Below are 144,179 nucleotides of genomic sequence, written 5' to 3'. Positions count from 1 at the left end.
ATTCCCTATCATGCATATACTTCTTTCTCTTTCTCTTTGATCTCCTGTCATTTTATCATGTACTTTCTTTTACGACAGATTCTTCTGTCTCGTCCTCATTTTGTCTATCCCTCTCTCTCTCTCTGTGTGTTCAGAATGTCAGCTACATCCTCTGTTCTTAAATGTATTGGCTTTATGGAGAAGAATTCTGTAGTTTGTCCCTGGTTCACCAGAACTTTGCATTTCAAGGGAGTCTTCCTATGTATGTTGCATGCATTGTGCTATTGTATCTGAGTAGCTCTTTCTTTTAATCCAGATGTCTGCATAAATTCTCTGCCTGTTGTGGGTTGGGTTGTTCTTTCTCTCTGTGGCCTCAACCTTTCTGGTGCAACTTAATATTTAGTTGTATAGTTTAGTTATTGACATAGATGTTGGGGATGTAATACCCGAGTGTAAATGTTAGATGTGGTAAGGTTATGTTCTTCCTACTCTACTATATCACTTCTAGAAAAACACTCCTTATTTGTATATTTTGTCTTTCTGTTGTTTCAAGAATCATATAGTGTTTAATTTTTCCATCTGTTTTCCACCTAAGAATCATGGCCTCTAGTTGTTTAATCAGTAGGTGCACTTTTGCTTTAGTTAATTAAAATTACTCTTAATGAAGTATTTAAGTAAGACTTTTGTAAATCAACTATTTTAAATTATTAATTCAAAAGAAACTGGAAGATGTGTACTGGATCCTTTTCCTTTACTTATAAATTATATAGTAATGAATTTGATGCCCTGTCCATCATCCAAGATGATTTGTACATGTACTATAGCAAAACATAAACTGCAAAACAACTTGAAAAGCTAAGTTATATTGCAAAGGTAATGACCGTTAAAATGAACAGTTATTGAAACCAATACACACATACATAGATACAGGAATAATAGGTAATACACAGTTTAATTTTTTTAACTTATTCAAATATGTATTCAATTTATGCAATTTACTTTTACACCTTGTAGTTATTCAAATGTATTCAATTTATGCAATTTATTTTTATAGCTTGTAGTTAGGATATATTTTTTTCTCAACCTTTACACAATTCATTTTCGTTCCATATATATATGGAGAGATAGCACACATGAGTGAGCTTTTGAAATATTTGCAAATGTGTTCCTTTTTACATTATTGTTTGAACGTTGAAAACAATATGTTCCATATTCCATTGTAAATATTGTAAGCATAAGCATAGAGTTGTAACCATGAACATTGAGTTATTTGTTTTTTTAATTCTATTTCATTTACATATATTGTATTATTATTTTCAGAGGTAGAGTTCAGTGATCTATCATTTCCATATAACACCCATTGCTCATTATGTCACATAACTTCCTTAATGCCCATGAAGCAGTTACCCCATACCTTCACGGCCTCCCTCCCAGGAACCAAATTTAAGTGATAGAATATCATTTTTACGTACTTTGTTCTATAGCTTTGTAAGTCTCTTGTGAGATAGGTACTTTCCTTTTATTCCATCCATAGATGTGTCTCAGTTTACTTGCCTATAAAGCAAGAAAAAATAATGTTTATGTCAAGGAGTTCTCAAGTATTTAGAAATAGCTAAGAAGAGGTCTTGGCTATCTCAATGCTCTTTTTCATGACTATTTAAACTCTTGGGTGTAGGTTATTCAAGTAGGATATGATTTGTCTCATTTTAACTCCTTGGTCCATAACTTTAATGCTGTAGTACCATACACTCACAAATAAGACTTGGTTGCTACCACTGAATATATATTTAGTATATCCACTTTCATTTAGTTACTTTATAAATTAATTTAATATACATTCATGTATTTGGTAACAGAAGCCCAGTTAAGTAGTAGTTTCATATGTAGGAAGTATCGTATTAGCTTCTTATCTCATCACTACAGATCAATTATAATCAACTAAAGATTAATTATTATTAAGGTCCATTATTAGGTCCATAACTCTACTTGGTTTTATATATATATATATATATATATATATATATATATATATATATATATATTTTTTTTTTTTTTTAAGAGAAGAAACAAATGCAGGTGGGAGGAGGGACAGAGGAAGAGAGAGAATCTCAAGCAGACTCTCTATTGATCACAGAGCCCAACATGGGCCTCTTGATCCCACAACCCTGAGATCATGACAGAGCTGAAATTAAGAGTTGGATACTTAACCGACTGAGCCACCCAGGCACCTCTATGTGCTTATATTCTAAAAGTAAAAAATGCATCCCCTAAAATTAAGCTGTAATTCTCTCCTAATACATTTACTCATTAGTTTATAAAAAGTAGAAAAAAATCATTATCAGTTATTTGTATGTTCTTAAAGATTGCATGAATATTAGTTTACATTTAAGAATGGTTTATATTATGTTTAATATTATATGTTTAAGAATGGTTGAATTAGAAAATAAAATTAAGGTAAAATGTATGAGAATTGAGTAGATGAGTTGGTTGTTAGTGAATCTGATGCCATTTGGCAGTGCCAATTTGTTGAATTACTTTCTGAAAAAGAGTTCTGAAGAGTAGTGGAGGATCTTATTTTGTTACTGTTTTTTGTGGTCCATTGGAAAGACCGTAAGTTTTATCAAGTGTCACCAAGAAAGGGGTGTTTCATTTCTTTTAAGTTACGAGCAGTAGAATCTTACTAGGTTTGTTTCAGAGTAGAAGCCACATAATTATACTCAATGTGTAGTTTCTTCCCCTGCTATCATTAGTCTGTTTGCAGACTTCTCACCAATTAGGCCCCTTTCTTTGTCTTCATGGGTTGAAATCACATGAAATTTTGTTTAGGGAAACATATAGGAAGACTTTGTTTCTCATCATTTTCCATGGATAAGTGAATATTTTTAATGTGGGAAAGTGATGAATGATGGACAGCAAAGAATCTAGAGGTATACTCATAAGTCTCCTTTGGTTAGCTTTTAAATGTAATTTTTTATTCAAGTATAGTTAACATACAATGTTATATCAGTTTCAGGTGTAAAATACAGTGATTCAACAATTCTGTTCATTACTCAGTTGCTCATCACAGTAAGTGTGCTCTTCATTCCCTTCAGCTAATTTCACCCTCCCCCACCAGCCTCCCCTCTGGTAACCATCAGTTCTCTATATTTAAGACTCTTTTTTTCTGTGTTTGTCCTTGTTTATTATGTTTCCTAAATTCCACATATGAATAATGCAATTGGTTGCCTTTTTAAAAAAGTAACAGTATCATTTTATTATTGTTTGCTTCTCCATCTTTTGTTCTGGTTATATCATTTGTTCGCTAAACATCAAAGCAACATTTTTTGATATTAAAGTGATACAGAAGACAAAGGTATTAATGAAATTCAGTATAGCCCAGTACTTCAAATAAAAGGCTCTCTTCTAGCCTAAAGATGGCATTATATTTATGAGAACATGTATAACACAAGCTATCTGGTTCCTCTACTGTGATCCAAATATTTATATATGCAGTAAATATGTCACAGAAAAATTTTGTTCTTAATTAAGATTTGTTCCTCATCTATCACTGCAAAAGTTAGGTTGTACCTAATATTTTTTAGACTTGTGGTTTATTTTCAGGTTTTAATTTGACAGAGAACTAGCACATACAAGTTGGGAGTAGCAGAGGGAAGGCAGAAGCTGACTCCCCACTTAGCAGGGATCCCAATGCTGACTTGATCCCAGAACCCTGGGATCATGACCTGAGCTGAAGCCAGAAGCTTAGCCAGCTGAGCTACTCCGTCACCCCAGAGTTGTTTTTAAAATTGGCAATAAGTTTATCTTAAGATTTAATATAAAAAAAGAAATACTTTTGAGTCCGTTTATGTAGGTAGGTGTTCATTTACTTAGAGAATGAGCAGGAAGGGCAGAGGTACAGGGAAAGAGTGAATCTTAGGCTCCATGCCTACCTAGGGCTCAAACTCATGATCCTGAGATTGTGACCTGAGCTGAAATCAAGAGTCAGACATTTAACTGTGCAAACCAGGTGCCCTATGAGTCAATTTAAAATATAATTTCAATTTTTTAAAAAGTAATTTTATGAGCCAGATATTTTGATTATAAATTTGAGCTTTAAGCACATCAGGAAAACTTTGTATAGAATAGGAATGGAAGATGAGATGCAATTAGAAATCTATTAATGGCACATGAATGGAAAGTAATGCAATGGAGTAGAAAATTGGGAGCCCAACAGGTGCATTAAGAAATAGAAAATGCAATGGGATTTTCTGCAATCATTGGAAGAAATTCTTAGCTATATTAGAAAATAAAATTGGGCTATTTCCTCTGGTATAGAGCAGGAAGAATTTTAAGTGAATCAGAAGTTTAATTTAAAACTGAAGAAAGGGGCACCTGGGTGGCTCAGTGGTTGAGTGCCTTCTGCTCAGGTCGTGATCCCAGGATCCTGGGATCCTAGGATTGAGTCCAGCATTGAGCTCCCCACAGGGAGCCTGCTTCTTCCTCTGCCTGGGTCTCTGCCTCTTTCTATGTGTCTCTCCTGAATAAATAAAATCTTTATAAGTAAATTTAATAAAACTGAAAAAATTACAGAATTTTTCTTTAACCTTGGAGCGAGGAAAATTTAATTCCTGATTATTTGAATTCTCAATTTGCTAAAAAAACGTGATAAGTCTGATAATGTTAAAATAATGGGGAAGGCAAACACCAAATGATAAAGGAAAGATATTTGTAATATAAGAATGCTAAAATCCCCTAATATAGACAGATCCTAATACAGGGAAGGAAACTACCAATAAAACTTAAGGAAATTTTATTTGAACAGATAGTTCACAGAAGAAATGGAAATTGATATTAATCATATGGAAATATTCTTGGATTTGTGTGCACTAAGGATAATTAACAATTAACAATCCAAAGAGTATTTAATAAACTTCTCAACTGTCAGATTTGCAGAAATTCCAGATGTGACAATATTCTCTTTGAGCAAGGTGAGAGGAGGGGAATCTAGCAAAATCATAATGTTGGTGGTAGTCTAAAATATAAAACTTCTGTGGATAGGCATTAAGTATTTAGTACTTAATTTGTGGCAAATCCATAGTACATGGATTGGTGAATACATGTAAGGTACTATGGAATAATTTTTGGAATATAAGTATAAATAAGATAGTGTTGGGATATAGGAAGTGATAATAGCAAAATGATGTTTTAAAAAATATTAATTTATTTGAGAGGGAGAGAACATGAGCAGGGTAAGGGGTGGAGGGAGAACCAGACTCTTTGCTAAGTGAGGACCCTGATTCAGGGCTCAATTCCAAGAGTAGGGGTTCATGACTTGAGCAGAAGGCAGAAGCTTAACTGACTGAGCCTCCCTGGCATTCCAACTTTGAGGATTTACAAAGTGTATTTCTTCAATGTTTTCAAAGGGATGCTAGAAAGAACATATGATGAATAGTAATAGGTATCATAGGACACCTCTCTTGTCTTCAAATATTGGGTTTACTTTCTACTTACACATCAAACTGTCTCATTCTTAATGGGAACCAACAAAATACCTAGGTAAAAGTCCAGTATTTATTTGTGATCCGGGCACTGTGATCAGGGGGGGATTTTCACTAATCTATGTGCCAGGTCTTAACATTACCTGCTCTTGGTATGGAGACATAAGAACTTTAAAAGAGAAGTTATTTGTACCTCACTTCCCAGTGTTCAGTTACAGAGCAAGGAGGAGGCAACTATAATGAAAGCTCAAAACAAGGTGTACAATGTGAGATATATATGCCCTAGGAATAGATTGTTAGCTGTTGTGATACCTTGAAGGTGGAGAATGTTTTAAAAGGTTTTGGTAGATGCTTTCTTGTTCTATGTTCTTCTTGACCCTAATTCAGCCTTCTGACATATATATCAATTCCTACTATCCTGTTTAATTAATTTTAAGATAGGCAGTGTAGGTTATATCCTCCAAATGAGGCACAGTTTTCTACTCAGAAATTTGGAACCTAAAGATTATTTTAAGTCTTAATCACACGTTTTTTAGTCTCTTGGGCAGTAAAACTCTTTAAAATTATGTCATGGGCAGAAGACCTGATTATCCTGTATGTGATTCTTCTTAATGTCTTATCTGTGGTGATCATAAAACAATGTTTTGAGTTAGGTGTCAGAAGGAGTATAGCTTGGAATAGCAAACTGTCATATGGAGCAAAGCTACTTTGGATATTTGTTGGATCGGATCCACAGAGATCTTTATAGGAGTGAGAAGTAAATGTTGGTTTTTTTATGTCATCAGTGAGATTTGAAGTTGCTGTGATGTCACATTGACTAATATAAATGGATAAGTTATATATAAGAATTCAAGGATTGGTGGATCAGTGCACATAATGGAGAGTTGAATTGTTTAAAACTTGGTTACAGGGGTGAATAGATATAAGGAATAATGTAAGGATGGTGGATGAAATTTTCTGTATAATGTAAGCTTATGTGGATTTTAAAATTACTGGATGAAAGAATGGAAGATGGAGTATTTTAAAAGACAGCTGGAAAAATAAATATAATGAACTATTGCTTTATTTAATTGAGGGTAAAACTATGGATGAATTAATGCAAAATTGGATGACTGGAAAAAATGGATGGAAACTAGAATATTAAGTGGATTGCTAGATTCAAGAATCAAGAACTAATGTTTTGAAAAAAAATGGTGGCAGTATTTATAGATTGGTTGATTTGATGTTCAGTGAAGGCATAGTTGATAAGATACCTAGATGTTAGAATTTGAGTGGATTCCAGAAAAAAATGTTGGATGCATGCATAATATACTGATAAATTAGATGTTTAGATTAATAGGTACAAATTCGACTGGCAGTTAGAGTAATGGATAAAGGTAGGGATCAATGCATGTATAAATGGTTTCCATAAGTGTGATTCATTGTTGCTTTCAGAGTGGCTTAATAGATATATTGACGCATAGATAGTTTGATTCAAAAAGGGATAGTGCAGGAATTTTATCATTGAAATAATAGACTAATATAATCAAATGACATATGTAAAGTTGAATGAAAAAAGTGAGGGACTTGCAATATAGGCTAATTTGTTATTTATAAAATTAGAAAAATTTACTGATTGCTGTCTCAAAGTGTTGTGATAGTAAATTTAAAAGTGCAAATCAAATGAAGGAAACCAAAACCCAGGTGATGGGAGATTATGAAAGTAGTTTTCTATGGTACTGTTGTGTATCTTAATAATTTGGGGACTCCTAGGAGGTTGATCAAAGAGTCAGCTTTACCTTCAGTGTTTTATGTTTGTCATGGTATATATGCCATTTTTCCCATATTCTCCACAGTTTTAAATGATGTGTTACCAGCTTAAGAAGTGAGACATTTTAGCTGCTTCATTACCCGACATTTCTGTATCAATCCAAATTGTTGCACTTATTTATCATTTCTGTGGACTTCGTTCTTCAAAAGTACTGGTAAGAATCAGTAACACTGGTATACTGTTTGCTTATTTTTGACCAGTTTGATGTGGACTCAATTTGTAATATTTTAATATTCCAAACCGTATATCAATTCCAAAAAAACTACACTTATCATTATCTTATTGTAGAGTAATTGCCAATTAGATGGAATAGAAGAGATTTAAAACGGCTATTAAATTTTAGTGCAGTTTTGATACATATTGTGTAGATTTTTATTTGCACCTTTTTATATACTCTTATTGTAAAATGTGATGTTGTCCAGACAGAGACTGTAATCTCTGTCAATATACTCAGTAAATGTTAAATTCATTTAAATATTAAATGTTTTAAAAATATATATTAAATGTTTTGAAGTACATGCATTAGTGATGGATGGATAAATGGAGACAAGAAAGTCAGGTGGAGAAAATAGTGAAAGGAGGGTAAAAAGCCATTAGAAAAGCCATTAGGAAGTATAATTTGCTGCAAATAATATGCGTTTTAATGATAGAAGGAAGTTGAAATTTTTCCAGATGCATGATTTATGGTATTGCTAATATTTTCAGTAAGTAGGTAAGGAGGATAGAAAGGAGTTGAGGAATATTCCAGTATTAATGTAAAGAAGTGGATTCTTAACACCCTTGCATTTGATGAATGAATGAAGTTATTTTCAGATGTTTTCAAGCTTCTTTCTTCCTCCTTCCCTCCCTCTCCCACCTCTCTCTCTCTTTCTTTCTTTCTTTCTCTTTCTCTTTTTTCTTTTCTTTTCTTTTCTTTCTTTCTTTCTTTCTTTCTTTCTTTCTTTCTTTCTTTCTTTCTTTCTTTCTTTTCTTCTTTCTTCTTTCTTCTTTTCTTTCTTTCTTTCCTCCCTCTCCCACCTCTCTCCCTCCCTCTCCCTTTCCCTCCCTCTTTCTTTCTTTCTTTCTTTCTTTCTTTCTTTCTTTCTTTCTTTCTCTCTCTCTCTCTCTCTCTCTCTCTCTCTTTCCTTCCTTCCTTCCTTCCTTCCTTCCTTCCTTCCTTCCTTCCTTCCTTCCTTCCTTCCTTCCTTCCTCAACCATGTTTCATAAGTAAGGACCAAAGAGACTGTCTACAGGTAAGAGCATTAAGGTCTATATTCTGATTTTTAAGAGATATTTTTTGGCTATATTGATGGTTTATTTTCTATTTGAGTTATTTGACACAACATTTCTTTTCATCAAACTTCTATATGGTTTAGATGATTATTTTGACGTTACAGTGTAACCTAGAGTTTTATTGTTGTCATGTGTTTGTAAGCAACCCTTAACAAAATTAAATAGAAGTTTTCTCCTAGATAGGGTCATCAGAAGCTGGAAAATAAGCTTCTGAGAAAGCAGGAAGAATAGATATGTGGGTACTAAAGTAACATGGGTACTATAGTAACAGCTTTTGGTTTTTAGAAAGATTTCTATGAAACCCTAGGACTGCTACTGAGTATATTATTAGTATTTCCTGTACTATTGTCTCATTTTTTAAAATCCTGGACTGGAATATAAATCAGCACTAAGAAGTTATACAAGAAGTGTTTGTTCAAAGAATGTATGTATGGATGGTTAAATGATGTGAAAATAATTTGGAATACAGGATTGCTATTCAAATCATAGTAAATGGGCTGAGGAAGTAAAATTATGGTTTTCTCATTTTCCTACAGTAAATATACCTAGTTTTTGTAGATTGGAAATACTTAGTATTTGGATCATGTTAATTGTTTTTCATGGATACCAGTAGAATACTTGACTTAAAGATGATATCCATCTGTCCAGTACGTGGATTTGTGATAACCTGCTGTTTATTTTCATTTGAAATCTCTCCCTCTGTATTATCCCAGGTGGTGAACATTTGTACAAGAAGATCATAGATATCTTCTGCGGTGGTACCACCCGCAGCATCACACAGTTCCTGTCATTATTTTCCCTTTTCGAAGCTCATTGCATCTTTATATCTCAAAAGGCATACATTTTATAAAATGTACCAGCAGGTCTGCTTTCTGGCAAGTAATTGCCTAGAATGTTAAGTACTTCTTTGTTCTCTGAATATATCTTACACTTTTCCTCTATTGTTATTTGCCTCATTTGATTTTTTTTCTCTGTGTTTTACTTTATAAGCCAGAATTATATTTGTATGGTAAATGTGATTAATGCAATCCCATGGACACTTTGGTCATACCACAGATTATAACTGGGCTTTCCCACATGCCAGTTTGGATAGTATTTGTAAAATACTTTGTTCCTCATTGGAATCATGCGCCCACAGTTTTTTTTTTAATAATAAATTTATTTTTTATTGGTGTTCAATTTGCCAACATACAGAATAACACCCAGTGCTCATCCCATCAAGTGGCCCCCTCAGTGCCTGCCACCCAGTCACCCCCCCTGCCCTCCTCCCCTTCCACCACCCCTTGTTGGTTTCCCAGAGTTAGGAGTCTTCCATGTTCTGTCTCCCTTTCTGATATTTCCTACAGTTTTTAGAGCAGTCTCAAACAAAATCCTCTTAGAACATTTGTGTTACATGAAAATAGACCACCTATAGTTTTCCTTTTTGTTGAACCTAATAGATCTCCCTCTAGAACAGGATCTCAGCATGACCATATATGATGTCTCCCTTAGTGCCCCAATTTAAGACTCAGATACTATCACAATTCAGTTGTGTAAAGAAAAGCCAGACTCTTGCACTGACATTTTTGGCCATGGTGATGCTATCCGGTAGAACACGTGGTTCTGTCATTTTACTGCTATCACTGGAATTGGACCAAAAAACCCAAACAACAAAGATTTCATTTTCATTCACATTATTCTGATTTTCATTTGTTTTCTGTTTAGCCTAAAGGGGCTAAATTTAGATGGCTAAATTTATCAGAAGTTTTAATTGACTACTTCTGGAACATAAACCACACTGTCATCAGAGAACTGGTAATAGCATGCTCAACCTCTCTCATCAGTACACAAGTTTGACCACTAGTACATTGAATTAGGGCCATAAGGAATGAATGGATTATTAAACAATTTTCAGCAAAATGTGGTAATTCATCTTCCAGCTTTCATTCCTATTTCCTAGGTTTGTCAAGAGTGAATCAGTTGTGCTAGCGTTTCTAACATTCTAAGCTTATTTAAGTTTATCTGGAATTTATTTTATAAATGTGACATCATTATGGTTTTACAACTATATTTTTTCTTTAATATATTGTGGACATATTTCTAAACCAGTAAATATGGCTTACATACAAACTTTTCATTGGATGTAAAATACAATCATAATGAGTTTATCCATTTATTTATCTTGAGAAATGCAGATTAAATGTTTATTTTTGCTGCTGCATAAAATTGTAATATAATTATATTTCATATTACATCTGCATACTTTTGATTTCAGTAGATATTGTGAAATTGCCAGCATACCGGTAATGGCAGTGCTAATTTTCATAAAAGCTTGTACAGGGTACATATTATCAAGCCTTTAAATTTTTAAGCAATCTAATAGGTGAAAACCATATATTTTACTTACGTATAATTTAAGCAGTAAATGGCCACAGGTAAAAAAACAAAACACCACCACCACCAACAACAACAACAAAAGTGATACTTATTTAAGAAAGAAAAAAGCAGTAGTACATATTTTTCCAATCACAAGAGTCCTCCTGTTTGGTTAATGGTAGAATCCATTGACTTTTTCTAAGTGAAGTGCTTTTTGGAGGTATATAAACTTCTTAAGCATAACTTATAGCAGTATGTTTCTTTTTACTTTTTATTTTTGAAATAATCTTAGATTTAGAGTTGGAAGAATCCTATAGAGACCCTTCATATGCTTTTACCAGATGTTTTTTCTACATTGATTTATTCTCTTTGTTTTACTTTCCTGATCTTCCTCCTTCATCCCTCCTTCCTCTTTTTTCTTTCTTCTCCCTCTCTCCTCTACTTTATATTATTATTTTATTAAATATTTGTGAGTAAGGTACAGATATTATATCACTATAACCCAAAACGCATCAGCATTCACTTTCTGAGAACCTGCAAATCCTCTTATATTAACTTTGGTACAGTTTTCTAAATTAGCAAATTTAAAATAGTAACAACATATTACATTAATATATCATCTATTATTATCTTTAACCAGTTCCAATATTGTTTTTATGGCAATTTCTTTCATCCTCAGGACCGGAAAAAGATTCTGTATTGTGTTCAAGTGTCATGTTTTTCTAGTCTCATTTATTCTGGAGCAGTTTGTCATCATTTTTGTCTTTTGATGACATTAATATTTTTGAAAAAGTATTGGCTAATAGTGTTTTAAAAGATCCCTCAAATACGAATTTTTTTTTTATTTTTCCCCCTGAATAGGATTAGGTTATGCATGTTTGGCAAGAATATATGATGACTTATGTATTTCTACCTAAGTGATTCACATCAGGTTGAAAATGATACCATTTTATTACTATTATTGGTGAAATTAATCTTGACCACCTTGTTCAGTTGATGTCTACTAGGTTTCTCCACTTTAAAGTTAACATTCCTTTGTAATTAGTAAGTATTCTGTAGGGAGTTTGCTTGAAACTATGTAACTTTCCTATTTATCATCAAACTTTTACACTAGTAGTTTTAGCAGTTACAGATGATTTTTAGGCAGAATCACTGGTGACTTTTCAAAATCTATAATTGGTTACCCATATTACTTGGTATTCTCATAGGAGGAATTTGTGCATAATGACTTGTGAAAATGTTCAACAAAATGTTTTACAAAAATACTTAGCCGAAAAATGAGATGGTGACCCACAGGACAAAGCAGGGAAAGGGTTAATTAAAGTGTTTAATGAAGTTTATATCTAAATCATGGAGTGAAATGTGGCTGGCAGGTAGAAGGAACTATTTCAGAGGTGATTGATGAAATACATTCACATGTCAGGAGGAGAATAGCATTTTTTAGCAGTAAGTTTCAGCTAGGGAATGTAATGATGCTGTCTTTATTGGCAAAGTGTCCAACAGCTTTTTGGGTTTTTTTGTTTGTTTGGTGGTTGGTTGGTTTTTTGGTTTTTGAAGGTTTTGTTTTGGGTTTTTTTTGTTTGTTTTTTTGAAATGACTGACTGGAGTTCAGGTTCAAATGCACTTATTCTGTGTAGATGTTAAATCAACAGTGTTCCTCTTTTTGTTCATTATTGCTTTAAGTTTCCATAACACTTTACAGAGTCTGAGACTGATGGTGAAGGAATTTCATTTGAGGTGCTATCTAAAGATGAACACTCAGCTTTCTGAGCTTTTTATTCATGCTTTAACTTTCACTGTTCCTCCAGCCCTCTGTGGTGCTGTCTGTATAGATGATAGATAGTGCAGCAGTGGTTGGGTTGACTAAAACCTATATATCCCTAAATTCTGTGTTCTGTGTAACAAGAGAATTTTAAGAAATCTATTCAAAAACAGAAATTTTATGCTAATTAAGGAAAGTTTCCAGAATAAAGATGTTTTAAGTTTTCATAAATGACTTGATGTTTTTATTCATCTGAAAATTATTTTCAAAGTCTGGCTCAGTTTTTCTGAAGTGCAGATCACCTCATATGAATAGAAGTGTCATAACAATTTGTAAATTGTAAATTAAGGCAGTATATTTAGAAAAGCATGGATATGTTATAAGGCTTTGGGTCAAAATAGTGATCTGAATACTCCCTGCTTCCCATATTTATGTTTGTACACAGTCTTTAATGACAAGCTTGTTGGTAGAGGCTCAACAAGTGTTCTTATTAAATGCATAAAGGAGAAAACAGAAGTAAGGCCCAAATTACTAATTGTAAACAAACGAAGTATCAACTAAATGAATATGCAAGTAGGTGAACAGATAACCAGTGAAGAAACTTGTCATTTTAAAGGTGGAGAAACAGTTTAAAAAAATAGCCAGTGACCAATGGAAGTCTGTTAACTATATTAATATAAATATTGTTACTTTCATATATAACATAATAAAGGAATCTGGGAAAATTTGAAATCTGCCTGGCTAAAACACATCTTCCTCTCTTTTATGAGGCAAAATGTATCAGATTATTGTTTTCATGTTGATGTGATTAAAACCACTTTTATTACCATATTAATAAACTGAACCTCAACCTAGCAAACCCTTATAATTTCCATGATATGAAGGGAGTTTTCAAAAAAGTAAATAAGATGATGAGCACTGATGTTATATACAACTGGTAAATTATTGAACACTACATTTGAAACTAAGGATGTAGTACTATATGCTAGCTAATTGAATTCAAATAAATAAACAAATGGAAGATCACAGCAGGAGAGCATTAAATTACTATTTAATTATTCTCTGAGATGATAATAGAGATTGTGCTATGAAAAACTTTTTGATACTGAAAGAAATTTAGAGTAGTACCAAATAAAACCTCTCAAATTTCAAATCTAAATGAAATTATATGCCCTTAACCTGGAAAAGAAGGCAAGGGGGCAACATAGCTGGGTTTTTTCATGAAGAAAGGCACTGGGAAGTTATCAGCCCATGAAGTTGAAATGAGACTGCAAATAAGAGTGAATGCATGGCTGACCTCAGAACACTGAAGTCCCCTTAAAGAGAGGCCCAATAAGATCTCTTCATTCAGGATGGAGCCTTTTCCTCCCAGAGTGAGCAATGTGAGGTGTCTGAGAAAAAATTTAGGGAGAAGATTGTAGCCTCTTCTCTCTCACTATGTCTCTTGAGTTTATTACTACTGTGATAGATCATTTGCACAAAAATCCAGACCTGTAGCTCTTCTTGTAATTGGTTTAATAGTGCAGGACATTAAGTTGGTTCCAAGGTAAAACTATGACATTTGTTAAAAATACCACCTTTGTATTTATTTGACAATTTGAAATAATTCTCTGCTATGTTGTTCTACATAGGTCATCGTATGAGATTGTGAAACAATCATGTTATCTTTATTTTCATTTCACCATGAAATAAATTCTAAAATTGATATGTCATTTATCTTCAAGAATTATAGACCCTAAGAAATCTTTCCTCCCGTAATTTCTCATTCAACACTTTTCAAGGTAGAGTATTTTCATTTAGTGTTTAGGGCTAGAATTATTGTCCTGTTCAATAGCTGTGTTTTATTCATAATTAACATGCCAACTACTTTTTTTTAATTTCCAAATTTTGACTTCTACCATTCTTATGTTTTCTATATTTTATATAAATAAATTAGATAAGATTAAGTTCACTGTGCAAGGCTTGACATAAGAAGGCAAGGTACATAATTATTTCAAAAATCTGAGTGAAAGGTGTTGTACTAGGTTGATGACATGGAAGTAATGGGATTTAGGATGTATTTTGAAAGTATTGTCAGTCCTGCTTAAAATATTCAATGGTACTGGATGAGACAAGAAGAGGATTCCAATAGGATGGTTGTGATCAGGGTCTCAGAAACTGAATAAACGGTAATGCCATTTACTATACTAGGCAAAGTTGATTTTCTTGAAATGCATGGTAAGGAAGAAATATGTTTTGCCAGTTTTATATTCATATTAAACCTGTGGTTTTAGATGTTGATTTTTAATGTAAAAACAGGACTTAGGGGCAAACGGTTTAGATTGGAGACTTGAGAGATTTGGATGCAGCAGTATGGAGTGTTGTTACTTATGGCCATGTGAAAGGCTAACATGAGATGGTGCATATGTGGGAGTATTTACCTTAATACTGTTCTTGGATGATCTAGAATTTAGATATTCAATAAATAAGGAGAAATCATTAAAAGAGATTGTCAAGGATGGCTGGAGTCATTGAGTGAAAACTAAAGGATTTTGTTGTTCCTGAAGGGAAATGAATGAATTTCAGAAAAAGTAATGGGGTAGCAGTTGGCTTTCACATGACCTTGAAAGGCACAGTTAATTTTGGAAATAAAGAGAATGTCACTGATTTTAAGTAAAAGTTCTGTGTGGTGGGGGACAGTAAATTTGGGTTGAGACATTGTGGAATACTTAAGTAAAAGTGCTGTACTTATAATCAAAGGAGCCCTCAGAATCCACATTTTGCTCTGTAATATTGTTATCAGTGCCAACTTGGCACAGACATTTGCTGGTTTCTTGTAAGTTGCTCTCATGAATCATAAAATGAAGATACATCTCAGTTGTACAATTTGAGATCCTTTTAATTATTGAAAATTATATGCATACAGGATAGAATTTGATTGTCTTCATTAGAACTATTCAGTCTTCTAATAATAACTTTTGATCACCTTTATCTGTTGAGTTCCCACTTGCATCATGTTGATCTGCTCCTATATCTTTGGACCTCAGTAGAATTTTCATTAAGGCAAAATTGTTCACTAGTTCCAGAGATCTTAGCTTTTGTGAGATGTTGAGCAAAGACTGTTGAAGAAACAGATGGGTGAGGAGCCAAGTGAAAGGAAGATGAATAACCTAATCATGAATAAATGAAAAAGGCATGAAGAAAGGAGGTTCTTGGAATCGAGTGAAGCAAGACAAAATGTACAGAAGGTAGAATTTTGAAGGAATGAGCTATAAGGACAAGGTCAAAGTGTGCTGAAGGTACATTTTAGATACTAGTTATATACACTAGTAAAATATCAATAACATCACTTAGGTCAAGAAGATAAGAATGTGGAAGGTGTTATTTCTTTTTTTAAAATTTATTTATTTATTCATGAGAGACACAGGCAGAGACCTAGGCAGAGGGAGAAACAGGCTCGCTGCAGGGAGCCCAATGCAGGACTTGACCCCAGGGCCCTGGCATCACAACCTGAGCCAAAGGCAGATGCTCAACCCGAGTCACCCAGGTGCCCCGGAAGATGATGTTTCTTAATTGAACCTGGAGTGGCTCCAGAAATTTATTATACATTGTCATTTTCTAATGTTTCAGGAATGAGAATGGAAATTTTTTATCTGATCAGTGTAAGTTACCACCATTTAACTTCTAACATGCTTTATGCTTATTACATTTCATTGCCAAATTTTGTTTTATTTATGTGTCTTAATAGACCAGAAATAATGAGCTCCTTTTGACAGGGATATTTTCCTACTCATATATAACTTTCCATTACCTTACAGAGCCTAGTATGTACCAGACACATAATTTTATAATTGTGTTGACTACTTGTTTAGTGTGTGGATGAGTGATATTTTGATATGTTTGTTTATCACTTAAGGGCTAGGAGTGTAAAATTTATGCAGACTCAGTGTAAGGCAGCTCCTTAGGAATATTTTTTGGGGAGTTTTTTGGCCATTACTGAGGAAAATCATAGATTCTTTAGACTATGCTGTGTTGGAAATTGCAAATGTAGATTATACTATGAGAAAATTGAATATCTATGGATTAGATATTTTATGATGAAAATTATGGGTTGAGTTATAAATTCCCATTGATAATTGTGGAGAGTAGAATGCGACCCTTGTTTTTTTTCCCTGCTTATATTACATGTACCATTGGTGTTCTTTTTTTTTAGTGTTGCCTCATATAGAAATAATCCAAATATGAAACTTTATGGATGGCACACTTTTCCCTCTAGAATACAATGTACCTATTTTGTACTCTTTCTCTTTTTACATGTAATCCGTTCCTAGAATACACTTACTTTCTATGTATTATACACTTCTCTATTTTCTTTTTTTTTTAATATTTTATTTATTCATGAGACAGACAGAGAGAAAGAGAGAGAGAGGCAGAGACACAGGCAGAGGGAGAAGCAGGCTCCAAGTAGGTAGTCTGATGTGGGACTTGATCCCAGGACTCCAGGATCATGCCCCAGGCCAAAGGCAGGTGCCAAATCGCTGAGCCACCCAGGATCCCCTACACTTCTCTATTTTCAAAATTACCTTGGAAATAATAAAATAAAATTACCCTGAAAGAGGAGAGTTGTTCTTGAGGAGAGACTATGGACAGGTCCATTTAATGAAACACATCGAATTATAGAATATAGTAAATAATGGCATTCAGTCATTATACCACATATAATCAGCTTATATGATTGGCTTAAGTGATACCAGTGTCGCTATAATACTGTAGTAATATTGCTTTTAATTTTCTAACTTTTAAAAATTATTCTTTTGTGTTTATGTATGACACTCTACCATGCTAAGTATGATGAGTATTTCTCAGAAGATTATAATAGTTATAACCATCTACGTAACCAGTTGACTCGTTTAGTATTTAGATTCAAGGAGTACTGAAGAAAAGTCTACTGACTTTTGATATATATGTATTTCAAAGAGCAATCCATAAGAGACAATAAAGAAGTAATTGTATGTACATGAGCCTTTTTTGTTACTCTTAGGTTGGGAAGTCCAGAAGAGTAAGAACAATCACCTGGTAGAGACTATGACGAGGTGAGAAATGCCTTTTCACTAGGAGTTGACCAAGTTGTCAGTGTTGATTTCTAGAAAGACAGTGAAACAATAGGTAAATAGAAACTGCAATCCTTTGTTTCCTTCTGGTAATCAGCTGTTCTGAGTAAGTTTAAGATATCTTCAGACTACATTACGTTTAATACCTTTAGGAAAACACTACTGCTCTTGGTTCAATTTGGGGTTGTGACATTGATTCATGGTTATCTTCATTCATAATACTATTTTGCATTGTCATTTCCTAACTAATGGTTTAGAAATATTTTCTATAAGTAATCTCTATGCTCAACAATGGACTTGATCTCATGACGACTAGATCAAGAGTTGTATGCTGTACTGACTGAGTCAGCAGGCGCCCTAAGTTTAGAAATCTTATGTCCAACCTGGACATGCACACCCATACTTCCTATCCATTGGTGGAGAAAGTGCTGATTGGGAGAGAGAATCTGAATGGATCCATTAATAAAATGGAAAATTTGGGATGAGCCATTGTTGAGTGGCACCCAGATCTGAGGTGTCTCAGGATTGGTCAATATGCCTTAATGTAAATAGCTGCATTGTTGAATCCTACTTGCTTTGACTCCCAACTTCAAATACTTCAGTGTTGTGTTTATGTCCTTATCAATGCACACACCAATTTTGATTCATTTTATGCCTTTTTTGTTCTGTCTCCTCCATATATATATTTGAAATGAGCTCCTACTTGACAGGGATTTTTTTCCGTTGTCTTATGCTGCAATGTCTGAAAGCAAGAATTTCATTAAAGTTTGTGAAATAAATTTGTGGAAGAATGAGTGAGAGACATCATAAATAATGAGAGAATATAACAATAAAAGAATGATAGTGTGATTCAGATAGACAAGTGATGTTATTTGAAGAGTAACTTGAACCTCATGTTTGACAATGTCGAAAAAGAAGAACCTAAAATTCAGTGATTATTCTTTTTCTGAGACATAGACATGGATATATTAACTCTGAGAATAAAGTGGTTTACAGGTCTTCCTCAACATACAGTGGGGTTATGTACTGATAAACCTATCATAAGCTGACTGCATTTAATACACCCAACACTCCAAACATCGTAGCCTACCCTACCCTATCTTAAACATGCTCAGAACATTTACATTAGCTTACAATTGGGCAAAATCATCTTAACACAAAGCCTATTTTATGATAAAATGTTGACTATCGTGTAATTCATTGGTTATTGAGAGTGCAAAGCAGAATAGTTGTATAGGTATAGAATGGCTATAAGTTTATCAATTATTTACCCTGGTGATCATATGGTTGCTAGGAGCTTCTACTTGCTGCATCTGCCTAACGTCACACGAAAGTATTAATACTGTATGTCAGTAGCCCTGAAAAAAATTCAATTAAAAATTTGGAGTTCAGTTACACTGAGTATGTCCCACTTCTACGCAACATAAAGTAAAAAACTCCTAAGTCAAACTTGTAAGTCAGGGATGTCTGTATTTTAAAAATAATGGATAAAACCCATTAATCATGTCTGAATTTGGGAAATTAGAACAGAATTATTCTTTGTGACTCCCTTCTAAGTATTTTCCATATGAATGTTGTATAATTTTCTTTTAGCCATGGGACTTGTCTACCTCTTGAATTTTTGCAGTGAAGGAAGAGGGTCACCAGTGATACCACTTGGGTCTGTCTTCAGATTTATTGTGATGGAAGGTAAATGCTCTCTGCTGCCTATGGAAGTATAAGGGCTTAGTTGTGTCAGTTGTTACTGCTTAAAAAAAATCTTGGATACTGCTTTTAAAAAACTTTATTCCTAATTATTTGCCAGGTTTATTGAGATATAACTGACATGTATAATTGTAAGACCTTTTAAAAAATATTTTATTTATGAGAGACACAGAGGGAGAAGCAGAGACATAGGCAGAGGGAAAAGCAGCCTCCCTGTGGGGAGCCCGTTACGAGACTTGATCCCAGAACATGGGGTCATACCTTGAGCTGAAGACAGATGCTCAACCACTGAGCCACCCAGGTGCCTCCTAATTGTAAGATCTTTAAAGTATGATATAAAATTGTAATATCTATAAAGTGATATTCAAAGATGATTCAACATGTAATACACACAACAAAAGGATTTCCCTCATCAAATTAACTCTGATACTTGTGTTTTTCAGTAAGATCATTTAAATTCTATTCTTTTCAAAAATTTATATAGTACAGTGTTACAAAGCATAGTCACCATATTTTATATATAGATCTTCAGATTTTCTTCACCTTATAATTAAAAGTTTGTACCCCTTATCAACCTCTTCCTATTTATCACATTCCCAAGCCCCTGGCAATTGCCTTTCTACTTTGCTTATGGGGTTGACTACTTCATCTTTTTTTTTTTTTTAAGATTTCTCATGGAAGTATAATCTGCAGTATGTGATTTGTCTTTCTATATGGCTTATGTTACTTAGCATGATGACCTCCAGGTTCATCCATATTGTCACAAGAGATAAGATTTCTTTGTTTATAAGGGTTAATGATATTCCATTATATTACAGTAAAATATTATATAATAATAACTGCATTTTAAATTATATGTATTATAATTTAATCCATTTTATCTATTATCTATATCTATCTTATATATATGCAGCATTTTTCCTTACTGAGTTATTTGTTAATGGAGACATAGATTGTTTCCATGCATAGGCTACTGTGAATAATGCTGCTGTGAAAATGGGAGTGCAGCTGCTTCTTTGAGATATTTTGATTTATTTTGAACCTATACCCAGAAGTAGTATTGCTGATGATGTGGTAGTTCCATTTTTAATTTCTTGAAAAACCTATATACTGTTTTCCAAGTGGGTTTGCCAATTTGCATTCCCATTGGTAGTATACAAGGGTCCCTTTTCTTTACATCTCACCAGCATTCATTCAATGTTTTGTTTTTTTTATTTAAAAATTTACTTATTTTAGAGAGAGAAAGAGAGCACACACATGTGAGAGAGTGGGGAGAGGGGCAGAAGGAGAGAATCTTCAAGTCGACTCCCTGCTGAACATAGAGCCTCACTTAGGCCTCTATCTCTTAACCCACAAGATCATGACTTGAGCTGAAACCAATAGTCAGATGCTTAAACAACTGAGCTACCCGAGTGCTACTTAGGTCTTAATTAACAAGAGACATCCTAACTGGTACCAGGTAATATCATATTGTAGTTTTGGTTTGCATTTCCCTCATGATTAGTGATGTTGAACACCTTTTTATTTGCCTATTGGACATTTGTATATCTTTGGAAGATGTAAGTCCTTGCATATTTTTAAATTGGGTTGTTTTGTTATTGAGTTCTATGAGTTCCTTGTGTATTTTAGCTATTAATCCTTATCAGATATGTGGTTTGCAAATATTTTCTCTCACTATATAGGTTGTCTTTTCATTTTGTTGATGACTTCCTTTCCTGAGAGGAGAATATTTAGTTTGATGTAGCATCCTGTGAAATCCAAAAAATTATTGACAAGAGTAATGTCAAAGACCTTGTAGCCCTATAGAGTTTTAGGATTTCAGGTCTTATATTTGAATGCTTAATTCATCTTGAGTCGGTTTTTTTCTGCATGGTAGAAGATAGGGTTCTACCTTTGTTTCATTTTGTTTTTTTTTTATATGTGCCTGTCCGGGTTTCAGTACCATTTATTGAAAAGACTATTTTTTCCTTCTTATGTATTCTTGGCTCCTTTATTGAAAATTAATTGACCAAAGATGAATGGATTTATGTCTGGTCTCTCTGTGTTGTGTTGATGTATAGATCTGTTTTTATGTCAATACTATACTGTTTTGATTATATGTCTTTGTAATATAGTTTAGAGATTATCTGTGGATTACTTTGGTTAGCATGAACATTTTAACTATAATTCTTCCAATTCATAAAGACAATATTTCTTTCATTAATTTCTTAATTTCTTTCATTATAGTCTTACAGATTTCAGTGAACAGATCCTTCACCTCCTTGGTTAAATTTATTCCTAAGTACTTTATTATTTTTGATGATATTGTAAATTAGATTATTTTCTTAATTTCTCTTTTCAAAAGTGTATTATTAGTGTTAGACACAAAAGTGATTTTTGTATATTGATTTTTTTTGTATACTACAACTTTACTGAACTTGATTATTTGTTCAATAGATTTTTGTTGGAGTCTTTGGAATTTTCTATTTACAATATCATTCCATCTGCGAAGAGTGATAGTTTAACTTTTTTCTTTCTGATTGGGATTCCTTTTATTTCTTTTTCTTGCCTAATTTCATTGTTTGGGACTTCCAGTAGCATTGAAAAAAAGTGGCAAGAGTGGGTATCCTTGCCTTGTTCCTGATCTTAGAGGAAAAGCTTTTTACTTTTTTACTTATGAGTATGATGTTAGCTGCAGATGTGTCATACATGGCTGTTCTTAGGTTGAGATATATTTTCTCTAAACCCACCTTATTGAAAGTTTTTTATCATGAACAATCATTGATTTTTTAAAATGGTTTTCTGCATCTCCTCCTCCTTCGGATTATTTTAAGAAGCATTGGTATTAGTTCTTATTTAAATATTTGGTTGAATTTACTAGTGAAGCCTCTGGGTGGACATCTCTCTGTTGGGGTGTCTGTGATTATTTATTCAGTCTCTGTACTAGTAATGCATTTGTTCATATATTTTATTTCTTCATAGATTCAGTTTTCATAGGTTTTATGTTTTTAGAAATTTGTCCATTTCCACTGCATTATCCAGTTTGTTGGCATACATTGTTAAAGTAGTCTCTTATGATTCTTTGTATTTCTGTGTATCAGCCATTATGTCTCTTCTTTCATTTATGCTTTTATTTAAGTCTTTTCTCTTTTTTCTTGGTAAGTCTATCCAAAGTTTAATTTTTTTTCTATTTTGATTATCTTTTCACAAAAACTAGATTTAGTTTCATTGCTATTTCCTATTGTCTTTTTAGTTTCTATCAATTTTCTGCTCTAATCTTTGTTATTTCTTTTATTAACTTTTGGTTTAGTTGTTCTTGTTGTTTGAGGTATAAAATTTGTTTATTTGAGATCTTAATGTAGGTGCTTATCATAAACTGCTTTTTTAAAACTGATTTTGCTGCATACTTAATTTTTGAATGTTCTTACATTTTAGTTTGTCTCAATATTTTTTTTCTTCCAATCTCTTGTTTTTTTTTTCTTGAACATATTGATTTTTCTGGAGAATATTGTTTAATTTCTATGTATTTGTGGATTTTTCAGTTTTCTTGTAACTGATGTTTAGTCTCATACCATTATGGTAAGGAAAGCCATATGATATGATTTCAATCTTTTTTTGACTTCAAATATTTTATTTAAGTTCAATTTAGTTAATATATACTGTATTACTAGTTTTTGAGGTAAAATTTTGGGATTCATCAGTTTCATATGACACCAAGTACTAATTACTTCAAGTGTCCCCCTTAATGCCCATCATCCAATTACCCCATCCTTTCACTTACCTCCCTTCCAGCAATTCTGTTTTTTTCCTAGAGTTAAAAGTCTCTTGGTTTGCCTCCCTCTCTATTTTCATTTTATTTTTCCTTCCCTTCACCTATGTTCTTCTGTTTTGTTTCTTAATTTTCACATACGAGTAAAATCATATGATACTTATTTTTCCTTTTCTGGCTTATTTCACTTAGCATGTACTTACTAGTTCCATCCACGTTGTTGAAAATGGCAATGTTTCATTCTCTTTAATGGCTGAATAATATTTAATTATATCTATCTATCATGTCATATCTTTATCCATTCATCTGTTGATGGACATCTGGGCTCTTACCATATTTTGTCTATTGTGGACATTGCTGCTATAACCAATTCTCTGACATTTATTAAGACCTTTTTTGTAGTCTGACTCAGTCCTATGGAATGCTCCATGTTCACGTGATAACAATCTGCATTCTGCTGCTTTTAGATAGAATGTTCTGTATATATCTGTTAAGTATATCTGGTCTAATAAGTAGCTTAAGTTTTCTGTTTCCTTATTAGTTTTCCATCTAGATGATCTATCCATTGTTGAAAGTGGATTATTGAAATTCCTTACTATTATCGTATTTTCATATATTTCTGCTTTTGGACCTGTCAGTATTTGCTTTATGTATTTAGGTGTTAATGTTGAATATATAAGTATTAACAGCTGTCATATCCTCTTAATTGATTCCTTTATCATTATATAATGAATTTTAAGTCTTTTCTTACAGTCTTTGGCTTAAGGGGTTTTTTTTTTTTTTTTGAAATAAGGATAGCTACCCCTGCATTATTTTGGTTTCTACTTGCAAGGAATATCTCTTTCTCATCCATTCACTTTCTTTCTATGTCCTTAAAGCTTATTTGAAACTCTTGTAGGCAATATATTGTTGGGTCTTATTTATTTATTATTTATTTATTTATTTATTTATTTATTTTGAATTAAAAATAATCTGTCCATATTGTCTTTTGATTGGAGACCTTTATCCATTTACATTTAAAGTAATTATTTATAGATTTGGAACTACTGCTGCTATTGTTGCTATTTTAATTGTTTTCTAAATTGTTTTTGTAACATCTTTGTTTCTTTTCTTCTTTCTTAACCTATTCCTTTGTGATTTGATAATTTTTTATAGTAGTGTGTTTTGATGCCTTTGTTTTTATCATTTGCCTGGTAGAGGCTTATATTTGTGGTTACCATGAGGCTTATGTAAAATATCTTTCATATATAACACTCTATTTTAAGCTGATAATAATTCTAAATGTATACCAATATGCTGCAACACAGCACGTTATATTTTTGATGTCACCATTTGCATCTTTTTTAGGTTTTATTAGTTTTTTTTTAGGTGTTCTAGGTTGGCAATTGATTTTTTTTTTTTTTTTTTTTTTTTTTTTTTGCAGTTTGAATATATCCTCATACTCCCTTCTGGCCAGCAAGATTTCTGCAGAAAGATGTATTGATAGTCTTATTGGGGGTTTCCTTGTACCTAACAAGTTGCTTTCTCTTACTGCTTTTAATATTATTTTCCTAGTCTTTGACAAGGGAATTACACTGTCTTCACATGAATCTTTTTGAGTTTCTTTTATGCGGTATTATCTGGGATTTATAGATATGAATATCTGTTTCTTTCCCCATTTTAGGGAAGTTTTCAACCATTATTTCTTGAATAAGTCTTCGAATCCTTTTTTTCTCCTTCTTCTGTGACCTCTATAATGTGTATATCACTCAAATTAATGTTTTCTAAGTCCCTTCACTTTTTTTCATTTATTTTTCTTTTAGCTAATCTACCTTCATAAATTATGCTTTACTCAATTTTACTAATCCTTTCTCTCACTTGTTGGACCCGCCTATCATAATTTTTCGTTCAGTTATTGTATTCTTTAGCTCTGTGATTTATGTTTGCTACTGTTTTTACACATTTTTATTTGACTTTAGTTAACATACAGTATTATATTCATTTCATGTGTACAATAGAATCATTAGACATTCCATACATTATGCAGTGCTCACCACAGTAAGTGTAGTTATCTGTCACCACACAAAATTATTGCAATATTATTAACTATATATTCCCTATGCTATACTTTAATTAGTGATTTATTTTATAACTGGAAGTTTGTATCTCTTAATCTCTGTTACCTACTTTGCTCTCCCCCACCCTCCCCTCTGACAATCATCAGTTTATTTTTATATATTTATAAGACTATTTCTGTTCATGTGAGTTCATTTCGTTTGGGTTTTAGATCACACATATAAGTGAAATCATATGGTATTTCTTTTCCTGTGATTTCTTTTACTTACCGTAATACTATGTAGGTACATCAGTGTTGTTGCAAATGACAAAATTTTTTTATAACTGAGTAATATTCTGGTGTGTGTGTGTGTGTGTGTGTATACACAACACACAGAAACATACCATCTTCTTTATCCATTCATTTGCTTGGTACTTCAACAACAACAACAAAACTTCAGGGGTGCCTGGCTGGCTCAGTCTGGAGAATATGTCACTCTTGATCTCAAGGTTGTAGGTTTGAACCTCATTTTGGGTGAGAGATTACTTAAAATAAAATCTTTAAAATAATTTACTATATATTGAAATTCTTACTTTATTCATACATTGCTCCTCTCCCTCAGTGAACATATCTGTGACCATTATTTTGATATGAGGTATATCACTTATTTCCATTTTATTAAGATTTGTTAAGACTAATTAGATTTATTAATTAGACAGAATGGTCTCTTACAGAAAATGAACCTCACTGATCAACTCAGCTTGGATTCCTAGTTGTCTTTCAAACCTTCAGGATTGTCCAAGCCTTTGTACTTTGTAGCTCTCACTTGTGGGTATAGCAACACCCATCTGTGTCCCAAAGGGGTAGACCAGTTAGCCCTAGATGAAAACTGATTAGAAGCTTGCCCCTTAGGCAGCAGGTGGGAAACTTTATAGTTAAACCCCTTCCAGAGGGAACATGTGTGTGTGTGTTCATAAATAAAAGTATTTGTTTCTGCCAACTCTTTTCCCAATTTGGCTTTTTTTGCCTGCTCCTTCTCCTGTGGGCCTGGGTGTATAGCCATGGGAGTGCGCTGCTGAACCTATTAAGAACTACTTAGTTTGCTACAATCCTGTGGAACTTGTAAATGCAAGCCCTCTTGGCTTGTAAAGCCAGGTGATCGTAGGGCCTGACCCTAGGTGAATGCTGCAAAAAGTGGGGCACCCGATGTATATAGAAATTTCTTCCAGGGAAATAACGGTAACTTGGTTTTATTATTGGAGTAAGCTAAAGGAGAAGATGTAAGAAGTATCCACCTACTTTCTTGGTTGCTGTATAAGATAGCAGCCAACTCCTAGTTATCTATCAAATTAGAACATCAGCTAGTTTATCCCTTTCAGAGGAAATTTCTCAATGTGTAACTATATATTCAATTTGTCTGAGGAAGGAGATAAACTCAGGAGCCTCCTGAGTCACCATCTTAGTTGATTTTAATTGTGGTTCTCAGTTAAAATTTTTGCCTTTGCTCTAACATTTTTTCCTCCAAATTTAAGGTATTTTCTTCAATAATATTGCAATAACCTGAGTTTCCTTAGCTTTGGTAAGATGCCTTACTTAAATGATATTAAAAAATATTTAATTCTGCCAAATCTTTTCCTGATGGGATGGGATCATTATTCAAGAGTTGCCTTTTATTTCTTTGCAGACTTACTGTTTCATGTAAGGATTGCTTAACTTTAAAACTGGAAAATCAGAGTTTCATTTTCTATAGAAATTACATTAGCTAAAGAAATATATACGTCCTTCACTGTTTTTTAAAAAAATGCTTTGTGTATTTCTAATTTTTATTATGGTCATTGAACATATTCTCTATCAATTGATTTAAAAACTTTTGAGATTTATTTGTGAAAAGTTCATAGAAAATTTGAACACAGATGCAATTGTTCTAAAATCATTGGCTATAGTGTTTTATAAATGTCCTTTAGGAACAGGTTGACAGTAATTTCTCATTCTTCTACGCTGATGTTTTGTTTTGTTTTATAAAGTACTGAAGGAGTTGAGTTTAAAATCATCAACTATGATTGTGGATTTATCTACAACAGCTTTTATTTATTTCTCTTGGTTTCATTTCACATAATTTGTCTTTTTTTTATAGTATACAGATAGGTTTATTTTTATTTTTATTTTTTTATAATAAATTTATTTTTTATTGGTGTTCAATTTGTGAACGTACAGAATAACACCCAGTGCTCATCCCGTCAAGTGCCCCCCTCAGTGCCCGTCACCCATTCACCCCCACGCCCCGCCCTCCTCCCCTTCCACCACCCCTAGTTCGTTTCCCAGGGTTAGGAGTCTTTATGTTCTGTCTCCCTTTCTGATATTTCCCACACATTTCTTCTCCCTTCCCTTATATTCCCTTTCACTATTTTTTATATTCCCCAAATGAATGAGAACATATAATGTTTGTCCTTCTCCGATTGACTTATTTCACTCAGCACAATACCCTCCAATTCCATCCACGTTGAAGCAAATGGTGGGTATTTGTCATTTCTAATGGCTGAGTAATATTCCATTGTATACATAAACCATATCTTCTTTATCCATTCATCTTTCGATGGACACCGAGGCTCCTTCCACAGTTTGGCTATTGTCATTTCACATAATTTGAAGCTGTTATTAGTCACAAGCATTTGTAATTATTAATGTATTCTTTATAGTTTGACTCTCATAAATGTATCTCTGGTAACATAGTCTTGAGGTTTACTTTATCTGAAATTAATATAGCTACTCTAGTCTTCATATTTTTAGTTTGCATGATGTATCTTTTCATCTTTTTTTTCTAACCTATATGGTTATATGTGAAGTTTTGTCATTTAATTAATTTATTTTTTAGGTTTCATCATTTTAGACCGCAGAGTGTTAGGTATATGTTTTAAGATTTAGCAGATGGATTATTTATTCCAGTTTACGTTTAATACGATTTTTGAAATGGTAGTTTTAAGTCTACTATTTTTATCATTTAAGTATGAACTCTGCTCTCTATTGTCTCTCTTCTGTTTTTTGTTATTCTATTCCTTCTTACCCACCATCTTTGATTGCATTTTTTTCAGAATTCCATTTTCTTTTACCTTTATAACTCCACCTCTTTGTGTATTTTAGTGGATATTCTAGTGATTAAGCTATACATATTTTCAGTATTTTTTTCATATTTTCAGTATTTTAAGACTAAATATATCACTTCATATAAACATCTTACAACCATATATGTCCATTTCTCTAGTTCCTGACCCTTTTTATGCTAGCATTGTCATATATATACATTTGCCATATGCCTTACAGCCAATAGTATAATTGTTCTAAATAGGTATATTTTTCAAGACATAAGAGAACAAATCCTATTTACTTAAATATTAACTAGTTTCAGTGCTCTTCTATCCTGAAGATCCATATTTCCTTCTGTTATCATTATCTATCTTCTTCCTTTTTTTAAAATTTACTTTTTATTGATGTTTTCAGTTTGCCAACATATAGAATAACACCCAGTGCTCATCCCATCAAGTGCCCCCCTCAGTGCCCATCACCCAGTCACCACCCCCCACCCACCTCCCTTTTACCACCCCTAGTTCTTATCCCAGAGTTAGGAGTCTCTCATGTTCTGTCTCCCTTTCTGATATTTCCCACTCATTTTTTCTCCTTTCCCCTTTATTCCCTTTCACTATTTTTTATAGTGAATATAGCTTTTGCACATTATATATCTTCTTAAAAAACTTTCTTTAGCACCAGAACTACTAGTGGTAACTTTGCTCAGTTTTCTTTTATCTGACAATATATTTATTTAGCATTTTTATATTTATCATTCTTTATTGAGGTATATTGTTACTGAATATAATTCTGGTTTGATTTTTTTATCCTTAGTACATTAAAGATAATAAAGATAACATTCCATAATTTTTTCAATGAAAAAAACTATTTCCTTTTCTCGATATACATGTGTCCATTTCCTTCTTTTGATAGTTGTAGAGAATAATAGAAACAAAAATTTTGGCTAGCAAAGCAGGATTTGATATTTTAACAAAGTGCAGTTCTGAAGAGCTCTTAATTAAACAGTTTGTCTTATGTGTTCCTTCCTTTTTCTCTTTCAAGATTTTGATAGAATAAGCTCCTTTGACAGAGAACTGGGCTTTTTAATATTCTTACCATACATGCAAAGTAATATAAAATAATCATTCATATTTTTAAATGTCTGGTTTTGCTTTCATGGTATTTATAGAGAAAAATCAGAGTATTTGAAAGAATTATATTATTGTAAGAGTGTTAAAGAGAAGAAACAAGGTAAAAAGATTGGAGTGAAATGAGTAGGAAAAATCAGAGGGTAACAGAACATGAGAGACCCCTAACTCTGGGTAGTGGAAAGGGAGTTGGGTGGGGGTGGGGTTGGGGTGACTGGGTGACGGGTACTGAGGGGGGCAACAGGATGAGCACTGGGTGCTATACTATGTTGGCAAATCGAGCTCCAATAAAAATATACAAAAAAATATTGGAGTGATTTGATGATAGAAATATAATTTAATTAATTGATAAACTGCCATTATTGTCAAAGCATAGAAATATGGAATGTTTTGTGAATTGTGCTGTGTTGCAAACATTTGATGTGCATTCTCTGAACACAGAATTCATCTAGCTCTTGAAATACCATCTTTTTATTGAAAAAAGTGGAACATAGGCATTTTACAACTTCTGAAATTGGGAAAGATAAAATTTGATATGAATGGCATTTTTTTTCACTTTGGCGTGACTCCCACGTGTCAACCCTCATGACAACCATGCAGGAAAGGAAATCTGTTGCAGCTTTTGACATGAGGACTATCACAAAACATACTATTGTTCTTCAATGATGTTATAAGAAATTTATAAATAGCATTCCAATGGACATGTAAGATAAATACAGTTTTGTGGAAACAAATAATCAGTTTTGAAAAACACTCTGATTGATATTGTAAGGTCTTATTTTAATGATTCTCAATAGTTTAACTAGTTTCAGTGCTCTTCTATCCTGAAGATCCATATCTTCAATTCTATTATCCAATAGAATTGAATAATCCAATTCTATTATCCTCTATCTACCTGCCAATTTATTTTCCATAATCTATCTGTGTATCTCTACCTTTCAATTATCTATCATCTATTTTACCTCTTTGTCTATCATCTATCTATCTGCATATCTTTCTATGTATCCATCCTGCCATTAGATATGAGGCAAAAGAGCATAGAAATAGAGGACCAATGAAGTTACTTCCCATGAGTGAGGACAGTAGTAACAGTGGTTTCTGTCGTGATAATGTATAGATCGAGAAAGCAAAAAGAGAATATGACTGAGGACCTTTAATTCTGGGACCTGCCTCGTGGAACTTTGGCCCTATTACTATGCTTGAACTCATAGAATCAAAATAGAGCTGCTTTCATTGATAAAATTTGAATTGAATATGAGGATTCTATTTTTTCTAGTCTTTCTATACTTCCATATTTTAATACAGTTTAATTACTTGGAATTATCACCTCAGTCTATATTATACTAGACCGTGGATTGGCAAATCTTTTCTGTAAAGAACCAAATAACAGTTTTAATTTCTCATGCTATTGCAATTATTCCACTCTGCTGTTGTAGTATGAAAGCAGCCAAACACAATGTGTGTTTGAATAAGTGTTGCTGTATTCCAGCAAAACTTTGTTTCTAACAGTAGACTGTGGGCTTGAGTTTACCAATCCCTGATCTAGAGTATTTGTAAACAAGACCCTGAACAATGATTAATTAATTCAGACACATGGTAAAAATGTCTGAAAATTATATCTCCACTTTATTTTTATTAAAATTATTTTAGCTCATTGGCTATATGCCCCTCACAAGAGAGTCATGAGTTCTACATTCCATCATCAACTAAACAATGTAAAACTAGCACTGATTGAGGAATTAGAGTTATATGATCTCTTTTCCATTTATAACCAATAAATTAAATTTCAAAATTGAAAATATTTCTCCCACATAGATCCTTAATGGCATTAGGGAATTAGTGACCAAAATCAAAGTGCCTGCTTTCTTTTCTCCTTTAGGATAGTTTAAATTGAAATGTTGTCTGGAAGCTTCCTTCATGGTATCCAGTCTCCTTACACAGTGCCTTCAATTTATTTTGATTTCATCTAAGCAGGTTTAATTGTTTCAACATATCTAAATAGAATTTCTATATTCCAAGGCTGTTATTTAAACTAGTTTATAAAAACTTGAGTCAACAATACTCCTAGGCAATGGATACAATCCTTAATCCAGTTTAACTTTTCTTCCAAATTTACTATTGTTTTCTCATGTTATATGTATGGAAGATGAAGAGGAAAGAAACTCAGAATCTCTAAAATCTTGTAACGTAAGACTGAGTTATTTCTTTGCAGTCAAATTAAAAATCTATATCATATATGATATATAGGCATATTTGCTTAAAATTTATATGACCAATTTAGTGTTAATATTCTATAAAAACCTCCCTGAAATCAGTCAGATAAAGAGAAGCATCTCAGTACAAATTTGGGAAGCACATAAATGAGCAATTCATAAGGGAAAAGCATTGTGAATGGTCAAGAGCGTAAAATAACATGCTCAGCTGTCCCAGTCTTTATAATTAAATAATTAAATATATATGAAATAATTACAAATTGTTATAAACATATAAGGAAATTAAATATATATGTGCATACACAGACACACTCATAATGTATTAAATCAACAATTGTCTGTTTTTTCACCTATCAGATTAACATGTACATTTGTTAACCAAGCAGGAGAATTTGGCATTCCTGCTGTGTTCTAGTCTTTCTAGAAGACAGTGGAAAGTATCTTAGATGGAAATTAGCACATTTCAACTATTTTTTAGAAATGTACCTAAAGTATGTAATGGGAAGTATTCAAAGATGTATGTAAACTTAAGGGTAATTATTACAGCCTTAGTTGTACTTATAAAATGTAAGTAACTTGTTTACCTAAAGTCATAATTCTAAGTAAATTAATGTTGTTACATTTATCCAATTGGCTTATATTCTGTTATATATGGTAATGTATATTCAAATTAATTGATATGCCAATCCAGGTTTGTCAGAAGTTTATCTACCACTTACAGAGTACCAAGTATGTTTGAGGCAATAATACTGAATTTTATTCATGTAAAATGATATAAATATGTGCTGTGCAGAATGGTCAATAAACTGATTTTACAGGAACAATATTAAATATTGATTATGAGTTCTGGTCATTAATTTGCTGTTCATTTGTGTGTTGCTTATATGTGTGTGTGTGGTTTCAGATACACATATTTCAGTTACACATAGCAGTAATTTAATTGTTGGTATAAGCATCAAATGCCAAGATAAACTCTAGTTCAAGAATTATATCAGTGCTAATAATAATCATACAAAGTAGGATATTTATTCCTTTTTAAAAAATAAGAAATGAGAATCTGAGTCTTAGGCTAAGTTTGAACGTACAATTTATTTGCAACTTAAAAACACAGCCCTATGGTGGAACAGCCATTGGAAGATAATAATTAACAATAGTTATTCTTTGGGGCCTCTGGCTGGCTCAGTCAGTGGAGCATGAGACTCTTGATCTCAGGGTTGTGAGTTCAAGCCCCCTGTTGGACATGGAACCTACTAAAAAGAGAATTAAAATGTTTGCATTCTGCTAAATCCATCGAGCAAAATCATGTTTTGGGGAAGAATGCAAATTTCTGAGATCATATTAATTTACCCTGTGTTTTTAATAAGGTCAGAGCCATAAGAATTTTCAAGTGCAACTTAGGCTAAAATAAGTGTTTAGATATGGCAGGAACATGAGAAAACAATGTCAAGGTATCGTTTGTGAAAAATCCCATGGTATAAAACTACAAAGAAGCTTTATAGTCTCTGGAAATGTGGGGTACCAGTGCTTAAGAGATATTGTCTTACTTAGAAACCATTTCATAAGAGCTCATATCACATTCCAAACTACTGGCCAAGAGAAAGAGTGTCATTCAATGGAAGAAACAGCTTTGGAAGAGATACAATGATAGGCAATACCCAGGCATAAATACTGTGGATAATAGGGAAAAGGCCACTGAGGGTCTTAGAAGAAGCTATTCTGAACTGACAGAAATTTAAATGTCATGATCTCCCATTGGAATATTTTTTTCTTTCTCTGTTTTATGACCATGTAGTCTGGATTCTAAACTGTCTGCATTCTATTAACATGTGTTTCATAATCAGTTTACTTTCCCCCAATTATCTGTATTCATGCTAACCCTTTTCTAAAGATCACACTTTGTGTCTTGCAAGTATAATTAATAGACTCAGAACTACTAGCTAAAATGTTGGCCAAAATGATAGAGAATCATAACAAATTCTGCCTGAATATACCACAATAGTGGCAAGATTATGTTTAGAAATTTGACTGGCTTATAATGTAAGGAATGTGCTAAGCTGTTCTAACTTTGCCTTTTTATATTCTGTATTTTGAGGGGAAATGGACTGTATAAGATACTCCCAGTTGGGGCTTTGGAACATCATGAATAATACTAAAGGAGAAATATAGAAGGAGAAAGCTTTCATAGATGGGTAAGGCTGCATCTGTCAAAGGAGGACTGCTTGATAGTAAGCAGTGAGCCAATTCTAGGTTTGACTGATAAAATTCAGGCATATCTTGGTATGGTAAATTTCTTTAGGAATGATAAAAGCTGATTGATTACTAATGATAAGATGTTTATAATGTTATTAAACTAATATGAATGAATGGATAATAGGGTAGAAATTAAAGTTCCACATGATAGAATGCTGTAATAAATGAGGTAGAAATTATATAAAGTATAAACATTTGGGAATGATTATAATAATTGTTTCAACCTGAAAACATTAAAAGATGCTGAAACTTTTTTGAGAAAATTTGAGGAAGAAGCAGGATACATGGGATGCCTGGGTGGCTCAGTGGTTGAGCATCTGCCTTCCGCTGAGGATGTGATCCCAGACTCTCAGGATCAAACGTTGCATTGGGCTCCCTGCATGGAGCCTGATTCTCCTCCCTCTGCCTATGTCTTTGCCTCTCTCTCTCTCTCTGTCATTTGTAAATAAATAAGTAAAATCTTAAAAAAAAAGAAACAGGATACTTTTATAGATTGTGATTATCTCCTCCATGATATACTTATCAGTTGCAAAGAGAAAATGATGGTGGAGAACTAGGCAGACACCACCTGAATTAAGTAAGAGATGAAAGATAATACTACCAGTGACGGGAACATCTGGCATCACTGATAGGAAGCACTGAGGAGAACCTAGCCTTATTTCTTTAGTACCTCAGACAAAAGTGAATAAACCTGAATCAACTCGTGAGAAAGTATCAGACCCAAATTGAGTGACGTTGTACAAAGTAAACAAAACAATATCACCACAAACTGTCATTTAGTTTCTAAACATTAATATCACTGTGGAAATGTTCTAGATTATGTTAGACTAAATAGATATGAAAACAATACGATATTTATTCAAGATCTCTATATAAGATAGCAGAGGGAAAACTGGCAAAATTCTAAGAAAGTCAAATAGATTACAGTATTTTATATGGCAGGTGATAATTGCTTGGATTTGATAATGATACTGTGGCTATGTACTAGAAAATCCTTGTTTTGAAGAAATTAATTTAGGGGATAAAGGAAAATCATAGCTTGTTTTATTGTAAATGGTTCAAAAGAAGGTTCAGACAAATATTTTAACTCTTAATCACTTATCAAAACGTTTTCACAGGTCAACCTGTGGTAGTATTTATTGGAACCCTATTTCCTTTTTATGGATGAGTGATTTTCCACAGTATGGATATATCACATTTTGCTAATCCATTTATCACTTAATAGATATTTGAGTTGTTTTCACTTTTTGTCTATTATGAGAAACTTTGCTATGAACATTTATGTAGAGGATTTTGTGTATACATGTGTTTTTAATTTTTTACGGGTGAGAATATGGTAAATATATGTAACTATTTTGAATAACTGGTTGACATGGATTTTTAAGACCCTATTTCTTGCAATTAAAAGAAAAGTCTATGCATAGTGAATATTCTATTAAATAGTGGTGGAAACTCTTCCTGTAGACATAATTAAGTAAATGGAATAAGTATATATAACATTGAAGTCTATTTCTTCATATCTGTTGAGTGTGAGGTGTATATATATATTTTTTATCATTGGACATTTTTGTTTTTGTATTCTCAGTTTAAAATTTTATACAATCATTGTTGGTTTCGATATAAACCTCGGATATATTTCCTTGTTTTGTTACATTAAGATGTAGAAAGGGTATCTAGAATAGATGAGCTGCGTAATCCTCAAGGATAATAGAGATTGTTCAGATCAGTAGAATTTTGCCACAGAAATTATACTGGTTTTCTTATAATGTTCATGTAGAACTATAACGAAAAACTTTCTTTTGTGGGCTTCATAGCTGACATAGGCTCCCTCAGTTATTGTCATCTCCAGTTTCTATGTGTAAATGAAATGGTTCAGTATGTTTTAGGGTTATGAATGTTTGTCTGACTTCATGGATGAAAAGTGTCTTAGTGAATGTGCTTGGATTATATATTTGTACATTATAAAATATCTGAAGTAAATGAGAGACAAAATAAACCACTGTTGATAAACATTCCACTATTTCTATTCTAAGCAAATGAAGGTGGACTTCTAATTAACTCATTTTAGTGTTAGCCCACAATTTTTGTGGTTTTGAATTCTACCAGTCTTGCATGTATTAAGTATTTAATCTATGAATATCTTGTTCCTTGGTTAAATGGTGTGTGCCTGCTAATAAATACACAGGCTTAATACAGGAGAGTGTGAAGTGAGTATGTTTCTGTTCCAGCCTGTTTTCATTTTTATATTTGAACCTTTTATTTAATTTATTTTTATTTTATCTACAGTAAAATTCACTCTGTCATGTGCAGTTATATGGACTTTGACAAGTGTATAGACTAGTATATCTAACACCACAATTATGATATGGAGGAGTTCTATTACTCTTAAAATTTTTCTTTGTTTCACTCCTTTGTAATCAACCCCTCATTCTACTCCATAATCTATTGCAACCATTGTTTTTATAGTTTTGCCTATTGCGAAATGTCTGAAGTCCAGCTCCTTGTACCTAACACTTTGAATTTCCCAGTTTACTTGCAAGCATTTATGCTTAAAAGACCTCTGCTTAGCCTAACTATGATTTCCTAGGATTATTAATTACATTCTGTTTTGAGTAGATTGGCCATGCTTGTTTTCAGTCCTCTTATGTCTTGCCCTTCTGATGTTCTTTTCGATTTGGTTCTGTTTTATAATTTCCATTATTTTATGAAATTGTTAATGTTTTTTAGAAAAATTATACTATTGTTCGATCCGTTTTTATATGTTGTTTGTAATAGATATTTTTTTAAAGATTTATTCATTTATTCATGAGAGACACACACAGAGAGAGAGAGAGAGAGAGAGAGAGAGAGAGAGAGACATAGGCAGAGGGAGAAGCAGGCTCCTTGCAGGGAGCCTGATGCAGGACTCAATCCCAGGACCCTGGAATCACGACCTGAAAGCAGATGCTCAACTGCTGAACCACCCCAGTTACCCCTGTTTGTAATAGATTTTTGAAGTTCTTATGTCTTACTTTGAGAATATAAGTCTTAAAACACACTTGTCATGTGCCCTTCACTTTACCCAACAATTAGCATTTTTATAGTCTTTATTTGGGAGAGTACAATTTTATTTTATTTTATTTTTTTAATAATAAATTTATTTTTTATTAGTGTTCAATTTGCCAACATGCAGAATAAAATACCCGGGCTCATCCCACAAGTGCCCCCTTCAGTGCCCGTCCCCCATTCACCCCCACCCCCTGCCCTCCTCCTCTTCCACCACCCCTAGTTCATTTTCCAGAGTTAGGAGTCTTTATGTTCTGTCTCAGAGACAGAGAATACAATTTTAGAATTTCTCAAAGAGAAAATTAATGTGCCGCTAATTTTTTTATATTTTATTTAAATTCAATTTGCCAGCATATAGCACCCAGTGCTCATATCATCATGCTACTAATTTACATAGCATAATAGAGAGGATTACTGACTATTTGCAGAGTTAATAATTCAGAGGGGAAATAAGTGAAGACATAAACTGGCAAAGATGGCTAAGCAACTGTGGCTTGGACTTGGATGCTATGTATGGTAGGGACTAGAAGTATGGGGATTCCAGTATGACAATGAGTACAGAACAAATGATTGTCCTTTATTATTAAGTGAATTTCATGTATATTCTGATCTAACATATTATTTGTGATGTTTTGCTGCAGGACAAAGACTGGAACAACTTAACATACTTTAGGGAGGAGAGATGAGCAGTTATTCTGATGCTTTCAAAAATCTGTTTCTATTGTGGCCAGTGATGTCAGAACTTCAGGTTCTCTGGGCTCATTATTTCAGAAGCCCAAGGTAGACTATTTTGATAATAGGTTTCTTGTCCCATGAGTGTGCCTACTTTGTTAAAGCAATAGTCATTATTATTTGTTTACTTTATTGAATAAAAAATCTCTTTTGAAAGTAACTTGAATAATCCTGGGAATCATTGATGTATTACCTTTCTATACCATTTTATAGTATATGAAAATAATCTTTTAAAGAAAATTAAATGTAACAAAATATTTATTCATTTATTTTTAAATTATTGGCATATCCAAAATAGCTGTTTTTACTCATATTTGTACTGTAATCACACCTTATTTACTAGGACATTTATGAATACCTTTCCATTTCTCCTTGAAATTTTAGTTGACTGGTTTTTAAATTTTCCCAAAAGGATTTATGTAATTTTATTAGCAAAATACAAGGTCACATCCATTTTGTTCTATGTACATTAGAGTTCGGTTGTTCAGATATTAATAAAATATCCATTTACTATTCTTTATTTATAATGCAGCAGATAAACCTGAAGAAAATAAGCCTGGCTATGGAAATGCTTATTTGTTTGGGAGGATGTTTGTCTGGATCAATGATGATCACAATTGTCTGAGGATGCTGAGGGACTCATTCCAGATGTCAATCTGAGGTCCAGACGAGTGGCCCCTCTTCTAGGACAAATAAGACTCTCAAAGCCTGGCTGTATTTCATGACCTTAATGACAAAACACTATCCCTTGGGCATGCCTTTTATTAATTTTGCAGCAAAGCATTAACTTCCTATCTCATGAGACAGTGTGCAACTTTAGATATGCTGTATGACCACGCCCTTGCTTCATTTTGCTCACTTTGAACATAGAGTTGTCGATAGATATTTGTATATGTGAAACATGTTCTTGAGTAATAAATGATGAAACAGAGGAAAGATTGAATTAAGAGGTAAAAGAACTAATATAGGTACTGAAAATTCCATTAGTGTTGGCTGAAAGAAGGAAACATTGCTTATCTATATTAAAAATTGACAATGGAGACAATTTTAGTGTTATTATTTTTCATGGTAGAGAATTTTCAGAGATAATATCTTCTCTTTTCTTTCTGTCATGTTTTCCTGAGGTAGACAGGATGGAATGAAATCCTCCACTTCAGAGAAGAGCAGTGAGTATCTATGCCAACATCCTTAAAATTCACATCATGTGCTCTTTACCACATGCTGAGCTCTCTGAGTTCATCTTTTCAATGACTTATTGGATAATATCTTCATTTTGTGTCATTATCTTTGGTGAGTGTCTCCACGCTTATATCCAAATTTTAAATTTATTTTATTTGAATTCTGTGTGAACTGACAAATGTAGAACTTTGGAAAATATTTGATTTGTTTTAATTTTGTATTCCAGTGAAATATTCTTTTATGAAATTAAACTATGCTTGGGAGTTTCCTTAAAGATTATTATGGTTGACAATGTTAACTCTGTGATTAAGATTATCATAGTCAGATGATTTTGGTCAGATATACAAGATCGTTATGGATCATTAATGTTACTGTTTGCATCATTATGATTTTATGTCAATTTGTATTATTTTTTTTCATTCTTTGGTATAAAAAATTATATGTTAATTTTATGAGATGTTTCTAAGGCCTTCATTTTATTTTATTTCATTTTTAAAGATTATTTATTTATTTATTTATTTATGAGCATGTGAAGGGGGAGGGTCCAAGGGGGAGAGAATCTCAAGCAGATTCTAGGCTGAGCACAGAGCCCCACATGATTTGATCTCATGACACTGAGATCATGACCTGAGCCAAAACCAAGAGTTGGACACTTTGCCGACTAAACCACCCAGATACCCCCTAAGCCCATCATTTTAAAACATAAAGAACCAAACCAAAAATTATTTTTTGAAACAGTCCAACTTTCCATATAGTGTTTGTGTCATGAAAGATATTAGGTTGGAATAATCAAGTGAACGAATAATGAAATTTCATACATTAAATTATTAATCATTTTGTATAATTTGAAATATCCTTCAATAAGGAAAATAGTCTATCTTCCTTAGGATGATCACATCGAATGTTTAATGTTGCCTGGGGCCTGGTGTTTAATATTTTAGGAAGAGTTAAATTTTTTTCTTGACAAAGTTTCTGTCACACATTGTTTCAATCAGTAATTATTTTTGTGTTCTCTTCATATTTATGTATTTATGTATGTATTTTAATGAGAGTATTTTTTCTCCAGAATCTAGCAAGGTCATTCAAATGAGCTTAATAATAATAATGAGTAAAATACCATTGAACACTAATAATTGTAATATCAGAAAGTAAAAAAGCCCTACTAGAATCTGATGTAGATTCCAGAACTTCCATTATTAATAATATATATATTAAGAAAAAATTTGAGGATGAATGTAAATGATAGGAACACTAGAATATATTTTTGTCTAATAAATATGATCCTACAAATAATCACATGTATATTTTTCCATTTGTATATTTATATAATACTTACTTAAATATATATTTGCCATGCATCATTTCCATATCAAGGTATAGAAGTATATCACAGAAATATGCTGTAAGGGCCGGTATTAAAACTGTACAACCCAGGGGCACCATGGTAGCTCAGTTGATTAAGTGTCTTGCTCTTGGTTTTAGCTCAGGTCTTGATCTCTGGTTCATGGGATTGAACCCAACATCAGCTCCATGCTCAGAAGAGAGTCAACTTGACATACGATCTCTCTTCTTCTCCATCTCTCCTCCCTCCACTGGCATGCTAAAATAAATAATTAAGAAATAAATAAAAATGTACCACCAAGTGTGTTTTAAATAGAAATACTTTCTCCCTAAGACTGGGAACAAGACAACAGTGAACTCTCCCATCACTTCTGCTTATATTTTTCTGTACAATCATAACCCATGCAAGAGGGCAAGAATAGTAAATTAAAGGCATAAAAACCAGAAAGTAAGAAACAAAGTTTACTTGTAGATAACTGAATTTTCTCTGTTATAAAATACCAAAGAATCAAGAATATCATTCCCAGAATTAAAAACTGAGTTTAACAAGTTTGCAGGATACAAAGTCAATATAAAAACAATAAATTCTGTTACTATATACTGGCAGTGAACAATTAGAATGTGAAATAAATCCCATTTATAATATCATAGAAAATGAGCTACTTCTGTAATAAAATGCAATAAAATATGTGCAATATCTCTGAAAAAAAACTGCAAAAACACTGATTAAAACTATGAAAGACAACATAAGTAAATATAGAGATATATTCTATTCATGGATCATAAGTCTCAATATTGTGAGGTCAATTATCCCAATCTCTAATGTAGATTAAATACAATCTAAATTAAAAACATTGTAAGCTTTTTGTAGATATCAACAAGGTATTTCTAAAATTCATATTCAAGGTAAAGGAACGTGGGCAGCCCGGGTAGCTCAGCGGTTTAGTGCCACCTTCGGCCCAGAGTGTGATTCTGGGGACCTGGTATCTAGTCTCATGTTGGGCTCCCTGCATGGAGCCTGCTTCTCCCTCTGCCTGTGTCTCTTCCTCTCTCTCTCTCTCTCGAATAATTTAAATCTTAAAAAAAAGGTAAAGGAACTAGAATAGCAAAAGAGATAATGAAAAAGTTGTTAAGTCAGAGAACTCACACTGGTATTTTAAAGATTACTAGAAAACTGTTGGAAACACTATAGTGTGTTGGTGAAGGAATTAACAAATAGCTGAAAGAAGATAGTCATAACTCTTCAAGATAGTCATGTGGAGGGGATCCCTGGGTGGCGCAGCGGTTTGGCGCCTGCCTTTGGCCCAGGGCGCGATCCTGGAGACCCGGGATCGAATCCCATGTCGGGCTACCGGTGCATGGAGCCTGCTTCTCCCTCTGCCTATGTCTCTGCCTCTCTCTCTCTCTGTGTGACTATCATAAATAAAAAAAATTAAAAAAAAAAAAGATAGTCATGTGGAAAGATAGCTGGGTGGTTTTTATGATGCTAGTAGTGTTTGTTTCCAGATCTGTTTATTGAAAAATTGTGGTTTTTAAGATGCAAATTCATGACGTCTATAATATAAACATACATTTTCATGTATCTATATTATATTTCAACAGAGAGTTTAAAATATAGCATAAAACGTCAAATTTTATAATATATTTCCTAGGAATATTGTTCACTAGACTATGTGTAACCTAGGGACAGAAGACTGATGTTCTTAGGATATGTCAAGAGCATTCTCTAATTTATGGACCTAACTAGCTAAGTCCATAGCACTTGCAATTTGAAAGAGGGTGGTGATGTGATGAATCAAGATGGTATAGCGTAAAATTAAAAAAAAAAAAGACGGTTGTTTCTGTAACACAGGCATTTCAAAGTTACATCAGGAATAACTAGAGATTGATAATTTTTCCACTTTAATTATTTTCCATTAGTAATATTACATATCAAATTTTCTATTGCTTTATGCAAAGATATTGATAAATTTCATATTTAAGATATTATATTATTGTGGTATAACAATCTTTATTTTTATTATCATATAATTAATTATAGGTGTTTCAGTTCACTCAGCTGTTCTAAGTGCTATCAGTGGTCTGTTTTGCCTGCCTCCCTAGGGCCATAGCCAAGACAGGGAGAGACGGGGCTCCTGATTTGCCTTACCATGGCCAACTTGCCACAAGAGGGCCTACAGGAGGCTTCAGGCCTGCAGCAAGAAACCTAGGTCAACTGAACTGCAGGGGGCACATTGCTTTGCCCCATGGTCACTCAGATTTCAAGTGATATAAGTGCGCCCGGAAAAACAGGATATCCCAGTGCACATCAGCATCGCACAATAACAGGCAGATGTATGTAGGAGAACCAGTGTGCTGTGTGTTAGGAGAGGGATTTGGACACATGGATTTTCTGGATATTTGCAGCCACCCGCTATGTTAAAAACGTCATCTCGTGATGCTGGGTGGCAGTTCATGAGACCAGGGATCCACGTAAGGGTCTAGCACTTTACGGAGATGACCTCCACATGTGAGCACCTCTACCATGGCCAAGCAGCCTGAAAGCCTACCCTGCACACGCACACGCACACGCACGCACATCTGCTAATAAACACATAGAGTCACACTGAAGACACACACTCAAACACACCCACAGAGGGCCCCTCTTACACAGACACATGCAAGCCCCCATTCATGGTACGTGGCCTTACCAGACACCATTTCTTTTTTTTTAAGGTTTTATTTATTTATTCATGAGAGATAGAGAGAGACAGAGTGCAAGCAGAGACACACAGGCAGAAGGAGAAGCAGGCTCCATGCAGGGAGCCTAATGTGGGACTCGATCCAGGGACTCCAGGATCACTCCCTTGGCCGAAGGCACGTGGTAAACCTCTGAGCCACCCAGGAATCCCAACCAGATGCAATTTCATATACTCACATGGAAATTCTTAGACAAATGTAAGACAGAGGCACATCCCCTTGTATGGGATGATGTGGGCCCGTGCCGTCTCACCGATGAACAGCTAGTCCTGTGGGACAGAGGGACAGCATACGTAGATGCAAAGCTTCCCCACAGAACCGTTAGGAACGCTCAGGCCATCTGAGCGACTGGGTACATTGTGACACATTCACCTGATGTCTCCACACTTCCTCAGGTGCCGAGGCCTAGCTAGGTTTGCTATCGACACGGTGAAGACGACCTTCCTTTCCATGGAGGTGTGGAGGAATGATGGAAAGGAAGGAACTGTGGAAGAAGAGTGACCCAGGTCAGGAAGCCTGCACATGGATTGCTATGCGGGTAAGCCTTTCATTCCCTCAAAGCAAGCCAATGGACCTAGAAACGCCGGGTGGGTCTGCGGGCCTACTAAGTGGCTTGTGACTTGTGGTGAGGGGCGATTGCTCCCCAAAAGGATTGCCCAAGCCTCTTGCTCAGGGGCATAGCTCTGGATGGTCTCCAGTGTGCTGGAGGGTGCTTAGGCTACGGGGAGACCCTATGAGCTAGCTGTTCAGCCTGTGTAGTTCAGTTTACCAGGAGGCCGAGAAAGTGCTTGGATCGATGATGACTCCCTCAATCTGCATTCCTTGGAAAAGCTGAACAAAATGAGTGAGAACTCTCTACTGTCATTCTCATCAAAACTGAAGTCCAGCACATTGTCTCCCCCAGGGAAGGTAGGAGTGAGGGACAGCTTCACCTTGGTCCAGCCACACACTTGCAACCACCAACACCATCTCCACCCATGGGCCTTGAGATCAGAGAGCCTGGCGGAGGACTGAGGGCCCAGAAGACATGTGCTCTCCTAGGGTGGAAGTCCTCGACTATGTGGTGCTCCATGGCATGGCTGGGCTTTGGCGGGTTTCAGACAGCCAGCAGCCGAGCGGTAGGAGTTGTGTTAGGCAGGGTTGGGAGGTCCTCAAGAGCATCTTTGCTGGAGCAAGTCGGCCAGGCTGATGGTTGAGCCAGAACTCCTGACGGTGTGTGCAGTGACCCCTTTCAGGGTCAAGTACCATGGATTTACAGGTGGACTCCCATCCAGGGAAGCAGCAATCTTTGCCCGAGGCCTCTGTCCCAAGTTCTCAGCTGAGAGCTGAATGGGGGTGGGGGAGGACAGGAAAGGCATCAGTTAGGGCCGGTTCATTTGACAGCACCTGAATTCATCTCAGGCCAAACAAGGACAGACACATACACATACAAAGTTCGCACACACGAACATACACCCACACCCACATACACTATGTGTTTACACAGGCATGTAAACACACACACGCACACGACACACGCAAGGAGGTCCAAGAGCTCGTGATGTACTTTCAGGGCAGGAGTGTCGACACTCTGCTGGCACTGGGATGAATGGGAATGGCAGAGCCCAGGGAGTCCACAGGATGGGTAGGTGCGGGAAGCAGCGGCCTCCCTAAGTTCAGATGGTGTTGCGAAAACCAATGGGTCAGTGCTAGATGGGCTGTGTGCAGCCTCACCACCTTTCCACATGGGCTGTGACTTAAGGCATTAAGGGGCTGCCTGGCGATGGTGACGAGGGCTCTGTCGGATGGGCCCCTGGCCACTGATTTCCTGAAGAAGGGCCTCCTGGGCATCTACCTGTGCCTGTGAGAGGTATGCCACATTTTGCCACCCTGGACGGCCCTCGCTTTGCCGGCTGACCTAGCAGACCCTGACCATGCGGACCTTGCTTCCTGGACTGAGGGGTTCCTGTGTAAAGGCCTCCAACCAGGGAAGCCCTTGATTCAGTGTCTTGGGTGGCTCCTTCATGCTCTGTGGGCACAAGACTTCTCTGGGCTAGCCTGCAGTCCATGCAGGACAGGCCACAGGGACCTGATAGCAGTCAGGTGCAGCCCTGTTTTGTGGCAATGGAGCTTGGCCCACGTCTTCCCACTTCATGGGAAGGGCACCAGTCCACCTTTGTATGTGATTCTCACCTGCGATACTGTGGCCATGACCCTGCACCAGAACCACTGTGTTGGACCTGTGTCTGCCGATCGATGGGACCTGCCTTGAGTTCCACAATATGGATGCCTATGGAGAACATGCCGTGTATTGCTCATCTCTCTGAGGTTCCCAGCCCCCGAAACGGGAGTCCCTTTCGAGGGCAGTGGTGACTTTCCCTACAGCGATGAGGACTCCAGGACATGGACCTGGACACGGCAGCCTGACTGATGGCACGTGTTCCCAGAGGCCGAGAACATGAAGCACAGTGGTCATGGACATGCCAGTTCTCTTGGTGGTAGCCCTCCCCTGGCTCCCGCGACTGTTCTTTGGCTCTCAGTGTCCTAGAGCTGTTGTGCCCACACACCAAGAGCCAAATTGTTGTGTGAGGGGGACGGTTCGCCTGGCCAACCTTTGGGTAGCCCACTCGCCTCAATAGGGCTTTATGGAGGACTGAGGCATGAAGCCAGTACCTGAGGCCTGCCGACCTGCACAAATGCTCATTGCCTCACCCCATGGTCACTGAGGGAGGTTTCATGGTGCAGGCCAGAACTAAAACAGCTAACGAGATGACCTAATCCTCCTTGATGTCACTTCGATAGTCGAAAGTGAGTTTTTGGAGGAGAGTCGTTCTGCTGTGCGTTGCCTAAGGACTTTGGACATGTGGTGTTTCAGGCCTTTGCGGCCTCTCCCGAGATCAATCGTGTCATCTCGTGCCATTGTGTGCCAGAGTCTGAGGCCACGAATCCCGGAATGGGCCATGTGCTTAGCAGAGATGAACTCCAAACATGAGCACCTGAGCCACAGCCGGCCAGCCTGCCAGCCTTCCCTGCACACACACACATGCGTACCTGCTAATAAACCCATAGAGTCACACTGATGCACACACACTCAAACACACTCACAGAGGGCCCCTCATAAACAGACGTACACATGGCCCACTAATAGCACGTAGTCTTACCAGACACATTGTCATGCACTCACTAGGAAATCCCAAGAAACACATGACACCGAGGCACATCGCCATGTGTGGGATGATGTGGGCCATGGCATCTTACCGATAAACAGCTAGCCCTGTGGGACAGAGGGACAGCACAGGCAGTTGCACAGCTTCTCCACGGAACCATTCAGAACGCTCAGGCCATCTGAGTACGTGGGTGCATTTGTGATGCATTGGCCCATTTTCTCCACACTTCCTCATGTGCAGAGGCCTAGCCAGGCTTGCCATAGACACAGAGAGGAAGACCATCCTTTCCCAGGAGGTGTGGAGGGATGATGGTGGGACCTGTGGAAGAAGAATAGCCCAGAATGGGAAACCTGCACATAACACCAGGAGGTAAGATTTTCGTTGTCTCAAAGTGAGCTAATGAGACTAGAAGGTCCTGGGCCAGCCTAGACCTGCCAGTTGGCTTGTTCTCATGATGAGAGGTGATGGCTCCCCGAGAGGATTGGCCAGGCTCTTGCTCAGGGGCATAGCTCTAGATGGTCTCCAGGGTACTGGAGGGTGCTGAGGCCATGGGGAGATGCTATGAGCTGTTCAGCCTGCATAGTTCAACTTACAGGAAGCCAAGAAAGTGCTTGGATCGATGATGACTCCCTCAATCTGCATTCCTTGGAAAAGCTGAACAAAATGAGTGAGAACTTCCTACCATCGTTCTCATTGTAACTGAGGTCCAGCACGTTTCCCCCAGGGAAGGTAGGAGTGAGAGACTGCTTCACCTTGGTTGGGCCACATGCTCGCAAACAACCACCACCAACAACGCCATCTCCACTCAAGGGCCTTGGGATCAGAGAGCCTGGCAGAGGTCTGAGGGCTTAGAAAACGTGTGCTCTCCTTTGGTGGGAGTCCGCTACAAGGTGGTGCTCCGTGGTATGGCTGGGCTTTGGTAGCGTCTCAGACAGGCAGCAGCCAAGCAGTAGGAATTGTGTTAGGCGGGGTAGGGAGAGCCTTGAGAGCATCTTTGCTGGAGCAAGTCGGCCAGGCTGATGATTGAGCCAGAGCTCCTGGCGGTGTGTACGGTGACCCCCTTTCAGGGCCAGGCATCATGGGGTTACAGGTGGACTTCATCCTGGAAAGTGGCAATCTTTGCCTGAGGCCTCTGACTTGAGTTCTCAATGAGAACTGAACAGGGTTGGGGGAAGAAAGGAGAGGCACCAGGTAGGGATGATACCTTTGAGAGCACATGAATTCATCTGAGGCCAGACAAGGACAGACACACAAATTTGCACGCACACACGAAAACAGACATATGCATACAGAAACACATACATGCACAAACACACAAATGCACACACCACACATGAAAGGAGGTACAGCAGAGCTTGTGGTGTACGTTTAGGGCAGGAATGTCAACGCTGTACTGGTCACTGGGATGAATGGGAATGGCAGGACCCAGGGATTCCGCAGGATGGGTGGGTGCAGACAGCCGGCGGCATCCCTAAATTCGGATGGTGTTGCAAAAACCAACAGGTTGGTTCTAGGTGGGCTGTGTGTGGCCCCACCACCTTTCCACATGGGCTGTGACTTAACAGCCTTAAAGGGGCACCTGGCGATGGTGCAGAAAGCTCTAACATGCCCTGGCCACTGCTTTCCCGAAGAGGGGCTGTCCTGGGCGTGTATCCTGTGCCTGTGAGAGGTATGCTGGCCATTGCCACCTGTCCAGCCCTTGCTTCGCCGGCTGGCCTTTCAGACCCTGACCGTGTGGACCTTGCCTCCTGGGGTGCGGGGCTCCTGTGTAAAAGTGTCCACCCAGGGAGGCCCTTGATTCAGGCTGGGGTGGCCCCTTCCTGCTTGGTGGGCACAGGACTTCTCTGGGCTAGCCTGCACACCATGCAGGACAGGCCACAGGGACCCTGATAGAAGTCTGGTGCAGCCCCGTGTTGTGGCCATGGAGCTTGGCCCACATCCTCCTCTTCATGGGAAGAGCACTGGTCCTCCTTTGTGTGTGCCTCTTGCCTGTGGGACTGTGGCCATGCCCATGCAACGGAGCCACTGGTGGCACCTGTATCTGCCGATCAATGGTCCCTACCTTGAGTCCCACAGTGTGGATGCCTGTGAAGAGCATGCTGCATGTTGCTGTTCTCGCTGAGGATCCTAGCCCCCCGATGCAGGAGTCCTGTTCGAGGGCAGTGGTGACTTTCCCTGCAGTGGAGGAATCAAGGACATGGATCTGGACGTGGCAGTCCAATTAATGACATGTGTTCCCAGAGGCCGTGCTCATGAAGCATGATGGCTTTGGACTTGCCAGTTCCTTTTGTGGTAGCGCACCCCTGTTTCCCTCAGCTGTTGCATGGCTCTCAGTGTAGCATGGGCACTGCTTGTCTAGGGCTGTTCTGCCGGCACACCAAGAGCCAAATTGTGTGTGTGTGTGATGGGTCGCCGGGCCAATCTTCCTGTGGCCACCTCGTCTCATAGGGCTTTGTGAAGCCCTGAGACGTGGAACCAGTACCTGAGGCCTGGCGGCCTACACAAGAACTCGTTGCCTTACCCCATGGTCACTGAGGTTTCTTGCTGCACTCCAGACTCGGCCCAGCTAACCGCTTGACCTAGTCCTCATCAAAGTCTCTTTGACTGTCGAAACTGGTTTTTTTAGCAGTCATTGTGCTATGCATTGCCAGAGGTCTTTGGACACGTGGTGTCTCAGGCCTTTGCAGCCTAGGCCAAGGTCAGTTGCATCATCTCGTGCCATTGCGTGCCAGAGTCTGAGGCTACAGATACCTGGATGCACCATGTTCTTTGAGGAGATGAACTCCAAACATGAGTACCTCAACCCAGCTGGCCACACCACCAGGCTGCTCTATACACACAGACACCATACCTGCTAATAAACCAAGAGTCACACTGATGCACACACACTCAAACACACCCGCAGAGGGCCCCGCATAAACAGACACATGCACGGCTCCATTCATGGCACGTGGCCTTACCAGACACATTGTCATGCACTCACAAGGAAATTCCTAGACACACATGAGACATGCACATCGCCATATGTGGGATGACATGGGCCTGTGGCATCTCACCGACAAGCAGCTAGCCCTGTGGGACAGAGGGACAGCACAGGCAGATGCAAAGCTTCCCCATGGAACTGTTCAGAACACTCAAGCCATCTGAGTGCCTGGGTGCATTTGTGAGACATTTGCCCGATTTCTCCACTCGTCCTCAGGTGTGGAAGCCTAGCCAGGTTTGCCATTGACACAGAGAAGACCTTCCTTTCCCCGGAGGTGTGGAGAGAGAATTGTGGGAATGTGGAAAAAGAGTGGCCCAGGGAGGTGAACCTGCACACAGATCACCAGGAGGTAAGCCTTTCATTGTCTCAAAGTGACCTGATGAGACTAGAAGGTCCTGCGCCCACCTGCGGACCTGCCAGTTGGCTTGCTCATGGTGAGGGGCAATGGCTTCCCAAGAGGATTGCCTGAGCCTCTTGGTCAGGGACATAGCTCTGGATGTTCTCCAGGGTGCTGGAGGGTGCTGAGGCTATGGGGAGATCCTATGAGCTGTTCAGCCTGCATAGTTCAATTTACCAGGAGGCCAAGGAAGTGCTTGGATCGATGATGACTCCTTCAATTTGCATTCCTTGGAAAAGCTGAACAAAATGAGTGAGAACTCCCTACTGTCGTTCTCGTCAAAACTGAGGTCCAGCACGTTGTCTCCACAGGGAAGGAGACAGTGGGAGGGAGGAGTGAGGGACAGCTTCACCATTATCGGGCCATATGCTCACAAACACCACCACCACCAATGCCATCTCCACCCAAGGGCCTTGGGATCAGAGACTCTAGTTGAGGGTTGAGGGCCCTGAAAACATGTGCCCTCCTTGGGTGGGAGTCCTCGACTAGGTGGTCCTCCGTGGCATGGCTGGCCTTTGGTGGTGTTTCAGACATCCAGCAGGCAAGCAGTAAGAGTTATGTTAGGTGGGTTTGGGAGGCCTTGAGAACATCTTTGCTGGAGCAAGACGGCCAAGCCGATGATTGAGCCAGAACTCCTTGCAGTGTGTGCAGTGACTGCCTTTAGGGCCAGGCCCCGTGGGTTTATAGGTGGAATCCTCTCTGGGCAAGCAGCAATTGTTGCCCAAGGCCTCTGTCCCGAGTTTTCAGCTGAGAGCTGAACAGGGTTGGGGGAAGACAGGAAAGGCACCAGGTACGGCCGGTGCATTTGACTGCACCTGAATTCATCTCAGGGCAGAAAAGGACAGAGACACATAGACTTGCATGCACACACGGATACACACACAAACATACACAAACACATACATGCTCTCACATACACACACATGCAGATGCAGGCACAGGCTCGCAAACACAAACATACGCACACACGCACACACCACAGATGCAAGGAGGTCCAGAAGATCTCGTGGTTTATGTTCAGGGCGGGAGTATCGACCCTCTCCTGGCCACTGGGATGAATGGGAATGACAGGGCCCAGGGAGTCCATAGAATGGGGGTGTGTGCATACAGCTGGTGGCCTCCTTAAATTCTGATGGTGTTGCGAAACCAATGGGTCAGTGCATGGTGGGCTCTGTGTGGCCCCACTGCCTTTCCACATGGGTTGTGACTTACAGCTTTAAGGGGCTCCCTGGTGATGGCACTCTGAGCTCTGTCTATTGTACCCCAGGCCACTATTTTCCCGAAGAAGGGCTCTCCTGGGCATCTATCCTCTGCCAGTGAGAGGTTTTCCAGCCATTGCCACCATGGCCGGCCCTTGCTTTGCCGGCTGGCCTTTCAGACCCTGACCAGGTGGACCTTGCCTCCTGGGGTGTGGGGCTCCTGTATAAAGGCATCCACCCAGGGCAGCACTTGATTCAGTGCTGGAGTGGCTCTGTGGGCACAAGACTTCTCTGGGCTAGGCTGCAGACCATGCAAGATATGCTATAGAGTCCCCGATAGCAGTCAGGTATAGCCCCATGTTGTGGACATGGAGCTTGGCCCATATCCTCTGCTTCGTGGGAAGGGCACTGGTCTACCTTGTAGTGTGCCTTTTGCCTGCAGTAATACGGTCATGCCTACACCAGAGCCACAGTGTCGCACCTGTGTCTGCTGATGGACAGGCCATGCCTTTAGTCCCACAATGTGGATACCTGTGGAGAGCATGCCATGTGTGCTGTTCTCGCTGAAGACCCCAGCCCCCAATGCGGGAGTTCCATTAGAGGGCAATGGTGACTTTCTCTACAGCAACGAGGAATCACGGACATGGTCCTGAACGCAGCAGCCTGATGATGGCACATGTGTCCACAGGCCGTGTCATGAAGCACAATGGCCATGGACATGCCACTTCCCTTGGCAGTAATGGGCCCTGGTTCCCTCGGATGAGACACGGCTCTCAGTGTACCATAGGCACCACTTGCCTAGGGCTGTTGTGCCCGCACACCAAGAGCCAAATTGTCATGTGAGCGTGACGGGTCACCAGGCTGACCTTTGGGTGGCCAACTCGCCTCACTAGGGCTTTGTGGAGGCCTGAGGCATGCAGGAGTACCCGAAGCCTGCCAGCCTGCACGAGGTTTTGTTGCCTTGCCCCGTGGTCAAAGAGGTTTCATGTTGCACTCCAGACCAGGTCCAGGTAACAGTGTGGCCTAGTCCACATCAATGTCGTTTCAATGGTCAAAAGTAGGTTTTTGGAAGAGAGTTTTTGTGCTGTGGGTTCCCAGAGGGCTTTGGACACGTGGTGTCTCAGGCCTTTGTAGCCTCCCTCGAGGTCAGTCTCATCATCTTGTGCCATTGCGTACCAGGGACTGAGGCCACAGATCCCCAGATGGGCCATGTTCTTTGAGGAGATGAACTCCAAACATGTGTACATGAGCCACGGCCAGCCAGCCTGCCAGCTTGTCCTGCACACGCACACATGTGCACACCTACTAATAAACTCAGAGTCACACTGGTATACACACACTCAAACACTCAGTGTTTTATGAGGACCCTCATAAACAGATGCACGCACTGCCCCACTCATGGCACGTGGCCTTACCAGACACATTGTCATGCATTCTCAACGAAATTCCTAGACACACATGAGACAGAGGCACATTGCCATGTGTGGGATGACGTGGGCCTGTGGCATCTCACTGATGAGAAGCTAGCCCTGTGGGACAGAGGGACAGCACAGGCAGATGTACAGCTTCCCAACGGAACCATTGGTAACGCTCAGGCCACCTGAGCACCTGAGTACGTTTGTGACACATTCCCCTGAATTCTTCTCAATTCCTCAGGTGCAAAGGCCTAGCCAGGCTTGCCTTAGACATGGAGAAGAAGACCTTCCTTTCTAGTGAGGTGTGGAGAATGATGGCGGGCTCTGTGGAAGAAGAGTGGCCCAGGACGGGGACCCTGCACACGGATCACAAGGAGGTAAGACTTTCGTTGTCTGAAAGTGAGCCAATGGGACTAGAAGGTCCTGGGCTGGCCTGAGGCCCTGACAGTTGCCTTGTGCTCATGGCGAGGGGCAATGGCTCCCCAAAAATATTGCCCATGCCTCTTGGTCAGGTGCATGGCTCTGGATGGTCTCCAGGGTGTTGGAGGGTGCTGAGGCCACGGGGAGACGCTATGAGCTGTTCAGCCTTCATAGTTCAATTTACCAGGAGGCTGAGAAAGTGCTTGGATCGATGGTGACTCCCTCAATCTGCATTCCTTGGAAAAGCTGAACAAAATGAGTGAGCACTCCCTACCATCGTTCTCATCGAAACTGAGGTCCAGCACGTTGTCTCTCCCAGGGAAGGAAGGAGTGAGGGACAGCTTCACCTTGGTCATGCCACACGTTTGCAACCACCACCACCAACAACAACGCCATCTCTACCCAAGGGCGTTGGGATCAGGGAGCCTGGCAGAGGGCTGAGGGCCCAGAAAACGTGTGCCCTCCTTTGGTGGGAGTCCATGACAAGTTGGTCCTCTGTGGTATGGTTGGTTTTTGATGGTGTCTCAGACAGCCCTCAGCCAAGCGGTAGGAGTTGCGTTAGGCCAGGTTGGGAGGGACTTGAGAGTGTCTGTGTTGGAGCAAGTCAGCCAGTCTGATGATTGAGCCAAAGCTCCTGGCGGTGTGCTCAGTGCCTCCCTTTCAGGGCCGGGCGCCACCAGTGTACAGGTGGACTCCCATCCGGGCAAGCGGGAATCTTTGCCTGAGGCCTCTGACTTGAGTTCTCAATGAGAGCTGAACAGGGTTGGGGGAAGACAGAAAAGGCACTGGGTAGAGCTGATGCATTTGACAATGCCTGAATAAATCTGAGACCAGGTAAGGACAGACACAAAGACTTGCACACACACACGAAAACATACACACACACACATACACAAAAACATACACCCACACACACACAGACGCACACACCACACATGCAAGGGGATCCAGGAGAGTTGTGGTGTACGTTCAAAGCAGGAGTGTTGACGTTCTGCTGGCCACTGGGATGAATGAGAATGGCAATGACTAGGGAGTCCACAGGACAGGTGGGTACAGGAAGCCGGCGGCCTCCCTAAGTTCGTATGGTGTTTTGAAAACCAATGGGTCAGTGCTTGGTGGGCTGTATGGGGCCCCACCACCTTTCCACATGGGCTGTGATTTACAGCCTTAAGAAACCACCTGCTGATGGTGCCGAGAGCCTTATGTGACGAGCCCCTGGCCACTACTTTCCTAAAGAAGGGCTCTCCTGGGCATCTACTCTGTGCCTGTGAGAGGTATGCAGGCCATTGCCATCCTGGCCCTTCTTTGCCGGTTGGCCTTGCAGACACTGACCATGCGGACCTTGCCTCCTGGGTTTGGAGCTCCTGTATAAAGGTGTCACCCAAGGGGGCCCTTAATTCAGTGCTGGGGTGGCTACTTCCTGCTCTGTGACCACAAGACTTTTTTGGGATAGCCTGCAGACCGTGCAGGACAGGCCATAGGGACCCTGATAACAGTCAGGTGTAGCCACATTTCATGGTCATGGAGCTTGGCGCACGTCCTCCTCTTTGTGGGAAGGCACCGGTCCTCCTTTGTATGTGCCTCTCACCTGTGGGACTGTGGCCATGCTTCTGCATCAGAAGCACTGTGTGGCACCTGTGTCTGCCGATGGATTGGCCCTGCCTTGAGTCCCACAATGTGGATGCCTGTGAAGAACATGCCGCATGTTGCTCGTCTCGCGGAGGATCCCAGTCCCTGACACAGGTGTCCTGTTCGAGGGCAGTGGTGACTTTCCCTGCAGGGATGAGGACTCAAAGACATGGTCCTGGAGGCGGCAACCTAATGATGGCACATGTTCCAGAGGCCATGCTCATGAAGCACAATGGCCATGAAAATGTCAGTTCCCTTGACGGTAGCGCCTGTGGTTCCCTTGGTTGTTGCACCTCTCTCAGTGTAGCATGGGCATCACTTGCCTAGGACTGTTGTGCACGCACAACAAGAGCCAAATGATGCTGTGTGCAGTACGGGTCATCTGTCCGACCTTTGTGTGGCCACCTCGCCTCAATAGGTTTTGTGGAGGCCTGAGGTATGAACCCAGGACCTGAGTCATGTTAGCCTGCACAAGGGCTCTTGCCTTGTCCCGTGGTCGATGAGGTTTCATGCTGCACTCCGGACCCAGCCCAGCTAACGGTGTGACCTAGTCTACATCGATGTTACTTTGACAGTCGAAAGTGAGTTTTTGGAGGAGAGTCATTGGGCTATGTATTGCCAGAGGGCTTTGGACACTTGGTGTCTCAGGCCTTGGCAGCCCCGCCCCCCGAGATAAATCCCATATTCTCATGCGATTGCGTGCCAGGGTCTGAGGCCACGAATACCCGGATGGGCCATGTGCTTTGTGGAGATGAACTCCAAACATGAGTACCTGAACCATGGCCAGCCACCCTGCCAGCTTGTCCTGCACACGCACACACGTGCACACCTGCTAATAAACCCATAGAGTCACTCCAATGCACACACACTCAAGCATACCCACAGAGGCCCCTTATAAACAGACGCACTCTCGGCTCCACTCAAAGAATGTGGCCTTACCAGACACATTGTCATGCATTCACAAAGAAATTCCTAGACATACATGAGACAGAGGCACATCACCACATGTGGGATGACGTGGCCCATGGCATCTCACTGAAGAGCAGCTAGCCCTGTGAGACAGAGAGACAGCACAGGCAGATGCAAAGTTTCCCCACAGAACCATTTGGAACGCTCAGGCCACCTGAGTGCCTGGGTGCATTTGTGACATATTCGCCCAATTTTTCCACACTTCCTCAGGTGCGGAGCTGTCGACACAGAGAAGACCTTCCTTTCTAGTGAGGTGTGGCGAGATGATAGTGGGACCTGTGGAAGAAGAGTGGCCCAGGACAGGGAACCTGCACACAGATCACCAGGAGGTAAGCCTTTCATTGTCTCAAAGTGAGCTGATGGGACTAGAAGGTCCTGGGCTGGCCTGAGGCCCTGGCAGTTGCCTTGTGCTCATGGCGAGGGGCGATTGTTACCCCAGAGGATTGCCCATGCCTCTTGCTTAGGGTCATAGCTCTGGATGGTATCCAGGGTGCTAGAGGGTGCTGAGGCAACAGGGAGATCCTATGAGCTGTTCAGCTTGCATCGTTTAATTAACCAGGAGTCCGGGAATGTGCTTGGATTGATGATGACTCCTTCAATCTGCATTCCTTGGAAAAGCTAAACAAAATGAGTGAGAAATCCCTACTGTCGTTCTCACTGAAACTGAGGTCCAGCATGTTGTCTCCCAGGGAAGGAGGAGTGAGGGACAGCTTCACCTTGGTCATGCCACACGCTCACAACCACCACCCCCAACAACACCATCTCCACCCAGGGGCCTTGAGATCAGAGAGCATGGTGGAGGGCTGAGGACCCAGAAAACATGTGCTCTCCTAGGGTGGGTGTCCTCAACTTGGTGGGCCTCTGTGGCATGGCTGAGCTTTGGCAGCATCTCTGACAGCCAGTGCAAAGACAACAGTAAAGTGTTAGGAGTTGCATACGCAGCGTTGGCTGCTCCTCGAGAGTGTCTGTGCCAAAGCACGTCAGCCAGGCCAATGACTGAGCCAGAGATTCTGGCATTGTGTGCGGTGCCCCCATTTTCAGTGCCAGGCATCCTGGGGTTACAGATGGACTCCCGTCCGGGCAAGCTTCAATCTTTGCCTGAGACTTCTGACCCGAGTTCTGAATGAAAGCTGAACAGGGTTGGGGGAAGACAGGAAAGGCACCTGGTAGGGCCGGTGCATTTGACAGCACCTGAATTCATCTCAGGCCAGACAAGGACAGACACACAGACTCACACGCACACACGAAAACAAAAAACACATGCACACACACACAGACGCAAACACCACACATGCAAGGAGGTCCAGGAAATCTCGTGGTGTACGTTCAGGGAAGGATTGTAGCCTCTCTGCTGGCCACTGGGAAGAATGGGAATGGCAGGGCCCAGGGAGTCTAGAGGACAGGTGGGTGCGGGCAGCTGGTGACCTCCCTACACAGGGATGGTGTTTCGAAAACCAGCGGGTCAGTGCTTGGTGGGCTGTGAGTGGCCCCACCACCTTTCCACATGGGCTGCGAGTTACAGCCTGAAGAGGCTGCTGGGCAAGGGGCTGCGGCTCTGTCCAACGTGCTCCTGGCCACTACTTTCCTGAAGAAGGGTTCTCCTGGGCATCTACTCTGTGCCTGTGAGTGGTATTACAGCCATTACCACCCACCGCTAGCTTCTCTGGCTGACTTTGCAGACCCTGGCTGTGCAAACCTTACCTCTTGTGTTGAGGGGCTCCTGCATAAAGGAGTCCACCCAGGGCAGCACGTGATTCAGCATCCGGGATGGCTCCTTCCTGCTCTGTGGGCACAAGACTTCTCTGGGCTATGCTGCAGACCATGCAGGACAGCCACAGGGACCCAATAGTAGTCAGGGAATCCCCATGTCCCGGCCGTGGAAATTGGCCCACATCCTCCTCTTCGTAGGAAGGGCACCAGTCCTCCTTTGAGTGTGCTTCAGGCTTGAGGGACTGTACCCCTGCACCAGAGCCACTCTGTTGAGCCTGTCTTTGCCAATGTTCGGGCCCTACCTTGAGTCCCACATTGTAGATATCTGTGAAGAGCATGCCACGTGTTGCTGTTCTTGCTGAGGATCCCAGCCCCAATGTGAGAGTCCCATTCGAGGTAAGTGGTGACTTTCCCTGCAGTGATGAGGACTCAATGACATGGATCTGGATGCAGCAGCCCGACTGATGGCACGTGTTCCTGGAGTCCGAGCCCATGAATCACAAAGGCTGTGGATATGCCAGTTCCCTTGGCAGTAGTGCATCCACGGTTCAGTTGGCTGTTCATTGGCTCTCAGTGTAGCATGAGCACCACTTGCCTAGGGCTGTTCTGCCGGAACACCAAGAGCCTTATTGTCGTGTCTGCGGGACGGGTTGCCTGGCCGACCTCTGTGTGGCCACCTCGTCTCAATAGGGCTTTGTGGAGGTCTGAGGTGTACAGCCAAGGCTTGCCGGCCTGCATGAGGGCTCGTTGCCTTTCCCTTTGGTCACTGAAGTTTCGTGCTCTGTCCCGGACCTGGCTCAGCTAACGGAATGACCTAGGCCACATCGACATCGCTTTGAAGGTCGAATGTGGGTTTTCTGAGGGGAGTCATTGTGCTGTGCATTGCCAGAGGGCTTTGGACACATAGTGTCTAATGCCTTGGCGGTCTCCCACAGGGTCAATCGCGTCATCTCGTGCCACTGCATGCCAGGGTCAGAGGCCATGGTTCCCAGATGCGCCATGTGCTTTGCGGAGATGAACTCCAAACATGAGACCCTGAGTCATGGCTGGCCAACCTGCCAGGCTGCCCTGCAAATGCACTTACGTGCCAAACTGCTAATAAATCCATAGAGTCACACTGATGCAACACACTGAAACACCCACACAGTGGGCCACAGACAGGCACACAAACAGCCCCACTCATTGCACGTGGGCTACTGGTCACATTGTCACCCACACACAAGGAAATTCCTAGACACACATGAAACAGAGGAACATTGCCATGTGTGGGATGATGTGGGCCCATGCCATCTCACCGATGAGAAGCTAGCACTGTGGGACAGAGGGATAGCACAGGAAGATGCAAAGCTTCCCCATGGAACCCTTCAGAACACTCAAGCCATCTGAGTAACTGGGTGGGTTTGTGACTCATTCACCTGATTTCTCCATACTTCCTCAGGTGCGGCCAACCTGCCAGCCTGCCCTGCACACGCACACATGTGCACACCTGCTTGCTGGTAAACCCATAGAGTCACACTGATGCACACACACTCAAACACAACCACAGAGGGCCCCACACAAACAGACGCATGCACATCCCCACTCATGGCGTGTGGTCTTACCAGAAACATTGTCATATTCTAACAAGGAAATTCCTAGACACACATGAGACAGAGGCACATCCCCTTGTGTGGGATGACGTGGGCCCGTTCCATCTCACTGATGAGCAGCTAGCCCTGTGGGACAGAGGGACAGCACAGGGAGATGCAAAGCTTCCCCCACGGAACCGTTTGGATCGCTCAGGCCACCTGAGCACCTGGGTGGGTACGTCACACATTCGCCTGATTTCTCCACACCTCCTCAGGTGCTGAGGCCTAGCTAGGCTTCCTGTTGACATGGAGAAGACGACCTTCCTTTGCTTTCCATTGTGGTGTGGAGAGATGCTGGCGGGCCCTGTGGAAGAAGAGTGGTCCAGGACGGGGAACCTGCGCACGGATCACCAGAGGTAAGCTTTTGTTGTCTCAAAGTGTACTGATGGCACTAGAAGGTCCTGAGATGGCCTGCAGACCTGCCAGCTGGCTTGTGCTCCTGGCCATGGACGTTGGCTCTCCAAGAAGATTGCCTTTGCCTCTTGCTCAGGGGCATAGCTGTGGATGGTGTCCAGGGTACTGGAGGGTGCTGAGGCCACGGGGAGACCCTATGAGCTGTTCAGCCTGCGTAGTTCAATATACCAGGAGGCCGAGAAAGTGCTTGGATCGATGATGACTCCCTCAATCTGCATTCCTTGGAAAAGCTGAACAAAATGAGTGAGAACTCCCTGCCGTCATTCTCATCGCAACTGAGGTCCAGCACGTTGTCTCCCCCAGGGAAGGAAGGAATAAGGGACAGCTTCGTCGTGCCACACGCTAGCAACCACCACCACCACCACCACCACCACCACCACCATCTCCACCCAAGGACCCTGGGATCAGAGTGCCTGGCGGAGGGCTGAGGGCCTAGAAACCGTGTGCTCTGCTTGGGTGGGAGTCCTCGACTTGGTGGTCCTCCATGACATGTCTGGGCTTTGGTGGCGTCTCAGACAGCCAGCAGCCAAGTGATAGGAGTTGCGTTAGGCGGCTTTGGCAGGGTCTTGAGAGCATCTATGTCAGAGTACATCGGCCAGGCCAAAGATTGAGCCAGTTCTCCTGCTGGTGTGTGGTGCCCCCCTTTCAGGGCCAGGTGCCGCCGGTGTACAGGTGGACTCCCGACCGGGCAAGGAGCAATCTCTGTCCCAGGCCTCTGTCCCACGTTCTCAGCTGAGCGCTGAACAGGGTTGCGGGAGGACAGGAAAGACACCAGATGGGATCGGTGCATTTGATAGAGCCGTAATTCATCTGAGGCCAGACAAGGACAGAGACACACAACTCGCACGCGCACACGAATACACATACAAACATACAGAAGGACACACACAGTCACACACACGCTCACACACTCATAGTCGCATGCACAGGCATGCAAACACAAACACACACACACAAACACGAACAGACACACCAGGAAGTCCAGGAGAGCTCATGGTGTACGTTCAGGGCAGGAGTGTAGAAGCTTTGCTGGCCACTGGGAAGAATGGGAATGGCAGGGCCAAGGGCGTCCGGAGGAAACGTGCGTGCGGGCAGGGCAGCTGACGGCCTCCCTACCCCTGGATGGTGTTACGAAAACCAACGGGTCAGAGCTTCGTGGGCTGTTTGCGGCCCCACCACCTTCCCCCATGGGCTGCGATTTACGGCCTTACGGGGCCGCCTGCCGATGGTGCCGAGGGCTCTGTCCGACCCACCCCTGGCCACGACTTTCCCAAAGAAGGGCTCTCCTGGGTGTCTACCCTGTGCCTGTGATAGCCTTGCCGGCCATTGCCACCCTGGTTGTCCCTCCCTTTGCCAGCTGGCCTTGCATACTTGGCCGTGCAGACCTTGTTTCCTGGCCTGCCGGGCTCCTGCGTGAAGGCATCCACCCAGGGCAGCCCTTGGTCAGCATCCGGAGTGGCTCCTTCCTGCTCCGTGGGCACAAGACGTCTGTGGGCTAGGCTGCAGACTGTGCAGGACAGACCACAGGGACCCGATCGTAGTCAGGTGGAGCCTCGTGTCAAGGCTGTAGGGCTTGGCCCTTGTCCTCCTCTTCATGGGAAGGCACTGGTTCTCCTTTGTATGTGCCTCTCACCTATAGTAATGTGGCCATGCCTCTGCACCAGAGTCTAAACACCACCTGTGTTTAGCCTGTCTCTGCCAATGGACAGGCCCTACCTTGAGTCCCACAGTATAGACGCCTGTGAAGACCATGCCACGTGTTGCTGTTCTTGCTGAGGATCCCAGCCCCTGACGTGGGAGTCCCGTTCGAGGGCAGAGGTGACCTTCCCTGCAGTGATGAGGACTCAGGACATGGACCCGGATGTGGCAGCCTGACTAATGGCAGGTGTTCCCCAGAGGCCGAGCCCATGAGGCACAATGGCCGTTGACATGCCAGGTCCCTTGTCAGTAGCGCTCCCCCGCTTCAGGCGGCTGTTGTTTGGCTTTCAGTGTGGCATGGGCACCACTTGCCTAGGGCTGTTCTGCCCACACGCCAAGAGCCAAATTGTCATGTGCGTGGGACCAGTCACCTGTCCGACCTTCGTGTGGCCACCTCTTCTCATAGGGCTTCGTGAAGGCCTGAGGCGTGCATCCATTCATTATCTGAGGCCCGCTGCCCTCACAGGGCTCATTGCCTTTCCCCATGGTCGCTGAGGTTTCATGCTGCGCCCGGTAACGGCACAGCTAATGGGGCAACGTAATCCACATCGACATCGCTTCGAAGGTGGAAAGTGGGTATTTGGAGGAGAGTCCTTGTGCTGCGCTTTGCCAGAGGGCTTCGGACACGTGGTGTCTCAGGGCTTTGCAACGTCGTCCCCTGAGGTCAGTCACGTCATCTCATGCTATTACGTGCCAGCGTCTGAGGCCATGGATCCCCGGATTGCCCATGTACTTTGCGCTGATGAACTCTAAACGTTAGCTCCTGAGCCACGGATGGCCAGCCTGCCAGCCTGCCAGCCTGCCCTGCACACGCACACATGTGCACACCTGCTTGCTGGTAAACCCATAGAATCACACTGATGCACACACACTCAAACACACCCACAGAGGGCCCCACAGAAACAGACGCATGCACATCCCCACTCATGGCGTGTGGTCTTACCAGAAACATTGTCATATTCTAACAAGGAAATTCCTAGACACACATGAGACAGAGGCACATCCCCTTGTGTGGGATGACGTGGGCCCGTTCCATCTCACTGATGAGCAGCTAGCCCTGTGGGACAGAGGGACAGCACAGGGAGATGCAAAGCTTCCCCCACGGAACCGTTTGGATCGCTCAGGCCACCTGAGCGCCTGGGTGGGTACGTCACACATTCGCCTGATTTCTCCACACCTCCTCAGGTGCTGAGGCCTAGCTAGGCTTCCTGTTGACATGGAGAAGAAGACCTTCCTTTGCTTTCCATTGTGGTGTGGAGAGATGCTGGCGGGCCCTGTGGAAGAAGAGTGGTCCAGGACGGGGAACCTGCGCACGGATCACCAGAGGTAAGCTTTTGTTGTCTCAAAGTGTACTGATGGCACTAGAAGGTCCTGAGATGGCCTGCAGGACCTGCCAGCCGGCTTGTGCTCCTGGCCATGGACGTTGGCTCTCCAAGAAGATTGCCTTTGCCTCTTGCTCAGGGGCATAGCTGTGGATGGTGTCCAGGGTACTGGAGGGTGCTGAGGCCACGGGGAGACCCTATGAGCTGTTCAGCCTGCGTAGTTCAATATACCAGGAGGCCGAGAAAGTGCTTGGATCGATGATGACTCCCTCAATCTGCATTCCTTGGAAAAGCTGAACAAAATGAGTGAGAACTCCCTGCCGTCGTTCTCATCGCAACTGAGGTCCAGCACGTTGTCTCCCCCAGGGAAGGAAGGAGTGAGGGACAGCTTCGTCGTGCCACACGCTAGCAACCGCCACCACCACCACCACCACCACCACCACCACCAGCAACACCACCACCACCATCTCCACCCAAGGGCCCTGGGATCAGAGTGCCTGGCGGAGGGCTGAGGGCCTAGAAACCGTGTGCTCTCCTTGGGTGGGAGTCCTCGACTTGGTGGTCCTCCATGACATGTCTGGGCTTTGGTGGCGTCTCAGACAGCCAGCAGCCAAGTGATAGGAGTTGCGTTAGGCGGCTTTGGCAGGGTCTTGAGAGCATCTATGTCAGAGTACATCGGCCAGGCCAAAGATTGAGCCAGTTCTCCTGCTGGTGTGTGGTGCCCCCCTTTCAGGGCCAGGTGCCGCCGGAGTACAGGTGGACTGCGGACCGGGCAAGGAGCAATCTCTGTCCCAGGCCTCTGTCCCACGTTCTCAGCTGAGCACTGAACAGGGTTGCGGGAGGACAGGAAAGACACCAGATGGGTTCGGTGCATTTGATAGAGCCGTAATTCATCTGAGGCCAATCAAGGACAGAGACACACAACTCGCACGCGCACACGAATACACTTACAAACATACAGAAGGACACACACAGTCACACACACGCTCACACACTCATAGTCGCATGCACAGGCATGCAAACACAAACACACACACACACACACACACACACACACACACACACACACAACAAACACACCAGGAAGTCCAGGAGAGCTCATGGTGTACGTTCAGGGCAGGAGTGTAGAAGCTTTGCTGGCCACTGGGAAGAATGGGAATGGCAGGGCCAAGGGCGTCCGGAGGAAACGTGCGTGCGGGCAGGGCAGCTGACGGCCTCCCTACCCCTGGATGGTGTTACGAAAACCAACGGGTCAGAGCTTCGTGGGCTGTTTGCGGCCCCACCACCTTCCCCCATGGGCTGCGATTTACGGCCTTACGGGGCCGCCTGCCGATGGTGCCGAGGGCTCTGTCCGACCCACCCCTGGCCACGACTTTCCCAAAGAAGGGCTCTCCTGGGTGTCTACCCTGTGCCTGTGATAGCCTTGCCGGCCATTGCCACCCTGGTTGTCCCTCCCTTTGCCAGCTGGCCTTGCATACTTGGCCGTGCAGACCTTGTTTCCTGGCCTGCCGGGCTCCTGCGTGAAGGCATCCACCCAGGGCAGCCCTTGGTCAGCATCCGGAGTGGCTCCTTCCTGCTCCGTGGGCACAAGACGTCTGTGGGCTAGGCTGCAGACTGTGCAGGACAGACCACAGGGACCCGATCGTAGTCAGGTGGAGCCTCGTGTCAAGGCTGTAGGGCTTGGCCCTTGTCCTCCTCTTCATGGGAAGGCACTGGTTCTCCTTTGTATGTGCCTCTCACCTATAGTAATGTGGCCATGCCTCTGCACCAGAGTCTAAACACCACCTGTGTTTAGCCTGTCTCTGCCAATGGACAGGCCCTACCTTGAGTCCCACAGTATAGACGCCTGTGAAGACCATGCCACGTGTTGCTGTTCTTGCTGAGGATCCCAGCCCCTGACGTGGGAGTCCCGTTCGAGGGCAGAGGTGACCTTCCCTGCAGTGATGAGGACTCAGGACATGGACCCGGATGTGGCAGCCTGACTAATGGCAGGTGTTCCCCAGAGGCCGAGCCCGTGAGGCACAATGGCCGTTGACATGCCAGGTCCCTTGTCAGTAGCGCTCCCCCGCTTCAGGCGGCTGTTGTTTGGCTTTCAGTGTGGCATGGGCACCACTTGCCTAGGGCTGTTCTGCCCACACGCCAAGAGCCAAATTGTCATGTGCGTGGGACCAGTCACCTGTCCGACCTTCGTGTGGCCACCTCTTCTCATAGGGCTTCGTGAAGGCCTGAGGCGTGCATCCATTCATTATCTGAGGCCCGCTGCCCTCACAGGGCTCATTGCCTTTCCCCATGGTCGCTGAGGTTTCATGCTGCGCCCGGTAACGGCACAGCTAATGGGGCAACGTAATCCACATCGACATCGCTTCGAAGGTGGAAAGTGGGTATTTGGAGGAGAGTCCTTGTGCTGCGCTTTGCCAGAGGGCTTCGGACACGTGGTGTCTCAGGGCTTTGCAACGTCGTCCCCTGAGGTCAGTCACGTCATCTCATGCTATTACGTGCCAGCGTCTGAGGCCATGGATCCCCGGATTGCCCATGTACTTTGCGCTGATGAACTCTAAACGTTAGCTCCTGAGCCACGGATGGCCAGCCTGCCAGCCTGCCAGCCTGCCCTGCACACGCACACATGTGCACACCTGCTTGCTGGTAAACCCATAGAATCACACTGATGCACACACACTCAAACACACCCACAGAGGGCCCCACAGAAACAGACGCATGCACATCCCCACTCATGGCGTGTGGTCTTACCAGAAACATTGTCATATTCTAACAAGGAAATTCCTAGACACACATGAGACAGAGGCACATCCCCTTGTGTGGGATGACGTGGGCCCGTTCCATCTCACTGATGAGCAGCTAGCCCTGTGGGACAGAGGGACAGCACAGGGAGATGCAAAGCTTCCCCCACGGAACCGTTTGGATCGCTCAGGCCACCTGAGCGCCTGGGTGGGTACGTCACACATTCGCCTGATTTCTCCACACCTCCTCAGGTGCTGAGGCCTAGCTAGGCTTCCTGTTGACATGGAGAAGAAGACCTTCCTTTGCTTTCCATTGTGGTGTGGAGAGATGCTGGCGGGCCCTGTGGAAGAAGAGTGGTCCAGGACGGGGAACCTGCGCACGGATCACCAGAGGTAAGCTTTTGTTGTCTCAAAGTGTACTGATGGCACTAGAAGGTCCTGAGATGGCCTGCGGACCTGCCAGCCGGCTTGTGCTCCTGGCCATGGACGTTGGCTCTCCAAGAAGATTGCCTTTGCCTCTTGCTCAGGGGCATAGCTGTGGATGGTGTCCAGGTTACTGGAGGGTGCTGAGGCCACGGGGAGACCCTATGAGCTGTTCAGCCTGCGTAGTTCAATATACCAGGAGGCCGAGAAAGTGCTTGGATCGATGATGACTCCCTCAATCTGCATTCCTTGGAAAAGCTGAACAAAATGAGTGAGAACTCCCTGCCGTCGTTCTCATCGCAACTGAGGTCCAGCACGTTGTCTCCCCCAGGGAAGGAAGGAGTGAGGGACAGCTTCGTCGTGCCACACGCTAGCAACCGCCACCACCACCACCACCACCACCACCACCACCACCAGCAACACCACCACCACCATCTCCACCCAAGGGCCCTGGGATCAGAGTGCCTGGCGGAGGGCTGAGGGCCTAGAAACCGTGTGCTCTCCTTGGGTGGGAGTCCTCGACTTGGTGGTCCTCCATGACATGTCTGGGCTTTGGTGGCGTCTCAGACAGCCAGCAGCCAAGTGATAGGAGTTGCGTTAGGCGGCTTTGGCAGGGTCTTGAGAGCATCTATGTCAGAGTACATCGGCCAGGCCAAAGATTGAGCCAGTTCTCCTGCTGGTGTGTGGTGCCCCCCTTTCAGGGCCAGGTGCCGCCGGAGTACAGGTGGACTGCGGACCGGGCAAGGAGCAATCTCTGTCCCAGGCCTCTGTCCCACGTTCTCAGCTGAGCACTGAACAGGGTTGCGGGAGGACAGGAAAGACACCAGATGGGTTCGGTGCATTTGATAGAGCCGTAATTCATCTGAGGCCAGACAAGGACAGAGACACACAACTCGTACAAGCACACAAATACACATACAAACATACAGAAGGACACACACAGTCACACACACGCTCACACACTCATAGTCGCATGCACAGGCATGCAAACACAAACACACACACACACACACACACACACACACACACACAACAAACACACCAGGAAGTCCAGGAGAGCTCATGGTGTACGTTCAGGGCAGGAGTGTAGAAGCTTTGCTGGCCACTGGGAAGAATGGGAATGGCAGGGCCAAGGGCGTCCGGAGGAAACGTGCGTGCGGGCAGGGCAGCTGACGGCCTCCCTACCCCTGGATGGTGTTACGAAAACCAACGGGTCAGAGCTTCGTGGGCTGTTTGCGGCCCCACCACCTTCCCCCATGGGCTGCGATTTACGGCCTTACGGGGCCGCCTGCCGATGGTGCTGAGGGCTCTGTCCGACCCACCCCTGGCCACGACTTTCCCAAAGAAGGGCTCTCCTGGGTGTCTACCCTGTGCCTGTGATAGCCTTGCCGGCCATTGCCACCCTGGTTGTCCCTCCCTTTGCCAGCTGGCCTTGCATACTTGGCCGTGCAGACCTTGTTTCCTGGCCTGCCGGGCTCCTGCGTGAAGGCATCCACCCAGGGCAGCCCTTGGTCAGCATCCGGAGTGGCTCCTTCCTGCTCCGTGGGCACAAGACGTCTGTGGGCTAGGCTGCAGACTGTGCAGGACAGACCACAGGGACCCGATCGTAGTCAGGTGGAGCCTCGTGTCAAGGCTGTAGGGCTTGGCCCTTGTCCTCCTCTTCATGGGAAGGCACTGGTTCTCCTTTGTATGTGCCTCTCACCTATAGTAATGTGGCCATGCCTCTGCACCAGAGTCTAAACACCACCTGTGTTTAGCCTGTCTCTGCCAATGGACAGGCCCTACCTTGAGTCCCACAGTATAGATGCCTGTGAAGACCATGCCACGTGTTGCTGTTCTTGCTGAGGATCCCAGCCCCTGACGTGGGAGTCCCGTTCGAGGGCAGAGGTGACCTTCCCTGCAGTGATGAGGACTCAGGACATGGACCCGGATGTGGCAGCCTGACTAATGGCAGGTGTTCCCCAGAGGCCGAGCCCGTGAGGCACAATGGCCGTTGACATGCCAGGTCCCTTGTCAGTAGCGCTCCCCCGCTTCAGGCGGCTGTTGTTTGGCTTTCAGTGTGGCATGGGCACCACTTGCCTAGGGCTGTTCTGCCCACACGCCAAGAGCCAAATTGTCATGTGCGTGGGACCAGTCACCTGTCCGACCTTCGTGTGGCCACCTCTTCTCATAGGGCTTCGTGAAGGCCTGAGGCGTGCATCCATTCATTATCTGAGGCCCGCTGCCCTCACAGGGCTCATTGCCTTTCCCCATGGTCGCTGAGGTTTCATGCTGCGCCCGGTAACGGCACAGCTAATGGGGCAACGTAATCCACATCGACATCGCTTCGAAGGTGGAAAGTGGGTATTTGGAGGAGAGTCCTTGTGCTGCGCTTTGCCAGAGGGCTTCGGACACGTGGTGTCTCAGGGCTTTGCAACGTCGTCCCCTGAGGTCAGTCACGTCATCTCATGCTATTACGTGCCAGCGTCTGAGGCCATGGATCCCCGGATTGCCCATGTACTTTGCGCTGATGAACTCTAAACGTTAGCTCCTGAGCCACGGATGGCCAGCCTGCCAGCCTGCCAGCCTGCCCTGCACACGCACGCATGTGCACACCTGCTTGCTGGTAAACCCATAGAATCACACTGATGCACACACACTCAAACACACCCACAGAGGGCCCCACAGAAACAGACGCATGCACATCCCCACTCATGGCGTGTGGTCTTACCAGAAACATTGTCATATTCTAACAAGGAAATTCCTAGATACACATGAGACAGAGGCACATCCCCTTGTGTGGGATGACGTGGGCCCGTTCCATCTCACTGATGAGCAGCTAGCCCTGTGGGACAGAGGGACAGCACAGGGAGATGCAAAGCTTCCCCCACGGAACCGTTTGGATCGCTCAGGCCACCTGAGCGCCTGGGTGGGTACGTCACACATTCGCCTGATTTCTCCACACCTCCTCAGGTGCTGAGGCCTAGCTAGGCTTCCTGTTGACATGGAGAAGACGACCTTCCTTTGTTTTCCATGGTGGTGTGGAGAGATGCTGGCGGGCCCTGTGGAAGAAGAGTGGTCCAGGACGGGGAACCTGCGCACGGATCACCAGAGGTAAGCTTTTGTTGTCTCAAAGTGTACTGATGGCACTAGAAGGTCCTGAGATGGCCTGCGGACCTGCCAGCCGGCTTGTGCTCCTGGCCATGGACGTTGGCTCTCCAAGAAGATTGCCTTTGCCTCTTGCTCAGGGGCATAGCTGTGGATGGTGTCCAGGGTACTGGAGGGTGCTGAGGCCACGGGGAGACCCTATGAGCTGTTCAGCCTGCGTAGTTCAATATACCAGGAGGCCGAGAAAGTGCTTGGATCGATGATGACTCCCTCAATCTGCATTCCTTGGAAAAGCTGAACAAAATGAGTGAGAACTCCCTGCCGTCGTTCTCATCGCAACTGAGGTCCAGCACGTTGTCTCCCCCAGGGAAGGAAGGAGTGAGGGACAGCTTCGTCGTGCCACACGCTAGCAACCGCCACCACCACCACCACCACCACCACCACCACCAGCAACACCACCACCACCATCTCCACCCAAGGGCCCTGGGATCAGAGTGCCTGGCGGAGGGCTGAGGGCCTAGAAACCGTGTGCTCTCCTTGGGTGGGAGTCCTCGACTTGGTGGTCCTCCATGACATGTCTGGGCTTTGGTGGCGTCTCAGACAGCCAGCAGCCAAGTGATAGGAGTTGCGTTAGGCGGCTTTGGCAGGGTCTTGAGAGCATCTATGTCAGAGTACATCGGCCAGGCCAAAGATTGAGCCAGTTCTCCTGCTGGTGTGTGGTGCCCCCCTTTCAGGGCCAGGTGCCGCCGGAGTACAGGTGGACTGCGGACCAGGCAAGGAGCAATCTCTGTCCCAGGCCTCTGTCCCACGTTCTCAGCTGAGCACTGAACAGGGTTGCGGGAGGACAGGAAAGACACCAGATGGGTTCGGTGCATTTGATAGAGCCGTAATTCATCTGAGGCCAATCAAGGACAGAGACACACAACTCGCACGCGCACACGAATACACTTACAAACATACAGAAGGACACACACAGTCACACACACGCTCACACACTCATAGTCGCATGCACAGGCATGCAAACACAAACACACACACACACACACACACACACACACACACAACAAACACACCAGGAAGTCCAGGAGAGCTCATGGTGTACGTTCAGGGCAGGAGTGTAGAAGCTTTGCTGGCCACTGGGAAGAATGGGAATGGCAGGGCCAAGGGCGTCCGGAGGAAACGTGCGTGCGGGCAGGGCAGCTGACGGCCTCCCTACCCCTGGATGGTGTTACGAAAACCAACGGGTCAGAGCTTCGTGGGCTGTTTGCGGCCCCACCACCTTCCCCCATGGGCTGCGATTTACGGCCTTACGGGGCCGCCTGCCGATGGTGCCGAGGGCTCTGTCCGACCCACCCCTGGCCACGACTTTCCCAAAGAAGGGCTCTCCTGGGTGTCTACCCTGTGCCTGTGATAGCCTTGCCGGCCATTGCCACCCTGGTTGTCCCTCCCTTTGCCAGCTGGCCTTGCATACTTGGCCGTGCAGACCTTGTTTCCTGGCCTGCCGGGCTCCTGCGTGAAGGCATCCACCCAGGGCAGCCCTTGGTCAGCATCCGGAGTGGCTCCTTCCTGCTCCGTGGGCACAAGACGTCTGTGGGCTAGGCTGCAGACTGTGCAGGACAGACCACAGGGACCCGATCGTAGTCAGGTGGAGCCTCGTGTCAAGGCTGTAGGGCTTGGCCCTTGTCCTCCTCTTCATGGGAAGGCACTGGTTCTCCTTTGTATGTGCCTCTCACCTATAGTAATGTGGCCATGCCTCTGCACCAGAGTCTAAACACCACCTGTGTTTAGCCTGTCTCTGCCAATGGACAGGCCCTACCTTGAGTCCCACAGTATAGACGCCTGTGAAGACCATGCCACGTGTTGCTGTTCTTGCTGAGGATCCCAGCCCCTGACGTGGGAGTCCCGTTCGAGGGCAGAGGTGACCTTCCCTGCAGTGATGAGGACTCAGGACATGGACCCGGATGTGGCAGCCTGACTAATGGCAGGTGTTCCCCAGAGGCCGAGCCCGTGAGGCACAATGGCCGTTGACATGCCAGGTCCCTTGTCAGTAGCGCTCCCCCGCTTCAGGCGGCTGTTGTTTGGCTTTCAGTGTGGCATGGGCACCACTTGCCTAGGGCTGTTCTGCCCACACGCCAAGAGCCAAATTGTCATGTGCGTGGGACCAGTCACCTGTCCGACCTTCGTGTGGCCACCTCTTCTCATAGGGCTTCGTGAAGGCCTGAGGCGTGCATCCATTCATTATCTGAGGCCCGCTGCCCTCACAGGGCTCATTGCCTTTCCCCATGGTCGCTGAGGTTTCATGCTGCGCCCGGTAACGGCACAGCTAATGGGGCAACGTAATCCACATCGACATCGCTTCGAAGGTGGAAAGTGGGTATTTGGAGGAGAGTCCTTGTGCTGCGCTTTGCCAGAGGGCTTCGGACACGTGGTGTCTCAGGGCTTTGCAACGTCGTCCCCTGAGGTCAGTCACGTCATCTCATGCTATTACGTGCCAGCGTCTGAGGCCATGGATCCCCGGATTGCCCATGTACTTTGCGCTGATGAACTCTAAACGTTAGCTCCTGAGCCACGGATGGCCAGCCTGCCAGCCTGCCAGCCTGCCCTGCACACGCACGCATGTGCACACCTGCTTGCTGGTAAACCCATAGAATCACACTGATGCACACACACTCAAACACACCCACAGAGGGCCCCACAGAAACAGACGCATGCACATCCCCACTCATGGCGTGTGGTCTTACCAGAAACATTGTCATATTCTAACAAGGAAATTCCTAGACACACATGAGACAGAGGCACATCCCCTTGTGTGGGATGACGTGGGCCCGTTCCATCTCACTGATGAGCAGCTAGCCCTGTGGGACAGAGGGACAGCACAGGGAGATGCAAAGCTTCCCCCACGGAACCGTTTGGATCGCTCAGGCCACCTGAGCGCCTGGGTGGGTACGTCACACATTCGCCTGATTTCTCCACACCTCCTCAGGTGCTGAGGCCTAGCTAGGCTTCCTGTTGACATGGAGAAGACGACCTTCCTTTGTTTTCCATGGTGGTGTGGAGAGATGCTGGCGGGCCCTGTGGAAGAAGAGTGGTCCAGGACGGGGAACCTGCGCACGGATCACCAGAGGTAAGCTTTTGTTGTCTCAAAGTGTACTGATGGCACTAGAAGGTCCTGAGATGGCCTGCGGACCTGCCAGCCGGCTTGTGCTCCTGGCCATGGACGTTGGCTCTCCAAGAAGATTGCCTTTGCCTCTTGCTCAGGGGCATAGCTGTGGATGGTGTCCAGGTTACTGGAGGGTGCTGAGGCCACGGGGAGACCCTATGAGCTGTTCAGCCTGCGTAGTTCAATATACCAGGAGGCCGAGAAAGTGCTTGGATCGATGATGACTCCCTCAATCTGCATTCCTTGGAAAAGCTGAACAAAATGAGTGAGAACTCCCTGCCGTCGTTCTCATCGCAACTGAGGTCCAGCACGTTGTCTCCCCCAGGGAAGGAAGGAGTGAGGGACAGCTTCGTCGTGCCACACGCTAGCAACCGCCACCACCACCACCACCACCACCACCACCACCAGCAACACCACCACCACCATCTCCACCCAAGGGCCCTGGGATCAGAGTGCCTGGCGGAGGGCTGAGGGCCTAGAAACCGTGTGCTCTCCTTGGGTGGGAGTCCTCGACTTGGTGGTCCTCCATGACATGTCTGGGCTTTGGTGGCGTCTCAGACAGCCAGCAGCCAAGTGATAGGAGTTGCGTTAGGCGGCTTTGGCAGGGTCTTGAGAGCATCTATGTCAGAGTACATCGGCCAGGCCAAAGATTGAGCCAGTTCTCCTGCTGGTGTGTGGTGCCCCCCTTTCAGGGCCAGGTGCCGCCGGAGTACAGGTGGACTGCGGACCGGGCAAGGAGCAATCTCTGTCCCAGGCCTCTGTCCCACGTTCTCAGCTGAGCGCTGAACAGGGTTGCGGGAGGACAGGAAAGACACCAGATGGGTTCGGTGCATTTGATAGAGCCGTAATTCATCTGAGGCCAGACAAGGACAGAGACACACAACTCGTACGCGCACACAAATACACATACAAACATACAGAAGGACACACACAGTCACACACACGCTCACACACTCATAGTCGCATGCACAGGCATGCAAACACAAACACACACACACACACACACACACACACACACAACAAACACACCAGGAAGTCCAGGAGAGCTCATGGTGTACGTTCAGGGCAGGAGTGTAGAAGCTTTGCTGGCCACTGGGAAGAATGGGAATGGCAGGGCCAAGGGCGTCCGGAGGAAACGTGCGTGCGGGCAGGGCAGCTGACGGCCTCCCTACCCCTGGATGGTGTTACGAAAACCAACGGGTCAGAGCTTCGTGGGCTGTTTGCGGCCCCACCACCTTCCCCCATGGGCTGCGATTTACGGCCTTACGGGGCCGCCTGCCGATGGTGCCGAGGGCTCTGTCCGACCCACCCCTGGCCACGACTTTCCCAAAGAAGGGCTCTCCTGGGTGTCTACCCTGTGCCTGTGATAGCCTTGCCGGCCATTGCCACCCTGGTTGTCCCTCCCTTTGCCAGCTGGCCTTGCATACTTGGCCGTGCAGACCTTGTTTCCTGGCCTGCCGGGCTCCTGCGTGAAGGCATCCACCCAGGGCAGCCCTTGGTCAGCATCCGGAGTGGCTCCTTCCTGCTCCGTGGGCACAAGACGTCTGTGGGCTAGGCTGCAGACTGTGCAGGACAGACCACAGGGACCCGATCGTAGTCAGGTGGAGCCTCGTGTCAAGGCTGTAGGGCTTGGCCCTTGTCCTCCTCTTCATGGGAAGGCACTGGTTCTCCTTTGTATGTGCCTCTCACCTATAGTAATGTGGCCATGCCTCTGCACCAGAGTCTAAACACCACCTGTGTTTAGCCTGTCTCTGCCAATGGACAGGCCCTACCTTGAGTCCCACAGTATAGACGCCTGTGAAGACCATGCCACGTGTTGCTGTTCTTGCTGAGGATCCCAGCCCCTGACGTGGGAGTCCCGTTCGAGGGCAGAGGTGACCTTCCCTGCAGTGATGAGGACTCAGGACATGGACCCGGATGTGGCAGCCTGACTAATGGCAGGTGTTCCCCAGAGGCCGAGCCCGTGAGGCACAATGGCCGTTGACATGCCAGGTCCCTTGTCAGTAGCGCTCCCCCGCTTCAGGCGGCTGTTGTTTGGCTTTCAGTGTGGCATGGGCACCACTTGCCTAGGGCTGTTCTGCCCACACGCCAAGAGCCAAATTGTCATGTGCGTGGGACCAGTCACCTGTCCGACCTTCGTGTGGCCACCTCTTCTCATAGGGCTTCGTGAAGGCCTGAGGCGTGCATCCATTCATTATCTGAGGCCCGCTGCCCTCACAGGGCTCATTGCCTTTCCCCATGGTCGCTGAGGTTTCATGCTGCGCCCGGTAACGGCACAGCTAATGGGGCAACGTAATCCACATCGACATCGCTTCGAAGGTGGAAAGTGGGTATTTGGAGGAGAGTCCTTGTGCTGCGCTTTGCCAGAGGGCTTCGGACACGTGGTGTCTCAGGGCTTTGCAACGTCCCCTGAGGTCAGTCACGTCATCTCATGCTATTACGTGCCAGCGTCTGAGGCCATGGATCCCCGGATTGCCCATGTACTTTGCGCTGATGAACTCTAAACGTTAGCTCCTGAGCCACGGATGGCCAGCCTGCCAGCCTGCCAGCCTGCCCTGCACACGCACACATGTGCACACCTGCTTGCTGGTAAACCCATAGAATCACACTGATGCACACACACTCAAACACACCCACAGAGGGCCCCACAGAAACAGACGCATGCACATCCCCACTCATGGCGTGTGGTCTTACCAGAAACATTGTCATATTCTAACAAGGAAATTCCTAGACACACATGAGACAGAGGCACATCCCCTTGTGTGGGATGACGTGGGCCCGTTCCATCTCACTGATGAGCAGCTAGCCCTGTGGGACAGAGGGACAGCACAGGGAGATGCAAAGCTTCCCCCACGGAACCGTTTGGATCGCTCAGGCCACCTGAGCGCCTGGGTGGGTACGTCACACATTCGCCTGATTTCTCCACACCTCCTCAGGTGCTGAGGCCTAGCTAGGCTTCCTGTTGACATGGAGAAGACGACCTTCCTTTGTTTTCCATGGTGGTGTGGAGAGATGCTGGCGGGCCCTGTGGAAGAAGAGTGGTCCAGGACGGGGAACCTGCGCACGGATCACCAGAGGTAAGCTTTTGTTGTCTCAAAGTGTACTGATGGCACTAGAAGGTCCTGAGATGGCCTGCGGACCTGCCAGCCGGCTTGTGCTCCTGGCCATGGACGTTGGCTCTCCAAGAAGATTGCCTTTGCCTCTTGCTCAGGGGCATAGCTGTGGATGGTGTCCAGGGTACTGGAGGGTGCTGAGGCCACGGGGAGACCCTATGAGCTGTTCAGCCTGCAGTAGTTCAATATACCAGGAGGCCGAGAAAGTGCTTGGATCGATGATGACTCCCTCAATCTGCATTCCTTGGAAAAGCTGAACAAAATGAGTGAGAACTCCCTGCCGTCGTTCTCATCGCAACTGAGGTCCAGCACGTTGTCTCCCCCAGGGAAGGAAGGAGTGAGGGACAGCTTCGTCGTGCCACACGCTAGCAACCGCCACCACCACCACCACCACCACCACCACCACCAGCAACACCACCACCACCATCTCCACCCAAGGGCCCTGGGATCAGAGTGCCTGGCGGAGGGCTGAGGGCCTAGAAACCGTGTGCTCTCCTTGGGTGGGAGTCCTCGACTTGGTGGTCCTCCATGACATGTCTGGGCTTTGGTGGCGTCTCAGACAGCCAGCAGCCAAGTGATAGGAGTTGCGTTAGGCGGCTTTGGCAGGGTCTTGAGAGCATCTATGTCAGAGTACATCGGCCAGGCCAAAGATTGAGCCAGTTCTCCTGCTGGTGTGTGGTGCCCCCCTTTCAGGGCCAGGTGCCGCCGGAGTACAGGTGGACTGCGGACCGGGCAAGGAGCAATCTCTGTCCCAGGCCTCTGTCCCACGTTCTCAGCTGAGCGCTGAACAGGGTTGCGGGAGGACAGGAAAGACACCAGATGGGTTCGGTGCATTTGATAGAGCCGTAATTCATCTGAGGCCAGACAAGGACAGAGACACACAACTCGTACGCGCACACAAATACACATACAAACATACAGAAGGACACACACAGTCACACACGCTCACACACTCATAGTCGCATGCACAGGCATGCAAACACAAACACACACACACACACACACACACACACACACACAACAAACACACCAGGAAGTCCAGGAGAGCTCATGGTGTACGTTCAGGGCAGGAGTGTAGAAGCTTTGCTGGCCACTGGGAAGAATGGGAATGGCAGGGCCAAGGGCGTCCGGAGGAAACGTGCGTGCGGGCAGGGCAGCTGACGGCCTCCCTACCCCTGGATGGTGTTACGAAAACCAACGGGTCAGAACTTCGTGGGCTGTTTGCGGCCCCACCACCTTCCCCCATGGGCTGCGATTTACGGCCTTACGGGGCCGCCTGCCGATGGTGCCGAGGGCTCTGTCCGACCCACCCCTGGCCACGACTTTCCCAAAGAAGGGCTCTCCTGGGTGTCTACCCTGTGCCTGTGATAGCCTTGCCGGCCATTGCCACCCTGGTTGTCCCTCCCTTTGCCAGCTGGCCTTGCATACTTGGCCGTGCAGACCTTGTTTCCTGGCCTGCCGGGCTCCTGCGTGAAGGCATCCACCCAGGGCAGCCCTTGGTCAGCATCCGGAGTGGCTCCTTCCTGCTCCGTGGGCACAAGACGTCTGTGGGCTAGGCTGCAGACTGTGCAGGACAGACCACAGGGACCCGATCGTAGTCAGGTGGAGCCTCGTGTCAAGGCTGTAGGGCTTGGCCCTTGTCCTCCTCTTCATGGGAAGGCACTGGTTCTCCTTTGTATGTGCCTCTCACCTATAGTAATGTGGCCATGCCTCTGCACCAGAGTCTAAACACCACCTGTGTTTAGCCTGTCTCTGCCAATGGACAGGCCCTACCTTGAGTCCCACAGTATAGACGCCTGTGAAGACCATGCCACGTGTTGCTGTTCTTGCTGAGGATCCCAGCCTCTGACGTGGGAGTCCCGTTCGAGGGCAGTGGTGACCTTCCCTGCAGTGATGAGGACTCAGGACATGGACCCGGATGTGGCAGCCCGACTAATGGCAGGTGTTCCCCAGAGGCCGAGCCCGTGAGGCACAATGGCCGTTGACATGCCAGGTCCCTTGTCAGTAGTGCACCCCCGCTTCAGGCGGCTGTTGTTTGGCTCTCAGTGTAGCATGGGCACTACTTGCCTAGGGCTGTTCTGCCCACACGCCAAGAGCCAAATTGTCATGTGTGTGGGACCAGTCACCTGTCCGACCTTCGTGTGGCCACCTCTTCTCATAGGGCTTCGTGAAGGCCTGAGGCGTGCATCCATTCATTACCTGAGGCCCGCTGCCCTCACAGGGCTCATTGCCTTTCCCCATGGTCGCTGAGGTTTCATGCTGCGCCCGGTAACGGCACAGCTAATGGGGCAACGTAATCCACATCGACATCGCTTCGAAGGTGGAAAGTGGGTATTTGGAGGAGAGTCCTTGTGTTGCGCTTTGCCAGAGGGCTTCGGACACATGGTGTCTCAGGGCTTTGCAACGTCCCCTGAGGTCAGTCACGTCATCTCATGCTATTACGTGCCAGCGTCTGAGGCCATGGATCCCCGGATTGCCCATGTACTTTGCACTGATGAACTCTAAACGTTAGCTCCTGAGTCACGGATGGCCAGCCTGCCAGCCTGCCAGCCTGCCCTGCACACGCACACATGTGCACACCTGCTTGCTGGTAAACCCATAGAATCACACTGATGCGCACACACTCAAACACACCCACAGAGGGCCCCACAGAAACAGACGCATGCATATCCCCACTCATGGCGTGTGGTCTTACCAGAAACATTGTCATATTCTAACAAGGAAATTCCTAGACACACATGAGACAGAGGCACATCCCCTTGTGTGGGATGACGTGGGCCCTTTCCATCTCACTGATGAGCAGCTAGCCCTGTGGGACAGAGGGACAGCACAGGGAGATGCAAAGCTTCCCCCACGGAACCGTTTGGATCGCTCAGGCCACCTGAGCGCCTGGGTGGGTACGTCACACATTCGCCTGATTTCTCCACACCTCCTCAGGTGCTGAGGCCTAGCTAGGCTTCCTGTTGACATGGAGAAGACGACCTTCCTTTGTTTTCCATGGTGGTGTGGAGAGATGCTGGCGGGCCCTGTGGAAGAAGAGTGGTCCAGGCCGGGGAACTTGCGCACGGATCACCAGAGGTAAGCTTTTGTTGTCTCAAAGTGTACTGATGGCACTAGAAGGTCCTGAGATGGCCTGCGGACCTGCCAGCCGGCTTGTGCTCCTGGCCATGGACGTTGGCTCTCCAAGAAGATTGCCTTTGCCTCTTGCTCAGGGGCATAGCTGTGGATGGTGTCCAGGGTACTGGAGGGTGCTGAGGCCACGGGGAGACCCTATGAGCTGTTCAGCCTGTGTAGTTCAATATACCAGGAGGCCGAGAAAGTGCTTGGATCGATGATGACTCCCTCAATCTGCATTCCTTGGAAAAGCTGAACAAAATGAGTGAGAACTCCCTGCCGTCGTTCTCATCGCAACTGAGGTCCAGCACGTTGTCTCCCCCAGGGAAGGAAAGAGTGAGGGACACCTTCGTCGTGCCACACGCTAGCAACCGCCACCACCACCACCACCACCACCACCACCACCAGCAACACCACCACCACCATCTCCACCCAAGGGCCCTGGGATCAGAGTGCCTGGCGGAGGGCTGAGGGCCTAGAAACCGTGTGCTCTCCTTGGGTGGGAGTCCTCGACTTGGTGGTCCTCCATGACATGTCTGGGCTTTGGTGGCGTCTCAGACAGCCAGCAGCCAAGTGATAGGAGTTGCGTTAGGCGGCTTTGGCAGGGTCTTGAGAGCATCTATGTCAGAGTACATCGGCCAGGCCAAAGATTGAGCCAGTTCTCCTGCTGGTGTGTGGTGCCCCCCTTTCAGGGCCAGGTGCCGCCGGAGTACAGGTGGACTGCGGACCGGGCAAGGAGCAATCTCTGTCCCAGGCCTCTGTCCCACGTTCTCAGCTGAGCGCTGAACAGGGTTGCGGGAGGACAGGAAAGACACCAGATGGGTTCGGTGCATTTGATAGAGCCGTAATTCATCTGAGGCCAGACAAGGACAGAGACACACAACTCGTACGCGCACACAAATACACATACAAACATACAGAAGGACACACACAGTCACACACGCTCACACACTCATAGTCGCATGCACAGGCATGCAAACACAAACACACACACACACACACACACACACACACACACACACAACAAACACACCAGGAAGTCCAGGAGAGCTCATGGTGTACGTTCAGGGCAGGAGTGTAGAAGCTTTGCTGGCCACTGGGAAGAATGGGAATGGCAGGGCCAAGGGCGTCCGGAGGAAACGTGCGTGCGGGCAGGGCAGCTGACGGCCTCCCTACCCCTGGATGGTGTTACGAAAACCAACGGGTCAGAACTTCGTGGGCTGTTTGCGGCCCCACCACCTTCCCCCATGGGCTGCGATTTACGGCCTTACGGGGCCGCCTGCCGATGGTGCCGAGGGCTCTGTCCGACCCACCCCTGGCCACGACTTTCCCAAAGAAGGGCTCTCCTGGGTGTCTACCCTGTGCCTGTGATAGCCTTGCCGGCCATTGCCACCCTGGTTGTCCCTCCCTTTGCCAGCTGGCCTTGCATACTTGGCCGTGCAGACCTTGTTTCCTGGCCTGCCGGGCTCCTGCGTGAAGGCATCCACCCAGGGCAGCCCTTGGTCAGCATCCGGAGTGGCTCCTTCCTGCTCCGTGGGCACAAGACGTCTGTGGGCTAGGCTGCAGACTGTGCAGGACAGACCACAGGGACCCGATCGTAGTCAGGTGGAGCCTCGTGTCAAGGCTGTAGGGCTTGGCCCTTGTCCTCCTCTTCATGGGAAGGCACTGGTTCTCCTTTGTATGTGCCTCTCACCTATAGTAATGTGGCCATGCCTCTGCACCAGAGTCTAAACACCACCTGTGTTTAGCCTGTCTCTGCCAATGGACAGGCCCTACCTTGAGTCCCACAGTATAGACGCCTGTGAAGACCATGCCACGTGTTGCTGTTCTTGCTGAGGATCCCAGCCTCTGACGTGGGAGTCCCGTTCGAGGGCAGTGGTGACCTTCCCTGCAGTGATGAGGACTCAGGACATGGACCCGGATGTGGCAGCCCGACTAATGGCAGGTGTTCCCCAGAGGCCGAGCCCGTGAGGCACAATGGCCGTTGACATGCCAGGTCCCTTGTCAGTAGTGCACCCCCGCTTCAGGCGGCTGTTGTTTGGCTCTCAGTGTAGCATGGGCACTACTTGCCTAGGGCTGTTCTGCCCACACGCCAAGAGCCAAATTGTCATGTGTGTGGGACCAGTCACCTGTCCGACCTTCGTGTGGCCACCTCTTCTCATAGGGCTTCGTGAAGGCCTGAGGCGTGCATCCATTCATTACCTGAGGCCCGCTGCCCTCACAGGGCTCATTGCCTTTCCCCATGGTCGCTGAGGTTTCATGCTGCGCCCGGTAACGGCACAGCTAATGGGGCAACGTAATCCACATCGACATCGCTTCGAAGGTGGAAAGTGGGTATTTGGAGGAGAGTCCTTGTGTTGCGCTTTGCCAGAGGGCTTCGGACACATGGTGTCTCAGGGCTTTGCAACGTCCCCTGAGGTCAGTCACGTCATCTCATGCTATTACGTGCCAGCGTCTGAGGCCATGGATCCCCGGATTGCCCATGTACTTTGCACTGATGAACTCTAAACGTTAGCTCCTGAGTCACGGATGGCCAGCCTGCCAGCCTGCCAGCCTGCCCTGCACACGCACACATGTGCACACCTGCTTGCTGGTAAACCCATAGAATCACACTGATGCGCACACACTCAAACACACCCACAGAGGGCCCCACAGAAACAGACGCATGCATATCCCCACTCATGGCGTGTGGTCTTACCAGAAACATTGTCATATTCTAACAAGGAAATTCCTAGACACACATGAGACAGAGGCACATCCCCTTGTGTGGGATGACGTGGGCCCTTTCCATCTCACTGATGAGCAGCTAGCCCTGTGGGACAGAGGGACAGCACAGGGAGATGCAAAGCTTCCCCCACGGAACCGTTTGGATCGCTCAGGCCACCTGAGCGCCTGGGTGGGTACGTCACACATTCGCCTGATTTCTCCACACCTCCTCAGGTGCTGAGGCCTAGCTAGGCTTCCTGTTGACATGGAGAAGACGACCTTCCTTTGTTTTCCATGGTGGTGTGGAGAGATGCTGGCGGGCCCTGTGGAAGAAGAGTGGTCCAGGCCGGGGAACTTGCGCACGGATCACCAGAGGTAAGCTTTTGTTGTCTCAAAGTGTACTGATGGCACTAGAAGGTCCTGAGATGGCCTGCGGACCTGCCAGCCGGCTTGTGCTCCTGGCCATGGACGTTGGCTCTCCAAGAAGATTGCCTTTGCCTCTTGCTCAGGGGCATAGCTGTGGATGGTGTCCAGGGTACTGGAGGGTGCTGAGGCCACGGGGAGACCCTATGAGCTGTTCAGCCTGTGTAGTTCAATATACCAGGAGGCCGAGAAAGTGCTTGGATCGATGATGACTCCCTCAATCTGCATTCCTTGGAAAAGCTGAACAAAATGAGTGAGAACTCCCTGCCGTCGTTCTCATCGCAACTGAGGTCCAGCACGTTGTCTCCCCCAGGGAAGGAAAGAGTGAGGGACACCTTCGTCGTGCCACACGCTAGCAACCGCCACCACCACCACCACCACCACCACCACCACCAGCAACACCACCACCACCATCTCCACCCAAGGGCCCTGGGATCAGAGTGCCTGGCGGAGGGCTGAGGGCCTAGAAACCGTGTGCTCTCCTTGGGTGGGAGTCCTCGACTTGGTGGTCCTCCATGACATGTCTGGGCTTTGGTGGCGTCTCAGACAGCCAGCAGCCAAGTGATAGGAGTTGCGTTAGGCGGCTTTGGCAGGGTCTTGAGAGCATCTATGTCAGAGTACATCGGCCAGGCCAAAGATTGAGCCAGTTCTCCTGCTGGTGTGTGGTGCCCCCCTTTCAGGGCCAGGTGCCGCCGGAGTACAGGTGGACTGCGGACCGGGCAAGGAGCAATCTCTGTCCCAGGCCTCTGTCCCACGTTCTCAGCTGAGCGCTGAACAGGGTTGCGGGAGGACAGGAAAGACACCAGATGGGTTCGGTGCATTTGATAGAGCCGTAATTCATCTGAGGCCAGACAAGGACAGAGACACACAACTCGTACGCGCACACAAATACACATAGAAACATACAGAAGGACACACACAGTCACACACACGCTCACACACTCATAGTCGCATGCACAGGCATGCAAACACAAACACACACACACACACACACACACACACACACACAACAAACACACCAGGAAGTCCAGGAGAGCTCATGGTGTACGTTCAGGGCAGGAGTGTAGAAGCTTTGCTGGCCACTGGGAAGAATGGGAATGGCAGGGCCAAGGGCGTCCGGAGGAAACGTGCGTGCGGGCAGGGCAGCTGACGGCCTCCCTACCCCTGGATGGTGTTACGAAAACCAACGGGTCAGAACTTCGTGGGCTGTTTGCGGCCCCACCACCTTCCCCCATGGGCTGCGATTTACGGCCTTACGGGGCCGCCTGCCGATGGTGCCGAGGGCTCTGTCCGACCCACCCCTGGCCACGACTTTCCCAAAGAAGGGCTCTCCTGGGTGTCTACCCTGTGCCTGTGATAGCCTTGCCGGCCATTGCCACCCTGGTTGTCCCTCCCTTTGCCAGCTGGCCTTGCATACTTGGCCGTGCAGACCTTGTTTCCTGGCCTGCCGGGCTCCTGCGTGAAGGCATCCACCCAGGGCAGCCCTTGGTCAGCATCCGGAGTGGCTCCTTCCTGCTCCGTGGGCACAAGACGTCTGTGGGCTAGGCTGCAGACTGTGCAGGACAGACCACAGGGACCCGATCGTAGTCAGGTGGAGCCTCGTGTCAAGGCTGTAGGGCTTGGCCCTTGTCCTCCTCTTCATGGGAAGGCACTGGTTCTCCTTTGTATGTGCCTCTCACCTATAGTAATGTGGCCATGCCTCTGCACCAGAGTCTAAACACCACCTGTGTTTAGCCTGTCTCTGCCAATGGACAGGCCCTACCTTGAGTCCCACAGTATAGACGCCTGTGAAGACCATGCCACGTGTTGCTGTTCTTGCTGAGGATCCCAGCCTCTGACGTGGGAGTCCCGTTCGAGGGCAGTGGTGACCTTCCCTGCAGTGATGAGGACTCAGGACATGGACCCGGATGTGGCAGCCCGACTAATGGCAGGTGTTCCCCAGAGGCCGAGCCCGTGAGGCACAATGGCCGTTGACATGCCAGGTCCCTTGTCAGTAGTGCACCCCCGCTTCAGGCGGCTGTTGTTTGGCTCTCAGTGTAGCATGGGCACTACTTGCCTAGGGCTGTTCTGCCCACACGCCAAGAGCCAAATTGTCATGTGTGTGGGACCAGTCACCTGTCCGACCTTCGTGTGGCCACCTCTTCTCATAGGGCTTCGTGAAGGCCTGAGGCGTGCATCCATTCATTACCTGAGGCCCGCTGCCCTCACAGGGCTCATTGCCTTTCCCCATGGTCGCTGAGGTTTCATGCTGCGCCCGGTAACGGCACAGCTAATGGGGCAACGTAATCCACATCGACATCGCTTCGAAGGTGGAAAGTGGGTATTTGGAGGAGAGTCCTTGTGTTGCGCTTTGCCAGAGGGCTTCGGACACATGGTGTCTCAGGGCTTTGCAACGTCCCCTGAGGTCAGTCACGTCATCTCATGCTATTACGTGCCAGCGTCTGAGGCCATGGATCCCCGGATTGCCCATGTACTTTGCACTGATGAACTCTAAACGTTAGCTCCTGAGTCACGGATGGCCAGCCTGCCAGCCTGCCAGCCTGCCCTGCACACGCACACATGTGCACACCTGCTTGCTGGTAAACCCATAGAATCACACTGATGCGCACACACTCAAACACACCCACAGAGGGCCCCACAGAAACAGACGCATGCATATCCCCACTCATGGCGTGTGGTCTTACCAGAAACATTGTCATATTCTAACAAGGAAATTCCTAGACACACATGAGACAGAGGCACATCCCCTTGTGTGGGATGACGTGGGCCCTTTCCATCTCACTGATGAGCAGCTAGCCCTGTGGGACAGAGGGACAGCACAGGGAGATGCAAAGCTTCCCCCACGGAACCGTTTGGATCGCTCAGGCCACCTGAGCGCCTGGGTGGGTACGTCACACATTCGTCTGATTTCTCCACACCTCCTCAGGTGCTGAGGCCTAGCTAGGCTTCCTGTTGACATGGAGAAGAAGACCTTCCTTTGCTTTCCATTGTGGTGTGGAGAGATGCTGGCGGGCCCTGTGGAAGAAGAGTGGTCCAGGACGGGGAACCTGCGCACGGATCACCAGAGGTAAGCTTTTGTTGTCTCAAAGTGTACTGATGGCACTAGAAGGTCCTGAGATGGCCTGCGGACCTGCCAGCTGGCTTGTGCTCCTGGCCATGGACGTTGGCTCTCCAAGAAGTTTGCCTTTGCCTCTTGCTCAGGGGCATAGCTGTGGATGGTGTCCAGGGTACTGGAGGGTGCTGAGGCCACGGGGAGTCCCCATGAGCTGTTCAGCCTGCGTAGTTCAATATACCAGGAGGCCGAGAAAGTGCTTGGATCGATGATGACTCCCTCAATCTGCATTCCTTGGAAAAGCTGAACAAAATGAGTGAGAACTCCCTGCCGTCATTCTCATCGCAACTGAGGTCCAGCACGTTGTCTCCCCCAGTGAAGGAAGGAGTGAGGGACAGCTTCGTCGTGCCACACGCTAGCAACCGCCACCACCACCACCACCACCACCACCACCACCATCTCCACCCAAGGGCCCTGGGATCAGAGTGCCTGGCGGAGGGCTGAGGGCCTAGAAACCGTGTGCTCTCCTTGGGTGGGAGTCCTCGACTTGGTGGTCCTCCATGACATGTCTGGGCTTTGGTGGCGTCTCAGACAGCCAGCAGCCAAGTGATAGGAGTTGCGTTAGGCGGGTTTGGCAGGGTCTTGAGAGCATCTATGTCAGAGTACATCGGCCAGGCCAAACATTGAGCCAGTTCTCCTGCTGGTGTGTGGTGCCCCCCTTTCAGGGCCAGGTGCCGCCAGTGTACAGGTGGACTCCCGACTGGGCAAGGAGCAATCTCTGTCCCAGGCCTCTGTCCCACGTTCTCAGCTGAGCGCTGAACAGGGTTGCGGGAGGACAGGAAAGATACCAGATGGGTTCGGTGCATTTGATAGAGCCGTAATTCATCTGAGGCCAGACAAGGACAGAGACACACAACTCGTACACGCACACAAATACACATACAAACATACAGAAGGACACACACAGTCACACACACGCTCACACACTCATAGTCCCATGCACAGGCATGCAAACACAAACACACACACACACAACACACACACACACACACAACAAACACACCAGGAAGTCCAGGAGAGCTCATGGTGTACGTTCAGGGCAGGAGTGTAGAAGCTTTGCTGGCCACTGGGAAGAATGGGAATGGCAGGGCCAAGGGCGTCCGGAGGAAACGTGCGTGCGGGCAGGGCAGCTGACGGCCTCCCTACCCCTGGATGGTGTTACGAAAACCAACGGGTCAGAGCTTCGTGGGCTGTTTGCGGCCCCACCACCTTCCCCCATGGGCTGCGATTTACAGCCTTACGGGGCCGCCTGCTGATGGTGCCGAGGGCTCTGTCCGACCCACCCCTAGCCACGACTTTCCCAAAGAAGGGCTCTCCTGGGTGTCTACCCTGTGCCTGTGATAGCCTTGCCGGCAATTGCCACCCTGGTTGTCCCTCCCTTTGCCAGCTGGCCTTGCATACTTGGCCGAGCAGATCTTGTTTCCTAGCCTGCCGTGCTCCTGCGTGAAGGCATCCACCCAGGGCAGCCCTTGGTCAGCATCCGAAGTGGCTCCTTCCTGCTCCGTGGGCACAAGACGTCTGTGGGCTAGGCTGCAGACTGTGCAGGACAGACCACAGAGACCCGATCGTAGTCAGGTGGAGCCTCGTGTCAAGGCTGTAGGGCTTGGCCCTTGTCCTCCTCTTCATGGGAAGGCACTGGTTCTCCTTTGTATGTGCCTCTCACCTATAGTAATGTGGCCATGCCTCTGCACCAGAGTCTAAACACCACCTGTGTTTAGCCTGTCTCTGCCAATGGACAGGCCCTACCTTGAGTCCCACAGTATAGACGCCTGTGAAGACCATGCCACGTGTTGCTGTTCTTGCTGAGGATCCCAGCCTCTGACGTGGGAGTCCCGTTCGAGGGCAGTGGTGACCTTCCCTGCAGTGATGAGGACTCAGGACATGGACCCGGATGTGGCAGCCCGACTAATGGCAGGTGTTCCCCAGAGGCCGAGCCCGTGAGGCACAATGGCCGTTGACATGCCAGGTCCCTTGTCAGTAGCGCTCCCACGCTTCAGGCGGCTGTTGTTTGGCTCTCAGTGTAGCATGGGCACTACTTGCCTAGGGCTGTTCTGCCTACACGCCAAGAGCCAAATTGTCATGTGTGTGGGACCAGTCACCTGTCCGACCTTCGTGTGGCCACCTCTTCTCATAGGGCTTCGTGAAGGCCTGAGGCGTGCATCCATTCATTATCTGAGGCCCGCTGCCCTCACAGGGCTCATTGCCTTTCCCCATGGTCGCTGAGGTTTCATGCTGCGCCCGGTAACGGCACAGCTAATGGGGCAACGTAATCCACATCGACATCGCTTCGAAGGTGGAAAGTGGGTATTTGGAGGAGAGTCCTTGTCCTGCGCTTTGCCAGAGGGCTTCGGACACGTGGTGTCTCAGGGCTTTGCAACGTCCCCTGAGGTCAGTCACGTCATCTCATGCTATTACGTGCCAGCGTCTGAGGCCATGGATCCCCGGATTGCCCATGTACTTTGCGCTGATGAACTCTAAACGTTAGCTCCTGAGCCACGGATGGCCAGCCTGCCAGTTTGCCAGCCTGCCCTGCACACGCACACATGTGCACACCTGCTTGCTGGTAAACCCATAGAATCACACTGATGCGCACACACTCAAACACACCCACAGAGGGCCCCACACAAACAGACGCATGCACATCCCCACTCATGGCGTGTGGTCTTACCAGAAACATTGTCATATTCTAACAATGAAATTCCTAGACACACATGAGACAGAGGCACATCCCCTTGTGTGGGATGACGTGGGCCCGTTCCATCTCACTGATGAGCAGCTAGCCCTGTGGGACAGAGGGACAGCACAGGGAGATGCAAAGCTTCCCCCACGGAACTGTTTGGATCGCTCAGGCCACCTGAGCGCCTGGGTGGGTACGTCACACATTCGCCTGATTTCTCCACACCTCCTCAGGTGCTGAGGCCTAGCTAGGCTTCCTGTTGACATGGAGAAGAAGACCTTCCTTTGTTTTCCATGGTGGTGTGGAGAGATGCTGGCGGGCCCTGTGGAAGAAGAGTGGTCCAGGACGGGGAACCTGCGCACGGATCACCAGAGGTAAGCTTTTGTTGTCTCAAAGTGTACTGATGGCACTAGAAGGTCCTGAGATGGCCTGCGGACCTGCCAGCTGGCTTGTGCTGCTGGCCATGGACGTTGGCTCTCCAAGAAGATTGCCTTTGCCTCTTGCTCAGGGGCATAGCTGTGGATGGTGTCCAGGGTACTGGAGGGTGCTGAGGCCACAGGGAGACCCTATGAGCTGTTCAGCCTGCGTAGTTCAATATACCAGGAGGCCGAGAAAGTGCTTGGATCGATGATGACTCCCTCAATCTGCATTCCTTGGAAAAGCTGAACAAAATGAGTGAGAACTCCCTGCCGTCGTTCTCATCGCAACTGAGGTCCAGCACGTTGTCTCCCCCAGGGAAGGAAGGAGTGAGGGACAGCTTCGTCGTGCCACACGCTAGCAACCGCCACCACCACCACCACCACCACCACCACCACCAGCAACACCACCACCACCATCTCCACCCAAGGGCCCTGGGATCAGAGTGCCTGGCGGAGGGCTGAGGGCCTAGAAACCGTGTGCTCTCCTTGGGTGGGAGTCCTCGACTTGGTGGTCCTCCATGACATGTCTGGGCTTTGGTGGCGTCTCAGACAGCCAGCAGCCAAGTGATAGGAGTTGCGTTAGGCGGCTTTGGCAGGGTCTTGAGAGCATCTATGTCAGAGTACATCGGCCAGGCCAAAGATTGAGCCAGTTCTCCTGCTGGTGTGTGGTGCCCCCCTTTCAGGGCCAGGTGCCGCCGGTGTACAGGTGGACTCCCGACCGGGCAAGGAGCAATCTCTGTCCCAGGCCTCTGTCCCACGTTCTCAGCTGAGCGCTGAACAGGGTTGCGGGAGGACAGGAAAGACACCAGATGGGTTCGGTACATTTGATAGAGCCGTAATTCATCTGAGGCCAGATAAGGACAGAGACACACAACTCTCACGCGCACACGAATACACATACAAACATACAGAAGGACACACACAGTCACACACACGCTCACACACTCATAGTCGCATGCACAGGCATGCAAACAAAAACACACACACACACAACAAACACACCAGGAAGTCCATGGGAGCTCATGGTGTACGTTCAGGGCAGGAGTGTAGAAGCTTTGCTGGCCACTGGGAAGAATGGGAATGGCAGGGCCAAGGGCGTCCGGAGGAAACTTGCGTGCGGGCAGGGCAGCTGACGGCCTCCCTACCCCTGGATGGTGTTACGAAAACCAACGGGTCAGAGCTTCGTGGGCTGTTTGCGGCCCCACCACCTTCCCCCATGGGCTGCGATTTACGGCCTTACGGGGCCGCCTGCCGATGGTGCCGAGGGCTCTGTCCGACCCACCCCTGGCCACGACTTTCCCAAAGAAGGGCTCTCCTGGGTGTCTACCCTGTGCCTGTGATAGCCTTGCCGGCCATTGCCACCCTGGTTGTCCCTCCCTTTGCCAGCTGGCCTTGCATACTTGGCCGTGCAGACCTTGTTTCCTGGCCTGCCGGGCTCCTGCGTGAAGGCATCCACCCAGGGCAGCCCTTGGTCAGCATCCGGAGTGGCTCCTTCCTGCTCCGTGGGCACAAGACGTCTGTGGGCTAGGCTGCAGACTGTGCAGGACAGACCACAGGGACCCGATCGTAGTCAGGTGGAGCCTCGTGTCAAGGCTGTAGGGCTTGGCCCTTGTCCTCCTCTTCATGGGAAGGCACTGGTTCTCCTTTGTATGTGCCTCTCACCTATAGTAATGTGGCCATGCCTCTGCACCAGAATCTAAACACCACCTGTGTTTAGCCTGTCTCTGCCAATGGACAGGCCCTACCTTGAGTCCCACAGTATAGACGCCTGTGAAGACCATGCCACGTGTTGCTGTTCTTGCTGAGGATCCCAGCCCCTGACGTGGGAGTCCCGTTCGAGGGCAGTGGTGACCTTCCCTGCAGTGATGAGGACTCAGGAAATGGACCCGGATGTGGCAGCCCGACTAATGGCAGGTGTTCCACAGAGGCCGAGCCCGTGAGGCACAATGGCCGTTGACATGCCAGGTCCCTTGTCAGTAGCGCTCCCCCGCTTCAGGCGGCTGTTGTTGGCTCTCAGTGTAGCATGGGCACCACTTGCCTAGGGCTGTTCTGCCCACACGCGAAGAGCCAAATTGTCATGTGTGTGGGACCATTTACCTGTCCGACCTTCGTGTGGCCACCTCTTCTCATAGGGCTTCGTGAAGGCCTGAGGTGTGCATCCATTCATTACCTGAGGCCTGCTGCCCTCACAGGGCTCATTGCCTTTCCCCATGGTCGCAGAGGTTTCATGCTGCACCCGGTCACGGCTCAGCTAATGGGGCAACGTAATCCACATCGACATCGCTTCGAAGGTGGAAAGTGGGTATTTGGAGGAGAGTCCTTGTGCTGCGCTTTGCCAGAGGGCTTCGGACACGTGGTTTCTCAGGGCTTTGCAACGTCCCCTGAGGTCAGTCACGTCATCTCATGCTATTACGTGCCAGCGTCTGAGGCCATGGATCCCCGGATTGCCCATGTACTTTGCGCTGATGAACTCTAAACGTTAGCTCCTGAGCCACAGATGGCCAGCCTGCCAGCCTGCCAGCCTGCCAGCCTGCCAGCCTGCCCTGCACACGCACACATGTGCACACCTGCTTGCTGGTAAACCCACAGAATCACACTGATGCGCACACACTCAAACACACCCACAGAGGGCCCCACAGAAACAGATGCATGCACATCCCCACTCATGGCGTGTGGTCTTACCAGAAACATTGTCATATTCTAACAAGGAAATTCCTAGACACACATGAGACAGAGGCACATCCCCTTGTGTGGGATGACGTGGGCCCGTTCCATCTCACTGATGAGCAGCTAGCCCTGTGGGACAGAGGGACAGCACAGGGAGATGCAAAGCTTCCCCCACGGAACCGTTTGGATCGCTCAGGCCACCTGAGCGCCTGGGTGGGTACGTCACACATTCGCCTGATTTCTCCACACCTCCTCAGGTGCTGAGGCCTAGCTAGGCTTCCTGTTGACATGGAGAAGACGACCTTCCTTCGCTTTCCATGGTGGTGTGGAGAGATGCTGGCGGGCCCTGTGGAAGAAGAGTGGTCCAGGACGGGGAACCTGCGCACGGATCACCAGAGGTAAGCTTTTGTTGTCTCAAAGTGTACTGATGGCACTAGAAGGTCCTGAGATGGCCTGCGGACCTGCCAGCTGGCTTGTGCTCCTGGACATGGACGTTGGCTCTCCAAGGAGATTGCTTTTGCCTCTTGCTCAGGGGCATAGCTGTGGATGGTGTCCAGGGTACTGGAGGGTGCTGAGGCCACGGGGAGACCCTATGAGCTGTTCAGCCTGCGTAGTTCAATATACCAGGAGGCCGAGAAAGTGCTTGGATTGATGATCACTCCCTCAATCTGCATTCCTTGGAAAAGCTGAACAAAATGAGTGAGAACTCCTTACCGTCTTTCTCATCACAACTGAGGTCCAGCACGTTGTCTCCCCCAGGGAAAGTAGGAGGTAGGGACAGCTTCTCTTTGTTCCTGCCACATGCTCAAAAGCACCACCACCAACACCTCCATCTCCACCCAAGGGCCTTGGCGTCAGAGAGCCTGGTGTAGGGCTGAAGGCCCAGATAACATATGCTCTCCTTGGTGGGAGTCATTGGCTTCATGTTTCTCCGTGGCATGGCTGGGCTTTGGCGGCATCTCAGATAGCCAGCTGCCAAGCAGTAGGAGTTGCATTAGATGTCATTGGCAGGGCCTCGAAAGTGTCTGTGCCAGAGCACATAAGCCAGTCTGATGATTGAGCCAGAGATTTTGGCGTTGTGTGCAGTTCCCCCCTTTCAGGGTCACGCGTCATGGGGTTACAGGTGGACTATCGTCCAGGCAAGCAGCTATCTTTGCCCAAGGCCTCTGTCCCAAGTTTTCAATGAGAGCTGAATATGGTTGGGGGGAGATAGGAGAGCACCAAGAGGGACCGATGCGTTTGACTGCACCTGAACCCATGTGAGCCCAGACCAGGACAGACACACACAGTCTCACACGCACACATCAACACCCACATACACACTCATACACAAACACAGATGCACGTACACACAGACGCACCCACCACACATGCAAGGAGATGCCGCAGAGCTCGTGGTGTATATTCAAGGCAGGAGTGTCAACACTCTGCTGTCCACTGGGATCAATGGGAATTGTAGGGCCCAGGCTGTCCACCGGACAGGTTGGTGCGGGCAGCCAGTGGCCTCTCTAAATTTGGATGGTGTTGCAAAAACCAACAGGTCAGTGCTTTGTAGGCTGTGTGCAGCCCCACCACCTTCCCCCATGGGCTGAGACTTATGGCCTTAATGGGCTGCCTGGCAATCATGCAGAGAGGTCTATGTGACCCACCCCTGACTACTACTTTTCTGAAGAAGTGCTCTCCTGGGTATCTACCCTTTGCCTGTGAGAGGTATGCCAGCCATTGTGACCCTGGTCAGCCCTCACTTCGCCAGTTAGCCTTGCAGACCCTGGCTGTGCAGAACTTGTCTCCTGGGCTGCGGGGCTCCTGTGTAAATGCGTCCAACCAGGGAGGCCCTTGATTCAGCATCCGCGGTGACTCCTTGCTCTGAGGGCACAAGTCTTCTCTGGGGTAGCCTGCACACCATGCAGGACAGGCCACAGGGACCCTGATAGCAGTCAGGCCCAGCCCCGTGTTTTGGCCTTGGAGATTAGCCTACGTCTTCCTCTTCATAGGAAGGGCACTGGTCGTCCTTTATTTGTGCCTCTCACCTGCAGTACTGTGGCCATGTTCCCCAGCTGCCCAGCCAGCCTGCCTGCCCTGCACATGCACACACACACACACAAACTCCTGCTAACAAACCCATAGAGTTATACTGACGCACACACAATGCAACTCCCACACAGGGGGACCCTCATACACAGACACGCACGCCCCCACTCATGGCAGGTACCCTTGCCAGACACACTGTCATGCACCCATAAGGAAATTCCTAGACACACGTGCCCCCGTAAGGAAATTCCTAGACACACACAGACAGGCACATCCCCTTGTGTGGATTGACATGGGCCCATGGCATCTCACCAATGTGCAATAACCCTGTCAGTCAAAGGGACAGCACAGATAGATATAAAGGTTTCCCACATAACTGTTTGGACCACTCTCACCAGCTGAGCACCTGGGTGCATTTGTGACATAATTGTGTGATTTCTCCTCCATTTCTCAGGTGAGGAGTCCAAGCCATGCTCGCTGTTGACTAAAAAAACAGACCCTCCTTTCTTTGGAGTTGCGGAAGAATGATGGCGCACCTTTGGAAGAAGAGTGGCCCAGGGTGGGGAGCCTGTGCACGGATCGGTATGGGGGTAAGCCTTTCATTGTCTCAAAGTGAGCGAATTGGACTAGAAGATTCTGGGTTGGCCACCGTCCTGCCAGTGGGCAAGGGGCGATGGTTCTCTGAGAGGATTGCCTGTGCCTCTTGCTCAGGGGCGAAGTTTGGAGGGTTTCCAGGGTGCTAGAAGGTGCTGAGGCCACGAGGAGTCCCCTATGAGCCATCCAGCCTGCTTGGTTTGGTTTGCCAGTCGGCCCAGGAAGTGCTCCAATGGATCATGACTCCCTCAATCTGCTTTCCTTGGAAAATTGAACAAAATGAGTGAGAACTCCCTGCCGTCATTCTCATCGCAACTGAGGTCCAGCACGTTGTCTTCCCCAGGGAAGGTAGGAGTGAGGGACAGCTAGCTTTGCCTTGGTCATGCCACATTCTCGCAACCTCCACCACCATCTCCACCCAAGGGCCTTGGGATCAGAGAGCCTCATGGACGGCTGAGGGCCCAAAAGGCGTGTGCCCTCCTTGGATGGAAGTCCTCAGCTTAGTAGTCCCCCGAGGCATATCCAGGCTTTGAAGGCATCTCAGACAACCAGGAGCCAAGCAGTAGGAGTCGCATTGGGCGATGTTGGTGCAGCCTCAAGAGGCTCTGTGTCACAGCAAATCAGCCAGACTGATGATTGATCCAGAGATCCTGGCAGTGTGAGCTGTGCAACTCCTTCAGGGCCAGGCACCATGGGTTTGGAGGAGGACTCTCATACGGGCAAGTGGGAATCTTTGCCCAAGGCCTCTGTTCCAGGTCATCAGGTAAAAGCTGCACAGGGTTGAGGGAATACAGGAAAGACACCAGGTAGGGCCAATGCACTTGACAGTGCCTGAATGTGTCTCAGGCCAGAGAAGCACACATACCCACACACACAGTCTCCCACACACATGAACACACACACACATACACAGACAAATACACGCACAGACACACATAAAGATGCAGACACAGGCACACGCACACACACACACACACACACACAGACATGCACACACCACACATGCAAGTAGGACCTGCAGAGCTCGTGGTGTTTGCTCAGGGCAAAGTGTAGATGCTCTGCTGTCCACTCGGATGGATGGGAATGGCAGGGCCTCTGGAGTCCACAGGATGGGTGTGTGCGTGTAGCTGGCAGGCTCCCTACACTCAGTGGTTTTGCAACACCAACGGGTCAGTGCTTTGTGGGCTGTGGGAGGTCTCACCGCATTCCCACATGAGCTTCTACTTATTACCCTATGGGGCCTACTTTGGATGTAGCCCAGGACTCTGCCCAACATGCCCCTGGCCACTACCTTCCCAAAGAAGGGCTCTCCTGGGCATTTTCCATGTGCCTGTGAGAGGTATGCTGGCCATTGCCATCCTGGCCAACCCTCGCTTTGCTGGGTGAACTTGCAGTCCTTGGCAATGCAGACATTTCCTTCTGGGGTTTTGGGTTTCTATGTGAAGGCATCCATCCATGGCAGCCCTTGATTCAGCATCTGGGGTGGCTTCTTCCTGTTCTATGGCCACAAGATTTCTCTGGGCTTGATTCTCAACCATGCTGGACAGGCCCTGGGGATGCTGATAGCAGTCAGGCACAGCCTGACATTCGTAGCCATGGAGCTTGGCCCACGTCTTCCTCTTCATGGGAAGGGGACCGGTCCTCCTTTCTGTGTGCCTATCACCTGCAGTACTTCAGCCATGCCCTTGCTCCAGAACCACTATGTTGCGCCTATCTCTTCCAATGAAATGGGCCCTGGCTTGATTCCCAAAATGTGGCTTCCTGTGAAGAGCACACTGCATGTTGCTGTCCTCACTGAGGATTCCAGCCCCCGACACGGGAGTCCCGTTCCAGGGCAGTGGTAAGAGACTTCCCCTGCAGCGATGAGGACTCAAGGACATGGACGTGGACATGGCAGCACGAATGATGACACGTGTTCCTGGAGGCCATATTCATGAAGCACAATGGCCTTAGGCATGCCAATGTCCTTGGCTGTAGCACACCGCGGTTTCCGTCAGCTGTTGCTACTTGCTCTCGTTGGGTCATGGGCACTGCTTGCCTAAGGCTGTTCTGACCACATACGAAGAGTCGTATTGTCGAGTCGTATTGTCAAGTGCGTGGGACGAGTCACCTGTCCAACCTTTGTATTGCTCCCTTGGCTCTCTAGGGCTTCTGGAGGCCTGAGGCGTGCAGCCATCTCCCCTGGGCTCCCAGCCTGCATCAGGACTCATTGCCTTGATCCGTTTTCACTGAGATTTCATGCTGGGCCCCGACACCAAGACAACTAACGAGGTGACGTAGTCCACAACAATGTCGCTTTGACGGTTGGAAGTGGGCTTTTTTGAGGAGAGTCATTGTGCTCTGCGTTGCCAGAGCTTTGGACATGTAGTGTCTGACCACTGCATTCTCCCGTCGGGTAAATCACGTCAATTCATGCTGTTGTGTGGCAGGGTCTGAGGCAACATATCCATGGATGGCCTATGTGGTTTGTGGAGATGAACACCACATGTGAGCACCTCTGCCATGGCTGCCCAGCCTGCCAGCCTGTCCTGCACATGCACACACGTGCACACCTGCTAATAAACTCATAGAGTCACACTGATGCACAATGAAACAGCACAGAGGCCCCTCATACACAGATGCACGTCTGTCCCCATTCATGACACGTGGCCTTGCCAGACACATTGTCATGCATTCACAAGAAAATTCTTAGACACACATGAAACAGAAGCACATCCACATGTGTGGGCTGACATGGGCCCGTGGCATCTCACCGACGAGAAGCTAGCCCTGTGGGACAGAGGGACAGCACAGGCAGATGCAAAGCTTCCCCATGCAACCGTTTGGACCACTCTGGCCAGCTGAGCACCTGAGTGCATTTGTGATGCATTCTTATGTTTTCTCCACCATTCCTCAGGTGAGGAGGGCAAGCCAGGCGCTCCATTGACTCAGAGAAGAAGACCTTCCTTTCCTTGGAGGTGTGGAGGGATGATGTGGGATTTCTGGAAGAAGAGTAGTCCGGGGCGGGGGACCCTGCACACAGATCGCTATACGGGTAAGCCTTTTGTCATCTCAAAGTGAGATGATGGGACTAGAAAGTCCTAGATCTGCCTGTGGCCTGCCAGTTGGCTTGTGCCTCATGGAGAGGGGTGATAGTTCCCCGAGTGGAATGCCCATGCCTTTTGCTCAGGGCTGTAGTTCTGAATGGTCTCCAGCTTGCTGGAGGGTGCTGAGGCCTCGGGTACTACCCTATGACCTGTCCAGCCTGCATGGTTCCATTTGCTAGGCAGCCCAGCAAGTGCTCAGATTGATGATGACTCCCTCAACCTGCATTCCTTGGAAAAGCTGAACAAAATGAGTGAGAACTCCCTACTGTCATTCTCATCAAAACTGAGGTCCAGCATGTTGTCTCTCCCAGGGAAGGTAGGAGTGAGGGACAGCTAGCTTGTCCTTGTTCATGCCACATACTCACAAATATCACCACCACCACCACCACCACCACCATCTGCACCCAAGGGCCTTGGAATCGGAGAGCCTCATGGAGGGCTGAGGGCCCAGAATGCTCTCCTTGAATGGGAGTCCTCAGCTTGGTAGTCTTCTGAGGCATGTCCAGGCTTTGAAGGCGTCTCAGATAACTGGCAGCCAAGCAGTAGGAGTCACATTGGGCGATGTTGGCATGGCCTGGAGAGGTTCCATGCTGGAGCAAGTTGGCCAGACTGATAATTGAGCCAGAGCTCCTGGCAGTGTGTGCGGTACCCCCTTTCAGGGCCAGGCACCGTGGGTTTCCAGGTGGACCCCCACCCTGGGCAAGTGGCAATCTTTGCCCGAGGCCTCTATCCAAGGTTGTAGCTGACAGCTTCGCAGGCCTGGGGGAAGACAGGAGAGGCACCAGCTAGGGCTAATGCACTTGACAGTGCCTGAATGTGTTTCAGGGCAGAGAAGCACACATTCACAACACACACACGCACACTTATGCACAGACTTGCACACACATGGAGACACACACAAACGCATATGCAGTCACATACACCCCCCCACACACACACACAGTCACAGATGCAGACATAGGCATGCACACACACACACAAACACACCACACGTACAAGGAGTTCCAGCAGAGCTCATGGTATACACTCACATCAGGAGTATAGACGCTCTGCTGGCCCCTGGGATGGATGGGAATGGTAGGGCCTGGGGAGTCCACAGTACGAGTCGATAGAACAGCCAATAGTCTCCCTACACTTGGGTGGTGTTCCAACACCAACCAGTCAGTGCTTGGTGAGCTGTGTTTGGCCCCACCGCCTGCCCACATGGACTATGACTTATGGCCCTTAGGGGCTGCCTTCAATGGTGCCGAGGGCTCTCTCCAATGTGCCCCTGCCTACTACTCTCCCAAAGAAGTACTCTCCTGGGCATCTACCCTGTGTCTTTTAGAGGTGTTCCCACCATCGCTACCCTGGTTGGCCCTAGCTTCACCCACTGGCCTCGTGGAACCTGGCTGTTCGGACCTTGCCTCCTAGGGCATGGGGCTCCTGTGTGAAGGCATATACCCAGGACAGCCCTTGATTCAGTGTCTGGGGTGGCTCCTTCCTGTTTTGTGGGCAAAAGTCTTCTCTGCGCTAGCCTGAAGACCATGCAGGACAGGCCACAGGGACCCTGATAGCAGTCAGGTGCAGCCCCATGTCGTGTCCGTGGAGCTTGGCCCATGTCCCCCTCTCCTGTGAAAGGGCACTGGTCCTCCTTTGTGCGTGCCTCTCTCCTTCGTGACTGAGGCCATGCCCCTGTGCCAGGGCCACTATGTTGCGCCTGTGTCTGCCAATGGACGGGCCCTGCCTTGACCCCACAATGTGGATGCCTGTGAAGAACATACTGCATGTTGCTGTCCTCACTGAGGATCCCTGTCCCTGATGCAGGAGTCCCTTTTGAGGGCAGTGGTGAGATATTTTCCCTGCAGTGATGAGGACTCAACAAGGTGGACATGTAGAGGGCGTCTGATTGATGGCACCTGTTCCTGGAGGCCGTGCCCACTAAGCACAATAGCCAGGGACATTCCAGGTCCTTTGGCAGTAGTGCACCCTGAATTCCGTCGACTATTGCACTGGCTCTAGGTGGGGCATGGGAACCACTTGCCTAGGTCTGTTTTGCTTGCACCCCAAGAGCCATGTTGTCGAGTGAGCGGGATGGGTCACCTGGCCGACCTTCGCATAGCTACCTCACATCAGTAGACTTTGTGGAGGCCTGAGGCATGCAGCCAGCCCTGGAGGCCTAACAGCCTGCACCATGGTCATTGGTTTGCCCCATGATTACTGCGATTTCATGCTGCATCTGACCCCAACGGATTGACCTAGTCCACAACAACATCGCTTCGACAGTCGAAAGTGGATTTTTGGAGGAGAGTTGTTTTCCTGTGCGTTGCCAGAGGGCTTTGGACACGTGGTGTCTCAGGCCATTGTAACCTCCCCCCAGGGTCAATTGTGTCATTTCGTGCCATTGCATGGCAGGGTCTGAGGCCATGGATCCTTGTATGGGCTATGTGCTTTGTGGAGGTGAACTCCATACGTGAGCACCTGTGCCACGGCCACCCAGCCTGCCAGCCTACCCTGCACACGCACACATGCTCACACCTGCTAATAAACCCAAGAATCACACTGAAGCACACAGACTCTAACCCACCCACAGAGGGTCCCTCATACACAGGCACACACACACCCCACTCATGGAACATGGCCTTACCAGACACATTACCATGCACTCACACAGAAATTCCTAGACACACATGAGACAGGCATATCCCCATGCCTGGACTTACCATGGACAATGGCATCTCACCCATGTGCAGCTAGCCCTTTGGGATAGAGGGACAGCACAGGCAGATGCAAGGCATCCCCACGGAACTATTTGGAACGCTCTGGCCAGCTGAACACCTGGGTGCGTTTGTGATACCTTCGTGTGTTTTCTCCACCCTTCCACAGGTGCGGAGGCCAAGCCAGGCTTGCTGTCCGCCCAGAGAAGAAATCCTTCCTTTCCTTGCAGGTGCAATGGGTTATGGCAGGACCTATGGAAGATGATTGGTCTAGGGCGGGGAGCCTATGCATGGATGGCTATGCAGGTAAGCCTTTCGTTGCCTCAAATTGAGCAAATGGGCCTAGAAGGTCCTGGGCCAGTCTGCAGGCCTGCCACTTAGCTTGTGCCTCGTAGTGAGGGGCAATGGCTCCCTAAGAGGATTGCCTGTGACTCTTGCTCAGGGGCATAGCTCTGGATAGTCTCCAGGGTACTGGGGGATGCTGAGGCCACGGGGAATCCCCATGAGCCATCCAGCCTGCATGTTCAATTTGCCAGGCATTCCAGAAAGTGCTCAGATCGATGACGACTCCCTCAATCTGCATTTCTTGGAAAAGTTGAACAAAATGAGTGAGAACTCCCTACCGTCGTTCTGATCAAAACTGAAGTCCATACATTGTCTTCCCCAGGGAAGGTAGGAGTAGGGGACAGCTTCACCTTGGCCGTGCCTTTCACTCAACCACCACCAGCACCAGCACCACCACTTAAGGGCCTTGGGATCGGAGAGTCTCAGGGAATCCTGAGGGCCCAGGAGGTGTGTGCCCTCCTTGGGTGGGAGTCCACAGCATGGAGTCCATGGCATTGCTGGGCTTTGGCGGTGTGTTGGACAGCCAGTAGCCAAGAGGTAGGAGTCACATTGAGCATTGTTGGCACAGCCTTGAGAGCGTCTGTCCAGAGGAAGTCGGCAAGGCCAATGATTGAGGTAGATCTCCTGGCGGTATATGTGGAGCCACACTTTCAGGGCCGGGTGCTGTGTATTTGGAGATGGGCCTCCGATGGGCAAGCAGCGATATTTGCCCGCGTCCTCTGTCCCAGGTTTGACAATTGAGTGCTGCATAGGGATGCAGGAAGATGCCAAAAGCACCAGAAAGGACCACTGCCCTTGACAGCACCTGAATGTCTCTTAGGCCAGAGAGGCACACATACAAACACACACACATACACATACAGACACGCACACACCGCACATGCATGGTGATCTGGCAGAGCTCGTCCTACATGCTCAGGCCAGGAGTGTCAATGCTCTGCTGGCCAATGGCCTGCATGGGAATGGCAGGGCCTGGGGAGGACTGTAGGACCGGTGGTGCAGGCACTCAGAAGCCTCCATATACTTGGGTGGTGTTGTGACACTAACAGGTCAGTGCTTGGTGAGTGTTGTGAGGCCCTACTACCTACCCACCAGGGTGCGACTTATTGGCCCGAAGGGGACACGTGGGGATGGTGCCAAGGGCTCTGTCTGATGTGCCCCTAGCCACTACTTTCCCGAAGAAGGGCTCTCCCAGGTGTCTCCCCTGAGTCTGTGAGATGTATGCTGGCCATCCACCCTGGCCGGCTCTCACTTTGTCAGGTGGCCTTGCGGACCCTGGCCGTGGGGATCATGACTCCTGGAGCACAGGGCTCCTGTGTGAAGACTTCCAGCATGGGCGACCCTTGATTCAATGCCTGCGGTGGCACCTTCCTGTTTTGTGGGCACAAGACTTCTCTGGGCTAGCCTGTAGGCTGTGTGGGTAAGGCTCTGGTCCCCGATAGCAGTCAGGCACAGCCCTGTGTTGTGGCCATGGAGCTTGGCTCATGTCTTGCTCTCCTTGGGAAGGGCACTGGTCCTCCTTTGTGTATGCCACTCTCCTATGGGACTGTGGCCATGCCCCTATGTCAGAGCCACTGTGTTGTGCCTGTAACTCTGACAACAGGCCCTGTCTTGGGTCCCACAATGTGGATGCCTGTGACGAGCACACCACGTGTGGCTGTCCTCGCTGAGGATCCCAGTCCCCCTTTCGAGGGCAGCAGTGCGAGACTTTCCCTACAGTGATGAGGATTCAAGGACATGGACGTGGGCGAGGTAGCCCAAGTGATGGCATGTGTCCTGGAGGCTATGCCCATGAAGCACGCTGGCCATGGACACACCAGTTTCCTTGGCAGTAGCATGTCCTGCATTCCATTGGCTGTTTTACTGGCTCTCAGCAGGTCATGGGCACCGCTTGTTTAGGGCTGTTCCACCCACAGTCCAAGGGCCGTATGGTAGAGTGGGCACAACAGGTTGCCTGTCCTCATGGCGTCACCTCAGGCCTGTCTTCATGTGGTCACCTTGCCTCAATAGGGCTTTGTGGAGGCCTGGGGCCTCTAGCCAGCGCCCAAGGGCTGCCAGGCCTGCATGGGGGCTCCTTGCCTTGCCCTGTGGTTGCTGCGGTTTTGGGCAGCTCTCTGGCCCCTGGTCATCTAGCGAGGCACCTAGTCCACATCGACGTTACTTCAGTGGTCCTAAGTGGGTTTGTAGAGAAGAATCCGTGCGCTGTGCATTGCCAGAGGGCTTTGGATATGTAGTGTCTCAGGCCTTTGCAGCCTCCCTCAGGGACAAACGCATCATCTCATGCTTTTGCATGGCAGGGCGTGAGGCCAGGGTTCCACATACGGGCTATGCGCTTTTAAGTGATGACTTCCACATGTGAGCACCTCTGCTTCGGCCAGCTAGTCTGCCAGCCTGTCCTGCACACGCCCGCATGCACACACCTGCTAGTAAACACATAGATAACACTCATGCACACACACCCAAACACACCCATAGAGGGCCCCTCACTCACAGACTCATGCACACCCCCACTCACAGCACGTGGCATTTACCAGGCACATTGCTCATGGAAATTCCTTGACACACATGAAACAGGCACATTCCTGTGTGTGGGCTGACCTGGGCCTGTGGCATTTCACCCATGTGCAGCCAGTCCTGTGCCTGCCAGCACAGGCAGGTGCTAGGCTTCCACATGGATCTGTTCTTTCTGATCTCACCACCTGATCCTCTGGGTATGTTTATCATTTGTGAGTGCAATTTTCCCAAACTTTCAGGTGTTGTGTCATCGCCAGCCTCATTTCGGCTCAGAATAGAAAGCCTTGGAGGAGTGGAGTGAGGTTGGCCTCACCAGGTTAGCTGCCCAGGTTGGGCAGATTCCACATGGATCGGTAAGAAGGTAAACTTCTTTTGTCTTAGAGTGAGCCTTTGGGCAAGGAAATGTTGTGCTTTCCTGAGGGCCTTCTGACTGGTGTGTTATCCTGACATGTAGGGTTTAGCTCCCCAAGATGATATCCTGTTCCTCTTGCTCATAGTCATGTCCTTGGATTGTCTCCCAAGTCTAGAGGTCCCTGTGGTCATGCGTCCTTCCCAGGTTCTCCTTGATGTGGCAGGACAATAGGTCCTCCCAAGGGTGAGCATGTCTGCACAAATGGGCTGTCCCAGCCAGACCCCACAGGTGCTCATATCCATGATGACTCCCACATGTGCGTTCCTTGGAAAGCTGAACATAGTGAATGAGGAATCCTTTACTATTGTCCTCATGGAGGCTGAGGTCTAGCTCAAGATCCCAGCCAGGGAGATACAGAGAGGGACAGTTGCTGAGGTCAGGGTCACCCACAGCCTAGAGGAGGGTACACAGGGCTGGAAATTGGTCCTGAAGCAGAGCTGTTATTTGGGCACAGGGATACCCTGTCCCTGCCCCCAGGGGATGCCCTGGGTGGGGTAGCATGGGTGGCGCAGGGGCACCAGCACACCCTGCAGCCTGTGGAGGGCGAGTGGGACACAGGTCACCTGACTGTCTTCCACTGTTCTTGCTGCCTGTCAGCCTTAGAAATCTTCCTCCCAAGGTTTCTTTCCTTTTCTGCTGTAGGGTATCAAGTGTTGCATGGCTTAGGGAAGTGGTCTTTGCAGAGGACATACATTGTTTCCTCCATATCTTGTCAGTGGTTTGGCTCTGTACTTTGTGTTTTTTTGCTATGTTCTGTGGTCTTCAGGTTTCTGGTATTTTCCTGAGCCTGTTAGCCTTCCTGAGAGCCTTTAGTCATAGGTCCTTTCCTTTCCTCTTATTTCTTCACCCCCCCAAAAAAATTTCATCTTTTCACTCTATTTTCTTCTATACCCACTTTGTTAGAAGTATATGATAAAGGATGCTTTATTTTTGTTTTTTTATGCTACTTATGTTATAATATTTGCTATTTTCCTTCCTCTTCTTTTTCTGTGTATCCTCTATATTACTTGTGATGTATGTTTCTTTCTTTCATGACTCAGACCTGATATTGTCTATTAGAAATAGTGCACATTTCAGTGTTTCAGACTTTTTTTGTGTTTTCATTGTGTATTTCTGCTTCATATAATATTTTTATATGAGTGTGTTTCAAGTTCATTTTATCTTATCATTGATCTACCCCAATTATGTATTGTGAATGATTCAATGGAATTATATATTTTTATAGATTGGTTTTCATCAATCTCTTGGCATTAGAATTTTCCAGTACTTTTCTATATTTCTTTTTTATAAAGGAAGATATTGTGCCCTGCTTGTCATATTAATCGTGCTTTCAAATGGCTCTTGCCCTGTTCCGATGAGCCTAGTCTTTCACTTGATAATGCTCTTGTGCTACCATTTTTGGTCATTGCAATCTTATGGGTTTGTGGCCATATTCTTTTTTCAAGCATAATTCTTTTGAAACATACCTGAGATTGTCTGTCTAAAACATCAAGTTTGTAGTTGGAACAATATATACATTATGAGCTTTTTTGTTTGTTTCCATAGAAGGTAGAGGATTTTATTGAACGTGTATCTCTTATATTTAGCTCATACAACGTTTCACAATTCATGTCCCTGTACTATTAGTCACTAATCTTCAGATATATGATCAACTTCATGTGGATCAGTGCCTCCTACGGTAACAGAATCCTGAATGCTCACTGCCTACCAGGTATCACATTCTGATGGTCCATTTTATATTTGTTGTGGGATAAATGATGACTCCACAAAGGGATCTTGTTGGAACATGGACAGAGTGAATAATGAAAATCACTTCTGTGAGCTGAGATCCAGCCCATAGATCATACTAAGCAAAACTGTGGAGGGGAATTCAGCATGGTCAGCAAATGTTCCCAAAAAAGTATTATGGTAGTGGAAAAATAAAATGCTGGCATATGCTAGAGGAAACAAATTGTAGAAAGGTCTATATAACCAATTATGGGATGATATTACAATTCTCGGCTGCCAATATGTACATATATGTCATAAATAGACCTTGGGAAACCACTCCTTAAGTAATGAGTCCTATGAGAAATGTCTGTGACTACACTTGAGCTATTTAAGTATTTGAGCTACTGGAATTTTCTGAGTGATGATCAGTGTCTTTAGTGTGACTAGATTGTCAAAATACAAAGATATGAAATTTTACTTATCATTTTCTATTAAGTGGAACAATTGTATAGAAATTGAAAAGTAATAGGTGGAAAAATTAGAGAGGGTGACAAAACATGAGAGACTCCTAACTCTGGGAAATTAACAAAGGGTGGTGGAGGAGAAGGTAGGTGGAGGCGTGGGGTGACTGTGTCACGTGGGCTGAGGAGGGCCCTTGATGGGATGAGCACTGGATGTTATACTATATATTAGCAAATTGAACTTAATTTTTAAAAATTGAAAAGTAGATGCTCTATGTGAAATCTTCACGGACTATTTCAATTTTCTTTTCAATGCAGTCACTATGATTAGAACAATTGTTTACACATTGTTTTGTTTTTTATCCATAATATGAGCAAGAAATTTCATATGCTCTTCAACAATGTCTTTTATTACATGCTAAATATTTTTAGATGTGAGATGATTGTATTTAAAATTCTTCGATTCTTATTGTAGTAAGAGATGAAGAGGGACACTATATCATACTTAAAGGATCTATCCAAGAAGGGGTATTAACAATCATCCATATATATGCCCTGAATATGGGAGCTGCCAAATATATCAATCAATTAATAACCAAAGTTAAGACATACTTACATAATAATACACTTATACTTGGTGACTTCAATCTAGCGCTTTCTACACACGATAGGTCTTCTAAGCACAACATCTCCAAAGAAACAAGAGCTTTAAATGATACACTTGACCAGATGGATTTCACAGATATTTAGAGAACTTTATATCCAAACGCAACTGAATACACATTCTTCTCAAGTGCACGTGGAACTTTCTCCAGAATAGACCACATATTGGGTCACAAATTGGGTCTGAAGCGAACCAAAAGATTGGGATCGTCCCCTGCATATTCTCAGACCATAATGCCTCGAAATTAGTACTAAATCACAAGAAGAAGTTTTGAAGGATTTCAAACAGGGGGAGGTTAAGGACCATCCTGCTAAAAGATGAAAGGGTCAACCAGAAAATTAAGGAAGAATTAAAAAGATTCATGGAAACTAATGAGAGTGAAGATACAACAATTCAAAATCTATGGGAAAGAGTAAAAGCAGTCCTGAGGGGCAAATACATCACAATACAAGCATCCCTCCAAAAACTGGAAACAACTCAAATACAAAAGCTAACCTTACACCTAAAGGAGAAAAAACAGCAAATAGATCCTACACCCAGCAGAAGAAGAGAGTTAATGAAGATTCGAGCAGAACTCAATGAAATAGAGACCAGAAGAACTGTGGAATAGATCAACAAAACCAGGAGTTGGTTCTTTGAAAGAAATAATAAGATACATAAACCATTAGCCAGCCTTATTAAAAAGAAGAGAGAGAAGACTCAAATTAATAAAATCATGAATGAGAAAGGAGAGATCACTACCAACATCAAGGAAATGCAAACGATTTTAAAAACATTATGAACAGCTATACGCCAATAAATTAGGCAATCTAGAAGAAATGGACGCATTTCTGGAAAGCCACAAACTACCAAAACTGGAACTGGAAGAAATAGAAAACCTGAACAGGCCAATAACCATGGAGGAAATTGAAGCAGTCATCAAAAACCTCCCAAGTCCAGGGCCAGATGGCTTCCCAGGGGAATTCTATCAAATGTTTAAAGAAGAAACCATACCTATTCGACTAAAGCTGTTGGGAAAGATAGAAAGAGACGGAGTACTTCCAAACTCATTCTATGAGGCCAGCATCACCTTCATTCCAAAACCAGACAAAGACCCCACCAAAAAGGAGAATTATAGACCAATATCCCTGATGAACATGGATGCAAAAATTCTCAAGAAGATATTAGCCAATAGGATCCAACAGTACATTAAGAAGATTTTTCACCATGACCAAGTAGGATTTATCCCCAGGATGCAAGGCTGGTTCAACACTTTTAAAACAATCAGTGTGATTCATCATATCAGCAAGAGAAAAACCAAGAACCATATGATTCTCTCAAGAAATGGAGAGAAAGCATTTGACAAAATACAGCATCCATTCCTGATGAAAACTCTTCAGAGTGTAGGGATAGAGGGAACATTCCTCGACATCTTAAAAGTCATCTATGAAAAGCCCACAGCAAATATCATTCTCAATGGGGAAGCACTGGGAGCCTTTCCCCTAAGATCTGGAACACGACAGGGATGTCCACTCTCACCACTGCTATTCAACATAGTACTAGAAGTCCTAGCCTCAGCAATCAGGCAACAAAAAGAAATAAAAGGCATTCAAATTGGCAAAGAAGAAGTCAAACTCTCCCTCTTGGCCGATGACATGATACTCTACATAGAAAACCCAAAAGCCTCCACCCCAAGATTGCTAGAACTCATACAGCAATTTGGTAGCGTGGCAGGATACAAAATCAATGTCCAGAAATCAGTGGCATTTCTCTACACTAGCAATGAGACCTAAGAAAGAGAAATTAAGGAGTCAATCCCATTTACAATTGCACCCAAAAGCATGATATCTAGGCATAAACCTAACCAAAGAGGTAAAGGATCTATACCCTAAAAACTATGGAACACTTCTGAAAGAAATTGAGGAAGACACAAAGAGATGGAAAAATACTCCATGCTCATGGATCGGAAGAATTAATATAGTGAAAATGTCAGTTACCCAGGGCAATGTACACGTTTAATGTAATCCCTATCAAAATACCATGGACTTTCTTCAGAGAGTTAGAACAAATTATTTTAAGATTTGTGTGGAATCAGAAAAGACCCTGAATAGCCAGGGGAATTTAAAAAAGAAAACCATATCTGGGGGCATCACAATGCCAGATTTCAGGTTGTACTACAAAGCTGTGGTCATCAAGACAGTGTGGTACTGGCACAGAAGCAGACCCATAGATCAATGGAACAGAATAGAGAACCCAGAAGTGGACCCTGAACTTTATGGTCTACTAATATTCGATAAAAGAGGAAAGACTATCCACTGGAAAAAAATAGTGAAAGGGAATAAAGGGGAAAGGAGAAAAAATGAGTGGGAAATATCAGAAAGGGAGACAGAACATGAAAGACTCCTAACTCTGGGAAACGAATTAGGGATGGTGGAAGGGGAGGTGGGCGGGCGATGGGGGTGACTGGGTGGCGGGCACTGAGGTGGGCACTTGATGGGATGAGCACTGTGTGTTATTCTATATGTTTGCAAATTGAACACCAATAAAAATAAATTTATTAAAAATAAAACAAATGCAGAAAAAATAAATAATAATCTTCGATTCTTACATGAATTTCATTGACCACTTTCATGTATCATCAGTGAGCTTCTAATGTGTTTAGAGAGACACCCTCGATATAATACATGATTTTACAGTGAGTGTGCTGGGGAAATTTTGATACAAATATCAGGAACAATTATTTCTGTACTACTTCATCAAAATTGTGAGTATAATCATTCTTTTCATCACATGGTTGAATGAATATCCATTATCAATTCTTATAAGTTTTTATAACTAAATATTCCACTAGGAAAATTTTGTTTCACAACTTCTCTAATTTTCTATATACTTTGTAGACTAGTTGTAGAATTAGAATTCCATGGATTATCATCACCAATGAAGTGCTCCCTTATTTGGAATGAAACAAAACTCCTGATATAAAACACATTTTATAGCAAATTTAGTGTCTCTTATGTCTTTGAGTAAGACAAACAAATGGTAATTTTAGAGTTTTCATTCCTGTGAATGTTTTAGGGTGTATTTTAATTAGATTGATGACACAGTCACGGGAAGTAGAATAACTTTTTTTTTCTTACTGAGGACAATTTTCTAGACATAGAGTAAAGGATTTAGGTAGATGGTACATGAAACACTTTTTAAATAAAAAAAATAAATATCCCATTCTTGGTATTCAAAATAGATTTCACTAGCCAATATATATTCAGCCAATTTTATATGTATTTAAAGGTAGATTATATAGTCATAATGAATGACACTGAGGGAAATAATTGGGGAAACTTTGACACCAGTGTCTTCTACATAAAAAATGACTTCCTATGCTACTCTACTTTAAGGAGTAATTATAATTTTCTTTTCATGTAGGTTATCATCTGCATATCTATAGTTAATTCCTTGTAGCCTGTTAATTGTAAATATTTGATCAAGAAGTTTTTTCTTTTTTAACTTCCCTAACTTCCCCCAAGTCATTGACTGGAAATGACAGTGAAATTGCTTCAAATTGGGAGAGCGGACCCCAGAGAGCCCTGAGCAGCCCCACCGCCGCCGCCGGCCTAGTTACCATCACACCCCGGGAATAGCCGCAGCTGCCGCCCGGCCCCAGTCACCATCACCGCAACCATGAGCAGCGAGGCCGAGACCCAGCAGCCGCCCGCCGCCCCCCCCGCCGCCCCCGCCGCCCCCGCCCTCAGCGCCGCCGACACCAAGCCCGGCACCACGGGCAGCGGCGCAGGGAGCGGCGGCCCGGGCGGCCTCACATCGGCGGCGCCTGCCGGCGGGGACAAGAAGGTCATCGCAACGAAGGTTTTGGGAACAGTAAAATGGTTCAATGTAAGAAACGGATATGGTTTCATCAACAGGAATGACACCAAGGAAGATGTATTTGTACACCAGACTGCCATAAAGAAGAATAACCCCAGGAAGTACCTTCGCAGTGTAGGAGATGGAGAGACTGTGGAGTTTGATGTTGTTGAAGGAGAAAAGGGTGCGGAGGCAGCAAATGTTACAGGCCCTGGTGGAGTTCCAGTGCAAGGCAGTAAATATGCAGCAGACCGTAACCATTATAGACGCTATCCACGTCGCAGGGGTCCTCCACGCAATTACCAGCAGAATTACCAGAATAGTGAGAGTGGGGAGAAGAACGAGGGATCGGAAAGTGCTCCCGAAGGCCAGGCCCAACAGCGCCGGCCCTACCGCAGGCGACGGTTCCCACCTTACTACATGCGGAGACCCTACGGGCGTCGACCACAGTATTCCAACCCTCCTGTGCAGGGAGAAGTGATGGAAGGTGCTGACAACCAGGGTGCAGGAGAACAAGGTAGACCAGTGAGACAGAATATGTATCGAGGTTATAGACCACGATTCCGTAGGGGTCCTCCTCGCCAAAGACAGCCTAGAGAGGATGGAAATGAGGAAGATAAGGAAAATCAAGGAGATGAGACCCAAGGTCAGCAGCCACCTCAACGTCGGTACCGCCGCAACTTCAATTACCGACGCAGACGCCCAGAAAACCCTAAACCACAAGATGGCAAAGAGACAAAAGCAGCCGATCCACCAGCTGAGAATTCGTCCGCTCCCGAGGCTGAGCAGGGCGGGGCTGAGTAAATGCCGGCTTACCATCTCTACCATCATCCGGTTTAGTCATCCAACATGAAGAAATGAAGATGAAATTCCAGCAATAAGAAATGAACAAAAGATTGGAGCTGAAGACCTTAAGTGCTTGCTTTTTGCCCATTGACCAGATAAATAGAACTATCTGCATTATCTATGCAGCATGGGGTTTTTATTATTTTTACCTAAAGACGTCTCTTTTTGGTAATGATAAACGTGTTTTTAAAAAAAAAAAAAAAAAAGCCTGGTTTTTCTCAATACACCTTTAAAGGTTTTTAAATTGTTTCATATCTGGTCAAGATGAGATTTTTAAGAACCTCATTTTTAATTTGTAATAAAAGTTTACAACTTGATTTTTTCAAAAAAGTCAACAAACGGCAAGCACCCGTTAATAAAGGTCTTAAATAATAAAAAAAAAAAAAAAAAAAAAAGAAATTGCTTGAAATTGTTCCTGCCACTTCATGGGAAGTTCTAATGTTACTTATTAGTACAAATTTCCTTATCTGGAAATGATCAGAACACTGATTTCCAAAGGTAACATTACAGTTTTTAATAAATGTATTTTTCATGGGCCACTCTTCTTTATTTTTTTAAGTTTTTATTTAAATTCCAGTTAGTTAACATATAGTATAATACGAGTTTCAGGTGTACAATATAGTAATTCACCAGTTCCATACAATACCCATTGCTCACCACAGCAAGTGCACTCTTTTTTTTTTTTAACTAGTTAATAATACAACTGGTTGTACGAAAGTCTATGAAACCAACCAGTGTGAGGTTTAATGTGGAGTTGGGAGGCCCAGGTGGCTCAGTGGTTAAGTGCCTGCCTTTGGCCCACAGAGTGATTCTGGAGTCTCAGAATTGAGTCCTACATCGGGCTTCCTGCATGGAGCCTGCTTCTCCCTCTACCTATGACTCTGCCTCTCTCTGTGTGTTTCTCATGAATAAATAAATAAAATCTTTAAAAAATAATAATTTGTGGAATCAAATCTTAGGCTTCTGTCTCATTTATTTCCAGGAATAATATCAGAAAAAAACCCTAGTAGAGTTAGTATATCTTATGTGCAGGTACATGATGAACCATCCAGTCTTTTCCATGATTGACAAATGGACATATATACATCTCATATTTCCCTACTTTTACTTTATTTTCACAGGTCAATATGAACTAAAACCTTGATTTCATATGAATAAAAAAATTATCCCTTTTTCTTGAGGTGATAAGGAAGAAAGTATTGCAAATAATTGTATCATCTAATCCTCAAGAGCCAGTAGGAATTCTACCATCTGTAATCGTTTTGTCTTGAAGATACTGACATTTCTCTTAACATGCTATAGCAGTCCAATTACAATAAGACTCTGGCTGGGCTAGTCAGCCGTGAGGCCAGATCATTATCTATGATGACTGGTCTCCATGAGTAAATACTATGAGTTAGTGTGTCCCAGGGCGAAATAATCTGAAGTACTCAGTGCCGCCACATCTGTCAGGATCAATATTTTTTAAAAGATTTTATTTATTTATTTATTTATTTATTTATTTGAGACAGAGAGAGAGAGAGGCAGAGACACAGGCAGAGGGAGAAGCAGGCTCCATGCAGGGAGCCTGACATGGGACCCAATCCTAGGTCTCCAGGATCACGCCCTGGGCTGAAGGTGGTGTTACCGCTGAGCCACCCAGGCTGCCCAGGATCAATATTTTTTTTTAAAGAAATGTGCCTGGATCAATGATTCTCATTTATAATCTGAGCAAAATGAGTGACAAAGTGACTTCTGTGAACTGAGGTCCAGCACAAGAGATCATGCTAGGCAAAAATGTGGAGGAGGGTTTAGTTTGGTCAGCTGATATGACTAATAGGGGATACAGTAATTGAATTTTATCTTGATTACATATATTAAGGTAATAAATCCTACAAAATACCAATTTCTGATTTAGGGATGACATGGCAAATCTTTGAGTGCTTGGCTGGCAGGATGCATACATTCATAGTAACCACACCCTGGAGAACCAGAACATAAGGAGAGAGACCAATGGTAAATGGTTATGCCTACCTTTAAGGCATTTATACATTTTTCTTACATGCAAAAATCTTTAGAGCAAGAAACAGTTGATTGAGACCAACTAGGTAATTAATGTAAAGGATATGAATCTTTACTTATTTATCTCTTAAGTAAAAGAAACATAGAAATTAAAGAGTAGTTTCTAATCAAAATGTCTTTTTTTAAGGTATTTATTTATTTATTTATTTATTTATTTATTTATGATAGTCACAGAGAGAGAGAGAGGCAGAGACACAGGCAGAGGGAGAAGCAGGCTCCATGCACCGGGAGCCTGACGTGGGATTCGATCCCGGGTCTCCAGGATCGCGCCCTGGGCCAAAGGCAGGCGCCAAACCGCTGCGCCACCCAGGGATCCCTAATCAAAATGTCTTAAAGGATATTTTAATTTCCTTGCTGGTAAAGTCATAAGATTTAGAACACTATTTTTCCCCTGTCACCTAAACAGAAATGCTCTAGGCATTTGAGCTATGGACCCAAGTGGATGCTGAACTAAACATTTTCAATTGTAATATGATTATATTTCCAATTCTTGGTGTTTTAGGTAGATTTGATAGCCTAATATTCATATTTTGTTAGTGGATTTCATAGTTAGTGTTGAAGGGGAGATCCTAGTTTCAACATCCAATGCTGATGGAGGCCGTTTGAAAAATCTTTGAGACCAAGATCTTGTTTCAAGTAGTGAACATAATTTTTCTTGTTATTTAGAGAATCAAATGAATACCTTTGGTTTATTTCTTATAACTTTTTATTAGTAAACTTTCAATTATAGTGGTTTGGTTTGTCAAGTTTCCTAATTTCTTGGTATATTTTGTAGATTAGAAGTGATATTGGAATTGGTTGGAATTTCTACCACTGCTCCAATGAACTACTGATTTTGTTATTGTTGTCAGTTCTTTTCTATGGGAATAATCAACAGTGCACTCCAGAGGTAACATTGCAACTTTAAAAAAATATATTATTTAGATTATTTCTATTATATATCTTTGGCAAACAAGATTATACATGATTTTGAATAGTCTCTTAATCCAAACAATGTAAGGCCTTTATAATCTAGGTCATCTGAGGTTTCTATGTACTTTTCCTACAGAATTTGTATGCTTCCTCTTTTAAATAACATCAGAAGAGCCGACTTGAAAATATTATTACGATATACTTATACATAATCAATCTCTTGTATTGTGCATGATACAGATGGACATGTATAATTCTCATCTTTCCACAATTTTATTCTATGCTAACATCAACATGGACTAAGATCTTGGTTTCATATAAAAGCTTTAATTTCTTCCCTTTAAGACATAAAATGAAGGAGAGTTTTGGGAAGAATTCTGTATCCCCTCCTCATGGGCCAGTGGGAAATTTTACACTGATAAGCATTTTTTACTGAAGACTGTAACATTCCTCTCAGGGAATTATAACACTCTAATGACAAGATTTTGGCTAAGCTAGTCAGCCATAGGCTGAGTTCTTGACTGTAGTGACTAGTCTCCATAATTGAATAGTATGGTTCAGTGTATCCTAGTGAGACAGAATCCTGAGTGCTCAATGTCTGCCATATATTCAGGATTAAAACTCCTTTTGCAAATGTAGTTCGATCAATGTGGTTTCAAAAATGGGTCTTATCGAAATCTGAACAAAATGAATGACAAAGTCATTTCTGTAAGCTAAGGTCCAGCACAAGGACCACGATGCTAGGCAAAAAATGTGAATGAGAATTCAATTTGGTCAGCAAGTGGTACCAAACAAAAAGGACTATGGCATTGGAAAACTAGCATGTTGGCAAATACTAGAAGTATATTATACCAAGGCTATAAATAACCATTGTGGAATGACATGGCAACTCTGAGTACTTGATTGGTGGCCTTCATTTTTTTTTTTTTAATAGGACATTCTTCATTGTAGGAAGTCTGGGTGCTTTTTTTTATTATTGGAGTTCAATTTGCCAACATACAGAATATCACCCAGTGCTCATCCCATCAAGTGCCCCCCTCAGTGCCCGTCACCCAGTCACCCCAACCCCCTGCCCACCTCCCTTTCCATCACCCCTTGTTCGTTTCCCAGAGTTAGGAGACTTCTCATGTTCTGTCTCCCTCTCTGATATTTCCAACTCATTTTCTCTCCTTTCCCCTTTATTCCCTTTCACTATTTTTTATATTCCCCAAATGAATGAGACCCTATAATGTTTGTGCTTCTCTGATTGACTTATTTCACTCAGCATAATACCCTCCAGTTCCATCCACGTCAAAGCAAATGGTGGGTATGTGTCATTTCTAATGGCTGAGTAATAGTCCATTGTATACATATACCACATCTTCTTTATCCATTCATCTTTCGATGGACACCAAGGCTCCTTCCACAGTTTGGCTATTGTGGACATTGCTGCTAGAAACATCGGGGTGCAGGTGTCCCGGTGTTTCACTGCATCTGTATCTTTGGGGTAAATCCCCAGCAGTGCAATTGCTGGGTCATAGGGCAGATCTATTTTTAACTCTTTGAGGAACCTCCACACAGTTTTCCACATTGGCTGCACCAGTTCACATACCCACCAACAGTGCAAGAGGTTTCCCCTTTCTCCACATCCTCTCCTACATTGTTTCCTGCCTTGTTAATTTTCCCCATTCTCACCAGTAGGAAGTGGTATCTCATTGTGGTTAAAAGCCATCTATGAAAAGCCCACAGCAAATATCATTCTTAATGGGGAAGCACTGGGAGCCTTGCCCCTAAGATCAGGAACCAGATAGGGATGTCCACTCTCACCACTGCTATTCAACATAGTACTAGAAGTCCTAGCCTCAGCAATCAGGCAACAAGAAGAAATAAAAGGCATTCAGATTGGCAAAGAAGAAGTCAAACTCTTCCTCTTTGCAGAGGTAAGAGGGCCTTCATACACCCACAGCAAACAGACTGGAGAACTGGCACATGAGTGGTGAACACTGTGGGAAATGGTTGCGCTTATTCTTGAGCCATTCATATCATTTCCTTAATCACAGTAATTTGTGAGATCCTACTCAAAAATAGTATTATTATATACTTATGGTATTCAATAGTCAGAAATAAATCAGTTTTTGCTTGTCATTTATCTCTTAAATATAAGAAGTGTGGGGAAATTGAAGAGTAAGTAGATCATATTTATTGGGTGATCTTATTATGTGTTTTCATTTGTTAGCTCAGTTTCAAGATTAGAACTTTTTTCATGTCACTTAGGGAGAAATTTTCTAGATATTTGATGTTGATTTAAATTAGATATTTCATTAAACATTTTAACATAAAATGATTAAAGTTCCAATTCTTGGAATTTTATGTTGATGTGATTGCTTAACACTCATATTCCATCAATGGGTTTATGTATATAAAGCTAAGTTACAATTTTAGCGAGTAATGCTGGGGGGAGGTGGGCTTTGCATCAACTTTGAGACCAAGGTCATACAAAATTTGATTTTCTATACTACTTTTTTTTCTGAGGATAAAGCATAATTTTTTAAAATTAGATACATAGTCAAGGGAGTATCTATGGTTAATTCTTTAAATATCTATTATTAGTAAGCACTCAACTGGAAAGGTTTTGTTTCACAACTTTTAAATTTTCCTCTATGTTTTTGTGGGACGGAAGTGATTTTTTGAATTGTGTGGAATATTCATCACCATAGCAAAGAAGTGTTGATTTTATTGGATTTTTTTTTCTGTTCCTTTTCTCGGAATGGAACAAAATAATGCACTCCAAGTTTAATAACCAATTTTAAATAAATATACTTTTATGGCTTACTTTTTTATATTTTTCTGTAGACAAGTAGATCATTGGTTTGGTGAAATATCTGTTAATCCAAACAGTGTGAGCTATTAATTATCTGGTGAGCTATCCAATATTTTGTCTTTTTTATTTCCAGGATTTTTGTGGCTTCTGTCTTTGAATAACAACAGAAGCATCCTAATAAAGTAATATGAATTCATTTGATGTAAAGTTATATCATAATCCCTGCTGTGTTGTGCATGTTTGTCAAATAGACATATATACGTCACATTTTCCATATTTTACTCTATTTCCATAGGTTAACATGAACCACTAGTTGGCCCTCATGTGAATTTATTCCTTTTTCTTGAAAGAATTCCAGTAGGAATTGCGACATCAATAAGCATTTTGTCCTGAAAATACTAGAATTCCTGTTAGGACATTCTAACATTGATATGACAGTGAAACTGTACTAATCAATTGTGGAGCTGAGTCATTGACTGATGACTCCATGTCACCATGTCTCCATGATTAAATAGTATGGATCAGTGTGTCCCAGGGACACAGACCTGGAATTCTTACTTAGTGTCTGCCATATATCTTAGGATCTATATCCCTTTCATAAATGTGACTGAATCAATGATGAACTTATTGCAAGATACATCCATGAAGACAAGAGAAACAAAAGCAAAAATGAACTATTGGGACCTCATCAAGATAAGAAGCTTTTGCACAGTAAAAGAAACAGTCAACAAAACTAAAAGACAACCTACCTAATGGGAGAAGATATTTCCAAATGACATATCAGATAAAGGACTAGTATCCAAGATCTATAAAGAACTTATTAAACTCAACAGCAAAGAAACAATCCAAACAGGAAATGGGCAAAAGACATGAACAGAAATCTAACATAGGAAGACATAGACATGACCAACAAGCACATGAGGAAATGCTCCGCATCACTTGCCATCAGGGAAATACAAATCAAAACCACAGTGAGATACCACCTCACACCAGTGAGAATGGGGAAAATTAACAAGGCAGAAAGCAACAAATGTTGGAGGGTATGTGGAGAAAGGGGAACCCTCTTGCACTGTTGGTGGGAATGTGAATTGGTATAGCCACTCTGGAAAACTGTGTGGAGGTTCCTCAAAGTTAAAAATAGGTGTGCCCTACGACCCAGCAATTGCACTGCTGGGGATTTACCTCAAAGATACAGATGCAATGAACTGCCGGGACACCTGCACCCGGATGTTTCTAGCAGCAATGTCCACAATAGCCAAACTGTGGAAGGAGCCTCAGTGTCCATCGAAAGATGAATGGATAAAGAAGATGTGGTATATATATATATATATATATATATATATATATATATATATATATATATAATGGAATATTACTCAGCCATTAGAAATGACAAATACCCACCATTTGCTTCAATGTGGATGGAACTGGAGAGTATTATGCTGAGTGAAATAAGTCAATTGGAGAAAGACAATCATTATAGGGTCTCATTCATTTGGGGAATATAAAAAATAGTGAAAGGGAATAAAGGGGAAAGGAGAAAAAATGAGTTGGAAATATCAGAAAGGGAGACAGAACAGGAGAGACTCCTAATTCTGGGAAATGAACTAGGGGTGGTAGAAATGAGGTGGGCGGGGGGTTGGGGTGACTGGGTGACGGGAACTGAGGGGGCTACTTGATGGGATGAGCACTGGGTTTATTCTATATGTTGGCAAATTGAACACCAATAAAAAATAAATTTATAAAAAGAATAAAAATAAAAAATGAATATCACTGGAATCTGAAAAAAAGTGACAGAATCAGTTCTGTGAGCTAAAGTCTGCCAAAAGACCTTATGAGGCAAAAAATATGGGTAAAGTTCAGTTATTCAGGTAGTCGTACCAACCAGATATGTGGTATTTGAAACCTTAATTATATACATTAAGAGAAATGAATTGTAGACATCTATAAATATCTGAATTAGGAATGATGTGGTAATTCTTTGAGTGCTTGGCTGGCAGCATGCATACACTTAATCAAACACTGGGGAAACAGCACATGGGTATTTGAGACTGATGAGTTATATGTTTGTCTACCCTTAAGTTGTTCATGGGATTTCCTTAGATGCTGCAATCTTTTGAGTGAGGCTTAGTCCAATGAGGTCAATTAGAGAATTCAAAACATATTAAAAGCCATCAGATACTAATTAGCTTTTGGATAAAGGAAATATAGTGGAAACTGAATAATGGTTTATATTTATGGACTGTCTCAGAGAGTGTTTTAATTTGCTTGTTAATCCAGTCACAGTAATTCATACCGTGTTTTTTCTTGTCACCCAAGAGAAATTTTCTAGGCATTTGTGCAATGGATTCAAATATATACTGCACTAAATATTTTTAACTGTGAAATTATTACATTTATAAATCTTGAAATTGTATTGGTTAATATTCATATTCCTTCAGTCTCTTCATTTCTGCTTAAAGGAAGATCCTAATTTTAATGAATGATGCTAAGTATTCTTAGGAGAAATTTTGACTAAGTATTAAAACAAATGATTTTCCATACCATTATATTTCATGAAAAAAAGTATATATATTTTTTCTTGTCATATAGGTGGTCATAATTGCTTTATAACCCCTTATCAGTAAACATTGAATTAGAAAGTTTTTCTTCCTTAGCTCCTCTGACTGTCCCTGTGGTTTATAGGTTGGAAGTAAGATTGCAGTTGCATGGAATTCTTGCCACATCCCAAGAATAGCTGATTTTGTCACATTTACCAGCTCCCTTATCTGTGAAGAAACAATGATGTACTCACAAGGTAATACCTATTTTTTATAAACTTTTTCCTGGGTTATATTATTATTTATTTAGGTAATCAGGAATTAATTAGTGTTATATGGAGTCTGTCAATTTAAACAGTGTGAAGCTTTAATAATCTCGTGATTTTTTTTCCAGAATCTTTGTACTTTCTCAGTTGATGCCTCATACAAATATTAGGCACAGTAACGATGGCAAGGTCATTTCTCATGAGTGTGGCAGAGAGAAGTTTGTTCATACTAAGAAGTATGCTTACCCAAATGCCACTAGTACTTAGTGATGTATCCTTGTGAGCACCACCCTAAAAATAGAATGAGAAGTATTTTATGTAAGAGGGCTCAGTGTCTGACAGTTAGGTACACTCTAAACCCCTCTAATCATGCCATACTTGTGCTTATGTGAGTCCTGCATGCAATGCTGTGGCCACACTATGGAACTGGATGTAGCATAACCTTAAGTGTCTGCAAATTGCCCTGTGCCTGAGCTCAAGCAGATTAAGTGCTGTAAGTGATTTTTAGACAACCATTTTTTTTTATTCCCCATGATGGTTTTTTGTGATTTTCTCTCCAAATAACTGGATCATCTTTGAGGATAAAGTATTTCTGAGGTTGAATTATCAGAAATATATGTACATTGTTGTGAGAGTTTTTCACTAGACCAACATTTTCCTGGAATTTTAAGCATACTCAGATACTCTGATTGCTCGTTTAATTTGTCTGGCGGAAAATGTTGGACAAAATTTACTCTGATGGAGACTAGAAATTAACACAATATTGTTGGGAGAACATTGGAAACATTCTAGGAGATCAATATGTTGGCTTATTTAATAAGAGATATGTATTGAATCCTCCCATCTTGTGCCTCTGGTAGGCAAATGAACATTTTTATTTCTCATCTTTCACATTTTTACCTATTTACACAGGTCAAGGATAAGACACATGAAAATGTGTATTCCTTACTCTTGAGATATGACATGAAGGAAAGGCCCATTCTCAAGAGCCAGTAGGAATTCTCATAATTCTCAGTAAGCATTTGTCCTTAAAATATTGATCTTTCTTCTAGGATTTATATAATACTCCAGTTACCATAAGGCACTCTATGATAATCAGCTAGGAAATCTGAATCATTTATGTAGGGGCTGATCTCCATGACTGAATAGGGTGAATAACTATGTCCCAGAGTGATGAATTCCAGAGTGCTTAGTTTCTCTCATTTCCTCAGGTACACAGTATCCTATTTTAGCAACTCATGTATATTGAGGATGATTGTAATTGACCTCATTGAAAAATCTGAACAAAATAAGTTACACAATCACTTCTGTGAAACTGAGGCCCAGCAAAGATATCCATCATAAACAAAATATGTACAAGGAGGGGATCCATGTTTTCATTTGTCCAGTACCAGCAAGAACTGCAGTATTAGAAAACTAAGCTGCTGAATTCTTAAGATGGTAGAGAAGTAGGGGGATTCTGTGCTTGCCTCGTCCTTCAAACACAGATAGATATCAGATAATTATGAACACCCAATAAATCCATCTGAGGACTGAGACAACACACTGCACATCTAGAGAGAAAAATGGCCACACTATGGAAGGTTGGAGCTATGGAGAGTTGACTTGGGGAAGAAAAGAATTGCAGATGCTACAGAGGGGAAGGAGCCCTGAACACAGAAAGAGGGGAGAAAGGAAGAGAGAGAGAGAAAGAGAGAGAGAGAGAGAGAGAGAGAGAGGAAGAGAGAGAAAACGCAGCATGCAGGGAACTGCACAAGAAAAACTTTTCCCCAAAACCAGACTGGGAAAAGAAGAGGGGCTTATTATTACAAGATTTTGCAAGCAACCGAGCTGAAAGTCTGAAGTTTTAAAAGTCCATGCCATCACCAGGATCATGCTTGGCAGGCTAGCAATGCTCCTGTGGTAAGCAGGGTTAGAGGCCCTAGAGCAGATAGCATCTAAAGATCTCTGTCACACTAGGAGAGGCAGTTCCCCTTCTTGGAGTGCATTTGGGAAACATGGAACTGCCTCTCAGGACAAAAAAGATGGTGAGCACTATTTATTAAGCAGCCCTGTTACTTAGCATAGCAAAAGAAGCATCTGTTGAAGGAAACTAACCTGGAAGCCAGCTTATGTCTGTGCTTTACCATAAACTCTGAGCCCCTGTGTAGTCATGCATCTACTTTTCTGGAACAAATGGCACCAGCCACAGCGCAGCAAGACCCTAACCCAGAGGATCAGTGTGAGTGTTAGCCATGCTAGGTCCCTAAAATTTGGAGTTTTGAAACCCATGCCTGAGATAAAACACAGGAGCACTGTGCTGCCAGGCAGACAGATGGATGGCTCAGACACAGACACTTTCTGATGGAAGCCAGGGACACAAGAGGGGGAAATTGTTCTTCTCTGAGTGCTTTCTGAACAGCTGAAAGTGCAAACTCCCCTCACTGGGGACAAGAGAGTAGGGTGACAACATTTTCCCCCAAACCCATCATCACACACAGACTACAGTGAGCAGCATAGCACCAGTGGAGGTTGGAGTTACTTACACCAATGTCCAGGCTACTGTGCCCTGTAGGTTCATCTTTTTTTTTAAGGGACAATGGAAAGAGGGAGAGAATCTTAAGCAGACTCCACATCCAGCACAGAACCCAATGCAGAGCTTGATCTCATGACACTGAGATCATGACCTGAGCCAAAATTAACAGTCAGTTGCTTGACCAACTGAGCTACCAAGGTGTTCCTGCAGTTTAATCTTTACTAGGGCAAGTCTGCCTGGAAATGAGCACTGGGTATTATATATAAGTGATGAATCACTGGATTCTACTCCTGAAACTACTATATTATATGTTAACTGTCTTGAATTTAAATACAAACTTGCAGGGAGAAAAAAGAATATAAAGGAAAAAGGAGAGGTAAAGAGTTTCCCAGACAAACAAAAACTAAAGGAGTTTGAGACCACTAAACCAGCCCTGCAAGAAATATTAAAGGGGACCCTTTGAGTGGGAAAGAAAGACTAAAAGCAAGAAAGAGGGCAGCCCAGGTGGCTCAGTGGTTTAGCGATGCTTTCAGTCCCTGCATGGAGCCTGCTTCTCCCTCTGTCTGTGTCTCTGCCTCTCTCTTTCTGTGTCTCTCATGAATAAATAAATAAATAAATCTTTTAAAAAAATCAAAGCAACAAAGACTATAACGGAACACAGAAAATCTCCAGAAACATGAACTTCATAGTTAATACAATGGTATTAAATCTACATATCAAAAATCACCTTGAATATAAATGGACTAAAGACTCCAATCAAAAGACATAGGGTACCTGAATGGATAAAAAGATAAGATTTATCTATATGCTCCTTACAAGAGACTCACTTTAGACCTAATGAAAGGGTTAACCAGAAAATTAAAGAAGTAATAAAAAATACATGGAAGCAAATGTAAATGAAAACATGACAGTCTAAAACCTTTGGAAAGCAGCAAAGGCATTTATAAGAGGGAAGAATATGGCAATAAAGGCCCACCTCAAGAAGCAAGAAAAGTCTCAAATACACAACCCAAACTTACCACTAAGGGAATTAGGAAAAGAAGAGCAAATAAAGCCTAAAAGCAGCAGAAGAAGGGAAATAATAAAGATTAGAGTAGAAATAAATGACATAGAAACAACAACCAAAAATCAGTAAATAGATTTTTTTTAAACTCATTATTTGAAAGAATTAATAAAATTAATAAACCCCTTGCCAGATTTATCAAAAAGAAAAGAGAAAGGACTCAAATAACTATGAGTGAAAGAGTAGAGATCATAACTAACCACAGATATATAGATGACTATGAGAGGAATATTATTAAAGATTATATGCCAATTAACTGGAAAACTTGGAAGAAATGGATAAATTGTTAGAAATATACAAACTACCAAAACTGAAACAAGAAGAAACAAAATCTGAACAGAACCATAACCAGCAAAAAAAAAATGGATCAATAATCAATAATCTCCCAACAAACAAAGACCCAGGAGCAGACGGATTGCCAGATAAATCCTACCAGACATTTAAAGATGAGTTAATACCTTTTCTTCTCAAACTGTGCCAAAAAAATTGAAATGGAAGGAAAACGTCTAAACTCATTCTATGGGGCCAGCATTACCTTGATTCCAAAACCTTACAAAGACCCCACTAAAAGGGAGAATTACAGGCCAATATCCTTGATAAATATGGATGCAAAATTTCTCATTCTCTATATGATCAAATCGAGTCTAACAGTACTTAAAAGAATTATTCACTGTGATCAAGTGATATTTACTCCTGTGTTGCAGAGGTGGCTCTATATCTGTAAATCAATCAACATTATTCCACATTAATAAAATAAAAACAAAAACTTATGATCGTTTAATAGATGCAGAAAAAAGCATTTGACAAAATACAGTATGCATTCTTGATAAAAAAAAAACATCAAAAAGGGGGATCCCTGGGTGGCGCAGCGGTTTGGCGCCTGCCTTTGGCCCAGGGCGCGATCCTGGAGACCCGGGATCGAATCCCACATTGGGCTCCTGGTGCATGGAGCCTGCTTCTCCCTCTGCCTGTGTCTCTGCCTCTCTCTCTCTGTGACTATCGTAAATAAATAAAAATTTTAAAAAAAGGTTTATTAAAAAAAATCAAAAAGAAAGGATATATGTATACAATGGAATATTACTCAGCCATTAGAAATGACAAATACCCACCATTTGCTTCAACGTGGATGGAACTGGAGGGTATTATGCTGAGTGAAGTAAGTCAATCAGAGAAGGACAAACATTGTATGTTCTCATTCATTTGGGGAATATAAATAATAGTGAAAGGGAATGTAAGGGAAGGGAGAAGAAATGTGTGGGAAATATCAGAAAGGGAGACAGAAAATAAAGACTCCTAACTCTGGGAAACAAACTCTAGGGGAGGAGGGTGGGGGGTGGGGGTGAATGGGTGACGGGCACTGAGGGGGGCACTTGACGGGATGAGCACTGGGTGTTATTCTGTATATTGGTAAATTGAACACCAATAAAAAATAAATTTATTATAAAAAAAGAAGGGATAAAGGTAACATACCTCAACACCATAAAGGCCATATATGAAAGAACCACAGCTAATATCCCAAATGGGAGACTGAGATCTTTTCCTCTTAGGTCAGGTACAAGAGAGAGATGTCCTTTCTATTTTATAGTACTGGAAATCCTAGCCTCAGCAAAAAGACAACAAAAAGAAATAAAAGGCATCCAAATCAGTAAAGAAGAAATCAAACCTTACACTATTTGTAGATGCCATGATACTCTATGTAGAAAAACTGAAGGACCCCAGCAATAAATTGGGAGAACTGATACATGAATTTGTATCACAAGATAAAAAATCAAGGCATAGAAATCTGTTGCATGGGAGGACTGGGTGGGTCAGTCACTTGGGCATCTGCCTTCGGTCAGAATATGATCCCAGGGTCCCTTGGGCTTCCTCTCAGTGGAGAGCCTACTTCTCCCTCAACCTCTTCCCCTCCCCACCCACTCATGCTCACTGACTTTCACACACATGTCCTCTTATAAATTAAATCAATCAATCTTTAAAAAAAGATATCTATTGAATTTCTATATGCCAATAATGAAGCAGCAGAAAGAGAACTCAAGGAATCCATCTCATTTATAATTACACCAAAACCCATAATATCTGTAGGAGTAAACCTAACCAAAGAGATAAGGGATGTATACTCTAAAAATTACAGAACATTTATGAAAGAAACTGAAGAAAATAGGGGCACCTAAGTGGCTCAGTAGTTGATCACCTGCCTTTGGCTCAGGTCATGATCCTGTGGTCCTGGGACTGAGTCCTGCATTGTGCTCTACCCACGGAGCCTTCTTCTCTCTGCCTGTGTGTCTAATTCTGTGTGTTTCTCATAAATAAATAAATAAAATCTTTTAAAAAAGAAATTGAGGATATACAAGACATGGAAAAATATTCAATGCTCATGGATTGAAAGAAAAATATTGTGAAAATGTCTATAATACCCAGAGCAATTTACACATTCAATGCAATTCCTATCGAAATACCATCAACATTTTCCGCTGAGCTGGAACAAAAATTCCTACAATTTGTATGGAACCATAGAAAGGCTTGAATAGTAAAGCAATCTTGAAAAAGAAAACCAAAGCGGGAGTTATCACAATTCCAGACTTAAGCTGTATTACAAAACTGTAATCATCAAGACGGAATGGTACTGGCACAAACCAGACACATGGCTCAATGTAACTGAATGGAAAACCCAGAACTGGACTCTCAACTCTATGGTCAACTAATCATTGACAAAGCAGAAAAGAATATCCATTGGTAAAAAAGTCTCTTCAACAATGGTGTTGGGAAAACTGGACAGCCACATGCAGAAGATCGAAACTGGACTACTTTCTTACACCATACTCAAAAATATTCATAATGGATGAAAGACCTAAATGTGAGACAGGAAACCATAATAATCCTTGATAAGAACACAGGCAGCAAGATCTTTGACTTCATCTGTACCAACTTTTTAGTAGATAGTCTTGGGAGGCAAGGAAAACAAAAGTAAAAATGAACTATTGGGATTAAATCAAGACAAAAAAGTTTTGCACAGTGAAGGAAATAACCAAGAAATGTAAAAGGCAGCCTATGGATTGGGGGAATATATTTGCAAATGACATATAAAATAAAGGGCAAGTATCTGAGATCTATAAAAAACTTATCAAACTCAACAAACAAATAACAAATAATACAGTCAAGAAATGTGCAGAAGACATGGATAGACATTTCTCCAAAGAGGACATACACATGACCAAAAACACATGAAAAAATGCTCAATATCACTCATCATCAGGGAAATAAAATCAAAACCAACAATGAGATACCACCTCACACCAGTCAGAATAGCTAAAATTAACAAGACAGGATATAAGAAATGTTGGTGAGGGTACAGAGGAAGGGGAATCCTCTTAACTGTTGGTGGGAATTCAAGCTGGTATGGCTTCTCTGGAAAAGTTTGGAGGTTCTTCAAGAAGTTAAAAATAGAGCTACCATGACCCAGCAATGCACTACTCGGTATTTAACCAAAGGATAAAATAAATACCAATTTGAAGGGACAAAGTTTATAGCAGCATAAAAAACAATAGCCAAACATAAAAAGAGCCCAGATGTCCATCAACTGATGAATGCATAAAGAAGAAGTGGGGTGTATATATGTATACATACATACATATGTATACATATATACACACAATGAAATATTAGCCATCAGAAACAATGAAATCTTGCCATTTGCTACAAATGAATAAATGAATGAAGCTAGTGTGCATAATGCTAAGCAAAATAAATCAGTCACAGAATGGCAAATACCATGTGACTTCACTCATATATGGAATTTAAGAAACAAAACAAATGAACATAGAGGAACGGAAAAAAAGAGGGAAGCCAACCATGGAATAATTTTTTAAATTATAATTCATTTAGCCAACATATAGAACACCATTAGTTTCAGAGGTAGGAATCAGTAATTCATTAGTTGCATATACCACTCAGTGCTCATCATATCACATGCCCATAGTTAAGAATCTCTCATGGTTTGAGTCTCTCTCTTATTTCTACCCATTCCATTTTTCCCTCCCTTCCCCTATGATCCTCTGTGCTTTTCCTTATGTTCCTTATAAGAGTGAAACCATATAATAATCGTCTTTCTCTGATTAACTCCTTTCACTCAACATAATAACTTCCAGTTCCATCCATGTCAATGAAAATGGTAAGTATTCATCCTTTCTGATGGCTGAGTAAATCATGTCAGTGGGCATCTTGGCTCTTTCCACAGTTTGGCTATTATGGACATTGATGCTATAAACATTGAGTTGCAGTTGCCCCTTCTGATCATTACATTTGGATCTTTGGCATCTTCCATCCATTTTAACTGATTTTTCAATATGGTGTAAGAAAGTAGTCTATTTTCATTCTTCTGCAACTGGCTGTCCAGTTTAGTTGACCAAAAAGGTCAGGGTCCATTTCTGGGGTTTCCATTCTGTCCCATTGATCTATGCGGCTGTACCGTACTATCTTTGTATAATTTTTTATTGGAGTTCAATTTGCCAACATATAGTATAACATGCAATGCTCATCCTGTCAGGTACCCCCCTCAGTGCCCATCACCCAATCACCCCATCCCCCTGCCCACCTCCCCTTCTACTACCCCTTGTTCGTTTCCCAGGGTTAGGAAACCCCCATGATCTGTAACCCTCTCTAACTTTTCCCACTCATTTTTTCTCCTTTCCCCTTTAATCCCTTTCACTATGTTTTATACTACCCGTATGAATGAAACCATATAATGTGGGTCCACTGATTGGCTATTGTGGACAATGCTGCTATAAACATTGGGGTGCAGGTGTCTCAGACTTTCATTGCATCTGAAACTTTAAGGTAAATCCCCATCAGTGCAACAGCTGGGTCATAGGGTAGCTCTATTTTTAACTCTTTGAGGAACCTCCACACAACTTTCCAGAGTGACTGTACCAGTTCACATTCCCACCAACAGTACAAGAGGGTTCCCTTTTCTCCACATCCTCTCCAAAATGTGTTGTTTCCTGCCTTGTTAATTTTCCCCATTCTCACTGGTGTGAGGTGGTATCTCATTGTGGTTTCGATTTTTACTTCCCTGATGGCAAGTGATTCAGAGCATTTTTTCATTTGCTTGTTGGCCATGTGTATGTCTTCCTCTGTGAGATTTCTGTTCATGTCTTTTGCCCATTTCATGATTGGATTATTTGTTTCTTTGCTGTTGAGTTTAATAAGTTCTTTATAGATCTTGGATACTAGCCCTTTATCTGATATGTCATTTGTAAATATCTTCTCTCATTCTGTAGGTTCTGTTTAGTTTTGTTGATTGTTTCTATTGCTGTGCAGAGCTTTTTATCTTGATTAAGTCCCAATAGTTCATTATTGCTATTGTTTCCCTTGCCTTCATAGATGTATCTTACAAGAAGTTGCTGTGGCCCAGTTCAAAAAGGATGTTGCTTGTGCTCTCCTCTAGGATTTTGATGGAATCTTCTCTCACATTTAGATCTTCCTTCCATTTTGAGATTGTCTTTGTGTATTGTATAAGAGAATGGCCTACTTTCATTCTTCTGCAAGTGGCTGACCAATTTTCCCAGCACCATTTATTGAAGAGACGGTCCTTTTCCAATGAATAGTCTTTCCTGCTTTGTCGAGTATTAGTTGACCATAGAGTTGAGGACTCATTTCTGGATTTTCTATTCTGTTCCATTGATCTATGTGTCTGTGTTTGTGCCAGTACCACACCGTCTTGATGATCACAGCTCTGTATTATAGCTTAAAATATAGCATTGGGACGTCCCCGACATTGGTTTTCCTTTTCAGTATTCCTCTGGTTATGTGGGTCTTTTCTGATTCCATACAAATCTTAAGATTATTTGTTCCAACTCTCTGAAGAAAGTCCATGGTATTTGATATGGATTGCATTAAATTTGTAAGTTACACCTGGTAGCATAGAGATTTTCACAATAGTAATTTTTCCAATCCATGAGCATGGAATATTTTTCCATCTCTTTGTGACTTCTTCAATTTGTTTCAGAAGTGTTCTGTAGTTTTTAGGGTATAGATCCTTTACCTCTTTGGTTAGGTTTGTTCCTAGGTATCCTATGCTTTTGGGTGCAATTGTAAGTGGGATTGACTCCTTAATTTCTCTCTCTTCAGTCTCATTGTTACTGTATAGAAATGCCACTGCTTTCTGGGCATTGCTTTTGTATCCTGCCACACTGCCAAATTGCTGTATGAGTTCTAGCAATCTTGGGGTGGAGTCTTTTGGGTTTTCTATGTCACTATCATGTCATCTATGAAGAGGGAGAGTTTGAATTCTTTGCCAATTTGAATGCCTTTTATTTCTTTTTCTTGCCTGATTGCTGAGGCTAGGACTTCTAGTACTATGTTGAATAGCAGTGGAGAGAGTGGACGTCCCTGTCATGTTCCATATCTTAGGGGAAAGGCTCCCAGTGTTTCCCCATTGAGAATGATATTTGCTGTGGGCTTTTCGTAGATGGCTTCTAAGATGCTGAGGAATGTTCCCTCTATCCCTACACTCTGAAGAGTTTTGATCAGGAATGGATGCTGTATTTTGTCAAATGCTTGCTCTGCACCTATTGAGAGGATCATATGGTTCTTGTTCTTCCTCTTGTTGATGTGATCTATCACGTTGATTGCTTTATGAGTGTTGAACCAGCCTTGCATCTCGGGGATAAATCCCATTTGGTCATGGTGAATAATCTTCTTAATGTACTGTTGGATCCTATTGGCTAGTATCTTGTTGAGAATTTTTGCATCCATATTCATCAGGGATGTTGGTCTATAATTCTCCCTTTTGTTGGGGGTCTTAAGATGTCTGGTTTTGGATTAAGGTGATGCTGGACTTATAAAAGTAGTTTTGAAGTATTCTGTCCCTTTCTATCTTTTGGAACAGCTTTAGTAGAATAGGTATTGTTTCTTTAACCATTTGATTGAATTCCTCTGGAAAGCCATCTGGCCCTGGACTGTTGTGTCTTGGGGTTTTTGATGACTGCTTCAATTTCCTCCCTGGTTATTGGCCTGTTCAGGTTTTCTATTTCTTCCAGTTTTGGTAGTTTATGGTGTTCCAGAGATGTGTCCATTTCTTCTAGATTGCCTAATTTATTGGTGTATAGCTGCACATAATATGTCTTCTTTTTTTCATAATATGTCTTTACAATTGTTTGTGTTTCCTTGGTGTTGGTGGTGATCTCCCCTTTTTCATTTGTGATTTTATTAATTTGAGTCTTTTCTCTCTTCTTTTTAATAAGACTGGCTAATGGTTTTTCTGTCTTATTAATTCTTTCAAAGAACCAACTCCTGGTTTTGTTGATCTGTTTCACAGATCTTCTGGGATCTATTTCATTGCATTCTGCTTGGATTTTTATTAACTCTCTTCTTCTGCTGGGTATAAGTTTTATTTGCTGTTCTTTCTCCAGTTCCTTCAGGTGCAAGGTTAGGTTGTGTATTTGTTTCTCCAATTTTTTAAGGGATGCTTGTTTTGTGATGTATTTCCCTCTTAGGACTGCTTTTGCTGTATCACAAAGATTTTGAATGGTTGTATCTTCATTCTCATTAGTTTCCATGAATCATTTTAATTCTTCTCTGATTTCCTGGTTGACCCAGCAGGATGGCTTTTGACCTCAACGTGTTTGAATTTCTTCCAAGTTTCTTCTTGAGATTGAGTTCTAGTTTCAATGCATTCTGGTCTGAAAATATGCAAGGGACGATCCCAATCTTTTGATGTCAGTTAAGACCTGATTTCTGACCCAGTATGTGATCTATTCTGGTGAAAATTCCATGTGCACTTGAGAAGAATGTGTATTCAGTTGCGTTTGGATGTAAAATTCTGTAAATATCTGTGAAATCCATCTGGTCCAGTATCATTTAAAGCTCTTGTTTCTTTAGAGATGTTGTGCTTAGAAAATATCTGTCATTTACAGAAAGCACTGTGTTGAAGTCTCCCAGTATTAGTGCATTATTATCTATGTATGTCTTTACTTTGGTTTTTAATTGATTGATACTTGGCAACTCCCACATTTGGGGCATAAATATTCATGATTGTTAGACCCTCTTGTTGGAAAGATCCTTTAAGTATGATATAGTGTCCCTCTTCATCTCCTACTAAAGTCTCTGGCATAAACTTTAATTTATGAGATATGATTATTGCTACCCCTGCTTTCTTTTGAGGTCTATTTGAATAGCAAATGGTACTTCAACCTTTTATTTTCAGTCTGTAGGTGTCTTTAGGTCTAAAATGAGTCTCTTGTAGAAAGCAAATAGATGGGTCTTGGTTTTTTATCCAGTCTGAAACCCTGCACCTTTTGATGGGATCATTAAGCCCATTAGCGTTCAGAGTTACTATCGAAAGATATGAATTTAGTGTCATCATAATAGTATTCAGTCCCTGTTTTTGTGGATTGTTTCTTGTGCTTCCTCTTTTTTTCAGAGTCTTCCTTAATATTTCTTGCAAAGCTAGTTTGGTGGTCACATATTCTTTTAGTTTCTGCCCATCTTGGAAGCTCTTTATCTCTCCTTCTATTTTGAATGAGAGCCTTGCTGGATAAAGTATTCTTGGTTGCATGTTCTTCTCATTTAGGACCCTGAACATCTCCTGCCAGCCCTTTCTGGGTTGCCAGGTCTCTGTCTGCTGTGAATCTAATACTTCTCCCCATATAAGTTAGGGATCTCTTGTCTCTTGCTGCTTTAATGATTTTCTCATCTTTGGAATTTGCAGGTTTCACTAATATTTTTATTTTTTGTATAATAAATTTATTTTTTATTGGTGTTCAATTTACCAACATACAGAATAACACCCAGTACTCATCCCGTCAAGTGCCCCCCTCAGTGCCCGTCACCCATTCACCCCCAACCCCCGCCCTCCTCCCCTTCCACCACCCCTAGTTCGTTTCCCAGAGTTAGGAAACTTTATTTCTGTCGCCCTTTCTGATATTTCCCACACATTTCTTCTCCCTTCCCTTCTATTCCCTTTCACTATTATTTATATTCCCCAAATGAATGAGAACATATAATGTATGTCCTTCTCTGATTGACTTATTTCACTCAGCATAATACCTTCCAGGTACATCGACGTTGAAGCAAATGGTGGATATTTGTCATTTCTAATGGCTGAGTAATTTTCCATTGTATATATAAACCACATCTTCTTTATCCATTCATCTTTCGATGGACACCGAGGCTCCTTTCACAGTGTGGCTATTGTGGACATTGCTGCTAGAAACATCGGGGTGCAGGTGTCCTGGTGTTTCATTGCATCTGAATGTTTGGGGTAAATCCACAACAGTGCAATTGCTAGGTCGAAGGGCAGGTCTATTTTTAACTCTTTGAGGAACCTCCACAGAGTTTTCCAGAGTGGCTGCACCATTTCACATTCCCACCAACAGTGCAAGAGGGTTCCCTTTTCTCTGCATCCTCTGCAACATTTGTGGTTTCCTGCCTTGTTAATTTTCCCCATTCTCACTGGTGTGAGGTGGTATCTCATTGTGGTTTTGATTTGTATTTCCCTGATGGCAAGTGATGCAGAGCATTTTCTCATGTGCATGTTGGCCATGTCTATGTCTTCCTTTGTGAGATTTTTCTTCATGTCTTTTGCCCATTTCCTGTTTCGATTGTGTGTTTCTTTGGTGTTGAGTTTAATAAGTTCTTTATAGATCTTGGAAACTAGCCCTTTTTCTGATAGGTCATTTGCAAATATCTTCTCCCATTCTGTAGGTTGTCTTTTAGTTTTCTTGACTGTATCCTTTGCTGTGCAAAAGCTTCTTATCTGAATGAAGTCCCAATAGTTCATTTTTGCTTTTGTTTCTCTTGCCTTCGTGGATGTATCTTGCAAGAAGTTACTGTGGCTGAGTTCAAAAAGGGTGTTGCCTGTGTTCTCCTCTAGGATTTTGATGGAATCTTGTCTCACATTTAGATCTTTCATCCATTTTGAGTCTATCTTTATGTATGGTGAAAGAGAGTGGTCTAGTTTCATTCTTCTGCATGTGAATGTCCAATTTTCCCAGCACCATTTATTGAAGAGACTGTCTTTCTTCCAGTGGATAGTCTTATAGTCTTTCCTCCTTTATCGAATATTAGTTGACGATAAAGTTTAGGGTCCTCTTCTGGGTTCTCTATTCTGTTCCATTGATCTATGTGTCTGTTTTTGTGCCAGTACCACACGTCTTGATGACCACAGCTTTGTAGTACACCCTGAAATCTGCATTGTGATGCCCCCAGATAGGGTTTTCTTTTTTAAAATTCCCCTGGCTATTTGAGGTCTTTTCTGATTCCACACAAATCTTAGAATAATTTGTTCTAACTCTCTGAAGAAAGTCCATGGTATTTTGATAGGGTTTGCATTAAACGTGTAAATTGCCCTGGGTAACGTTGACAATATTAATTCTGCCAATCTATGATCATGGAATATTTTTCCATTTCTTTGTGTCTTCCTCAATTTCTTTCAGAAGTGTTCTGTAGTTCTTAGGGTATAGATCCTTTACCTCCTTGGTTAGGTTTATTCCTAGGTATCTTATGCTTTTGGGTGCATTTGTAAATGGGTTTGACTACTTAAATTCTCTTTCTTCATTCTCATTGTTAGTGTATAGAAATGCCATTGATTTCTGGGCATTGATTTTGCATCCTGCCATGCTACCAAATTGCTGTATGAGTTCTAGCAATCTTGGGGTGGAGGCTTTTGGGTTTTCTATGTAGAGTATCATGTCATCGGTGAAGAGGGAGAGTTTGACTTCTTCTTTGCCAATTTGAATGCCTTTAATGTCTTTTTTTTGTCTGATTGCTGAGGCTAGGAATTTCAGTAGTATGTTTAATAGCAGTGGTGAGAGTGAACATCCCTGTCTTGTCCCTGATCTTAGGGGCAAGGCTCCCAGTGCTTCCCCATTGAGAATGATATTTGCTGTAGGTTTTTTGTAGATGGCTTTTAAAATGTCAAGGAATGTTCCCTCTATCCCTACACTCTGAAAGTTTTGATCAGGAATGGATGCTGTATTTTGTCAAATGCTTTCTCTGCATCTAATGAGAGGATCATATGGTTCTTGGTTTTTCTCGGGTTGATATGGTGAATCACATTGATTATTTTACGAATGTTGAACCAGCCTTGTGTCCCGGGGATAAATCCCATTTGGTCATGGTGAATAATTTTCTTAATGTATTTTGGATACTGTTGGCTAGTATCTTGTTGAGAATTTTTGCATCCATGTTCATCAGGGATATTGGTCTGTAATTCTCCTTTTTGGTGGGGTCTTTGTCTGGTTTTGGAATGAAGGTGATGCTGGCCTAATAGAACGAATTTGGAAGTACTCCATCTCTTTCTATCTTTCCAAACAGCTTTAGTAGAATAGGTATGGTTTCTTCTATAAACGTTTGATAGAATTCCCCAGGGAAGGCATCTGGCCCTGGACTTTTGTGTCTTGGGAGGTTTTTGATGACTGCTTCAATTTCCTCCCTGGTTATTGGCGTGTTCAGGTTTTCTGTTTCTTCCTGTTCCAGTTTTGGTAGTTTGTGGCTTTCCAGGAATGCGTCCATTTCTTCTAGATTGCCTAATTTATTGGCGTATAGCTGTTCATAAAATGTTTTTAAAATCTTTTGTATTTCCTTGGTGTTGATAGTGATCTCTCCTTTCTCATTCATGATTTTATTAATTTGAGTCTTCTCTCTCTTCTTTTTAATAAGGCTGGCTAATGGTTTATCTATCTTATTAATTCTTTCAAAGAACCAACTCCTGGTTTTGTTGATCTTTCCACGGTTCTTCTGGTCTCGATTTCGTTGAGTTCTGCTCGAATCTTAATTAACTCTCTTCTTCTGCTGAGTGTAGGATCTATCTGCTGTTTTTTTCAGGATCTATCTGCTGTTTTTTCTCTAGCTCCTTTATGTGTAAGGTTAGCTTATGTATTTGAGTTCTTTCCAGTTTTTGAATGGATGCTTGTATTGCAATGTATTTCCCCCTTAGGACTGCTTTTGATGCATCCCAAAGATTTTGAACGGTTATATCTTCATTCTCATTAGTTTCCATGAATCTTTTTAATTCTTCCTTAATTTTCTGGTTGACCCTTTCATCCCTTAGCAGGATGGTCCTTAACCTCCACATGTTTGAGGTCCTTCTAAACTTCTTGTTGTGATTTAGTTCTAATTTCAAGGCATTGTGGTCTGAGAATATGCACGGGAAGATCCCAATCTTTTGGTATCGGTTCATACCCAATTTGTGACCCAGTATGTGGTCTATTTTGGGGAAAGTTCCATGTGCACTTGAGAAGAATGTGTATTCAGTTGAGTTTGGATGTAAAGTTCTGTAGATATCTGTGAAATCCATCGGGTCCAGTGTATCATTTAAAGCTCTCGTTTCTTTGGAGATGTTGTGCTTTGAAGACCTATCTAGTATAGAAAGAGCTAGATTAAAGTCACCAAGTATAAGTGTATTATTATCTAAGTACTTCTTCACTTTGGTTATTAATTGATTTAAAGATTTGGCAACTCCCACATTTGGGTCATATATGTTGAGCATTGTTAAGTCCTCTTTTTGGATAGATCCTTTAAGTATGATATAGTGTCCCTCTTCCTCTCTCACTACAGTCTTCGGGGTAAATTTTAGTTTATCTGATATAAGGATGGCTACCCCTGCTTTCTTTTGAAGACCGTTTGAATGGTAAATGGTTCTCCAACCTTTTATTTTCAGGCTGTTGGTGTCCTTCTGTCTAAAATGAGTCTCTTGTAGACAGCAAATAGATGGGTCCTGCCTTTTTATCCAGTCTGAAACCCTGCGCCTTTTGATGGGGTCATTAAGCCCGTTCATGTTCAGAGTTACTATTGAGAGATATGAGTTTAGTGTCATCATGATATCTATTCAGTCCTTGTTTTTGTGGATTGTTGCACTGAACTTCTTCTTAAAGGGGAATTGTAAGAGTCCCCCTTAAAATTTCTTGCAGAGCTGGTTTGGAGGTCACATATTCTTTCAGTTCCTGAATGTCTTGGAAGCTCTTTATCTCTCCTTCCATTTTGAATGAGAGCCTTGCTGGATAAAGTATTCTTGGTTGCATGTTCTTCTCATTTAGGACCCTAAATATATCCTGCCAGCCCTTTCTGGCCTGCCAGGTCTCTGTGGAGAGGTCTGCTGTTACCCTAATACTCCTCCCCATAAAAGTCAGAGATTTCTTGTCTCTTGCTGCTTTAAGGATCTTCTCTGTATCTTTGGAATTTGCAAGCTTAACCATTAGATGTCGAAGTGTTGAACGGTTTTTATTTTTTTTTTAGGGGGGGGATCTCTCTATTCCCTGGATCTGAATGCCTGTTTCTCTTCCCAGATTAGGAAAGTTTTCAGCTATGATTTGTTTAAATACATATTCTGGCCCTCTGTCCCTTTCGGTGCCCTCGGGAACCCCAATTAAACGTAGGTTTTTCTTCCTCAGGCTGTCGTTTATTTCCCTTAATCTATCCTCATGGTCTTTAATTGTTTGTCTCTTTTTTCCTCAGTTTCCCTCTTTGCCATAAACTTGTCTTCTATGTCACTCAGTTGTTCTTCCACCTCGTTAACCCTCGTCATTAGGACTTCTAGTTTGGATTGCATCTCATTCAATTGATGTTTAATTTCTGCCTGATTGGATCTAAATTCTGCAGTCATGAAGTCTCTTGAGTCCTTTATGCTTTTTTCTAGAGTCACCAGTAGCTGTATAATAGTGCTTCTGAATTGGCTTTCTGACATTGAATTGTAATACAGATTTTGTAACTCTGTGGGCGAGAGGACTGTTTCTGATTATTTCTTTTGAGGTGAGGTTTTCCTTCTAGTCATTTTGCTCAGTGCAGAGTGGCCAAAATAAGTTGTATTGGGAAAAGGAGAAAAAGAGAGGAGAGAAAGAAGGAAAGAAAAGAGAAAAAGAAAAAAGGAAGAAAAAATGAAAAAAAGAGAAGAAAAAGAAAGAAAAAGTACGAAAGGAAAAAATAAAGGGTGGGGAAGCAAACAGAAATCAAAAAGCAAAAAAGAAAAGAAAACAAAACAAAAAACACGGGGAGTATCTTCCGTTTCTGTATACTTTAAGTCCTTTGATTTCCCCTGGAACTTGTCTGTCTAGTTTGTCTTCTGGGGGAGGGGCCTGTTGTGCTGATTCTCAAGTGTTAGCACTTGGGGGAGCTGCTCTGCCCCCTGCCTGGTGCAGGGCTCAGTGGGGGTTGTTTACCCCATGAGGCCCCAGGAGGAACAACCCCAGTGGCGGGGCCAGCTCTGGAGCCCTGGCTTCAGCCCCTGCAGGAACTACAGAGCTCTCTGTCTGCAGGGCCTGGAGGTTTCGGGGCGGGGCCGCTAATCTGCTCAGCTTGGGGCAGGAGTGTCCTTGCTGTCCTAGGTCCTCCCGGCCTCTCCCTGTCCCGGGGGAAGGCCGGATCCTGGGCTGTGTCCTGGCGCCCAATGCTCCCAGGCCTGCGCTGTTGGATTCGTGCTCTGGCGGCGCAGCCCGCTCTGGGAGCCACCGCCCAAGCCCCTCCGAGCTGCTCCCGGGTCCAGCAGGGCGCACTGCAGCCCTTATGGAGCTCGGCCACGGGGTATGGCGCACTCTCCTGGGCACGCAGGTGTCTGTTACTGTCCCGGGGAGCCTGAGGGCATCCCCGCCCTCCTGGGTCCTGCTCCAACTCCCTGTGACCCCCTTTCCGCCCAGGAAGATTGGTGCAGCTCCTGCTTCTCCAGGACGGAGCTCTCCGGTCCTGGGGACACTCGCCCCGGCCTCAGCCCGGCTCCTTGCAGAGCCCCTCCCCCTTGGATGCCTTTTGTTTTTTTATTTCTTTTTCCCCCCATCTTCCTACCTTGATAGAAGCGTGAACTCTTCTCACTGTAGCATTCCATCTGTTCTCTCTTTAAATCTCAGGCCGAATTCATAGATTTTCAGGATGATTTGAAGGTTATCTAGGTAATTTGGTGGGGACAGGTGATTTGGGGACCATACTCTTCCGCCATCTTGCCCCTCCCCCAGGTTTCACTATTAAATGTTGGGGTGTTGAATGGTTTTTATCAATTTGGCAGGGGACGTCTCTATCTCCAGGATCTGAATGCCTATTTCCCTACCCATGTTAGAGATGTTCTCAGCTATGATTTGTTCAAATATGCTTTCTGGCCCTCCGGCCCTCTCGGCACTCTCTGGAACCCCAATTATATTGATTTATTTTTATGAAGCTATCATTTATTTCCCTTAACCTTTCATCATGGTCTTTTAATGGTTTTCCTCTTTTCCTCAGCTTCCTTCCTTGCCACCCACTTGTCTTCTATGTCACTCAGTTCTTTTTTCTTCCTCATTAACCCTGTCATTAGGACTTCCAGTTCAGATTGCATCTCACTTAATTGATTTTTAATTTCAGCCTGATAAAATCGAAATTCTGCACTCACGAAGTCTCTTGATTCCTTTATGCTTTTTTTTCCATAGCCACCAGTAGCTTTATAATTGTGCTCCTGAGTTGGCCTTCTGACATAGAATTGTAATGCAAAACCTGTAACTCCTTAACGGAGTGTACTGTTTCTGATTCTTTCTTTTGTCTTGAGTTCTTCTTTCTAGTCATTTTGCTCAGTGCAGAGTGGCTGTATGAGTGCCTGAGTCAAGAATATCAACCACTTATATGTATAGAATGTAATGCTACTCAGCCATTAGAAACGACAAATACCCACCATTTCCTTCTATGTGGATGGAACTGGAGGGTATTATGCTGAGTGAAATAAGTCAGAGAAGGACAAACTTTATTTGGTCTCATTCATTTGGGGAATATAAAAAATAGTGAAAGGGAATAAAGGGGAAAGGAATGAAAATGAGTGAAAATATCATTTAGGGTGATAGAACATGAGAGACTCCTAACTCTGGGAAACAAACAAGGGGTAGTGGAAAGAGAAGTGGGCGGGGCTTGGGGTGACTGGGAGATGGGCACTGAGGGGGACACTTGACGGGATGAGCCCTGGATGATATGATGTATGTTGGCAAATTGAACTAAAAATAAATATTAAATAAATAAAATAAATTTTTAAAAAGCAATAGCCTTCAGACTAAAAAAAAAAAAAAAAGAAAAAAAGGATGGTGGGAGACACAAAGCTGTGTTTTGGTTGGAAAAAAAAAAAAGGAATATCAACCACAACCTAAGTAAATTTCATCCTAGATGATTCTGCCAAGCTCAGAGACCACAAATTGAAAACAACGATCCTAGCAATACAAAACAAAAGGACTGCTAAAGTGAAAAACAAATTTTAAAACAAAGTAGTAAAAAAAAAAAAAAAAGGTCACAAATCCCAAAGACGTTTTTAAAAAAAATGGAAAAAATTTAAAAAAGGGGGGGGATTGAGAGATGGTGTTGGTGATGAAGTTGTAGTGGAGGGAGAATGTAGTCTTCCTGAGGGGTTCTAGACGGTGATTCTCTTGTTTCTGAATATATTAAGTTCTGTATGTTAGAAGATGCTCAGTCCCAAAGTTATATAAACCAGAAATACTTGTAGAAGGCCCCAAAATTGACCACCAAAATATAAATGAGTTAAAAGAGGGGGGCAGAATGGGAAGGAGGAATCTTACAGAATGAACCAGCATGGTATTCCACTTGGTTCTGGGTGCATGCTGGTCATGTTTTAGAAGGTATTAACTTCTGCCATATTAGAACAAAATGAAGCAGAGAAAACAAAAAACACAAAACAAAAAAACCCGTATCTTCTATATCTCCCAAAATTAAGTTGAATATGTTGAAGGGAATCTAGAATTGGAAAATATATCTAGGACCTCTAATTGTAGAAATAATGAAAGCCAAAAAGAAGAATCTTAAAAATAAAAAGGTGGTAAAATATTGTAGTTAAGGTGGGAAAAGAGAAAAAAATTGGATATTTGTAGTCTGATATAAAAACGAGTTGTATTGGAAAAAGGAAGAAAAAAATAGGAGGGGTACCCTCTGGTTCTATTTACTGTAAATCCCTCAACTTCCCCTGTAGATTTCCAGTGCTGCTTGGTCAAGAACTTACTTTTCCCCTGTCCTTCCAGCTGGTCTTCTGGGGTAGGGGCCTGCTATGCTGATTCTTAGGTGTGTGTACCTAGGGGATATGCCCCATCCCCTGCCGGGTGCCGGGTTCAGTGGGAGCTGTTCACCCCGTGAGGTCTCTGTTCCCTGGCGGCCCTGCCCCTCCCAGGCACAGAGTGACACGAGGAGGAAGAACAGCACTGGCAGTGGCCGATTCTCCAGCCCTAGAGTGAGCTCCCAGCAGTAACTACCATAGTCTCCCAGTAGCACTGCCTTGATGCTCCCGCGGAGGGGGGCGCTGACCTGCACAGCTTGGGGGCACCTGGCGCCGGGAGATTTCTCACTGTCCTGTGCCCTCCCCTCCTCCGCCTGTCCCAGGAGGAGTGCAGGATGCCGGCTGTGTCCACTCACTCCCCTGGGATCTGGGGCCTGTGCTGCTGGAATTGCACTCCTGGGGCATGTGGCTCCCGAAGGCAGCAGGGCACAGCTCCCTCTGCCTGAAGCCCTCACCTGACTGACGGGCTTCTCCGGATGCCCACCGGATGCCTGCTCCATCTCTTTACTGAGATCAGCCCACAGTCCATGGTGTGTTTTACCTCGGGGCACACTTCCTCTATTCGTGACTCTGGGAGACTGGAGGCTCCACTGCCCCTCCTGGGATTCTGCTTGATTTCCCTGTTAAGTGCCTTTCCATCCAGGAAGAATCTGGGTCAGATTTTTTAAAATTCTGCTTCTCTGGGTTTGGGCTTTCCTGTTCTGGAGGCTTTCACCTCAAGGCTTGAGCCCAGCTCCTTGCAGGCTCCTCCCTCACTTGATTTTTTAAAATTCTTTTCCACCTTCTTACCTTGTTAGAAGAAAAGCCCTTCTCTCTGTAAGGTTACAGCTGTTCTCTCTTTAAATCTCAGGTGGAATTTGTAGGTTTTCAGGATGGTTTGAAAGTAATCTAGGTAATTTGGTGGGGCCAGGTGAGTTGAGGACCCCTACTCCTCTGCCATCTTCTCTCTCCTGTACCATATATCTGGTGACTATAGCTTTGTAATATAGCTTAAGTCTGGAATTGTGATGCCTCCAGCTTTGATTTTCTTTTTCAAGATTGCTTTTCTATTCAGTCTTTCTGTAGTTCCATATAAATTTTAGGATTTTTTTGTTTCAGCTCAGTGTAAAATGTTGATGGGGATTGCATTGAATGCATAGATTGCTCTGGGTATCATAGACATTTCACAGTATTTGTTCTTTCAATTCATGAACATAAAATGTCTTTTCATCTCTTTATATTCCTCAATTTCTTGCATAAGTGTTCTGCAGTTTTTAGAGTACATTTCCTTTACCTCTTTGGTTAGATAGATTCCTAGGTATCTCATGGTTTTTTGTGCTATTTTAAATGGGATCAATTTATTAATTTCTATTTCTTCACTCTCATTGTATAGAAATGCAACTGAGTTCTGCACATTGATTTTATATACATTGTGGTTTGAAAATATGCAGGGAATTATCACAATCTTTTGGTACTGGTTGAGACCTGATTTGTGGCTCAGTATGTTTGGGGTATGTTCCATATGCACTTGAGAAGAATGTGTATTCTGTTGCTTTCGGATGAAATTCTCTGTATATAACTGTGAAATCCATCTGGTCCTCGGGTCCATTGTTTCCTCATTGCTTGGATGATCTGTCCATTTCTGTGGGTGTGTTTGTAAAGTCCCCTACTGTTATTGTATTATTTTTGACGTGTTTCTTTAATTTTGTTATTAATCAGTTCATATAATTATCTGCTCCCATTTTAGGAGCATAAATATTCACAATTGTTAGATCTTCTTGTTGGAAAGACCCTTTTAGTATGATATAGTGTCCTCTTCATCCCTTACTGCAGGATTTAGTTTAAAATCGAATTTGTCTGATACAAGTATTGCTATGCCATCTTTCTTTTGGGGTCTATTAGCATGATAAGTGATTCTCTACTTCCTCATTTTCATTCTGGAGGTGTCTTTGGGTCTAATATGAGCCTCTTGTAGATAGCATATGGATGGGGGTCTTGATTTTTTTGACCCAATCTGATACCCTAGGTCTTTTGATTGGAGCATTTACTCCATTTACATTCAGAGTAATTATTGAAATATATGAATTTAGTGCCACTGTATTACCTGTACCATCATTGTTTCTGTAAATTGTCTCTGTTCCTTTCTGGTCTATGTTACTTTTGTTTTCTCTTCACTTACAGGATCTCCTTTAATATTTCTTGTAGGGCTGGTTTACTAATCACAAATTCTTTTAGTTTCTGTCAGTTCTGGAAGCTCTTTATTTCTCCTTCCATTTTGAATGACAGCCTTGCTACATGTTTTTCTCACTTAGCACCCTGAATGTATCATGCCAGTACTTTCTAGCCTGTCAGGTCTCTGTGGACAGGTCTACTGACAGTGTAATGTTTCTACCCTTGTAGGCTATGTATCTCTTGTCTTGAGCTACTTTCAGGATTTTCTCTTTGTATCTGAAAATTGCAGACTTCACTATTATATGTCTGGGTATTAATTTATTTGTATTAATTTTTAGGGGCTTCTCTGTGCCTCCTAGACTTGAATGCCTATTTCCTTCCCCAGATTAGGGAAGTTCTCTTCTATGATTTGCTCAAATACACCTTCTTTCCCTCTCTTTCCTCTTCCTCCAGGACCCCGATTATTCTAATATTGTTTCACTTTATGGTGTTGCTGAATTCCTAAAGGCTCCCCTCATGGTCAGTAGTTGCTTTTCTCTCTTTTCCTCTACTTCCTTACTTTCCATCATCTTGTCTTCCATGTCACTGACTCTCTTCTGCCTCATTTCCCTGACCATTTGAGTGTCCATTTTAGACTGCATCTCAGTAATAGCATTTTAATTTTGGCCTGATTAGATTTTAGTTTTTTTTATTTCTGCACTTAAGGATTCTTTAATATCTTCTATGCTTTTTTTCAAGCACAGCTATTATCTTTATAATCAGTATTCTGAATTCTAGGTCTACCATCTTACCTACATTCATATAGATTAAATCTGTGGCAGAGAGTATTACCTCTGGCTCTTTGTGTTGTTGTGAATTTCTCCTTCTAGTCATTTTGTGCAGAGAAGAATAGATGAACAAGAGAACAAAATAAAAAAGATCAACCATGACCCCAGCAAAATACACACTAGACAAATCTGTAGAGATCAGAACCCCCCCCCAAAAAAAGAAAAAAAAAGGATAAAGAGAATATAATCTCCTAGGTGGACAAAACAGGGTTATCCTCTTGGTCCTAGGTGTATTTTGGTTTCTGTATTAGAAGACACTAAATTAAAGTATTGTAAAGAAAGAAAAAATATATATACTAAAATAAAATTAAATACACTGAAAGGAAACCAAAACTGAAGTATATATCTATGAAATGTAAATGTAAAAATTTTAAAAAGACTTTAAAAAGTGTTGATAAAATAAGAAACTAGTTGAAAAGGAAAAAAATTAAACTAAAAGACTAAAGTATCATGAGAAAAAACACTTGAATTCTTTATACTATTTTCCCCTAGTGCTGGAGTTTTTCAGTTACATATGATCTGTAAACTTGGTATTAGCCTGATGTTTCTACTGGTCTTCTAGGGGAGGGGCCTGTTGCACTGATTCTCAGGTGTCTTTGCCTGGGTGGGGTCACACTGCCTCTTGCCAGTGGGCTGGGCTCAGTGTAAGCTGCTTCATGTTGCTCTATGGGGCTTTTGTCCCCTGAAGGTTTTCTGGGCCACTTTAGAGGATGAAGAAAGATATCTCTAAAAATGGCAGTGCCCTGATCTCTAGCCCCACTCTTCAGTGCACCCTCAGGCAAAACAATCAATCACTTTTCTGTGCCCCAAATTCTGCAGACTCCTGCAGTTCACAACCACAATGATCCTCCCATGGGAAGGAGTGGGGGTCTCACCCTAGTTCTCTTGCTTGCTGGGTACCTGTTCTGGGATCTTGGAGCCATCACCAGATCATGTGTGCACCTGTGTGGCTCCTTCTGGAGTAATGAGGAGGATCTTACCAGTGTCCTGCTGCTTGTTGGGCCTCTTCTTATAGAGCAGCCACCCAATCATGCTGTGGTTCACAGTCGGTGGCAACACTGACCTGAGAGCTCACTCCTAGGCTAGCTGATCATAGCTGGCTTTTTTGCTCCAATGCCTGAGAACTCTGTTGCATTCAGGTACTGCCATTCTTTCTTTGACTCCAGGAATCCTAAGAACATACTACCCCAGCTAGGATTCTGCTCTACTTCACCACCTGTGCACCTATCAGCAGGGCACCCTCACCAGAGCAGACTTCTAAAAGTTCTGATTTTACACTCTGCTGATATATTACTTTCCAGTGTCTGGCTTGCATAGGTTCCCCCCCGTGCAGTTTATCTTCTGATATTTCCCCTCAGATTCACTTCTGCACACTTCCTACCTTGCAAAAAGTGGTCACTTTTCTATTTGTAGACTTGCAGTAATTTACTTCTTAGATCTCAGGTTGAATTCACAGGTATTCAGAATGATCTGATAGATATCTATCTGAATTCAAGAGACCAAATGAAACAAGTGTCCTCTACTCCTCTGCCATATTCCCTCTACCTTAAGAGACTCTTTATTTTTACAGAACAAGCTGAGGGTTGATGGAGTGGGATGGGCTGAATGGTTAATTAGTATTAAGGAGGGCATTTGTTGTGTTCCTGAAAATAGTAATAAACTATATGTTAACTAAAATTTAAATATTTGTAAATGATAAAAAGGAAGACTAAGTCACTGCATGCATTAGAGGAATTAAATTGTACTGTGGTCTATACATATCTAATTTGGGGGTGAAACTGTATCTATTTGAGTGCTTAACTATATGCACTTATAGGAAAGCGACCTGGGGAATTAGCACATGAGTACTGAAAATTTGAGAAATGGTTGTGCCTACACAGGAGCCATTTATATGTTTGTCTGAGCTATTGGAACCTTTTCAGTGATGATTGGTCTCTTGAGGGATATAAGATGGTCAAAATCCAAACAGATTATGGATTTTTACTTTTCTTTTCTCTAGTAAGTGAAAACAAATATATGAAAATTCAACAGTAGGTAAACATTTTATCTGAAAAATATTGATATTTTAGGGAATTATAATGCTCCAAGTGACAGTGAGAGTCTGCCTATGTTAACCAGCCATTGACTGTGTTTGCTGGTTTCTCTGATTTCAAAATATGATCATAGTGTCCAAGGGTGACAACCTTAGTGTTTAGTATCTATCACCTATCTCAGTCTGTCAGTCACTTGTAAGCATGCCTGAGTCGATGATGACATCAATAACTCATCTGTTTGAGAATATGGGAAATATAACTGTCAGAAGCACTTCTTTAAAACTGAGTTGAAGACATAAAGGCTGTTAGCGTTAACCTGAGTTAGTGTTAACCTGAAATAAATTATGATCATTTAAGTTCTATTTTGTAAACCATAGGATAAGTAGTAAGTAATAACACAAAATTATCAAAAAAGGGCACGTAAGTGGCTCAGTCAGTTAATCATTGGACTCTTGATTTCAGCTCAGGGTCGTAAGTTCAAGCCACACATTGGGCTTGATGCTGGGCATAGAGTCTATTTAAGTATATATCTATATCTATATCTTAAAATAATCACTAGAGAATTTAAATAATATATATAGTAGCAAAATACCCATTTAATACAAAAGAAAACAGCTAAGAATGAATAGAGGGGCCAAAATGATGTAAGACATCTAGAAAACAGAAAAACAGACATAAATCCAACCATATGACCATTATATTAATTTTAAAAGACAGAAATTGGGAGATTCCATTAAATATTAAACATCTATACATTATTTATGAAAGAGACGATTTAGAGCAAAAGATACAAATAGTTTGAAAGAGACAATTTAGAGCAGAATATACAAATATTTTGAAAGTAAAATGGTGGGTAAAGCTATATTATGCTTAGAATACCCAGAAGAGAACTGGACTGACTATTCTGATAGAGAAAGTAAACTATAAGGTAAAATATTATTAGAAATGAAAAAGGATATTATATAATAATAGCTTAATCTGTTATTTATATGATATACATATATGTATGTATATGTACACATATATATGCACACTATAACATGTGTATTATATTGTGCCTCAAATAATGTAAAGCAAAAACATGCATGGTTAAAAGGAGACATTTCACATCTGGAGAATTCTCCAACGTAGATCATGTACTAAGTCATAAAACTGGTCCCAATGAACTTAAAAAGATTAAAATCATATATTTTGGTCTATGAGAGTAGGGGAATTATATTAGAGATCAAAACAAAGAAATCTGGGAGATCAAGTATTTGGAAATTAATAATTATTAATAATTATATTAATTATTATTAATAATAATTT

General features: G+C 44.1%; 1 protein-coding gene, 20 non-coding genes and 1 pseudogene across 21 annotated transcripts; all 22 read left to right on the top strand.

Moving 5' to 3' along the window:
- The first annotated feature begins 38,278 nt into the window (after nucleotides 1-38,278).
- Nucleotides 38,279-38,345, top strand: LOC112654220 (small nucleolar RNA SNORD109A). Its single transcript, XR_003132881.1, has one exon. It is a non-coding gene; the product is annotated as a small nucleolar RNA SNORD109A (small nucleolar RNA).
- Nucleotides 38,346-43,729: 5,384 nt separating this feature from the next.
- Nucleotides 43,730-43,824, top strand: LOC112654202 (small nucleolar RNA SNORD116). Its single transcript, XR_003132864.1, has one exon. It is a non-coding gene; the product is annotated as a small nucleolar RNA SNORD116 (small nucleolar RNA).
- A 2,874-nt stretch (nucleotides 43,825-46,698) lies between these two features.
- LOC118354375 (small nucleolar RNA SNORD116) lies at nucleotides 46,699-46,793 on the top strand. The gene has a single exon (XR_004814805.1). It is a non-coding gene; the product is annotated as a small nucleolar RNA SNORD116 (small nucleolar RNA).
- Nucleotides 46,794-49,663: 2,870 nt separating this feature from the next.
- Nucleotides 49,664-49,758, top strand: LOC118354374 (small nucleolar RNA SNORD116). The gene has a single exon (XR_004814804.1). It is a non-coding gene; the product is annotated as a small nucleolar RNA SNORD116 (small nucleolar RNA).
- Nucleotides 49,759-52,704: 2,946 nt separating this feature from the next.
- On the top strand, nucleotides 52,705-52,799 carry LOC118354377 (small nucleolar RNA SNORD116). The gene has a single exon (XR_004814807.1). It is a non-coding gene; the product is annotated as a small nucleolar RNA SNORD116 (small nucleolar RNA).
- Nucleotides 52,800-55,674: 2,875 nt separating this feature from the next.
- Nucleotides 55,675-55,769, top strand: LOC118354379 (small nucleolar RNA SNORD116). The gene has a single exon (XR_004814809.1). It is a non-coding gene; the product is annotated as a small nucleolar RNA SNORD116 (small nucleolar RNA).
- A 3,269-nt stretch (nucleotides 55,770-59,038) lies between these two features.
- Nucleotides 59,039-59,133, top strand: LOC118354366 (small nucleolar RNA SNORD116). Its single transcript, XR_004814796.1, has one exon. It is a non-coding gene; the product is annotated as a small nucleolar RNA SNORD116 (small nucleolar RNA).
- A 2,988-nt stretch (nucleotides 59,134-62,121) lies between these two features.
- Nucleotides 62,122-62,216, top strand: LOC118354373 (small nucleolar RNA SNORD116). The gene has a single exon (XR_004814803.1). It is a non-coding gene; the product is annotated as a small nucleolar RNA SNORD116 (small nucleolar RNA).
- Nucleotides 62,217-65,247: 3,031 nt separating this feature from the next.
- LOC118354372 (small nucleolar RNA SNORD116) lies at nucleotides 65,248-65,342 on the top strand. The gene has a single exon (XR_004814802.1). It is a non-coding gene; the product is annotated as a small nucleolar RNA SNORD116 (small nucleolar RNA).
- Nucleotides 65,343-68,370: 3,028 nt separating this feature from the next.
- On the top strand, nucleotides 68,371-68,465 carry LOC125754900 (small nucleolar RNA SNORD116). Its single transcript, XR_007409999.1, has one exon. It is a non-coding gene; the product is annotated as a small nucleolar RNA SNORD116 (small nucleolar RNA).
- Nucleotides 68,466-71,488: 3,023 nt separating this feature from the next.
- LOC118354370 (small nucleolar RNA SNORD116) lies at nucleotides 71,489-71,583 on the top strand. The gene has a single exon (XR_004814800.1). It is a non-coding gene; the product is annotated as a small nucleolar RNA SNORD116 (small nucleolar RNA).
- A 3,019-nt stretch (nucleotides 71,584-74,602) lies between these two features.
- LOC118354371 (small nucleolar RNA SNORD116) lies at nucleotides 74,603-74,697 on the top strand. The gene has a single exon (XR_004814801.1). It is a non-coding gene; the product is annotated as a small nucleolar RNA SNORD116 (small nucleolar RNA).
- A 3,018-nt stretch (nucleotides 74,698-77,715) lies between these two features.
- Nucleotides 77,716-77,810, top strand: LOC118354369 (small nucleolar RNA SNORD116). Its single transcript, XR_004814799.1, has one exon. It is a non-coding gene; the product is annotated as a small nucleolar RNA SNORD116 (small nucleolar RNA).
- Nucleotides 77,811-80,832: 3,022 nt separating this feature from the next.
- Nucleotides 80,833-80,927, top strand: LOC118354368 (small nucleolar RNA SNORD116). Its single transcript, XR_004814798.1, has one exon. It is a non-coding gene; the product is annotated as a small nucleolar RNA SNORD116 (small nucleolar RNA).
- A 3,020-nt stretch (nucleotides 80,928-83,947) lies between these two features.
- LOC118354365 (small nucleolar RNA SNORD116) lies at nucleotides 83,948-84,042 on the top strand. Its single transcript, XR_004814795.1, has one exon. It is a non-coding gene; the product is annotated as a small nucleolar RNA SNORD116 (small nucleolar RNA).
- A 3,001-nt stretch (nucleotides 84,043-87,043) lies between these two features.
- On the top strand, nucleotides 87,044-87,138 carry LOC118354367 (small nucleolar RNA SNORD116). Its single transcript, XR_004814797.1, has one exon. It is a non-coding gene; the product is annotated as a small nucleolar RNA SNORD116 (small nucleolar RNA).
- Nucleotides 87,139-90,153: 3,015 nt separating this feature from the next.
- Nucleotides 90,154-90,248, top strand: LOC118354376 (small nucleolar RNA SNORD116). The gene has a single exon (XR_004814806.1). It is a non-coding gene; the product is annotated as a small nucleolar RNA SNORD116 (small nucleolar RNA).
- Nucleotides 90,249-92,367: 2,119 nt separating this feature from the next.
- LOC118354380 (small nucleolar RNA SNORD116) lies at nucleotides 92,368-92,457 on the top strand (annotated as a pseudogene).
- A 2,959-nt stretch (nucleotides 92,458-95,416) lies between these two features.
- Nucleotides 95,417-95,511, top strand: LOC118354378 (small nucleolar RNA SNORD116). The gene has a single exon (XR_004814808.1). It is a non-coding gene; the product is annotated as a small nucleolar RNA SNORD116 (small nucleolar RNA).
- Nucleotides 95,512-98,469: 2,958 nt separating this feature from the next.
- Nucleotides 98,470-98,564, top strand: LOC118354381 (small nucleolar RNA SNORD116). Its single transcript, XR_004814810.1, has one exon. It is a non-coding gene; the product is annotated as a small nucleolar RNA SNORD116 (small nucleolar RNA).
- Nucleotides 98,565-101,420: 2,856 nt separating this feature from the next.
- Nucleotides 101,421-101,514, top strand: LOC118354382 (small nucleolar RNA SNORD116). Its single transcript, XR_004814811.1, has one exon. It is a non-coding gene; the product is annotated as a small nucleolar RNA SNORD116 (small nucleolar RNA).
- A 6,059-nt stretch (nucleotides 101,515-107,573) lies between these two features.
- LOC112653608 (Y-box-binding protein 1-like) lies at nucleotides 107,574-108,849 on the top strand. The gene has a single exon (XM_035714410.2). The coding sequence runs from the start codon at nucleotides 107,679-107,681 to the stop codon at nucleotides 108,660-108,662; it is 984 nt and encodes a 327-aa protein (XP_035570303.1). The 5' UTR covers nucleotides 107,574-107,678; the 3' UTR covers nucleotides 108,663-108,849.
- The last annotated feature ends 35,330 nt before the right edge of the window (nucleotides 108,850-144,179 follow it).

The sequence above is a fragment of the Canis lupus genome, chromosome 3 (assembly GCF_003254725.2).
Source record: "Canis lupus dingo isolate Sandy chromosome 3, ASM325472v2, whole genome shotgun sequence".
NCBI classification, from domain to species: Eukaryota; Metazoa; Chordata; class Mammalia; order Carnivora; family Canidae; genus Canis; species Canis lupus.
Note: the sequence above shows the minus strand (reverse complement) of the source record. Positions and strands in the feature narration are given on the sequence as shown.

What these genes read in the sequence shown, in the direction of transcription:
- LOC112653608 (XM_035714410.2), top strand. Translation starts at nt 107,679, where the DNA reads ATGAGCAGCGAGGCCGAGACCCAGCAGCCGCCCGCCGCCCCCCCCGCC.